The sequence below is a fragment of the Palaemon carinicauda genome, chromosome 16 (assembly GCF_036898095.1).
Source record: "Palaemon carinicauda isolate YSFRI2023 chromosome 16, ASM3689809v2, whole genome shotgun sequence".
Taxonomy (NCBI): Eukaryota; Metazoa; Arthropoda; class Malacostraca; order Decapoda; family Palaemonidae; genus Palaemon; species Palaemon carinicauda.
The window spans coordinates 50,703,503-50,828,502 of NC_090740.1; the positions used below are offsets into that span (position 1 = coordinate 50,703,503).

At 39.6% G+C, this 125,000-nt stretch overlaps 2 protein-coding genes across 2 annotated transcripts; both read left to right on the plus strand.

The window, feature by feature from the left end:
- The first annotated feature begins 1,544 nt into the window (after positions 1-1,544).
- On the plus strand, positions 1,545-33,056 carry LOC137655314 (dynein heavy chain-like). Its single transcript, XM_068389200.1, has 7 exons — positions 1,545-1,586; positions 21,556-21,795; positions 23,751-23,900; positions 25,852-26,001; positions 26,709-26,898; positions 28,552-28,742; positions 32,763-33,056. Exons 1-7 carry the CDS (start codon positions 1,545-1,547, stop codon positions 33,054-33,056), a joined length of 1,257 nt encoding a protein of 418 aa, XP_068245301.1.
- Positions 33,057-34,750: 1,694 nt separating this feature from the next.
- Positions 34,751-60,347, plus strand: LOC137655315 (dynein heavy chain-like). Its single transcript, XM_068389202.1, has 5 exons — positions 34,751-34,810; positions 37,042-37,183; positions 38,499-38,648; positions 55,997-56,187; positions 60,054-60,347. Exons 1-5 carry the CDS (start codon positions 34,751-34,753, stop codon positions 60,345-60,347), a joined length of 837 nt encoding a protein of 278 aa, XP_068245303.1.
- The last annotated feature ends 64,653 nt before the right edge of the window (positions 60,348-125,000 follow it).

Below are 125,000 nucleotides of genomic sequence, written 5' to 3' on the forward strand. Positions count from 1 at the left end.
CTGTTTTTCATTACAATGTGAATTTGAGGATTATTCTCGACTGATTAATTATTTTGTATTTAGAATTCAATATTCTCGCCCAATTATTTAATCAACATAATTAAATGACAAATCACTAATGTTGATTTCATGTGACCTTTATATGAGATGTAATAATGCAACGTGTTTTTCTTTACCCTGCAAATTTGATGATTATTTTCATCTGAGTAAACATTTTGTATCCTAACATCCGTATTGTCGTCCAATTATTCAATTATCATAATAAGATAGCTATCTTTAATTTAATTTGACCTTTTTATAAGATGTATTAGTCAATGCTTGCAAGACAAATATGTGTTGATAAGTACAAAGATAACGAATCTGTCTCACTATCTCTGAGTTGTGAATTATATTTACCATTGCAAGGGGATATCCAGCCAAGTTTCATCCTTTTATCCATGTTAAGATATTGCTTCATACCAATATGTATAATTTGTATGCCAAGGAAGCTATTGGGAGGTTGAAAAATACTCATCAAACTGATATAGAGGAAATGTTGATTTTATACATGATAATAAATATTAATGATGATAATCATTAACAATAATAATGATGGTAATCATTAACAATAATAATGATTATAAGCACTAACAATAATAATGATGCTAATCATTATCAATAAAAAAGATGCGAAACATTAACAATAATAATGATGGTAATCATTAACAATAATAATGATGATAATCAATAACAACAATATGATGATAATCATTAACAATAATAATGATGAAAATCTTTAATAATAATAATAATAATAATAATAATAATAATTACTACTACTAATAATAAATCATAACTAATAATAATAATAATAAATGATAATTAATAATAATAATAAATCATAATTGATGATAATAATAATAAATCATAATTAATAATAATAATAATAATAATAATAATAATAATAATAATAATAATAATAATAATAATAATGATAATAATAATAATAACTTTAATAAATATGCTACATCTTTTATTCAAGGGAATCTGCTAATTGATGTAACAGCTTTTGTTACTGTTCCCTCCATTGTTCCATCATAGCAATTATTGTTAATTTTGATAAAGCCTCATCTTGCTGATTCTAATTTCCCGTTGGCACTTAACAGAGAAAAAATTTGTTCCTCTAGCGAGGGAACAAGTTAGCTGGATTCTTATAGACGTTTACTTTTTTTATGTTTTATTTTTCCTCTTCCCGAAACTCATGGCCTTTTGTATTCATCCTATTGACCAAAAAGTGGAGCTATACCTAAAAATATTTGACTGAAGCAACTTTAACAGGAACTTTGATTATAGACCTTCTTTTACGGTAACAATATGGATAAATTCCACATGATGGCTTTCCTTTGACACACATCAAATGGTCTTCATAGAAAAATTTAAAGTGAGCATGATATTTCTTTCCAATGTCATCCCATTGAACAAAGGGATTATCTACACCGCAAAAGTTCTGACTGACGCATCTTTAACGAAAAGTTTGATTACAACCTTTTTGTTACGATAACAATATGGATATAATGCGCATAGATGGCTTTCCTTTGACTGCACAGGTAAGAATGGTCTATCATTCCAATGTTTATAGAAGGTTTGAATAAGTATGGGGAATATCCCAAATACCTCTGATGATGATGGGACAACAGTCACCTTTGTAGCATCCTACGAGTATATCTCTTCAGGTGATACTGTCATTCTATTTACATATGTTTCTTCTCTGGCTCTTTCCACTTTACTTATAAACCATTTTCCCCTTCTCCTCTTCATTTTCAAAGATTAGATCTTCCTAATATTGGGTGGGGCTTTACTTTTCCCTTTTGTTTTCAACCCCAAATCTGATTGGCAACGTCTCTGCCTGGTGTTTGCAAGACGAGGGTTCGAGTCCCGCTCAGACTCGTTAGTGCTTTACCATCCTTGTAAGCTAGGCATGGGTGGTTTGAGAGAGCCTATAGGTCTATCTGTTGAGTCCTCAGCAGCCATTGCCTTTCCCTCCCTGGTCGTACCTTGGGTGGAGAGGGGACTTGGGCGCTGATCATATAATACATGGTCAGTCTCAAGGGCATTGTCCTACTTGCTAGGACAATGTCACTGTCCCTTGCCTCTGCCATTTATGAGCGACATTTAAACCTTTAGACCTTTAAACTAGTTTGTGTTGACCTAAAATGTGTTCTTTTTCAATAGACCTAAAATCGATAATCATTTTCGGTGCTGTTTTTGTATGCGATCTCATTTAAATTAAAAATGGAGTGATTAATGAAAAGTGTCAATAAAATAGATAAATCACAAATAGTGTCACTTTTGAGTAATTACTCCATTTTTTACTTGTTATATATGTTCAATTTCTAAGAACACGCCATAAATGAGATTGCATACCAGAACAGCACCTGATTTTCTTTTCTTTCACATGGTGGCTGATGTGATAAAGTCTCTGACTGGTGAATGCCAGATTCAGGTGCGGGTCCCACTCAAAATCGTTAGTTTGTTTGGTCGCTACAACCTCACCATCCTTGTGAGCTAGGATGGGGCTTTTAGGAGAGCCTATAGGTCTATCTGGTGAGTCATCAGCACCCATTGCCTTGCCCTCCATGGTCCTGCTTGATAGGGCAATGTCAATGTGCCTTGCCTCTGATTATTACCAGTCTCATATTTTTAAATTTTTATTTTACTTGTCTCCAACTTTTTTTTTTTTTTTTTTTTTTCGTACACTACCATACTTGTAACCCGGAGAAATGACTTTGGTTAATGTTTACGAGAGACCTAACATTATCTAGAGGCTTTGGAAACTGTTAGTGATGTTCGATATGTCAAGGCTCATGTCTCACGACGTTAAGGATTACCGTCTGCTTGGAGGTAGGCATAATTCTGGTTAGGTCTTATATATAACTATTGAATTTTGACAATAAAATTCTAATAGGGCAATTTGGTTTGTATTATATATGAAGTGCAATCTATCTCCTACAATTACTGAAGCAGTCGAATTTTTTATTTTGGAAAATATGCACGCAAGATGGATTGCGAAAATCAAATATATTTCCCTGATTTTCCAGGCTAGCTCCCAAAACCAAGATCAGGTAAAGGCCATTTTGTATGTGCACTTTCACCAACTAAAACTATTCGATTTGCAATATAATTGTATAAAGAGGTAAGCAATGTATTCAGGTACTCAATCAAAAACTATTTATTAGACTAGCTAAAAAGAGAAAAAAAGAAGGAAAAAAATAAACTTCGGCTAAGTCATAAGCTATAAGGCTTGTATCAAAATGAAGTGCAAATAATATCCTACAATATCATAAATAATATATTAGGTTTTCCTTTTGAACTAAGAGCCTGCAAAACATGAAAAAAGAAAAATCCCCTGATTACTGTGGCTCACACCTAAAAACGGAGATTCTAAATATGCACAGTTGTGTGAGTATTTTCACTGGTTAAAATTATTAAAATTGCATGAAATTTTAGCTGGAAGATATGCATTAGACTTAATCATTCATATATATATATATATATATATATATATATATATATATATATATATATATATATATATATATATATAGATATATATAAATATATATATATATATATATATATATATATATATATATATATATATATATATATATATATATATATATATTGTAATGAATTTCCGTTTTTCCTTGATGTTAACCTCTTCTATTTTTAGTTGACACAAGTGATCGAACAATTATTATATGCCTCAATGGTTACCGTAGGATAAATACAACCATTAGTATAATCAAAAGTATATTACTCCCTTCTCACTATAAAAAATAGCACAATATTACAATGCTTTAAATTAAGAAACAAGTATTCACCACCAAAGGTTAAGGAGCTCTCCACTTACCGAAGCATGGAAAGCTGTTAAGTCAGTTTTCCCAAGGATCAACAATAATTTTACAATAATTCACTAGCGGTGCTAGGAAAACAAGGACTAAAATATAAGTCTGGAGACATAACCAAACAACAGATGGCGGTTGTGGAGGCTTAATATAAAGGTAACAATTAGAAATATGTTAGGACATTACATTCCTCCCCTTTTAAGAGTAAAATTACTATCCAAGACTATTTCAAGAATATAACAAAAAATTTATATTTATACAATTCAAAATAATATTTCTCAACTTCTATGGAGCCGAGGTTGACACGATAGGGCATCAGCGATGGTGTTCCGTGATCCCGAGATTTTCCTCACTTCGATGTTAAATGAGGAGAGAATGTAGGACCATCCGAGAAGTTTCTGGTTGGTGAACTTCGCACGGTGGAGGAAACTCAGCGGCATGTGGTCAGAGTAGACAACAACATTGTCTAGGCCTTCCAGATACGGACGGAAATGTAGCACAGTGTTGATTATACTGAATAATTCTTTTTCTACTGTAGCCCATCTGAGTTGTGACCCTTTGAAGAATCCAGAATGATAGGCTATGGGCAAGAGTCTCTCCAACAGCGGCAAGGAAACAGCACCATCACTCGCAATTTCTTGTAGAAGAACACCACCAAAACCGATGTTGCTGGCATCTACCTGAAGGAAAAAAGGTTTGGTGAAGTCAGGAGCTTGTAGAAGTGGCTTGGAAACCATAAATAGTTTTAGCTGATCAAAGGCCCTGTTATGATTACATGTCCACTTAAAAGGTACTTTGGTTGAAGTTAGATAAAAAAGTGGAGCAGTGATTGTTGAAAAAATAGGGCAAAATCGGGAATAGTATGATACCATGCCTAGAAATGTCTTAAGCTCTTTCCTATTCCTTGGTTCTGGATATTCCTGGATGGCACCAATGTTCACATCCTTAGGAACAATAGTGCCACTGCCTATGATGTGACCGAGATAAGTTACCTGACCTTTACCAAAGGAGCTCTTTGCAAGGTTGATGGTCAAGTTTGCCTCTCTTAATCTTTCGAAGAGGGAAGTTAGTATTCTCAGGTGTTCTTCCCAGGTAGTGGTTGCTACGACAATGACGTCCAGATACACATGTACATGGGGGAGACCCCTGATGATGTCTTGCATAGTCCTCTGAAATGTAGCTGGGGCATTGGTTAGGCCAAATGGTAATACATTATATTCAAATAAACCAAAAGGAGTGGTGAATGCTGAATCTTTTTTGGCCCTTTCGGTTAGCTTAATCTGGTAGTAGCCTTTCAGGAGGTCTATTTGAGTTAAAAATTTGGCATTACTGACGGAATCTATTATATCAGTTATTCTGGGCAACGGGTAAGAGTCTTTTACAGTCTTTAAATTAAGTTTTCTATAATCAGTACACAAACCGTAGGTATTGTTGGCTTTCCTTACCAGAATGCATGGAGAAGCCCATGGGGATGTACTGGGCTTAGCGAGGTTATGTTCCAGCAGGTATTCCACTTCCTGTTTCAAGATAGGAAGATGGCGATGAGATACCCTGTAAAAAGATTGTCTGATGGGCTTTGTATTAGGTTCTAGTACTAAATCATGCTTTACTTTGGTGAAACTTCCAGGCCTATCTGAACAAATTGATGCATACTTGCTAATGAGTATACTCAAGTCTTTCTTTTGATTTGGTGAACAGTCTAGGAACCGTGGAAGGGACTTTGGAATTTCCGAATTGTTCATGTCCTTCCAAGACAAAGTCGACTTCACACCGAAATCAGTCTCGTCATCCTCGTGGCTCCCGTCTGTACCAACCTTGGTAGGAGTCTGCACCTCATTCTGCATCTCATTCTGTGACCTGTGATTAAGAGGCGTTAGTGACAAACTCTGCTTGGCAGATTTAAAGTCATGAATTACATGATTAACTATACCTGTGGTAGATTCATGATAGGGTTTTATCAAGTTCACGTGTACAAGCTGAGTTGGCTTACGTCTGTCAGGAGTTGCAATAACATATTTTGTTTTTGTGGTCCGCCTGATAATCTTATAAGGTCCCATGAATTTCTCTCTCAAGGGAGAGCCAGGTACGCAGTGATATACCAGCACCTTATCTCCACACTTAAACTCTCTTACCTTTGCCTTCTTATCATATCTATCCTTCATAAGCTCTTGAGCATGCTGCAAGTTCTTTCGAGAGAAGGCATGGATATGCAACAACTTCTCCTCCAAGGACTTCAAGTATTGGGGAAGGCTTACCTGATTTTCTTTCCTAGAACCTTTTAGTATCTGTTCTTTTATCATGCTGAGGTTTGACCTGGGTCTTCGTCCAAACATCATCTCGAATGGAGAAACTCCTGTAGACTCATTTGGTACGCTCCGAAGTATGTGCAGAAGTAAGTCTGTCTTCATCCCAATCCTTCTGTTTCCATTCCATAGCGTCGTAGCAAATTCTTAAGAGTCTGATGAACTCTCTCTAAGGCCCCATTGGACTGAGGATGATAGGCTGAAGAGAGAACATTAAAGATATTAAATTGATGGAGAGCACTCTGGAACAAAGTACTGGTAAAGTTGGTACCTCTATCGCATTGAAGTTCCCTAGGAAAACCAAACAATGTAAAAACTTTTATCAGTTGTTGGATAATGTTTCTAGCAGAGATATTTTTAAGTGGAAATGCTAGAGGGAACCTAGTAGTGGGGCAAAGAACACTTAGTATATATTCATTACGCTGGCTAGTTTTTGGCAAAGGCCCAACACAATCTAATTATTTTATCAAAAGGTGTACTAGGGACCACAATGGGCACTAGAGGGGCTGGTGGTATCTTTTCATTAGGTCTTCCGGTAACTTGGCACACATGACACCTCTCTACGAAACTCTTTACTTCCATCTTCATTCTGGGCCAGTAGAAATCTTCTAGGAGGTGCCTGTATGTCTTCGTGATGCCTAGATGACTCTCAGCAGAGTGGGCTAATTTCATGATTGAAGATCGGAGGCTGCCAGGTACAACCAGTTTATGACAGTCGCGCCACGAGTCTTTCTCAGTCAGTGTAGGAGACCTGTAATGACGCATGAGGATATTATTCTCTAGATAAAATAAGGGTAACTTATGGCTCTTATCCGAGGGATTTTCAACCTTATTGAAGCATTCCTTAAGGCTATCATCTGATCTCTGAAGATTGACGAATTCATCATGATGGAGACCAACCAAGTCTGGTAAGGAGTTTGATGTGTCGTCATCAGTGGGAACTCCAATTGCAGCTTTAGTAGCAGCAGAACGAGTGGTGGCTTGACAAGGTAGAACTTCCTGTTGGTTCTGCTCATTTTCCATAACACACCCTGGTTGAGAAATAATGAGATTAGGTAAGACAGTTCCTTCAGCTAAATCATTTCCTAACAGAATATCAGCTTTCTCACAAGGCAATTCTCTATCCAGTAAGGCTACTTCGGTTCTTCCAGTAAAGTAAGGGCAATCTATATGCATATTAACCAGAGGTAACACTAATTTACTGGATAAATCAGTGATGGTAACATATTTATTAGTAGGCTGAGTCAGAGGTTTCAATTTACCACTTACTATAGTTTGTGACGATCCTGTGTCCCTTAGCAACTTTACAGGGTAATTATTGACAGTACCAGAGCAAAGGAAATCAGAGAAGTCATTTGTGACTTGAGAACAATGGAGAGCGATCCTTCTTTGGTTTTTGCTCTGAGTAGTCTCTGGTCTGTTCCCTGCTGTTTGCTGAGAAGGCTGCATAACCTTAGAAAATTGACATCGGGGGTTAGGACAGTCTTTAATGGCATGTCCCTTCTGTTTACAGAAGGAACAATAAATATTTATACTTGCCTGATCTGTAGAGTTATGTTTCTTTACCTTATGGATGAGGTGATATTCATCAGCAAGAAGAGACGCCTTCTTCCCCTCCTTCTCCTGCCGTTCTCTGATGTACATAAAAATGTTGGAAGGAATTCTCCTAAAAACCTCCTCTAGTACCATTAAGTTCTGTAATTGTTCAAAGGTAGTTATGTTTTCAGATTCTAGCCATTTTCTAAACTGTTTTAATTTAACCTGAAACAATTCCAAATAAGTTTGGGTGGTTCCTTTGATAGAGTTCCTGAACATTTGCCTGTACCCTTCAGCTGTAATGGTATAGGCATCAAGGACAGCTTTCTTTAGGACATAGTAATCTCGTTCCTCTAACATTTGCGAAGCTATATGAGCAGCCTTGCCTTTCAGAGCACTCCTAATGAGTAGAACATATTGTTCTTCTGGCCAATGCAAGGTTGTGGCTGTGTCCTCAAAAATACCAAAGAACGCGTCTGGTTCTTTTTCATCAAACGGTGGTAGTAGTTTAAGAGCCTTAGTGAGGGAAAAACATTCGCCAAGCTCTCTCTCTTTGCCTTTCTCGTTCAACCTGATACTGGCCAGCTGTCTCTCCATTTGTATCTTTTCTTCTCTTTCCCGTCGTTCCAAGGTTATCATCCTTTCTTTCTGCTCGTATTCAGCTTGATGAGTTGCCTTTTTCTCTCTCTCCAATTCAAGCTGCAACTTGAGCTTCACCAACTCTGGATCCTCTATAGCCTTAGCTTCACCTCTCCCTAACGTAACGGGCCGAAGGGGAGCAGTTTCTTCTGATGAAACGAAAGCTTTGGCTACCAGGAAATCCAAAACTCTACCGAGCAGTTCCGCTTTCACCATGGAGGGCAATACAGGAATCCCTGCTTGTTCAGCAATCTTTCGCAAGTCATTTTTCTTGGCATCTCTCAACGATAAGAGGTGCCCCCGAGGGTCCTCAAAAAACTTTCCTGCATTGAAAGACATGGTGGATCATAAAAAGCACTTTTGGTCCACTACGAGCACTTTGTCACTGTCACCGAATCACTATCGCTAAAACACTGAATCACCAATGGCTAAACCGCAGAATTATTAAATTCCTATCCCTTCATGGTCTATTCACCAAATCACTTAAGTACTAGGGCAATAAATCACCGAATCACTATCACGTCACTAAATCACCGAATCACTAACACGTCACTAAATCACCGAATCACTAACATGTCACTAAATCACCGAATCACTGACACGTCACTAAATCACCAAATCAATAACACGTCACTAAATCACCGAATCAATAACACTATGTCAATAAATCACCGAATCAATAACACTGTCAATAAATCACTAACACTTACTGTCACGGGTATGAATATATTAACAGTTTATAGAAATACACTAATAGTCAATAAAGATTTCACCAAACTGCCACTTAACGTTACCTTAATGAAATCATAAACAACATAAGTCACTAAGTTTTTCGAAACTATGACTAACAACGCACGATGCACTAGTTAACGTCACTTTTCACAAAAATTCACTTAAATATACAAGAACCACTTAACACACACTGGAGGTTGCACAACGTCACTTTCACTAAACTATCACTTTGCTATGTAAAATACACTAAGGAACGCACACTGAGGTTATACAAAATCAATTTCATGAAACTCACTTAAAAGCACTAGGAAAACGCGTTCCTGGGTTCTCGTATTCTGTAAAATAGGGACAGTAATCCCTGAGGGAAATTAATCCCTTAATGATGAGAGGGGATGGTTACCCTAAGTGTTCCAATATGACTGGGGTGACTAAAGAACGCAATAGCGATAGTCGGCAATGTCAAGGCAACAGAACGGCGACTAAGTACCGATTCCTTGCACTGCACTTCCTCCAAACAATCGGCAAGAGGGGATGGGTACCCTATGAAGGAAATTAATCCAGAAGCATTCTAATACGTCTGCGGTGACTAAGGAACGCAAAAAAAGCGATGGTCGGCAACGTCAAGGCAACAGAACGGAGACTAAGTACCGATTCCTTGCGCTGCACTTCCTCCAAACTATCAATAATACTTGCGATGACGTATACAATACGGCACCTTGATCGCAGAAGGGAGAGCTCAACAACGGTGGAGGTATATCTATTGATTGTACACTAACGGAAATTCACTAAATTCGATCACTATACTAACGAGCTTAAATCACTTCACACTTCACTTCACTTCACTTTTCAATTCACACTTCACACTTCACTTCAAACTTCACACTTCACTTCACTTTTCACTTCACTTCACTTTTCACACTTCACACTTCACTTTTCACTTTTCACTTTTCACTTCACACTTTTCACTTCACTTCACTTTTCACTTCACACTTCACTTCAAACTTTTCACTTCACTTCACTTTTCACTTCACTTCACACTTCAAACTTCACACTCCACTTTTCACTTTTCACTTCACACTTCACACTTCACACTTCACTTTTCACTTTTCACACTTCAATTCACTTCACACTTCACTTTTCACTTTTCACTTTTCACTTTTCACTTCACACTTCACACTTCACTTCACACTTCACACTTCACTTTTCACTTTTCACTTTTCACTTTTCACTTCTCACTTCACACTTCACTTCACACTTCACACTTCACTTCACACTTCACTTTTAACTTTTCACTTTTCACTTCACTTCACTTCACTTCACACTTCACACTTCACTTCACTTCACACTTCACTTCACTTTTCACTTCACTTCTCAATTCACTTCACACTTTTCACTTCACTTCACTTCTCACTTCACTTCACACATCACACTTCACTTTTCACTTTTCACTTTTCATTCTTCACTTCACACTTCACTTCACACTTCACACTTCACTTCACACTTTTCACTTCACACTTCACTTCACACTTCGCTTTTCACTTCATTTTTCACTTCACACTTCACACTTCACTTCACACTTCAAACTTCACTTTTCACTTCACTTCACACTTCACTTCACTTCACAATTCACACTTCACACTTCACTTCACTTCACTTTCCACTTCACTTCACTTCACAATTCATACTTCGCTTCACACTTCGCTTCACTTCACAATTCACACTTCGCTTCACCCTTCGCTTCACTTCACAATTCACACTTCACTTCACTTTTCACTTCACTTTTCACTTCATACTTCACACTTCACACTTCACTTTTCACTTCACACTTTTCACTTCACACTTCACTTTTCACTTCACTTTACACTTCACTTTTCACTTCAAACTTCACTTCACTTTTCACTTCACACTTCACTTTTCACTTCACTTTTCACTTTTCACTTCACACTTCACACACTTCACACTTCATACTCCACTTCACACTTCACTTTTCACTTCACACTTCACTTCACATTTCACTTCACTATTCACACTTCACTTCACACTTCACTTTTCACTTCACACTTGACTTCACTTTTCACTTCACACTTCACTTCACACTCCACTTTCCTCTTTACACTTCACACTTCACACTTCACTTCACACTTCACTTTTCACTTATAACTTTTCACTTCACACTTCATACTTCACACTTTACTTCATGCTTCGCTTAACTTCACACTTCACGCTTCACACTTCACACTTCATCTCACACTTCACACTTCACACTTTACTTCACACTTCGTTTCACTTCACACTTCACACTTCACGCTCACTTATCACTTCACACTTCACGCTTCACTTATCACTTCACACTTCACACTTCGCTTCAAACTTCACTTCACAGTTCGCTTCACACTTCGCTTCACTTCACAATTCACACTTCACACTTCACTTCACACTTTTCACTTCACTTCACTTTTCACTTCACTTCATTTCACACTTCACACTTCACACTTCACTTCAAACTTCACTTCACAGTTCGCTTCACACTTCGCTTCACTTCACAGTTCGCTTCACACTTCGCTTCACTTCACAATTCACACTTCACACTTCACTTCACACTTCACTTCACTTCTCACTTCACACTTTTGACTTCACTTCACTTTTCACTTCACTTCACACTTCACACTTCACTTCAAACTTCACTTCACAGTTCGCTTCACACTTCGCTTCACTTCACTTCACACTTCACACTTTTCACTCCACTTTACACTTCACACTTCACACTTCACTTTACACTTCAATTCACACTTCACTTCCCACTTTTCACTTCACACTTCACTTCACATTTCACTTTTCATTTTTCCCTTCACACTTCACTTCACTTCACACTTCAATTCACAATTTGCCTCACTTCACGCTTCATACTTCACACTTCCCTTCACAATTCAGTTCACTTCACATTTCACACTTCACACTTCACTTTAAACTTCACACTTCACTTGAAACTTCACATTTCACACTTCAAACTTCACTTCACAGTTTGCTTCACTTCACACTTCACAATTCACTTTTCACTTTTCACTTCACACTTCACACTTCACTTTTCACTTCACACTTCGCTTCCCTTCACACTTCTCTTCACTTCGAACTTCACACTTCACTTTGCTTCACTTCACACTTTGCTTCACACTTTTCCTCACTTCACACTTCACACTTCACTTCAAACTTCACACTTCACACTTCCCACTTCACTTCACACTTCACACTTTTTACTTTTCACTTCACACTTCACACTTCGCTTCACTTCACACTTCACTCCACACTTCACACTTCACACTTAACTTCACACTTTTCACTTAACACTTCACACTCCACCATTCACACTTTTCACTTCACTTCACACTTCACACTTTGCATCACTTCACACTTCACACTTCTCTTCACACTTCACTTCACATTTCACTTCACTTCACTTCACACTTCAGACTTCACCTCAAACTTCACACTTCACGCTTAACTTCACACTTTTCACTTCACTTCACTTCACTTCACACTTCAGACTTCACCTCACACTTCACACTTCACACTTAACTTCACATTTTTCACTTCAATTCACTTCACACTTCACAGTTCATCTCACACTTCACACTTCACACTTCACTTGACGCTTCACACTTCGCTTCACTTCACACTTCACACTTTTCACTTCACACTTCACAATTCACACTTCACTTCACACTTCGCTTCACTTCACACTTCACACTTCAAACATCGCTTCACTTCACACTTCACACTTCATTTTTCACTTTTCACTTTACACACTTCACTTTGCACTTTACACACTTCACACTTTGCTTCACTTCACAGTTCACACTTCACACTTAACTTCACTTCACAATTCACTTTTCATTTTACACACTTCACACTTTGCTTCAAACTTCCCTTCACTTCACAATTTGCTTCACTTCACACTTCACACTTCACTTCACTTCACTTCACTTCACACTTCACACTTCACTTCACTTCACACTTCACACTTCACACTTCGCTTCACTTCACACTTCACTTCACACTTCACACTTCACCTCACACTTCATACGTTTTCACTTCACTTCACTTCACTTCACACTTCACACTCCACTTTTCACTTTTCACTTTTCACTTTACACTTCACACTTCACTTCACACTTCACACTTTTCACTTCAAACTTCACTTCACACTTCGCTTTTCACTTCATTTTTCACTTCACACTTCACTTCACTTCACAATTCACACTTCACACTTCACTTCACACTTTTCACTTCACTTCACTTTTCACTTCACACTTCACTTCAAATTTCGCTTTTCACTTCATTTTTCACTTCACACTTCACTTCACTTCACAATTCACACTTCACACTTCACTTCACCTCACTTTTCACTTCACTTCACACTTCGCTTCATTCACAATTCACACTTCGCTTCACACTTCGCTACACTTCACAATTCACACTTCACACTTCACTTCACTTCATACTTCACTTCACTTCACACTTCATTTCACACTACATACTCCACTTCACACTTCACTTTTCACTTCACACTTCACTTCACATTTCACTTCACTATTCACACTTCACTTCACACTTCACTTTTCACTTCATACTTCATTTCACACTTCACACACTTCACTTCACACTTCACACTTTACTTTCCTCTTTACACTTCACACATCACACTTCACTTCACACTTCACTTTTCACTTTTACCTTTCCCCTTCACTTCACACTACACACTTCACTTTCCTCTTTTCACTTCACACTTTACACTTCACACTTCGCTTCACTTCACACTTCACACTTCACTTCAAACTTCACTTCACTTCTCACTTCACACTTCACACTTCGCTTCACACTTCACACTTCGCTTCACACTTGACTACACACTTTTCACTTCACTTCACACTTCACACTTTTCACTTTTCACTTCACACTTCGCTTCACTTCACACTTCACTTCACACTGTACACTTCACTTAAACTTTCACACTTCACACTTCACACTTCACACTTCACTTCACTTCAGACTTCACTTCGCTTCACACTTGACTACACACTTTTCACTTCACTTCACACTTCACACTTCACTTCACTTCAGACTTCACTTCGCTTCACACTTGACTACACACTTTTCACTTCACTTCACACTTCACACTTAACACTTGACTTCACACTTCACACTTCGCTTCACACTTGACTACACACTTTTCACTTCACTTCACACTTCATACTTTTCACTTTTCACTTCACACTTCGCTTCACTTCACACTTCACTTCACACTGTACACTTCACTTAAACTTTCACACTTCACACTTCACACTTCACTTCACTTCAGACTTCACTTCGCTTCACACTTGACTACACACTTTTCACTTCACTTCACACTTCACACTTCACTTCACTTCAGACTTCACTTTGCTTCACACTTGACTACACACTTTTCACTTCACTTCACACTTCACACTTAACACTTGACTTCACACTTCACACTTCGCTTCACACTTCACACTTCGCTTCATTCCACACTTCACACTTCACTTCACACTTCACACTTCACACTTTTCACTTTTCACTTCACACTTCGCTTCACTTCACACTTCACTTCACACTGTACACTTCACTTAAACTTTCACACTTCACACTTCACACTTCACTTCACTTCACACTTCACTTCCCTTCACACTTGACTACACACTTTTCACTTCACTTCACACTTCACACTTAACACTTGACTACACACTTTTCACTTCACTTCACACTTTTCACTTCACTTCACACTTCACACTTCACAATTTGCTTCACTTCCCACTTCGCTTCACTTCACACTTCACACTTCACTTTTCACTTTTCACTTTTTCACTTCGCTTCACACTTCACACTTCACTCCACACTTCGCTTCACATCACACTTCACTTTTCACTTTTCACTTCACACCTCACTTCACTTCACACTTCAGACTTCACCTCACACTTCACACTTCACACTTAACTTCACACTTTTCACTTCACTTCACTTCACATTTCACTTCACTTCACTTCACACTTCAGACTTCACCTCACACTTCATACTTCACACTTAACTTCACACTTTTCACTTCACTTCACTTCACACTTCACACTTTTCACTTCCCTTCACACTTGACACTTCAAACTTCGCTTCACTTCACACTTCACTTTTCACTTTTACCTTTCCCCTTCACTTCACACTACACACTTCACTTTCCTCTTTTCACTTCACACTTTACACTTCACACTTTGCTTCACTTCACACTTCGCTTCACTTCACACTTCACACTTCACTTCAAACTTCACTTCACACTTCACTTCACACTTCACACTTCGCTTCACACTTCACACTTCGCTTCACACTTGACTACACACTTTTCACTTCACTTCACACTTCACACTTCGCTTCACTTCACACTTCACTTCACACTGTACACTTCACTCAAACTTTCACACTTCACACTTCACACTTCACTTCACTTCAGACTTCACACACTTCACTTCACACTTCACACTTCACTTTCCTCTTTACACTTCACACTTCACACTTCACTTCACACTTCACTTTTCACTTTTACCTTTCCCCTTCACTTCACACTACACACTTCACTTTCCTCTTTTCACTTCACACTTTACACTTCACACTTTGCTTCACTTCACACTTCGCTTCACACTTCACACTTCGCTTCACACTTGACTACACACTTTTCACTTCACTTCACACTTCACACTTTTCACTTTTCACTTCACACTTCACTTCACTTCACACTTCACTTCACACTGTACACTTCACTTAAACTTTCACACTTCACACTTCACACTTCACCTCACTTCAGACTTCACTTCGCTTCACACTTGACTACACACTTTTCACTTCACTTCACACTTCACACTTCACTTCACTTCAGACTTCACTTCGCTTCACACTTGACTACACACTTTTCACTTCACTTCACACTTCACACTTCACTTCAAACTTCACACTTCACACTTCGCTTCACACTTCACACTTCGCTTCATTCCACACTTCACACTTCACTTCACACTTCACACTTCACACTTTTCACTTCACTTCACACTTTTCACTTCACTTCACACTTCACACTTCACAATTTGCTTCACTTCCCACTTCGCTTCACTTCACACTTCACACTTCACTTTTCACTTTTCACTTTTTCACTTCGCTTCACACTTCACACTTCACTCCACACTTCGCTTCACATCACACTTCACTTTTCACTTTTCACTTCACACCTCACTTCACTTCACACTTCAGACTTCACCTCACACTTCACACTTCACACTTAACTTCACACTTTTCACTTCACTTCACTTCACATTTCACTTCACTTCACTTCACACTTCAGACTTCACCTCACACTTAATACTTCACACTTAACTTCACACTTTTCACTTCACTTCACTTCACACTTCACACTTTTCACTTCCCTTCACACTTGACACTTCAAACTTCGCTTCACTTCACACTTCACTTTTCACTTTTACCTTTCCCCTTCACTTCACACTACACACTTCACTTTCCTCTTTTCACTTCACACTTTACACTTCACACTTTGCTTCACTTCACACTTCGCTTCACTTCACACTTCACACTTCACTTCAAACTTCACTTCACACTTCACTTCACACTTCACACTTCGCTTCACACTTCACACTTCGCTTCACACTTGACTACACACTTTTCACTTCACTTCACACTTCACACTTCGCTTCACTTCACACTTCACTTCACACTGTACACTTCACTCAAACTTTCACACTTCACACTTCACACTTCACTTCACTTCAGACTTCACACACTTCACTTCACACTTCACACTTCACTTTCCTCTTTACACTTCACACTTCACACTTCACTTCACACTTCACTTTTCACTTTTACCTTTCCCCTTCACTTCACACTACACACTTCACTTTCCTCTTTTCACTTCACACTTTACACTTCACACTTTGCTTCACTTCACACTTCGCTTCACACTTCACACTTCGCTTCACACTTGACTACACACTTTTCACTTCACTTCACACTTCACACTTTTCACTTTTCACTTCACACTTCACTTCACTTCACACTTCACTTCACACTGTACACTTCACTTAAACTTTCACACTTCACACTTCACACTTCACCTCACTTCAGACTTCACTTCGCTTCACACTTGACTACACACTTTTCACTTCACTTCACACTTCACACTTCACTTCACTTCAGACTTCACTTCGCTTCACACTTGACTACACACTTTTCACTTCACTTCACACTTCACACTTCACTTCAAACTTCACACTTCACACTTCGCTTCACACTTCACACTTCGCTTCATTCCACACTTCACACTTCACTTCACACTTCACACTTCACACTTTTCACTTCACTTCACACTTTTCACTTCACTTCACACTTCACACTTCACAATTTGCTTCACTTCCCACTTCGCTTCACTTCACACTTCACACTTCACTTTTCACTTTTCACTTTTTCACTTCGCTTCACACTTCACACTTCACTCCACACTTCGCTTCACATCACACTTCACTTTTCACTTTTCACTTCACACCTCACTTCACTTCACACTTCAGACTTCACCTCACACTTCACACTTAACTTCACACTTTTCACTTCACTTCACTTCACATTTCACTTCACTTCACTTCACACTTCAGACTTCACCTCACACTTCATACTTCACACTTAACTTCACACTTTTCACTTCACTTCACTTCACACTTCACACTTTTCACTTCCCTTCACACTTGACACTTCAAACTTCGCTTCACTTCACACTTCACTTTTCACTTTTACCTTTCCCCTTCACTTCACACTACACACTTCACTTTCCTCTTTTCACTTCACACTTTACACTTCACACTTTGCTTCACTTCACACTTCGCTTCACTTCACACTTCACACTTCACTTCAAACTTCACTTCACTTCTCACTTCACACTTCACACTTCGCTTCACACTTCACACTTCGCTTCACACTTGACTACACACTTTTCACTTCACTTCACACTTCACACTTTTCACTTTTCACTTCACACTTCGCTTCACTTCACACTTCACTTCACACTGTACACTTCACTTAAACTTTCACACTTCACACTTCACTTCACTTCAGACTTCACTTCGCTTCACACTTGACTACACACTTTTCACTTCACTTCACACTTCACACTTCACTTCACTTCAGACTTCACTTTGCTTCGCACTTGACTACACACTTTTCACTTCACTTCACACTTCACACTTAACACTTGACTTCACACTTCACACTTCGCTTCACACTTCACACTTCGCTTCATTCCACACTTCACACTTCACTTCACACTTCACACTTCACACTTTTCACTTTTCACTTCACACTTCGCTTCACTTCACACTTCACTTCACACTGTAAACTTCACTTAAACTTTCACACTTCACACTTCACACTTCACTTCACTTCACACTTGACTACACACTTTTCACTTCACTTCACACTTCACACTTAACACTTGACTACACACTTTTCACTTCACTTCACACTTTTCACTTCACTTCACGCTTCACACTTCACAATTTGCTTCACTTCCCACTTCGCTTCACTTCACACTTCACACTTCACTTTTCACTTTTCACTTTTTCACTTCGCTTCACACTTCACACTTCACTCCACACTTCGCTTCACATCACACTTCACTTTTCACTTTTCACTTCACACCTCACTTCACTTCACACTTCAGACTTCACCTCACACTTCACACTTCACACTTAACTTCACACTTTTCACTTCACTTCACTTCACATTTCACTTCACTTCACTTCACACTTCAGACTTCACCTCACACTTCATACTTCACACTTAACTTCACACTTTTCACTTCACTTCACTTCACACTTCACACTTTTCACTTCCCTTCACACTTCACACTTCACATCACTTCACACTTCACTTCACTTCACACTTCACACTTCACTTCAAACTTCGCTTCACTTCACACTTGACACTTCAAACTTCGCTTCACTTCACACTTCACACTTCATTTTTCACTTTTCACTTTTCACTTTACACACTTCACTTTACACTTTACACACTTCACACTTTGCTTCACTTCACAGTTCACACTTCACACTTAACTTCACTTCACACTTCACTTTTCACTTTACACACTTCACACTTTGCTTCAAACTTCCCTTCACTTCACAATTTGCTTCACTTCACACTTCACACTTCACTTCACACTTCACACTTCACACTTTTTTCATTTCACACTTCACACTTCACCTCACACTTCACACGTTTTCACTTCACTTCACTTCACACTTCACACTTCACACTCCACTTTTCACTTTTCACTTTTCACTTTACACTTCACACTTCACTTTCCACTTTTCACTTCACACTTCACACTTCAATTCACACTTCACACTCCACTTTTCACTTCTCACTTTTCACTCTTCACTTCACACTTCACTTCACACTTCACACTTTTCACTTCACACTTCGCTTTTCACTTCATTTTTCACTTCACACTTCACTTCACTTCACAATTCACACTTTACACTTCACTTCACACTTTTCACTTCACTTCACTTTTCACTTCACTTCACACTTCGCTTCACTTCACAATTCACACTTCGCTTCACAATTCACACTTCGCTTCAAACTTTGCTACACTTCACAATTCACACTTTACACTTCACTTCACTTCACTTCACTTCACACTTCACACACTTCACACTTCACTTCACACTGCATACTCCACTTCACACTTCACTTTTCACTTCACACTTCACTTCACATTTCACTTCACTATTCATACTTCACTTCACACTTCACTTCTCACTTCACACTTCACTTCAAACTTCACACACTTCACTTCACACTTCACACTTCACTTTCCTCTTTACACTTCACAATTCACTTTCCTCTTTACACTTCACACTTCACACTTCACTTCACACTTCACTTTTCACTTTTACCTTTGCCCTTCACTTCACACTTCACACTTCACTTTCCTCTTTTCACTTCACACTTTACACTTCACACTTTGCTTCACTTCACACTTAACTTCACTTCTCACTTCACACTTCACACTTCGCTTTCTCACTTCACACTCTGCTTCATTCCACACTTCACACTTCACTTCACACTTCACACTTCACACTTTTCACTTTTCACTTCACAATTCGCTTCACTTCACACTTCACTTCACACTGTACACCTCACTTAAACTTTCACACTTCACACTTCACTCCACTTCACAATTAACTTCACTTCACACTTGACTACACACTTTTCACTTCACTTCACACTTCACACTTAACACTTGACTACACACTTTTCACTTCACTTCACACTTCACACTTCACAATTTGCTTCACTTCCCACTTCGCTTCACTTCAAACTTCACACTTCACTTTTCACTTTTCACTTCGCTTCACACTTCACACTTCACTCCACACTTCGCTTCACATCACACTTCATTTTTCACTTTTCACTTCAAACCTCACTTCACTTCACACTTCACTTCACACTTCACACTTCACTTCAGACTTTGCTTCACTTCACACTTCACATTTTTAACTTTTCACTTTTCACTTCACACTTCGCTTCACTCCACATTTCACACTTCACACTTCGCTTCCCTTCACACTTTCCTTCACTTCAAACTTCACACTTCACACTTCACACTTTTCACTTCACTTCACACTTCACACTTTGATTCACTTCAAACTTCACACTTCGCTTCACAATTCACTTCACTTCACACTTCACTTCACACTTCACACACTTCACACTTCACTTTTCACTTCACACTTCACACTTCACTTTCCTCTTCACACTTCACACTTCACACTTCACTTTTCACTTTTACCTTTCCCATTCACACTTAACACTTCACATCAAACTTCACTTCACACTTCACACTTCACACTTCACACTTCACACTTCACACTTCACACTTCACACTTCACACTTCACTTCACACTTCGCTTCACTTCACACTTTCCTTCACTTCAAACTTCACACTTCACACTTTTCACTTCACTTCACACTTCACACTTTGATTCACTTCACACTTCACACTTCGCTTCACAATTCACTTCACTTCACACTTCACTTCACACTTCACACACTTCACACTTCACTTTTCACTTCACACTTCACTTCACACTTCACACTTCACTTTCCTCTTTACACTTCACACTTCACACTTCACTTTTCACTTTTACCTTTCCCCTTCACACTTAACACTTCACATCAAACTTCACTTCACACTTCACACTTCACACTTCACTTCACATTTCGCTTCACTTCACACTTCACTTCACTTTTCACTTCATACTTCACTTCACACTTCACTTCACTTTTCACTTCATACATCACTTCACACTTCACTTTCCTCTTTACACTTCACACTTCAGAGTTCACTTCACACTTACCTTTTCACTTTTAACTTTTCACTTCACACTTCACACTTCACTTCAAACTTCACTTCACACTTCACACTTCACTTCATGCTTTGCTTCACTTCCACTTCACGTTTCACACTTCACACTTCATCTCACACTTCACACTTCACACTTCACGCTTCACTTATCACTTCACACTTCACACTTCGCTTCAAACTTCACTTCACAGTTCACTTCAAATTTCACTTCACAGTTCCCTTCACACTTCGTTTCACTTCACAATTCACACTTCACTTCACACTTTTCACTTCACTTCTCTTTTCACTTCACTTCATTTCACACTTCACACTTCACACTTCACTTCAAACTTCACTTCACAGTTGTCTTCACACTTCGCTTCACTTTACAATTCACACTTCACACTCCACTTCACACTTCACTTCACTTCTCACTTCACACTTTTCACTTCACTTCACTTTTCACTTCACTTCACACTTCACACTTCACACTTCAATTCAAACTTCACTTCACAGTTCGCTTCACACTTCGCTTCACTTCACTTCACACTTCACACTTTTCACTCCACTTTACACTTCACACTTCACACTTCAATTTCCACTTTCCACTTTCCACTTCACACTTCACACTTCAATTCACACTTCAAACTCCACTTTTCACTTCTCACTTTTCACTCTTCACCTCACACTTCACTTCACACTTCACACTTTTCACTTCACACTTCACCTCACACTTTTCACTTCACTTCACTTTTCACTTCACTTCACACTTCGCTTCACTTCACAATTCACACTTCGCTTCACACTTCGCTTCACTTTACAATTCACACTTCACACTTCACTTCACTCCACACTTCACTTCACTTCACACTGCACACACTTCACACTTCACTTCACACTTCATAATCCACTTCACACTTCACTTTTCACTTCACACTTCACTTCACACTTCACTTTCCTCTTTACACTTCACACTTTACACTTCACACCAAACTTCACTTCACACTTCAAACTTCACACTTCACTTCACGCTTCGCTTCACTTCACACTTCACTTCACACTTCACTTCACACTTCACACTTCACTTTCCTCTTAACACTTCACACTTTACACTTCACTTCACACTTCAATTTTCACTTTTAACTTTTCACTTCACACTTCACACTTCACTTCAAACTTCACTTCACACTTCACACTTCACTTCATGCTTCGCTTCACTTCACACTTCACGCTTCACACTTCACACTTCATCTCCCACTTCACACTTCACACTTCACACTTCACACTTCACACTTCACACTCTACTTCACACTTCGCTTCACTTCACACTTCACACTTCACACTTCACGCTTCACTTATCACTTCACACTTCACACTTCGCTTCAAACTTCACTTCACAGTTCGCTTCACACTTCACTTCACTTCAAAATTCACACTTCACACTTCACTTCAAACTTCACTTCAGAGTTCACTTCACACTTCGCTCCACTTCAAAGTTTGCTTCACACTTCACTTCAATCCACACTTCACTTCACTTCACACTGCACACACTTCACACTTCACTTCACACTTCATAATCCACTTCACACTTCACTTTTCACTTCACACTTCACTTCACACTTCACTTTCCTCTTTACACTTCACACTTCACACTTCACTTCACACTTCACTTCTCACTTTTACCTTTCCCCTTCACACTTCACACTTCACACCAAACTTCACTTCACACTTCAAACTTCACACTTCACTTCACGCTTCGCTTCACTTCACACTTCACTTCACTTTTCACTTCACACTTCACACTTCACTTTCCTCTTAACACTTCACACTTTACACTTCACTTCACACTTCAATTTTCACTTTTAACTTTTCACTTCACACTTCACACTTCACTTCAAACTTCACTTCACACTTCACACTTCACTTCATGCTTCACTTCACTTCACACTTCACGCTTCACACTTCACACTTCATATCCCACTTCACATTTCACACTTCACACTTCATATCCCACTTCACATTTCACACTTCACACTTCACACTTCGCTTCACTTCACACTTCACACTTCACGCTTCACTTATCACTTCACACTTCACACTTTGCTTCAAACTTCACTTCACAGTTCGCTTCACACTTCGCTTCACTTCACAATTCACACTTCACACTTCACTTCAAACTTCACTTCACAGTTCACTTCACACTTCGCTCCACTTCAAAGTTCGCTTCACACTTCGCTTTACTTCACAATTCACACTTCACACTTCACTTCACACTTTTCACTTCACTTCACTTTTCACTTCACTTCACACTTCACACTTCACTTCAAACTTCACTTCACAGTTCTCTTCACACTTTGCTTTACTTCACTTCACACTTCACACTTTTCACTCCACTTCACACTTCACTTCACACTTCGCTTTTCACTTCATTTTTCACTTCACACTTCACTTCACAATTCACACTTCACACTTCACTTCACACTTTTCACTTCACTTCACTTTTCACTTCACACTTCACTTCACACTTCGCTTTTCACTTCATTTTTCCCTTCACACTTCACTTCACTTCACAATTCACACTTCACACTTCACTTCACACTTCAATTTTCACTTTTAACTTTTCACTTCACACTTCACACTTCACTTCAAACTTCACTTCACACTTCACACTTCACTTCATGCTTCGCTTCACTTCACACTTCACGCTTCACACTTCACACTTCATCTCCCACTTCACACTTCACACTTCACACTTCGCTTCACTTCACACTTCACACTTCACGTTTCACTTATCACTTCACACTTCACACTTCGCTTCAAACTTCACTTCACAGTTCGCTTCACACTTCGCTTCACTTCACAATTCACACTTCACACTTCACACTTTACTTCACACTTTGCTTCACTTAACCTTTCACACTTCACGCTTCACTTATCACTTCACACTTCACACTTCGCTTCAAACTTCACTTCACAGTTCGCTTCAAATTTCACTTCACAGTTCCCTTCACACTTCGTTTCACTTCACAATTCACACTTCACACTTCACTTCACACTTTTCACTTCACTTCACTTTTCACTTCACTTCATTTCACACTTCACACTTCACACTTCACTTCAAACTTCACTTCACAGTTCGCTTCACACTTCGCTTCACTTCACAATTCACACTTCACACTCCACTTCACACTTCACTTCACTTCTCACTTCACACTTTTCACTTCACTTCACTTTTCACTTCACTTCACACTTCACACTTCACACTTCAATTCAAACTTCACTTCACAGTTTGCTTCACACTTCGCTTCACTTCACTTCACACTTCACACTTTTCACTCCACTTTACACTTCACACTTCACACTTCAATTTCCACTTTCCACTTTTCACTTCACACTTCACACTTCAATTCACACTTCATACTCCACTTTTCACTTCTTACTTTTCACTCTTCACCTCACACTTCACTTCACACTTCACACTTTTCACTTCACACTTCACTTCACACTTTTCACTTCACTTCACTTTTCACTTCACTTCACACTTTGTTTCACTTCACAATTCACACTTCGCTTCACACTTCGCTTCACTTTACAATTCACACTTCACACTTCACTTCAATCCACACTTTACTTCACTTCACACTGCACACACTTCACACTTCACTTCACACTTCATAATCCACTTCACACTTCACTTTTCACTTCACACTTCACTTCACACTTCACTTTCCTCTTTACACTTCACACTTCACACTTCACTTCACACTTCACTTCTCACTTTTACCTTTCCCCTTCACACTTCACACTTCACACCAAACTTCACTTCACACTTCAAACTTCACACTTCACTTCACGCTTCGCTTCACTTCACACTTCACTTCACTTTTCACTTCACACTTCACACTTCACTTTCCTCTTAACACTTCACACTTTACACTTCACTTCACACTTCAATTTTCACTTTTAACTTTTCACTTCACACTTCACACTTCACTTCAAACTTCACTTCACACTTCACACTTCACTTCATGCTTCACTTCACTCCACACTTCACGCTTCACACTTCACACTTCATATCCCACTTCACATTTCACACTTCACACTTCATATCCCACTTCACATTTCACACTTCACACTTCACACTTCGCTTCACTTCACACTTCACACTTCACGCTTCACTTATCACTTCACACTTCACACTTCGCTTCAAACTTCACTTCACAGTTCGCTTCACACTTCGCTTCACTTCACAATTCACACTTCACACTTCACTTCAAACTTCACTTCACAGTTCACTTCACACTTCGCTCCACTTCAAAGTTCGCTTCACACTTCGCTTTACTTCACAATTCACACTTCACACTTCACTTCACACTTTTCACTTCACTTCACTTTTCACTTCACTTCACACTTCACACTTCACTTCAAACTTCACTTCACAGTTCTCTTCACACTTTGCTTTACTTCACTTCACACTTCACACTTTTCACTCCACTTCACACTTCACTTCACACTTCGCTTTTCACTTCATTTTTCACTTCACACTTCACTTCACAATTCACACTTCACACTTCACTTCACACTTTTCACTTCACTTCACTTTTCACTTCACACTTCACTTCACACTTCGCTTTTCACTTCATTTTTCACTTCACACTTCACTTCACTTCACAATTCACACTTCACACTTCACTTCACGCTTTGCTTCACTTCACACTTCACTTCACTTTTCACTTCACACTTCACTTCACACTTCACACTCCACTTTCCTCTTAACACTTCACACTTTACACTTCACTTCACACTTCAATTTTCACTTTTAACTTTTCACTTCACACTTCACACTTTACTTCAAACTTCACTTCACACTTCACACTTCACTTCATGCTTCGCTTCACTTCACACTTCACGCTTCACACTTCACACTTCATCTCCCACTTCACACTTCACACTTCACACTCTACTTCACACTTCGCTTCACTTCACACTTCACACTTCACGCTTCACTTATCACTTCACACTTCACACTTCGCTTCAAACTTCACTTCACAGTTCGCTTCACACTTCGCTCCACTTCACAATTCACACTTCACACTTCACTTCAAACTTCACTTCACAGTTCACTTCACACTTCGCTTCACTTCGAAGTTCGCTTCACACTTCGCTTCACTTCACAATTCACACTTCACACTTCACTTCACACTTCTCTTCACAATTTTCACTCCACTTCACTTTTCACTTCACTTCACACTTCACACTTCACTTCAAACTTCACTTCACAGTTCTCTTCACACTTTGCTTTACTTCACTTCACACTTCACACTTTTCACTCCACTTCGCACTTCACTTCACACTTCGCTTTTCACTTCATTTTTCACTTCACACTTCACTTCACAATTCACACTTCACACTTCACTTCACACTTTTCACTTCACTTCACTTTTCACTTCACACTTCACTTCACACTTCGCTTTTCACTTCATTTTTCACTTCACACTTCACTTCACTTCACAATTCACACTTCACACTTCACTTCACACTTTCCACTTCACTTCACTTTTCACTTCACTTCACACTTCGCTTCATTCACAATTCACACTTTGCTTCACACTTCGCTACACTTCACAATTCACACTTCACACTTCACTTCACTTCACACTTCACACACTTCACACTTCAGTTCACACTACATACTCCATTTCACACTTCACTTTTCACTTCACACTTCACTTCACATTTCACCCCACTATTCACACTTCGCTTCACACTTCACTTTTCACTTCATACTACACTTTACACTTCACACACTTCACTTCACACTTCACACTTCACACTTCACTTTCCTCTTTACACTTCACACTTCACACTTCACTTCACTTTTCACTTTTACCTTTCCCCTTCACTTCACACTACACACTTCACTTTCCTCTTTTCACTTCACACTTTACACTTCACACTTCGCTTCACTTCACACTTCGCTTCACTTCACACTTTACACACTTCACACTTCGCTTCACTTCACACTTTTAACTTTTCAATTTTCACTTTTCACTTATCACTTTTCACTTCAAACTTCGCTTCACTTCATACTCCACACTTCACACTTCGCTTCACTTCACACTTCACATTTCACACTTCGCTTCACCTCACACTCCACACTTCACACTTAACACTTTGCTTCACTTCACACTTCACACTTTACTTCACTTCACACTTCACACTTTTCACTTATCTTCACTTCACACTTCTCACTTTGCTTCACTTTACACTTCACTTCACGCTTCACACTTCACATTTCATTTTACACACTTCACACTTCACTTCACAATTCACTTTTCAATTTTCACTTTACACTTTACACACTTCACACTTCACTTTTCACTTTTCACTTTTCACTTTTCATTTTGCTTCACTTCATACTCCGCTCTTCACACTTCGCTTCACTTCACACTTCACACTTCGCTCCACTTCACACTCCACACTTCACACTTCACACTTTGCTTCACTTCACACTTCGGACTTTGCTTCACACTTCACACTTTTCACTTTGCTTCACACTTCACACTTTGCTTCACACTTCACTTCACTTCACACTTCGCTTCACTTCATACTTCACTTCACACTTTGCTTCACTTCACTCTTCACTTCACTTCACTTCACACTTCACTTCACTCTTCGCTTCACTTCACACTTAACTTCACACTTTTCACTTCACATCACACTTCACACTTCACTTCACTTCACACTTCACTTCACTTCACTTTACACTTCACTTTTCACTTTTCACACTTCACTTTTCCCACTTTACTTCACTCTTCACACTTCACTTCACACTTCACACTTTACTTTTCACTTCACACTTCACACTTCATTTCACACTTCGCTTCACTTCACACTTCGCTTCACTTCACACTTCACACTTCACGCTTCAATTTTCACTCCACATTTCACACTTCACACTTCACACTTCGCTTCAAACTTCACTTCACAGTTCGCTTCACACTTCGCTTCACTTCACAATTCACATTCACACTTCAGTTCACACTTCGCTTCACTTCACAATTCATATTCACACTTCACTTCACACTTCACTTCACACTTTTCACTTCACTACACTTTTCACTTAACTTCATTTCAAACTTCACACTTCACTTCAAACTTCACTTCACAGTTTGCTTCACAGTTTGCTTCACTTCACAATTCACACTTCACACTTCACTTTACACTTCACTTCACTTCTCACTTCACACTTCACACTTCAAACTTCGCTTCACTTCACACTTAAAACTTTGCTTCACTTCACAGTTCATACTTCACTTCACACTTCACACTACACTACACACTTCGCTTCACTTCACACTTAACACTTCACACTTCACTTCACACTTGACTTTTCACTTCACTATTCACACTTCACTTCACACTTCACTTTTCACGTCGAACTTCACTTCAATTTTCACTTCACACTTCACTTCACACTTCACAAACTTCAATTACCACTTCAAACTTCACTTTCCTCTTTACACTTCACACTTCACACTTCACTTCACACTTCACTTTTCACTTTTAACTTCACACTTCACTTCACACTTCACACTTCACTTCACAATTCACACTTCACACTTCACTTTTCACTTCACACTTCACTTCACACTTTGCTTCACTTCACACTTCAAAATTCATGCTTCACTTCACACTTCACACTTCACTTTTCACTTCACACTTCACTTCACACTTCGCTTCACTTCACACTTCACACTTCACTTTTCACTTCACAATTCACACTTTGCACTTCACTTCACACTTCACTTCACACTTCACTTTACACTTCACTTCACTTCACTTTTCACTTCACTTCACTTCACACTTCACTTCACATTTCACTTTTCATTTTTCACTTCACACTTCACTTCACACTTTGCTTCACTTCACACTTCACACTTCATGCTTCACTTCACACTTCACACTTCACTTTTCACTTCACACTTCACTTCACACTTCGCTTCACTTCACACTTCACACTTCATGCTTCACTTTTCACTTCACAATTCACACTTCGCACTTCACTTCACACTTCACTTTACACTTCACTTCACTTCACTTCTCACTTAACTTCACTTCACACTTCACTTCACATTTCACTTTTCATTTTTCACTTCACACTTCACTTCACACTTCACCTCACTTCACACTTCACTTCATGCTTCGCTTCACTTCACACTTCACGCTTCACACTTCACACTTCACACTTCACTTCACAATTCACACTTCACACTTCACTTCACACTTTTCACTTCACTTCACTTTTCACTTCACACTTCACTTCACACTTCACTTTTCACTTCATTTTTCACTTCACACTTCACTTCACTTCACAATTCACACTTCACACTTCACTTCACGCTTCGCTTCACTTCACACTTCACTTCACACTTCACTTCACACTTCACACACCACTTTCCTCTTAACACTTCAAACTTTACACTTCACTTCACACTTCAATTTTCACTTTTAACTTTTCACTTCACCCTTCACACTTCACTTCAAACTTCACTTCACACTTCACACTTCACTTCATGCTTCGCTTCACTTCACACTTCACGCTTCACACTTCACACTTCATCTCCCACTTCACACTTCACACTTCATCTCCAACTTCACACTTCACACTTCACACTCTACTTCACACTTCGCTTCACTTCACACTTCACACTTCACACTTCACGCTTCACTTATCACTTCACACTTCACACTTCGCTTCACTTCACAATTCACACTTCACACTTCACTTCAAACTTCACTTCACAGTTCACTTCACACTTCGCTTCACTTCAAAGTTTGCTTCACACTTCGCTTCACTTCACAATTCACACTTCACACTTCACTTCACACTTTTCACTTCACTTCACTTTTCACTTCACTTCACACTTCACACTTCACTCCAAACTTCACTTCACAGTTCTCTTCACACTTTGCTTTACTTCACTTCACACTTCACACTTTTCATTCCACTTCACACTTCACTTCACACTTCGCTTTTCATTTCATTTTTCACTTCACACTTCACTTCACAATTCACACTTCACACTTCACTTCACACTTTTCACTTCACTTCACTTTTCACTTCACACTTCACTTCACACTTCGCTTTTCACTTCATTTTTCACTTCACACTTCACTTCACTTCACAATTCACACTTCACACTTCACTTCACACTTTCCACTTCACTTCACTTTTCACTTCACTTCACACTTTCCACTTCACTTCACTTTTCACTTCACTTCACACTTTGCTTCATTCACAATTCACACTTTGCTTCACACTTCGCTACACTTCACAATTCACACTTCACACTTCACTTCACTTCACACTTCACACACTTCACACTTCAGTTCACACTACATACTCCATTTCACACTTCACTTTTCACTTCACACTTCACTTCACATTTCACCCCACTATTCACACTTCGCTTCACACTTCACTTTTCACTTCATACTACACTTTACACTTCACACACTTCACTTCACACTTCACACTTCACTTTCCTCTTTACACTTTACACTTCACACTTCACACTTCACTTCACTTTTCACTTTTACCTTTCCCCTTCACTTCACACTACACACTTCACTTTCCTCTTTTCACTTCACACTTTACACTTCACACTTCGCTTCACTTCACACTTCGCTTCACTTCACACTTCGCTTCACTTCACACTTTACACACTTCACACTTCGCTTCACTTCACACTTTTAACTTTTCAATTTTCACTTTTCACTTATCACTTTTCACTTCAAACTTCGCTTCACTTCATACTCCACACTTCACACTTCGCTTCACTTCACACTTCATATTTCACACTTCGCTTCACCTCACACTCCACACTTCACACTTAACACTTTGCTTCACTTCACACTTCACACTTTACTTCACTTCACACTTCAAACTTTTCACTTATCTTCACTTCACACTTCTCACTTCGCTTCACTTTACACTTCACCTCACGCTTCACACTTCACTTTTCACTTTACACACTTCACACTTCACTTCACAATTCACTTTTCAATTTTCACTTTACACTTTACACACTTCACACTTCACTTTTCACTTTTCACTTTTACCTTTCCCCTTCACTTCACACTACACACTTCACTTTCCTCTTTTCACTTCACACTTTACACTTCACACTTCGCTTCACTTCACACTTCGCTTCACTTCACACTTTACACACTTCACACTTCGCTTCACTTCACACTTTTAACTTTTCAATTTTCACTTTTCACTTATCACTTTTCACTTCAAACTTCGCTTCACTTCATACTCCACACTTCACACTTCGCTTCACTTCACACTTCATATTTCACACTTCGCTTCACCTCACACTCCACACTTCACACTTAACACTTTGCTTCACTTCACACTTCACACTTTACTTCACTTCACACTTCAAACTTTTCACTTATCTTCACTTCACACTTCTCACTTCGCTTCACTTTATACTTCACCTCACGCTTCACACTTCACTTTTCACTTTACACACTTCACACTTCACTTCACAATTCACTTTTCAATTTTCACTTTACACTTTACACACTTCACACTTCACTTTTCACTTTTCACTTTTCACTTTTCATTTTGCTTCACTTCATACTCCGCTCTTCACACTTCGCTTCACTTCACACTTTGCTCCACTTCACACTCCACACTTCACACTTCACACTTTGCTTCACTTCACACTTCACACTTTGCTTCACACTTCACACTTTTCACTTTGCTTCACACTTCACACTTTGCTTCACACTTCACTTCACTTCACACTTCGCTTCACTTCATAATTCACTTCACACTTTGCTTCACTTCACACTTCACTTCACTTCACTTCACACTTCACTTCACTCTTTGCTTCACTTCACACTTAACTTCACACTTTTCACTTCACATCACACTTCACACTTCACTTCACTTCACTTTACACTTCACTTTTCACTTTTCACACTTCACTTTTCCCACTTTACTTCACTCTTCACACTTCATTTCACACTTCACACTTTACTTTTCACTTCACACTTCACACTTCATTTCACACTTCGCTTCACTTCACACTTCGCTTCACTTCACACTTCACACTTCACGCTTCAATTTTCACTCCACATTTCACACTTCACACTTCACACTTCGCTTCAAACTTCACTTCACAGTTCGCTTCACACTTCGCTTCACTTCACAATTCACATTCACACTTCAGTTCACACTTCGCTTCACTTCACAATTCATATTCACACTTCACTTCACACTTCACTTCACACTTTTCACTTCACTACACTTTTCACTTTACTTCAGTTCACACTTCACACTTCACTTCAAACTTCACTTCACAGTTTGCTTCACAGTTTGCTTCACTTCACAATTCACACTTCACACTTCACTTCACACTTCACTTCACTTCTCACTTCACACATCACACTTCAAACTTCGCTTCACTTCACACTTAAAACTTTGCTTCACTTCACAGTTCATACTTCACTTCACACTTCACACTACACTTCACACTTCGCTTCACTTCACACTTCACACTTCACACTTCACTTCACACTTGACTTTTCACTTCACTATTCATACTTCACTTCACACTTCACTTTTCACGTCGAACTTCACTTCAATTTTCACTTCACACTTCACTTCACACTTCACAAACTTCAATTACCACTTCACACTTCACTTTCCTCTTTATACTTCACACTTCACACTTCACTTCACACTTCACTTTTCACTTTTAACTTCACACTTCACTTCACACTTCACACTTCACACTTCACTTCACAATTCACACTTCACACTTCACTTTTCACTTCACACTTCACTTCACACTTTGCTTCACTTCACACTTCACACTTCATGCTTCACTTCACACTTCACACTTCACTTTTCACTTCACACTTCACTTTTCACTTCACACTTCACTTCACACTTCGCTTCATTTCACACTTCACACTTCACTTTTCACTTCGCAATTAACACTTCGCACTTCACTTCACACTTCACTTCACACTTCACTTTACACTTCACTTCACTTTTCACTTCACTTCACTTCACACTTCACTTCACATTTCACTTTTCATTTTTCACTCCACACTTCACTTCACACTTTGCTTCACTTCACACTTCACACTTCATGCTTCACTTCACACTTCACACTTCACTTTTCACTTCACACTTCACTTCACACTTCGCTTCACTTCACACTTCACACTTTATGCTTCACTTTTCACTTCACAATTCACACTTCGCACTTCACTTCACACTTCACTTTACACTTTACTTCACTTCACTTTTCACTTAACTTCACTTCACACTTCACTTCACATTTCACTTTTCATTTTTCACTTCACACTTCACTTCACACTTCACCTCACTTCACATTCCACACTTCACACTTCACTTCAAACTTCACACTTCACACTTCGCTTCACATCACACTTCACTTCCCACTTTTCCCTTTTCACTTCGCTTCACACTTCGCTTCACACTTCAGTTCACTTCACATTTCACACTTCACACCTCACACTTCACTTCAAACTTCACACTTCATCTCATACTTCACACTTCACTCTTTACTTCACTCTTCACACTTCACTTCACACTTCACACTTCACTTTTCACTTCACACTTCGCTTCACTTCACACTTCACGCTTCACTTTTCACTTCACATTTCACACTTCACACTTCACTTCAAACTTCACTTCACTTCTCACTTTACACTTCACACTTCACACTTCGCTTCACTTCACACTTCAAACTTTGCTTCACTTCACAGTTCATACTTCACTTCACACTTCACTGCACACTTGACTTTTCACTTCACATTTCACTTCACACTTCACTTTTCACTACACACTTCACTTTTCACTTCACACTTCACTTCACTTTTCACTTCACATTTCACTTCACACTTCACAAACTTCAATTCACACTTCACACTTCACTTTCCTCTTTACACTTCACACTTCACTTTTCACTTTTAACTTCACACTTCACAATTCACTTCAAACTTCACTTCACACTTCACTTCACGCTTCACACTTCACACTTCATCTCGCACTCCACACTTAACACTTCACTTCACACTTCACACTTCACTTCACACTTTGCACTTCACACTTCACTTCACTTCACACTTCACACTTCATGCTTCACTTTTCACTTCACACTTCACACTTCACACTTTGCTTCAAACTTCACTTCACTGTTCGCTTCAAACTTCGCTTCACTTCACAATTCACACTTCGCACTTCACTTCACACTTCACTTCACTTCACTTTACACTTCACTTCACTTCACACTTCACTTCACATGTCACTTTTCATTTTTCACTTCACACTTCACTTCACACTTAACCTCGCTTCACATTTCACACTTCACACTTCACTTCAAACTTCACACTTCACACTTCACACTTCACTTCACACTTTGCTTCACTTCACACTTCACACTTCGAACTTCACTTCACACTTCACACTTCACACTTCGCTTCACATCACACTTCACTTCTCACTTTTCACTTTTCACTTCGCTTCACACTTCGCTTCACATTTCACACTTCACACTTCATTTCTAACTTCACACTTCATCTCACACTTCACACTTCAAACTTTACTTCACTCTTCACACTGCACTTCACACTTCACACTTCACTTTTCACTTCACACTTCACACTTCAATTCACTTCACACTTCATGCTTCACTTTTCCCTTCACATTTCACACTTCACACTTCGCTTCAAACTTCACTTCACAGTCCGCTTCACACTTAGCTTCACTTCACAATTCACACTTCACACTTTTCCCTTTTCACTTTTCACTTCACACTTCACACTTCGCTTCACTTCACACTTCGCTTCAACCCACACTTCACACTTCACACTTCGCTTCACTTCACACTTTGCTTCACTTCACACTTCACATTTCACACTTTTCACTTCACTTCACACTTCACACTTTGATTCACTTCACACTTCCCACTTCACTTCACACTTCACACTTCGCTTCACTTCACACTTCGCTTCTCTTCACACTTCACTTTTCACTTTTCACTTCACACTTCACTTCACTTCACTTCACTTTTCACTTCACACTTCACACTTTGCTTCACTTCACACTTCGCTTCACTTCACACTTCACACTTCACTTCACACTTTGCTTCACTTCACACTTCGCTTCATTTCACACTTCACACTTCACACTTCACACTACACACTTGACTACACACTTTTCACTTCACTTCACACTTCACACTTCACCTCACTTCACACTTCACACTTTACTTCACCTCACACTTCACATTTTCACTTTTCACTTTTCACTTTACACACTTCACACTTCGCTTCACACTTCGCTTAACTTCACACTTCGCTTCACACTTCAAACCTCACACTTTTCACTTCACACTTCACACTTCAAACTTTGCTTCACACTTTTCACTTCACACTTAACACTTCACATCACACTTCACACTTCACTTCACACTTCACACATTTCACTTCACTTCAAACTTCACACTTTTCACTTCACACTTCCCTTCACTTCACACTTCACTTCACACTTCACACTTTTCACTTCACTTCACACTTCACACTTCACACTTTTCACTTCACTTCACACTTCACACTTCACACTTTTCACTTCACACTTCACACTTCACTTTTCACTTTTTCACTTCGCTTCACACTTCACTCCACACTTCGCTTCACATCACACTTCACTTTTCACTTTTCACTTCACACCTCAGTTCACTTCACACTTCACACTTCACATTTTTCACTTTTCACTTCACACTTCGCTTCACTCTACACATCACACTTCAAACTTCGCTTCACTTCACACTTTGCTTCACTTCACACTTTTCACTTCACTTCACACTTCACACTTCGCTTCACTTCACACTTCACTTCACACTTTGCTTCATTTCACACTTCACAATTTGCTTCACTTCACTCTTCACTTCACTTCACACTTAACTCCACACTTTTCACTTCACTTCACACTTCACACTTCACTTCACTTCACTTCATTTCACTTTTCACTTTTCACACTTCACTTTTCACTTTCCACTTTTACCTTACACTTTACACTTCACTTTACACTTTACACACTTCACACTTCGCCTCACTTCACACTTCACTTCACTTCACACTTCGCTTCACTTCACACTACACACTTTGCTTCACTTCACACTTTACACACTTATCACTTTTCACTTCACACTTCGCTTCACATTTCACACTTCACACTTCATTTCAAACTTCACACTTCATCTCACACTTCACACTTCAAACTTTACTTCACTCTTCACACTTCACTTCACACTTCACACTACATTTTTCACTTCACACTTCACACTTCAATTCACTTTACACTTCACGCTTCACGTTTCACTTATCACTTCACACTTCACACTTCGCTTCAAACTTATCTTCACAGTTCGCTTCACACTTCGCTTCACTTCACAATTCACACTTCACACTTCACACTTTACTTCACACTTCGCTTCACTTAACCTTTCACACTTCACGCTTCACTTATCACTTCACACTTCACACTTCGCTTCAAACTTCACTTCACAGTTCGCTTCAAATTTCACTTCACAGTTCCCTTCACACTTCGTTTCACTTCACAATTCACACTTCACACTTCACTTCACACTTTTCACTTCACTTCACTTTTCACTTCACTTCATTTCACACTTCACACTCCACACTTCACTTCAAACTTCACTTCACAGTTCGCTTCACACTTCGCTTCACTTCACAATTCACACTTCACACTCCACTTCACACTTCACTTCACTTCTCACTTCACACTTTTCACTTCACTTCACTTTTCACTTCACTTCACACTTCACACTTCACACTTCAATTCAAACTTCACTTCACAGTTTGCTTCACACTTCGCTTCACTTCACTTCACACTTCACACTTTTCACTCCACTTTACACTTCACACTTCACACTTCAATTTCCACTTTCCACTTTTCACTTCACACTTCACACTTCAATTCACACTTCACACTCCACTTTTCACTTCTCACTTTTCACTCTTCACCTCACACTTCACTTCACACTTCACACTTTTCACTTCACACTTCACTTCACACTTTTCACTTCACTTCACTTTTCACTTCACTTCACACTTTGTTTCACTTCACAATTCACACTTCGCTTCACACTTCACTTCACTTTACAATTCACACTTCACACTTCACTTCAATCCACACTTCACTTCACTTCACACTGCACACACTTCACACTTCACTTCACACTTCATAATCCACTTCACACTTCACTTTTCACTTCACACTTCACTTCACACTTCACTTTCCTCTTTACACTTCACACTTCACACTTCACTTCACACTTCACTTCTCACTTTTACCTTTCCCCTTCACACTTCACACTTCACACCAAACTTCACTTCACACTTCAAACTTCACACTTCACTTCACGCTTCGCTTCACTTCACACTTCACTTCACTTTTCACTTCACACTTCACACTTCACTTTCCTCTTAACACTTCACACTTTACACTTCACTTCACACTTCAATTTTCACTTTTAACTTTTCACTTCACACTTCACACTTCACTTATAACTTCACTTCACACTTCACACTTCACTTCATGCTTCACTTCACTCCACACTTCACGCTTCACACTTCACACTTCATATCCCACTTCACATTTCACACTTCACACTTCATATCCCACTTCACATTTAACACTTCACACTTCACACTTCGCTTCACTTCACACTTCACACTTCACGCTTCACTTATCACCTCACACTTCACACTTCGCTTCAAACTTCACTTCACAGTTCGCTTCACACTTCGCTTCACTTCACAATTCACACTTCACACTTCACTTCAAACTTCACTTCACAGTTCACTTCACACTTCGCTCCACTTCAAAGTTCGCTTCACACTTCGCTTTACTTCACAATTCACACTTCACACTTCACTTCACACTTTTCACTTCACTTCACTTTTCACTTCACTTCACACTTCACACTTCACTTCAAACTTCACTTCACAGTTCTCTTCACACTTTGCTTTACTTCACTTCACACTTCACACTTTTCACTCCACTTCACACTTCACTTCACACTTCGCTTTTCACTTCATTTTTCACTTCACACTTCACTTCACAATTCACACTTCACACTTCACTTCACACTTTTCACTTCACTTCACTTTTCACTTCACACTTCACTTCACACTTCGCTTTTCACTTCATTTTTCACTTCACACTTCACTTCACTTCACAATTCACACTTCACACTTCACTTCACGCTTTGCTTCACTTCACACTTCACTTCACTTTTCACTTCACACTTCACTTCACACTTCACACTCCACTTTCCTCTTAACACTTCACACTTTACACTTCACTTCACACTTCAATTTTCACTTTTAACTTTTCACTTCACACTTCACACTTTACTTCAAACTTCACTTCACACTTCACACTTCACTTCATGCTTCGCTTCACTTCACACTTCACGCTTCACACTTCACACTTCATCTCCCACTTCACACTTCACACTTCACACTCTACTTCACACTTCGCTTCACTTCACACTTCACACTTCACGCTTCACTTATCACTTCACACTTCACACTTCGCTTCAAACTTCACTTCACAGTTCGCTTCACACTTCGCTTCACTTCACAATTCACACTTCACACTTCACTTCAAACTTCACTTCACAGTTCACTTCACACTTCGCTTCACTTCAAAGTTCGCTTCACACTTCGCTTCACTTCACAATTCACACTTCACACTTCACTTCACACTTCACTTCACAATTTTCACTCCACTTCACTTTTCACTTCACTTCACACTTCACACTTCACTTCAAACTTCACTTCACAGTTCTCTTCACACTTTGCTTTACTTCACTTCACACTTCAAACTTTTCACTCCACTTCGCACTTCACTTCACACTTCGCTTTTCACTTCATTTTTCACTTCACACTTCACTTCACAATTCACACTTCACACTTCACTTCACACTTTTCACTTCACTTCACTTTTCACTTCACTTCACTTTTCACTTCACACTTCGCTTTTCACTTCATTTTTCACTTCACACTTCACTTCACTTCACAATTCACACTTCACACTTCACTTCACACTTTCCACTTCACTTCACTTTTCACTTCACTTCACACTTCGCTTCATTCACAATTCACACTTTGCTTCACACTTCGCTACACTTCACAATTCACACTTCACACTTCACTTCACTTCACACTTCACACACTTCACACTTCAGTTCACACTACATACTCCATTTCACACTTCACTTTTCACTTCACACTTCACTTCACATTTCACCCCACTATTCACACTTCGCTTCACACTTCACTTTTCACTTCATACTACACTTTACACTTCACACACTTCACTTCACACTTCACACTTCACACTTCACTTTCCTCTTTACACTTCACACTTCACACTTCACTTCACTTTTCACTTTTACCTTTCCCCTTCACTTCACACTACACACTTCACTTTCCTCTTTTCACTTCACACTTTACACTTCACACTTCGCTTCACTTCACACTTCGCTTCACTTCACACTTTACACACTTCACACTTCGCTTCACTTCACACTTTTAACTTTTCAATTTTCACTTTTCACTTATCACTTTTCACTTCAAACTTCGCTTCACTTCATACTCCACACTTCACACTTCGCTTCACTTCACACTTCATATTTCACACTTCGCTTCACCTCACACTCCACACTTCACACTTAACACTTTGCTTCACTTCACACTTCACACTTTACTTCACTTCACACTTCACACTTTTCACTTATCTTCACTTCACACTTCTCACTTCGCTTCACTTTACACTTCACCTCACGCTTCACACTTCACTTTTCACTTTACACACTTCACACTTCACTTCACAATTCACTTTTCAATTTTCACTTTACACTTTACACACTTCACACTTCACTTTTCACTTTTCACTTTTCACTTTTCATTTTGCTTCACTTCATACTCCGCTCTTCACACTTCGCTTCACTTCACACTTCACACTTTGCTCCACTTCACACTCCACACTTCACACTTCACACTTTGCTTCACTTCACACTTCACACTTTGCTTCACACTTCACACTTTTCACTTTGCTTCACACTTCACACTTTGCTTCACACTTCACTTCACTTCACACTTCGCTTCACTTCATAATTCACTTCACACTTTGCTTCACTTCACACTTCACTTCACTTCACTTCACACTTCACTTCACTCTTTGCTTCACTTCACACTTAACTTCACACTTTTCACTTCACATCACACTTCACACTTCACTTCACTTCACTTTACACTTCACTTTTCACTTTTCACACTTCACTTTTCCCACTTTACTTCACTCTTCACACTTCATTTCACACTTCACACTTTACTTTTCACTTCACACTTCACACTTCATTTCACACTTCGCTTCACTTCACACTTCGCTTCACTTCACACTTCACACTTCACGCTTCAATTTTCACTCCACATTTCACACTTCACACTTCACACTTCGCTTCAAACTTCACTTCACAGTTCGCTTCACACTTCGCTTCACTTCACAATTCACATTCACACTTCAGTTCACACTTCGCTTCACTTCACAATTCATATTCACACTTCACTTCACACTTCACTTCACACTTCACTTCACACTTTTCACTTCACTACACTTTTCACTTAACTTCATTTCACACTTCACACTTCACTTCAAACTTCACTTCACAGTTTGCTTCACAGTTTGCTTCACTTCACAATTCACACTTCACACTTCACTTCACACTTCACTTCACTTCTCACTTCACACATCACACTTCAAACTTCGCTTCACTTCACACTTAAAACTTTGCTTCACTTCACAGTTCATACTTCACTTCACACTTCACACTACACTTCACACTTCGCTTCACTTCACACTTCACACTTCACACTTCACTTCACACTTGACTTTTCACTTCACTATTCATACTTCACTTCACACTTCACTTTTCACGTCGAACTTCACTTCAATTTTCACTTCACACTTCACTTCACACTTCACAAACTTCAATTACCACTTCACACTTCAATTTCCTCTTTATACTTCACACTTCACACTTCACTTCACACTTCACTTTTCACTTTTAACTTCACACTTCACTTCACACTTCACACTTCACACTTCACTTCACAATTCACACTTCACACTTCACTTTTCACTTCACACTTCACTTCACACTTTGCTTCACTTCACACTTCATGCTTCACTTCACACTTCACACTTCACTTTTCACTTCACACTTCACTTCACACTTCGCTTCACTTCACACTTCACACTTCACTTTTCACTTCACAATTAACACTTCGCACTTCACTTCACACTTCACTTCACTTCACTTCACTTTTCACTTCACTTCACTTCACACTTCACTTCACATTTCACTTTTCATTTTTCACTCCACACTTCACTTCACACTTTGCTTCACTTCACACTTCACACTTCATGCTTCACTTCACACTTCACACTTCACTTTTCACTTCACACTTCACTTCACACTTCGCTTCACTTCACACTTCACACTTTATGCTTCACTTTTCACTTCACAATTCACACTTCGCACTTCACTTCACACTTCACTTTACACTTCACTTCACTTCACTTTTCACTTAACTTCACTTCACACTTCACTTCACATTTCACTTTTCATTTTTCACTTCACACTTCACTTCACACTTCACCTCACTTCACATTCCACACATCACACTTCACTTCAAACTTCACACTTCACACTTCGCTTCACATCACACTTCACTTCCCACTTTTCCCTTTTCACTTCGCTTCACACTTCGCTTCACACTTCAGTTCACTTCACATTTCACACTTCACACCTCACACTTCACTTCAAACTTCACACTTCATCTCATACTTCACACTTCACTCTTTACTTCACTCTTCACACTTCACTTCACACTTCACACTTCACTTTTCACTTCACACTTCGCTTCACTTCACACTTCACGCTTCACTTTTCACTTCACATTTCACACTTCACACTTCACTTCAAACTTCACTTCACTTCTCACTTTACACTTCACACTTCACACTTCGCTTCACTTCACACTTCAAACTTTGCTTCACTTCACAGTTCATACTTCACTTCACACTTCACTGCACACTTGACTTTTCACTTCACATTTCACTTCACACTTCACTTTTCACTACACACTTCACTTTTCACTTCACACTTCACTTCACTTTTCACTTCACACTTCACTTCACACTTCACAAACTTCAATTCACACTTCACACTTCACTTTCCTCTTTACACTTCACACTTCACTTCACACTTCACTTTTCACTTTTAACTTCACACTTCACAATTCACTTCAAACTTCACTTCACACTTCACACTTCACTTCACGCTTCACACTTCACACTTCATCTCACACTCCACACTTAACACTTCACTTCACACTTCACACTTCACTTCACACTTCGCACTTCACACTTCACTTCACTTCACACTTCACACTTCATGCTTCACTTTTCACTTCACACTTCACACTTCACACTTTGCTTCAAACTTCACTTCACTGTTCGCTTCAAACTTCGCTTCACTTCACAATTCACACTTCGCACTTCACTTCACACTTCACTTCACTTCACTTTACACTTCACTTCACTTCACACTTCACTTCACATGTCACTTTTCATTTTTCACTTCACACTTCACTTCACACTTAACCTCGCTTCACATTTCACACTTCACACTTCACTTCAAACTTCACACTTCACACTTCACACTTCACTTCACACTTTGCTTCACTTCACACTTCACACTTCGAACTTCACTTCACACTTCACACTTCACACTTCGCTTCACATCACACTTCACTTCTCACTTTTCACTTTTCACTTCGCTTCACACTTCGCTTCACATTTCACACTTCACACTTCATTTCTAACTTCTTACTTCATCTCACACTTCACACTTCAAACTTTACTTCACTCTTCACACTTCACTTCACACTTCACACTTCACTTTTCACTTCACACTTCACACTTCAATTCACTTCACACTTCATGCTTCACTTTTCCCTTCACATTTCACACTTCACACTTCGCTTCAAACTTCACTTCACAGTCCGCTTCACACTTAGCTTCACTTCACAATTCACACTTCACACTTTTCCCTTTTCACTTTTCACTTCACACTTCACACTTCGCTTCACTTCACACTTCGCTTCAACCCACACTTCACACTTCACACTTCGCTTCACTTCACACTTTGCTTCACTTCACACTTCACATTTCACACTTTTCACTTCACTTCACACTTCACACTTTGATTCACTTCACACTTCACACTTCGCTTCACACTTCACACTTTCCTTCACTTCCCACTTCACTTCACACTTCACACTTCGCTTCACTTCACACTTCGCTTCTCTTCACACTTCACTTTTCACTTTTCACTTCACACTTCACTTCACTTCACTTCACTTTTCACTTCACACTTCACACTTTGCTTCACTTCACACTTCGCTTCACTTCACACTTCACACTTCACTTCACACTTTGCTTCACTTCACACTTCGCTTCATTTCACACTTCACACTTCACACTTCACACTTCACACTTGACTACACACTTTTCACTTCACTTCACACTTCACACTTCACCTCACTTCACACTTCACACTTTACTTCACCTCACACTTCACATTTTCACTTTTCACTTTTCACTTTACACACTTCACACTTCGCTTCACACTTCGCTTAACTTCACACTTCGCTTCACACTTCAAACCTCACACTTTTCACTTCACACTTCACACTTCAAACTTTGCTTCACACTTTTCACTTCACACTTAACACTTCACATCACACTTCACACTTCACTTCACACTTCACACATTTCACTTCACTTCAAACTTCACACTTTTCACTTCACACTTCCCTTCACTTCACACTTCACTTCACACTTCACACTTTTCACTTCACTTCACACTTCACACTTCACACTTTTCACTTCACTTCACACTTCACACTTCACACTTTTCACTTCACACTTCACACTTCACTTTTCACTTTTTCACTTCGCTTCACACTTCACTCCACACTTCGCTTCACATCACACTTCACTTTTCACTTTTCACTTCACACCTCAGTTCACTTCACACTTTACACTTCACATTTTTCACTTTTCACTTCACACTTCGCTTCACTCCACACATCACACTTCAAACTTCGCTTCACTTCACACTTTGCTTCACTCCACACTTTTCACTTCACTTCACACTTCACACTTCGCTTCACTTCACACTTCACTTCACACTTTGCTTCATTTCACACTTCACAATTTGCTTCACTTCACTCTTCACTTCACTTCACACTTAACTCCACACTTTTCACTTCACTTCACACTTCACACTTCACTTCACTTCACTTCATTTCACTTTTCACTTTTCACACTTCACTTTTCACTTTCCACTTTTACCTTACACTTTACACTTCACTTTACACTTTACACACTTCACACTTCGCTTCACTTCACACTTCACTTCACTTCACACTTCGCTTCACTTCACACTACACACTTTGCTTCACTTCACACTTTACACACTTATCACTTTTCACTTCACACTTCATTTCAAACTTCACACTTCATCTCACACTTCACACTTCAAACTTTACTTCACTCTTCACACTTCACTTCACACTTCACACTACATTTTTCACTTCACACTTCAATTCACTTCACACTTCACGCTTCACTTTTCACTTCACATTTCACACTTCACACTTCGCTTCAAACTTCACTTCACAGTCCACTTCACACTTCGCTTCACTTCACAATTCACACTTCACACTTTTCCCTTTTCACTTTTCACTTCACACTTCACACTTCGCTTCACTTCACACTTCGCTTCAACCCACACTTCACACTTCACACTTTGCTTCACTTCACACTTTGCTTCACTTCACACTTCACATTTCACACTTTTCACTTCACTTCACACTTCACACTTTGATTCACTTCACACTTCACACTTCGCTTCACACTTCACACTTTCCTTCACTTCCCACTTCACTTCACACTTCACACTTCGCTTCACTTCACACTTCGCTTCTCTTCACACTTCACTTTTCACTTTTCACTTCACACTTCACTTCACTTCACTTCACTTTTCACTTCACACTTCACACTTCGCTTCACTTCACACTACACACTTTGCTTCACTTCACACTTTACACACTTATCACTTTTCACTTCACACTTTGCTTCACATTTCACACTTCACACTTCATTTCAAACTTCACACTTCATCTCACACTTCACACTTCAAACTTTACTTCACTCTTCACACTTCACTTCACACTTCACACTACATTTTTCACTTCACACTTCACACTTCAATTCACTTCACACTTCACGCTTCACTTTTCACTTCACATTTCACACTTCACACTTCGCTTCAAACTTCACTTCACAGTCCACTTCACACTTCGCTTCACTTCACAATTCACACTTCACACTTTTCCCTTTTCACTTTTCACTTCACACTTCACACTTCGCTTCACTTCACACTTCGCTTCAACCCACACTTCACACTTCACACTTTGCTTCACTTCACACTTCACATTTCACACTTTTCACTTCACTTCACACTTCACACTTTGATTCACTTCACACTTCACACTTCGCTTCACACTTCGCTTCACACTTCACACTTTGCTTCACTTCCCACTTCACTTCACACTTCACACTTCGCTTCACTTCACACTTCACTTCACACTTCGCTTCTCTTCACACTTAACTTTTCACTTTTCACTTCACACTTCACTTCACTTCACTTCACTTTTCACTTCACACTTCACACTTTGCTTCACTTCACACTTCGCTTCACACTTCGCTTCACTTTACAATTCACACTTCACACTTCACTTCACTCCACACTTCACTTCACTTCACACTGCACACACTCCACACTTCACTTCACACTTCATAATCCACTTCACATTTCACTTTTCACTTCACACTTCACTTCACATTTCACTTTTCACTTCACACTTCACTTCACACTTCACTTTCCTCTTTACACTTCACACTTCACACTTCACTTCACACTTCACTTCTCACTTTTACCTTTCCCCTTCACACTTCACACTTCACACCAAACTTCACTTCACACTTCAAACTTCACACTTCACTTCACGCTTTGCTTCACTTCACACTTCACTTCACTTTTCACTTCACACTTCACTTCACAGTTCACTTCACACTTCACACTTCACTTTCCTCTTAACACTTCACACTTTACACTTCACTTCACACTTCAATTTTCACTTTTAACTTTTCACTTCACACTTCACACTTCACTTCAAACTTCACTTCACACTTCACACTTCACTTCATGCTTCGCTTCACTTCACACTTCACGCTTCACACTTCACACTTCATATCCCACTTCACACTTCACACTTCACACTCTACTTCACACTTCGCTTCACTTCACACTTCATGCTTCACTTATCACTTCACACTTCACACTTCGCTTCAAACTTCACTTCACAGTTCGCTTCACACTTCACTTCACTTCACAATTCACACTTCACACTTCACTTCACACTTTTCACTTCACTTCACTTTTCACTTCACTTCACACTTCACACTTCACTTCAAACTTCACTTCACAGTTGTCTTCACACTTTGCTTTACTTCACTTCACACTTCACACTTTTCACTCCACTTCACACTTCACTTCAAACTTCGCTTTTCACTTCATTTTTCACTTCACACTTCACTTCACAATTCACACTTCACACTTCACTTCACACTTTTCACTTCACTTCACTTTTCACTTCACACTTCACTTCACACTTCGCTTTTCACTTCATTTTTCACTTCACACTTCACTTCACTTCACAATTCACACTTCACACTTCACTTCACGCTTCGCTTCACTTCACACTTCACTTCACTTCTCACTTCACACTTCACTTCACACTTCACACACCACTTTCCTCTTAACACTTCACACTTTACACTTCACTTCACACTTCAATTTTCACTTTTAACTTTTCACTTCACCCTTCACACTTCACTTCAAACTTCACTTCACACTTCACACTTCACTTCATGCTTCGCTTCACTTCACACTTCACGCTTCACACTTCACACTTCATCTCCCACTTCACACTTCACACTTCATCTCCAACTTCACACTTCACACTTCACACTCTACTTCACACTTCGCTTCACTTCACACTTCACACTTCACGCTTCACTTATCACTTCACACTTCACACTTCGCTTCACTTCACAATTCACACTTCACACTTCACTTCAAACTTCACTTCACAGTTCACTTCACACTTCGCTTCACTTCAAAGTTTGCTTCACACTTCGCTTCACTTCACAATTCACACTTCACACTTCACTTCACACTTTTCACTTCACTTCACTTTTCACTTCACTTCACACTTCACACTTCACTCCAAACTTCACTTCACAGTTCTCTTCACACTTTGCTTTACTTCACTTCACACTTCACACTTTTCACTCCACTTCACACTTCACTTCACACTTCGCTTTTCACTTCATTTTTCACTTCACACTTCACTTCACAATTCACACTTCACACTTCACTTCACACTTTTCACTTCACTTCACTTTTCACTTCACACTTCACTTCACACTTCGCTTTTCACTTCATTTTTCACTTCACACTTCACTTCACTTCACAATTCACACTTCACACTTCACTTCACACTTTCCACTTCACTTCACTTTTCACTTCACTTCACACTTCGCTTCATTCACAATTCACACTTTGCTTCACACTTCGCTACACTTCACAATTCACACTTCACACTTCACTTCACTTCACACTTCACACACTTCACACTTCAGTTCACACTACATACTCCATTTCACACTTCACTTTTCACTTCACACTTCACTTCACATTTCACCCCACTATTCACACTTCGCTTCACACTTCACTTTTCACTTCATACTACACTTTACACTTCACACACTTCACTTCACACTTCACACTTCACTTTCCTCTTTACACTTTACACTTCACACTTCACACTTCACTTCACTTTTCACTTTTACCTTTCCCCTTCACTTCACACTACACACTTCACTTCACACTTTGCTTCATTTCACACTTCACAATTTGCTTCACTTCACTCTTCACTTCACTTCACACTTAACTCCACACTTTTCACTTCACTTCACACTTCACACTTCACTTCACTTCACTTCATTTCACTTTTCACTTTTCACACTTCACTTTTCACTTTCCACTTTTACCTTACACTTTACACTTCACTTTACACTTTACACACTTCACACTTCGCTTCACTTCACACTTCACTTCACTTCACACTTCGCTTCACTTCACACTACACACTTTGCTTCACTTCACACTTTACACACTTATCACTTTTCACTTCACACTTCGCTTCACATTTCACACTTCACACTTCATTTCAAACTTCACACTTCATCTCACACTTCACACTTCAAACTTTACTTCACTCTTCACACTTCACTTCACACTTCACACTACATTTTTCACTTCACACTTCACACTTCAATTCACTTCACACTTCACGCTTCACTTTTCACTTCACATTTCACACTTCACACTTCGCTTCAAACTCCACTTCACAGTCCACTTCACACTTCGCTTCACTTCACAATTCACACTTCACACTTTTCCCTTTTCACTTTTCACTTCACACTTCACACTTCGCTTCACTTCACACTTCGCTTCAACCCACACTTCACACTTCACACTTTGCTTCACTTCACACTTTGCTTCACTTCACACTTCACATTTCACACTTTTCACTTCACTTCACACTTCACACTTTGATTCACTTCACACTTCACACTTCGCTTCACACTTCACACTTTCCTTCACTTCCCACTTCACTTCACACTTCACACTTCGCTTCACTTCACACTTCGCTTCTCTTCACACTTCACTTTTCACTTTTCACTTCACACTTCACTTCACTTCACTTCACTTTTCACTTCACACTTCACACTTCGCTTCACTTCACACTACACACTTTGCTTCACTTCACACTTTACACACTTATCACTTTTCACTTCACACTTCGCTTCACATTTCACACTTCACACTTCATTTCAAACTTCACACTTCATCTCACACTTCACACTTCAAACTTTACTTCACTCTTCACACTTCACTTCACACTTCACACTACATTTTTCACTTCACACTTCACACTTCAATTCACTTCACACTTCACGCTTCACTTTTCACTTCACATTTCACACTTCACACTTCGCTTCAAACTTCACTTCACAGTCCACTTCACACTTCGCTTCACTTCACAATTCACACTTCACACTTTTCCCTTTTCACTTTTCACTTCACACTTCACACTTCGCTTCACTTCACACTTCGCTTCAACCCACACTTCACACTTCACACTTTGCTTCACTTCACACTTCACATTTCACACTTTTCACTTCACTTCACACTTCACACTTTGATTCACTTCACACTTCACACTTCGCTTCACACTTCGCTTCACACTTCACACTTTGCTTCACTTCCCACTTCACTTCACACTTCACACTTCGCTTCACTTCACACTTCACTTCACACTTCGCTTCTCTTCACACTTAACTTTTCACTTTTCACTTCACACTTCACTTCACTTCACTTCACTTTTCACTTCACACTTCACACTTTGCTTCACTTAACACTTCGCTTCACACTTCGCTTCACTTTACAATTCACACTTCACACTTCACTTCACTCCACACTTCACTTCACTTCACACTGCACACACTCCACACTTCACTTCACACTTCATAATCCACTTCACATTTCACTTTTCACTTCACACTTCACTTCACATTTCACTTTTCACTTCACACTTCACTTCACACTTCACTTTCCTCTTTACACTTCACACTTCACACTTCACTTCACACTTCACTTCTCACTTTTACCTTTCCCCTTCACACTTCACACCAAACTTCACTTCACACTTCAAACTTCACACTTCACTTCACGCTTCGCTTCACTTCACACTTCACTTCACTTTTCACTTCACACTTCACTTCACAGTTCACTTCACACTTCACACTTCACTTTCCTCTTAACACTTCACACTTTACACTTCACTTCACACTTCAATTTTCACTTTTAACTTTTCACTTCACACTTCACACTTCACTTCAAACTTCACTTCACACTTCACACTTCACTTCATGCTTCGCTTCACTTCACACTTCATGCTTCACACTTCACACTTCATATCCCACTTCACACTTCACACTTCACACTTCACACTCTACTTCACACTTCGCTTCACTTCACACTTCATGCTTCACTTATCACTTCACACTTCACACTTCGCTTCAAACTTCACTTCACAGTTCGCTTCACACTTCGCTTCACTTCACAATTCACACTTCACACTTCACTTCACACTTTTCACTTCACTTCACTTTTCACTTCACTTCACACTTCACACTTCACTTCAAACTTCACTTCACAGTTCTCTTCACACTTTGCTTTACTTCACTTCACACTTCACACTTTTCACTCCACTTCACACTTCACTTCACACTTCGCTTTTCACTTCATTTTTCACTTCACACTTCACTTCACAATTCACACTTCACACTTCATCTCCCACTTCACACTTCACACTTCACACTCTACTTCACACTTCGCTTCACTTCACACTTCACACTTCACGCTTCACTTATCACTTTTCACTTCACACTTCACTTCACACTTCGCTTTTCACTTCATTTTTCACTTCACACTTCACTTCACTTCACAATTCACACTTCACACTTCACTTCACGCTTCGCTTCACACTTCACACTTCACTTCAAACTTCACTTCACAGTTCTCTTCACACTTTGCTTTACTTCACTTCACACTTCACACTTTTCACTCCACTTCGCACTTCACTTCACACTTCGCTTTTCACTTCATTTTTCACTTCACACTTCACTTCACAATTCACACTTCACACTTCACTTCACACTTTTCACTTCACTTCACTTTTCACTTCACACTTCACTTCACACTTCGCTTTTCACTTCATTTTTCACTTCACACTTCACTTCACTTCACAATTCACACTTCACACTTCACTTCACACTTTCCACTTCACTTCACTTTTCACTTCACTTCACACTTCGCTTCATTCACAATTCACACTTTGCTTCACACTTCGCTACACTTCACAATTCACACTTCACACTTCACTTCACTTCACACTTCACACACTTCACACTTCAGTTCACACTACATACTCCATTTCACACTTCACTTTTCACTTCACACTTCACTTCACATTTCACCCCACTATTCACACTTCGCTTCACACTTCACTTTTCACTTCATACTACACTTTACACTTCACACACTTCACTTCACACTTCACACTTCACACTTCACTTTCCTTTTTACACTTCACACTTCACACTTCACTTCACTTTTCACTTTTACCTTTCCCCTTCACTTCACACTACACACTTCACTTTCCTCTTTTCACTTCACACTTTACACTTCACACTTCGCTTCACTTCACACTTCGCTTCACTTCACACTTTACACACTTCACACTTCGCTTCACTTCACACTTTTAACTTTTCAATTTTCACTTTTCACTTATCACTTTTCACTTCAAACTTCGCTTCACTTCATACTCCACACTTCACACTTCGCTTCACTTCACACTTCACATTTCACACTTCGCTTCACCTCACACTCCACACTTCACACTTAACACTTTGCTTCACTTCACACTTCACACTTTACTTCACTTCACACTTCACACTTTTCACTTATCTTCACTTCACACTTCTCACTTTGCTTCACTTTACACTTCACTTCACGCTTCACACTTCACTTTTCATTTTACACACTTCACACTTCACTTCACAATTCACTTTTCAATTTTCACTTTACACTTTACACACTTCACACTTCACTTTTCACTTTTCACTTTTCACTTTTCATTTTGCTTCACTTCATACTCCGCTCTTCACACTTCGCTTCACTTCACACTTCACACTTCGCTCCACTTCACACTCCACACTTCACACTTCACACTTTGCTTCACTTCACACTTCGGACTTTGCTTCACACTTCACACTTTTCACTTTGCTTCACACTTCACACTTTGCTTCACACTTCACTTCACTTCACACTTCGCTTCACTTCATACTTCACTTCACACTTTGCTTCACTTCACTCTTCACTTCACTTCACTTCACACTTCACTTCACTCTTCGCTTCACTTCACACTTAACTTCACACTTTTCACTTCACATCACACTTCACACTTCACTTCACTTCACACTTCACTTCACTTCACTTTACACTTCACTTTTCACTTTTCACACTTCACTTTTCCCACTTTACTTCACTCTTCACACTTCACTTCACACTTCACACTTTACTTTTCACTTCACACTTCACACTTCATTTCACACTTCGCTTCACTTCACACTTCGCTTCACTTCACACTTCACACTTCACGCTTCAATTTTCACTCCACATTTCACACTTCACACTTCACACTTCGCTTCAAACTTCACTTCACAGTTCGCTTCACACTTCGCTTCACTTCACAATTCACATTCACACTTCAGTTCACACTTCGCTTCACTTCACAATTCATATTCACACTTCACTTCACACTTCACTTCACACTTTTCACTTCACTACACTTTTCACTTAACTTCATTTCAAACTTCACACTTCACTTCAAACTTCACTTCACAGTTTGCTTCACAGTTTGCTTCACTTCACAATTCACACTTCACACTTCACTTTACACTTCACTTCACTTCTCACTTCACACTTCACACTTCAAACTTCGCTTCACTTCACACTTAAAACTTTGCTTCACTTCACAGTTCATACTTCACTTCACACTTCACACTACACTACACACTTCGCTTCACTTCACACTTAACACTTCACACTTCACTTCACACTTGACTTTTCACTTCACTATTCACACTTCACTTCACACTTCACTTTTCACGTCGAACTTCACTTCAATTTTCACTTCACACTTCACTTCACACTTCACAAACTTCAATTACCACTTCAAACTTCACTTTCCTCTTTACACTTCACACTTCACACTTCACTTCACACTTCACTTTTCACTTTTAACTTCACACTTCACTTCACACTTCACACTTCACTTCACAATTCACACTTCACACTTCACTTTTCACTTCACACTTCACTTCACACTTTGCTTCACTTCACACTTCAAAATTCATGCTTCACTTCACACTTCACACTTCACTTTTCACTTCACACTTCACTTCACACTTCGCTTCACTTCACACTTCACACTTCACTTTTCACTTCACAATTCACACTTTGCACTTCACTTCACACTTCACTTCACACTTCACTTTACACTTCACTTCACTTCACTTTTCACTTCACTTCACACTTCACTTCACATTTCACTTTTCATTTTTCACTTCACACTTCACTTCACACTTTGCTTCACTTCACACTTCACACTTCATGCTTCACTTCACACTTCACACTTCACTTTTCACTTCACACTTCACTTCACACTTCGCTTCACTTCACACTTCATGCTTCACTTTTCACTTCACAATTCACACTTCGCACTTCACTTCACACTTCACTTTACACTTCACTTCACTTCTCACTTAACTTCACTTCACACTTCACTTCACATTTCACTTTTCATTTTTCACTTCACACTTCACTTCACACTTCACCTCACTTCACACTTCACTTCATGCTTCACTTCACTTCACACTTCACGCTTCACACTTCACACTTCACACTTCACTTCACAATTCACACTTCACACTTTTCACTTCACTTCACTTTTCACTTCACACTTCACTTCACACTTCACTTTTCACTTCATTTTTCACTTCACACTTCACTTCACTTCTTAATTCACACTTCACACTTCACTTCACGCTTCGCTTCACTTCACACTTCACTTCACACTTCACTTCACACTTCACACACCACTTTCCTCTTAACACTTCACACTTTACACTTCACTTCACACTTCAATTTTCACTTTTAACTTTTCACTTCACCCTTCACACTTCACTTCAAACTTCACTTCACACTTCACACTTCACTTCATGCTTCGCTTCACTTCACACTTCACGCTTCACACTTCACACTTCATCTCCCACTTCACACTTCACACTTCATCTCCAACTTCACACTTCACACTTCACACTCTACTTCACACTTCGCTTCACTTCACACTTCACACTTCACGCTTCACTTATCACTTCACACTTCACACTTCGCTTCACTTCACAATTCACACTTCACACTTCACTTCAAACTTCACTTCACAGTTCACTTCACACTTCGCTTCACTTCAAAGTTTGCTTCACACTTCGCTTCACTTCACAATTCACACTTCACACTTCACTTCACACTTTTCACTTCACTTCACTTTTCACTTCACTTCACACTTCACACTTCACTCCAAACTTCACTTCACAGTTCTCTTCACACTTTGCTTTACTTCACTTCACACTTCACACTTTTCATTCCACTTCACACTTCACTTCACACTTCGCTTTTCATTTCATTTTTCACTTCACACTTCACTTCACAATTCACACTTCACACTTCACTTCACACTTTTCACTTCACTTCACTTTTCACTTCACACTTCACTTCACACTTCGCTTTTCACTTCATTTTTCACTTCACACTTCACTTCACTTCACAATTCACACTTCACACTTCACTTCACACTTTCCACTTCACTTCACTTTTCACTTCACTTCACACTTTGCTTCATTCACAATTCACACTTTGCTTCACACTTCGCTACACTTCACAATTCACACTTCACACTTCACTTCACTTCACACTTCACACACTTCACACTTCAGTTCACACTACATACTCCATTTCACACTTCACTTTTCACTTCACACTTCACTTCACATTTCACCCCACTATTCACACTTCGCTTCACACTTCACTTTTCACTTCATACTACACTTTACACTTCACACACTTCACTTCACACTTCACACTTCACTTTCCTCTTTACACTTTACACTTCACACTTCACACTTCACTTCACTTTTCACTTTTACCTTTCCCCTTCACTTCACACTACACACTTCACTTTCCTCTTTTCACTTCACACTTTACACTTCACACTTCGCTTCACTTCACACTTCGCTTCACTTCACACTTCGCTTCACTTCACACTTCACACTTCACGCTTCAATTTTCACTCCACATTTCACACTTCACACTTCACACTTCGCTTCAAACTTCACTTCACAGTTCGCTTCACACTTCGCTTCACTTCACAATTCACATTCACACTTCAGTTCACACTTCGCTTCACTTCACAATTCATATTCACACTTCACTTCACACTTCACTTCACACTTTTCACTTCACTACACTTTTCACTTAACTTCATTTCAAACTTCACACTTCACTTCAAACTTCACTTCACAGTTTGCTTCACAGTTTGCTTCACTTCACAATTCACACTTCACACTTCACTTTACACTTCACTTCACTTCTCACTTCACACTTCACACTTCAAACTTCGCTTCACTTCACACTTAAAACTTTGCTTCACTTCACAGTTCATACTTCACTTCACACTTCACACTACACTACACACTTCGCTTCACTTCACACTTAACACTTCACACTTCACTTCACACTTGACTTTTCACTTCACTATTCACACTTCACTTCACACTTCACTTTTCACGTCGAACTTCACTTCAATTTTCACTTCACACTTCACTTCACACTTCACAAACTTCAATTACCACTTCAAACTTCACTTTCCTCTTTACACTTCACACTTCACACTTCACTTCACACTTCACTTTTCACTTTTAACTTCACACTTCACTTCACACTTCACACTTCACTTCACAATTCACACTTCACACTTCACTTTTCACTTCACACTTCACTTCACACTTTGCTTCACTTCACACTTCAAAATTCATGCTTCACTTCACACTTCACACTTCACTTTTCACTTCACACTTCACTTCACACTTCGCTTCACTTCACACTTCACACTTCACTTTTCACTTCACAATTCACACTTTGCACTTCACTTCACACTTCACTTCACACTTCACTTTACACTTCACTTCACTTCACTTTTCACTTCACTTCACACTTCACTTCACATTTCACTTTTCATTTTTCACTTCACACTTCACTTCACACTTTGCTTCACTTCACACTTCACACTTCATGCTTCACTTCACACTTCACACTTCACTTTTCACTTCACACTTCACTTCACACTTCGCTTCACTTCACACTTCATGCTTCACTTTTCACTTCACAATTCACACTTCGCACTTCACTTCACACTTCACTTTACACTTCACTTCACTTCTCACTTAACTTCACTTCACACTTCACTTCACATTTCACTTTTCATTTTTCACTTCACACTTCACTTCACACTTCACCTCACTTCACACTTCACTTCATGCTTCACTTCACTTCACACTTCACGCTTCACACTTCACACTTCACACTTCACTTCACAATTCACACTTCACACTTTTCACTTCACTTCACTTTTCACTTCACACTTCACTTCACACTTCACTTTTCACTTCATTTTTCACTTCACACTTCACTTCACTTCTTAATTCACACTTCACACTTCACTTCACGCTTCGCTTCACTTCACACTTCACTTCACACTTCACTTCACACTTCACACACCACTTTCCTCTTAACACTTCACACTTTACACTTCACTTCACACTTCAATTTTCACTTTTAACTTTTCACTTCACCCTTCACACTTCACTTCAAACTTCACTTCACACTTCACACTTCACTTCATGCTTCGCTTCACTTCACACTTCACGCTTCACACTTCACACTTCATCTCCCACTTCACACTTCACACTTCATCTCCAACTTCACACTTCACACTTCACACTCTACTTCACACTTCGCTTCACTTCACACTTCACACTTCACGCTTCACTTATCACTTCACACTTCACACTTCGCTTCACTTCACAATTCACACTTCACACTTCACTTCAAACTTCACTTCACAGTTCACTTCACACTTCGCTTCACTTCAAAGTTTGCTTCACACTTCGCTTCACTTCACAATTCACACTTCACACTTCACTTCACACTTTTCACTTCACTTCACTTTTCACTTCACTTCACACTTCACACTTCACTCCAAACTTCACTTCACAGTTCTCTTCACACTTTGCTTTACTTCACTTCACACTTCACACTTTTCATTCCACTTCACACTTCACTTCACACTTCGCTTTTCATTTCATTTTTCACTTCACACTTCACTTCACAATTCACACTTCACACTTCACTTCACACTTTTCACTTCACTTTACTTTTCACTTCACACTTCACTTCACACTTCGCTTTTCACTTCATTTTTCACTTCACACTTCACTTCACTTCACAATTCACACTTCACACTTCACTTCACACTTTCCACTTCACTTCACTTTTCACTTCACTTCACACTTTGCTTCATTCACAATTCACACTTTGCTTCACACTTCGCTACACTTCACAATTCACACTTCACACTTCACTTCACTTCACACTTCACACACTTCACACTTCAGTTCACACTACATACTCCATTTCACACTTCACTTTTCACTTCACACTTCACTTCACATTTCACCCCACTATTCACACTTCGCTTCACACTTCACTTTTCACTTCATACTACACTTTACACTTCACACACTTCACTTCACACTTCACACTTCACTTTCCTCTTTACACTTTACACTTCACACTTCACACTTCACTTCACTTTTCACTTTTACCTTTCCCCTTCACTTCACACTACACACTTCACTTTCCTCTTTTCACTTCACACTTTACACTTCACACTTCGCTTCACTTCACACTTCGCTTCACTTCACACTTCGCTTCACTTCACACTTTACACACTTCACACTTCGCTTCACTTCACACTTTTAACTTTTCAATTTTCACTTTTCACTTATCACTTTTCACTTCAAACTTCGCTTCACTTCATACTCCACACTTCACACTTCGCTTCACTTCACACTTCATATTTCACACTTCGCTTCACCTCACACTCCACACTTCACACTTAACACTTTGCTTCACTTCACACTTCACACTTTACTTCACTTCACACTTCAAACTTTTCACTTATCTTCACTTCACACTTCTCACTTCGCTTCACTTTACACTTCACCTCACGCTTCACACTTCACTTTTCACTTTACACACTTCACACTTCACTTCACAATTCACTTTTCAATTTTCACTTTACACTTTACACACTTCACACTTCACTTTTCACTTTTCACTTTTACCTTTCCCCTTCACTTCACACTACACACTTCACTTTCCTCTTTTCACTTCACACTTTACACTTCACACTTCGCTTCACTTCACACTTCGCTTCACTTCACACTTCGCTTCACTTCACACTTTACACACTTCACACTTCGCTTCACTTCACACTTTTAACTTTTCAATTTTCACTTTTCACTTATCACTTTTCACTTCAAACTTCGCTTCACTTCATACTCCACACTTCACACTTCGCTTCACTTCACACTTCATATTTCACACTTCGCTTCACCTCACACTCCACACTTCACACTTAACACTTTGCTTCACTTCACACTTCACACTTTACTTCACTTCACACTTCAAACTTTTCACTTATCTTCACTTCACACTTCTCACTTCGCTTCACTTTACACTTCACCTCACGCTTCACACTTCACTTTTCACTTTACACACTTCACACTTCACTTCACAATTCACTTTTCAATTTTCACTTTACACTTTACACACTTCACACTTCACTTTTCACTTTTCACTTTTCATTTTGCTTCACTTCATACTCCGCTCTTCACACTTCGCTTCACTTCACACTTTGCTCCACTTCACACTCCACACTTCACACTTCACACTTTGCTTCACTTCACACTTCACACTTTGCTTCACACTTCACACTTTTCACTTTGCTTCACACTTCACACTTTGCTTCACACTTCACTTCACTTCACACTTCGCTTCACTTCATAATTCACTTCACACTTTGCTTCACTTCACACTTCACTTCACTTCACTTCACACTTCACTTCACTCTTTGCTTCACTTCACACTTAACTTCACACTTTTCACTTCACATCACACTTCACACTTCACTTCACTTCACTTTACACTTCACACTTCATTTCACACTTCGCTTCACTTCACACTTCGCTTCACTTCACACTTCACACTTCACGCTTCAATTTTCACTCCACATTTCACACTTCACACTTCACACTTCGCTTCAAACTTCACTTCACAGTTCGCTTCACACTTCGCTTCACTTCACAATTCACATTCACACTTCAGTTCACACTTCGCTTCACTTCACAATTCATATTCACACTTCACTTCACACTTCACTTCACACTTTTCACTTCACTACACTTTTCACTTTACTTCAGTTCACACTTCACACTTCACTTCAAACTTCACTTCACAGTTTGCTTCACAGTTTGCTTCACTTCACAATTCACACTTCACACTTCACTTCACACTTCACTTCACTTCTCACTTCACACATCACACTTCAAACTTCGCTTCACTTCACACTTAAAACTTTGCTTCACTTCACAGTTCATACTTCACTTCACACTTCACACTACACTTCACACTTCGCTTCACTTCACACTTCACACTTCACACTTCACTTCACACTTGACTTTTCACTTCACTATTCATACTTCACTTCACACTTCACTTTTCACGTCGAACTTCACTTCAATTTTCACTTCACACTTCACTTCACACTTCACAAACTTCAATTACCACTTCACACTTCACTTTCCTCTTTATACTTCACACTTCACACTTCACTTCACACTTCACTTTTCACTTTTAACTTCACACTTCACTTCACACTTCACACTTCACACTTCACTTCACAATTCACACTTCACACTTCACTTTTCACTTCACACTTCACTTCACACTTTGCTTCACTTCACACTTCACACTTCATGCTTCACTTCACACTTCACACTTCACTTTTCACTTCACACTTCACTTCACACTTCGCTTCACTTCACACTTCACACTTCACTTTTCACTTCACAATTAACACTTCGCACTTCACTTCACACTTCACTTCACACTTCACTTTACACTTCACTTCACTTCACTTTTCACTTCACTTCACTTCAAACTTCACTTCACATTTCACTTTTCATTTTTCACTCCACACTTCACTTCACACTTTGCTTCACTTCACACTTCACACTTCATGCTTCCCTTCACACTTCACACTTCACTTTTCACTTCACACTTCACTTCACACTTCGCTTCACTTCACACTTCACACTTTATGCTTCACTTTTCACTTCACTTCAAACTTCACTTCACTTCTCACTTTACACTTCACACTTCACACTTCGCTTCACTTCACACTTCAAACTTTGCTTCACTTCACAGTTCATACTTCACTTCACACTTCACTGCACACTTGACTTTTCACTTCACATTTCACTTCACACTTCACTTTTCACTACACACTTCACTTTTCACTTCACACTTCACTTCACTTTTCACTTCACATTTCACTTCACACTTCACAAACTTCAATTCACACTTCACACTTCACTTTCCTCTTTACACTTCACACTTCACTTCACACTTCACTTTTCACTTTTAACTTCACACTTCACAATTCACTTCAAACTTCACTTCACACTTCACTTCACGCTTCACACTTCACACTTCATCTCGCACTCCACACTTAACACTTCACTTCACACTTCACACTTCACTTCACACTTCGCACTTCACACTTCACTTCACTTCACACTTCACACTTCATGCTTCACTTTTCACTTCACACTTCACACTTCACACTTTGCTTCAAACTTCACTTCACTGTTCGCTTCAAACTTCGCTTCACTTCACAATTCACACTTCGCACTTCACTTCACACTTCACTTCACTTCACTTTACACTTCACTTCACTTCACACTTCACTTCACATGTCACTTTTCATTTTTCACTTCACACTTCACTTCACACTTAACCTCGCTTCACATTTCACACTTCACACTTCACTTCAAACTTCACACTTCACACTTCACACTTCACTTCACACTTTGCTTCACTTCACACTTCACACTTCGAACTTCACTTCACACTTCACACTTCACACTTCGCTTCACATCACACTTCACTTCTCACTTTTCACTTTTCACTTCGCTTCACACTTCGCTTCACATTTCACACTTCACACTTCATTTCTAACTTCTTACTTCATCTCACACTTCACACTTAAAACTTTACTTCACTCTTCACACTGCACTTCACACTTCACACTTCACTTTTCACTTCACACTTCACACTTCAATTCACTTCACACTTCATGCTTCACTTTTCCCTTCACATTTCACACTTCACACTTCGCTTCAAACTTCACTTCACAGTCCGCTTCACACTTAGCTTCACTTCACAATTCACACTTCACACTTTTCCCTTTTCACTTTTCACTTCACACTTCACACTTCGCTTCACTTCACACTTCACTTCAACCCACACTTCACACTTCACACTTCGCTTCACTTCACACTTTGCTTCACTTCACACTTCACATTTCACACTTTTCACTTCACTTCACACTTCACACTTTGATTCACTTCACACTTCACACTTCGCTTCACACTTCAAACTTTCCTTCACTTCCCACTTCACTTCACACTTCACACTTCGCTTCACTTCACACTTCGCTTCTCTTCACACTTCACTTTTCACTTTTCACTTCACACTTCACTTCACTTCACTTCACTTTTCACTTCACACTTCACACTTTGCTTCACTTCACACTTCGCTTCACTTCACACTTCACACTTCACTTCACACTTTGCTTCACTTCACACTTCGCTTCATTTCACACTTCACACTTCACACTACACACTTGACTACACACTTTTCACTTCACTTCACACTTCACACTTCACCTCACTTCACACTTCACACTTTACTTCACCTCACACTTCACATTTTCACTTTTCACTTTTCACTTTACACACTTCACACTTCGCTTCACACTTCGCTTAACTTCACACTTCGCTTCACACTTCAAACCTCACACTTTTCACTTCACACTTCACACTTCAAACTTTGCTTCACACTTTTCACTTCACACTTAACACTTCACATCACACTTCACTTCACACTTCACACATTTCACTTCACTTCAAACTTCACACTTTTCACTTCACACTTCCCTTCACTTCACACTTCACTTCACACTTCACACTTTTCACTTCACTTCACACTTCACTCTTCACACTTTTCACTTCACTTTACACTTCACACTTCACACTTTTCACTTCACACTTCACACTTCACTTTTCACTTTTTCACTTCGCTTCACACTTCACTCCACACTTCGCTTCACATCACACTTCACTTTTCACTTTTCACTTCACACCTCAGTTCACTTCACACTTCACACTTCACATTTTTCACTTTTCACTTCACACTTCGCTTCACTCTACACATCACACTTCAAACTTCGCTTCACTTCACACTTTGCTTCACTTCACACTTTTCACTTCACTTCACACTTCACACTTCGCTTCACTTCACACTTCACTTCACACTTTGCTTCATTTCACACTTCACAATTTGCTTCACTTCACTCTTCACTTCACTTCACACTTAACTCCACACTTTTCACTTCACTTCACACTTCACACTTCACACTTCACTTCACTTCACTTCATTTCACTTTTCACTTTTCACACTTCACTTTTCACTTTCCACTTTTACCTTACACTTTACACTTCACTTTACACTTTACACACTTCACACTTCGCCTCACTTCACACTTCACTTCACTTCACACTTCGCTTCACTTCACACTACACACTTTGCTTCACTTCACACTTTACACACTTATCACTTTTCACTTCACACTTCGCTTCACATTTCACACTTCACACTTCATTTCAAACTTCACACTTCATCTCACACTTCACACTTCAAACTTTACTTCACTCTTCACACTTCACTTCACACTTCACACTACATTTTTCACTTCACACTTCACACTTCAATTCACTTCACACTTCACGCTTCACTTTTCACTTCACATTTCACACTTCACACTTCGCTTCAAACTTCACTTCACAGTCCACTTCACACTTTGCTTCACTTCACAATTCACACTTCACACTTTTCCCTTTTCACTTTTCACTTCACACTTCACACTTCGCTTCACTTCACACTTCGCTTCAACCCACACTTCACACTTCACACTTTGCTTCACTTCACACTTTGCTTCACTTCACACTTCACATTTCACACTTTTCACTTCACTTCACACTTCACACTTTGATTCACTTCACACTTCACACTTCGCTTCACACTTCGCTTCACACTTCACACTTTGCTTCACTTCCCACTTCACTTCACACTTCACACTTCGCTTCACTTCACACTTTGCTTCTCTTCACACTTAACTTTTCACTTTTCACTTCACACTACACTTCACTTCACTTCACTTTTCACTTCACACTTCACACTTTGCTTCACTTCACACTTCGCTTCACACTTCGCTTCACTTTACAATTCACACTTCACACTTCACTTCACTCCACACTTCACTTCACTTCACACTGCACACACTCCACACTTCACTTCACACTTCATAATCCACTTCACATTTCACTTTTCACTTCACACTTCACTTCACATTTCACTTTTCACTTCACACTTCACTTCACACTTCACTTTCCTCTTTACACTTCACTTCTCACTTTTACCTTTCCCCTTCACACTTCACACTTCACACCAAACTTCACTTCACACTTCAAACTTCACACTTCACTTCACGCTTCGCTTCACTTCACACTTCACTTCACTTTTCACTTCACACTTCACTTCACAGTTCACTTCACACTTCACACTTCACTTTCCTCTTAACACTTCACACTTTACACTTCACTTCACACTTCACACTTCACTTTACACTTTACACACTTCACACTTCGCTTCACTTCACACTTCACTTCACTTCACACTTCGCTTCACTTCACACTACACACTTTGCTTCACTTCACACTTTACACACTTATCACTTTTCACTTCACACTTCGCTTCACATTTCACACTTCACACTTCATTTCAAACTTCACACTTCATCTCACACTTCACACTTCAAACTTTACTTCACTCTTCACACTTCACTTCACACTTCACACTACATTTTTCACTTCACACTTCACACTTATATTCACTTCACACTTCACGCTTCACTTTTCACTTCACACTTCACACTTCACTTCACACTTTGCTTCACTTCACACTTCGCTTCATTTCACACTTCACACTTCACACTTGACTACACACTTTTCACTTCACTTCACACTTCACACTTCACCTCACTTCACACTTCACACTTTACTTCACCTCACACTTCACATTTTCACTTTTCACTTTTCACTTTACACACTTCACACTTCGCTTCACACTTCGCTTCACACTTCAAACCTCACACTTTTCACTTCACACTTCACACTTCAAACTTTGCTTCACACTTTTCACTTCACACTTAACACTTCACATCACACTTCACACTTCACTTCACACTTCACACATTTCACTTCACTTCAAACTTCACACTTTTCACTTCACACTTCCCTTCACTTCACACTTCACTTCACACTTCACACTTTTCACTTCACTTCACACTTCACACTTCACACTTTTCACTTCACTTCACACTTCACACTTCACACTTTTCACTTCACACTTCACACTTCACTTTTCACTTTTTCACTTCGCTTCACACTTCACTCCACACTTCGCTTCACATCACACTTCACTTTTCACTTTTCACTTCACACCTCAGTTCACTTCACACTTCACACTTCACATTTTTCACTTTTCACTTCACACTTTGCTTCACTCCACACTTCACACTTCAAACTTCGCTTCACTTCACACTTTGCTTCACTTCACACTTTTCACTTCACTTCACACTTCACACTTCGCTTCACTTCACACTTCACTTCACACTTTGCTTCATTTCACACTTCACAATTTGCTTCACTTCACTCTTCACTTCACTTCACACTTAACTCCACACTTTTCACTTCACTTCACACTTCACACTTCACTTCACTTCACTTCATTTCACTTTTCACTTTTCACTTTTCACACTTCACTTTTCACTTTCCACTTTTACCTTACACTTTACACTTCACTTTACACTTTACACACTTCACACTTCGCTTCACTTCACACTTCACTTCACTTCACACTTCGCTTCACTTCACACTACACACTTTGCTTCACTTCACACTTTACACACTTATCACTTTTCACTTCACACTTCACTTCACATTTCACACTTCACACTTCATTTCAAACTTCACACTTCATCTCACACTTCACACTTCAAACTTTACTTCACTCTTCACACTTCACTTCACACTTCACACTTCATTTTTCACTTCACACTTCACACTTCAATTCACTTCACACTTCACGCTTCACTTTTCACTTCACATTTCACACTTCACACTTCGCTTGAAACTTCACTTCACAGTCCACTTCACACTTCGCTTCACTTCACACTTTTCCCTTTTCACTTTTCACTTCACACTTCACACTTCGCTTCACTTCACACTTCGCTTCAACCCACACTTCACACTTCACACTTTGCTTCACTTCACACTTTGCTTCACTTCACACTTCACATTTCACACTTTTCACTTCACTTCACACTTCACACTTTGATTCACTTCACACTTCACACTTCGCTTCACACTTCGCTTCACACTTCACACTTTGCTTCACTTCCCACTTCACTTCACACTTCACACTTCGCTTCACTTCACACTTCACTTCACACTTCGCTTCTCTTCACACTTCACTTTTCACTTTTCACTTCACACTTCACTTCACTTCACTTCACTTTTCACTTCACACTTCACACTTTGCTTCACTTCACACTTCGCTTCACTCCACACTTCACACTTCACTTCACACTTTGCTTCACTTCACACTTCGCTTCATTTCACACTTCACTTCACACTTCACACTTCACCTCACTTCACACTTCACACTTCACACTTTACTTCACCTCACACTTCACATTTTCACTTTTCACTTTTCACTTTACACACTTCACACTTCGCTTCACACTTCGCTTAACTTCACACTTCGCTTCACACTTCAAACCTCACACTTTTCACTTCACACTTCACACTTCAAACTTTGCTTCACACTTTTCACTTCACACTTAACACTTCACATCACACTTCACACTTCACTTCACACTTCACACATTTCACTTCACTTCAAACTTCACACTTTTCACTTCAAACTTCCCTTCACTTCACACTTCGCTCCACTTCACACTTCACTTCACACTTCACACTTTTCACTTCACTTCACACTTCACACTTCACACTTTTCACTTCACACTTCACACTTCACACTTTTCACTTCACACTTCACACTTCACTTTTCACTTTTTCACTTCGCTTCACACTTCACTCCACACTTTGCTTCACATCACACTTCACTTTTCACTTTTCACTTCACACCTCAGTTCACTTCACACTTCACACTTCACATTTTTCACTTTTCACTTCACACTTCGCTTCACTCCACACTTCACACTTCAAACTTCGCTTCACTTCACACTTTGCTTCACTTCACACTTTTCACTTCACACTTTTCACTTCACTTCACACTTCACTTCACACTTTGCTTCATTTCACACTTCACAATTTGCTTCACTTCACTCTTCACTTCACTTCACACTTAACTCCACACTTTTCACTTCACTTCACACTTCACACTTCACTTCACTTCACTTCATTTAACTTTTCACTTTTCACACTTCACTTTTCACTTTCCACTTTTACCTTACACTTTACACTTCACTTTACACTTTACACACTTCACACTTCCTTCACTTCACACTTCACTTCACTTCACACTTCGCTTCACTTCACACTACACACTTTGCTTCACTTCACACTTTACACACTTATCACTTTTCACTTCACACTTCGCTTCACTTCATACTCCACACTTCACACTTCGCTTCACTTCACACTTCACATTTCACACTTCGCTTCACTTCACACTCCACACTTCACACTTAACACTTTGCTTCACTTCACACTTCACACTTCACACTTCGCTTCACACTTCACACTTTTCACTTATCTTCACTTCACACTTCTCACTTCGCTTCACTTCACACTTCACACTTCACTTCACACTTCACTTTTCACTTTACACACTTCACACTTCACTTCACACTTCACTTTAAAATTTTCACTTTACACTTTACACACTTCACACTTCGCTTCACTTTTCACTTTTCACACTTCACTTTTCACTTTTCACTTTTACCTTACACTTCACACTTCACTTTACACACTTAGCACTTCGCTCCACTTCACACTTCACATCACACTTCACTTTTCACTTTTCCCTTTTCACTTCACACTTTGCTTCACACTTCGCTTCACTCCACACTTCGCTTCACTTCACACTTCACAATTTGCTTCACTCCACTCTTTGCTTCACTTCACACTTCACACTTCACACTTTGCTTCACTTCACACTTTACACACTTCACACTTCGCTTCACTTCACACTTTTCACTTTTCAATTTTCACTTTTCACTTTTCACTTCACACTTCGCTTCACTTCATACTCCACACTTCACACTTCACATTTCACACTTCGCTTCACTTCACACTCCACACATCAGACTTAACCCTTTGCTTCACTTCACACTTCACACTTCACACTTCGCTTCAAACTTCACTTCACAGTTCGCTTCACACTTCGCTTCACTTCACAATTCACACTTCACACTTCACTTCAAACTTCACTTCACAGTTCACTTCACACTTCGCTCCACTTCAAAGTTCGCTTCACACTTCGCTTTACTTCACAATTCACACTTCACACTTCACTTCACACTTTTCACTTCACTTCACTTTTCACTTCACTTCACACTTCACACTTCACTTCAAACTTCACTTCACAGTTCTCTTCACACTTTGCTTTACTTCACTTCACACTTCACACTTTTCACTCCACTTCACACTTCACTTCACACTTCGCTTTTCACTTCATTTTTCACTTCACACTTCACTTCACAATTCACACTTCACACTTCACACTTCACTTCACACTTTTCACTTCACTTCACTTTTCACTTCACACTTCACTTCACACTTCGCTTTTCACTTCATTTTTCCCTTCACACTTCACTTCACTTCACAATTCACACTTCACACTTCACTTCACACTTCAATTTTCACTTTTAACTTTTCACTTCACACTTCACACTTCACTTCAAACTTCACTTCACACTTCACACTTCACTTCATGCTTCGCTTCACTTCACACTTCACGCTTCACACTTCACACTTCATCTCCCACTTCACACTTCACACTTCGCTTCACTTCACACTTCACACTTCACGTTTCACTTATCACTTCACACTTCACACTTCGCTTCACTTCACACTTCGCTTCAACCCACACTTCACACTTCACACTTCGCTTCACTTCACACTTTGCTTCACTTCACACTTCACATTTCACACTTTTCATTTCACTTCACACTTCACACTTTGATTCACTTCACACTTCACACTTCACTTCACACTTCACACTTTGCTTCACTTCCCACTTCACTTCACACTTCACACTTCGCTTCACTTCACACTTCACTTCACACTTCGCTTCTCTTCACACTTCACTTTTTACTTTTCACTTCACACTTCACTTCACTTCACTTCACTTTTCACTTCACACTTCAAACTTTGCTTCACTTCACACTTCGCTTCACTTCACACTTCACACTTCACTTCACACTTTGCTTCACTTCACACTTCGCTTCATTTCACACTTCACACTTCACACTTCACACTTCACACTTGACTACACACTTTTCACTTCACTTCACACTTCACACTTCACCTCACTTCACACTTCACACTTTACTTCACCTCACACTTCACATTTTCACTTTTCACTTTTCACTTTACACACTTCACACTTCGCTTCACACTTCGCTTAACTTCACACTTCGCTTCACACTTCAAACCTCACACTTTTCACTTCACACTTCACACTTCAAACTTTGCTTCACACTTTTCACTTCACACTTAACACTTCACTTCACACTTCACTTCACACTTCACACATTTCACTTCACTTCAAACTTCACACTTTTCACTTCACACTTCCCTTCACTTCACACTTCACTCCACTTCACACTTCACTTCCCACTTCACACTTTTCACTTCACTTCACACTTCACACTTCACACTTTTCACTTCACTTCACACTTCACACTTCACACTTTTCACTTCACACTTCACACTTCACTTTTCACTTTTTCACTTCGCTTCACACTTCACTCCACACTTCGCTTCACATCACACTTCACTTTTCACTTTTCACTTCACACCTCAGTTCACTTCACACTTCACACTTCACATTTTTCACTTTTCACTTCACACTTCGCTTCACTCCACACTTCACACTTCAAACTTCGCTTCACTTCACACTTTGCTTCACTTCACACTTTTCACTTCACTTCACACTTCACACTTCGCTTCACTTCACACTTCACTTCACACTTTGCTTCATTTCACACTTCACAATTTGCTTCACTTCACTCTTCACTTCACTTCACACTTAACTCCACACTTTTCACTTCACTTCACACTTCACACTTCACTTCACTTCACTTCATTTCACTTTTCACTTTTCACACTTCACTTTTCACTTTCCACTTTTACCTTACACTTTACACTTCACTTTACACTTTACACACTTCACACTTCGCTTCACTTCACACTTCACTTCACTTCACACTTCGCTTCACTTCACACTACACACTTTGCTTCACTTCACACTTTACACACTTATCACTTTTCACTTCACACTTCGCTTCACATTTCACACTTCACACTTCATTTCAAACTTCACACTTCATCTCACACTTCACACTTCAAACTTTACTTCACTCTTCACACTTCACTTCACACTTCACACTTCATTTTTCACTTCACACTTCACACTTATATTCACTTCACACTTCACGCTTCACTTTTCACTTCACACTTCACACTTCACTTCACACTTTGCTTCACTTCACACTTCACTTCATTTCACACTTCACACTTGACTACACACTTTTCACTTCACTTCACACTTCACACTTCACCTCACTTCACACTTCACACTTTACTTCACCTCACACTTCACATTTTCACTTTTCACTTTACACACTTCACACTTCGCTTCACACTTCGCTTAACTTCACACTTCGCTTCACACTTCAAACCTCACACTTTTCACTTCACACTTCACACTTCAAACTTTGCTTCACACTTTTCACTTCACACTTAACACTTCACATCACACTTCACACTTCACTTCACACTTCACACATTTCACTTCACTTCAAACTTCACACTTTTCACTTCACACTTCCCTTCACTTCACACTTCACTTCACACTTCACACTTTTCACTTCACTTCACACTTCACACTTCACACTTTTCACTTCACACTTCACACTTCACTTTTCACTTTTTCACTTCGCTTCACACTTCACTCCACACTTCGCTTCACATCACACTTCACTTTTCACTTCACACCTCAGTTCACTTCACACTTCACACTTCACATTTTTCACTTTTCACTTCACACTTCGCTTCACTCCACACTTCACACTTCAAACTTCGCTTCACTTCACACTTTGCTTCACTTCACACTTTTCACTTCACTTCACACTTCACACTTCGCTTCACTTCACACTTCACTTCACACTTTGCTTCATTTCACACTTCACAATTTGCTTCACTTCACTCTTCACTTCACTTCACACTTAACTCCACACTTTTCACTTCACTTCACACTTCACACTTCACTTCACTTCACTTCATTTCACTTTTCACTTTTCACTTTTCACACTTCACTTTTCACTTTCCACTTTTACCTTACACTTTACACTTCACTTTACACTTTACACACTTCACACTTCGCTTCACTTCACACTTCACTTCACTTCACACTTCGCTTCACTTCACACTACACACTTTGCTTCACTTCACACTTTACACACTTATCACTTTTCACTTCACACTTCGCTTCACATTTCACACTTCACACTTCATTTCAAACTTCACACTTCATCTCACACTTCACACTTCAAACTTTACTTCACTCTTCACACTTCACTTCACACTTCACACTTCATTTTTCACTTCACACTTCACACTTCAATTCACTTCACACTTCACGCTTCACTTTTCACTTCACATTTCACACTTCACACTTCGCTTCAAACTTCACTTCACAGTCCACTTCACACTTCGCTTCACTTCACACTTTTCCCTTTTCACTTTTCACTTCACACTTCACACTTCGCTTCACTTCACACTTCGCTTCAACCCACACTTCACACTTCACACTTTGCTTCACTTCACACTTTGCTTCACTTCACACTTCACATTTCACACTTTTCACTTCACTTCACACTTCACACTTTGATTCACTTCACACTTCACACTTCGCTTCACACTTCACTTACCACTTCACACTTTGCTTCACTTCCCACTTCACTTCACACTTCACACTTCGCTTCACTTCACACTTCACTTCACACTTCGCTTCTCTTCACACTTCACTTTTCATTTTTCACTTCACACTTCACTTCACTTCACTTCACTTTTCACTTCACACTTCACACTTTGCTTCACTTCACACTTCGCTTCACTCCACACTTCACACTTCACTTCACACTTTGCTTCACTTCACACTTCGCTTCATTTCACACTTCACTTCACACTTCACACTTCACACTTCACACTTGACTACACACTTTTCACTTCACTTCACACTTCACACTTCACCTCACTTCATACTTCACACTTCACACTTTACTTCACCTCACACTTCACATTTTCACTTTTCACTTTTCACTTTACACACTTCACACTTCGCTTCACACTTCGCTTAACTTCACACTTCGCTTCACACTTCAAACCTCACACTTTTCACTTCACACTTCACACTTCAAACTTTGCTTCACACTTTTCACTTCACACTTAACACTTCACATCACACTTCACACTTCACTTCACACTTCACACATTTCACTTCACTTCAAACTTCACACTTTTCACTTCAAACTTCCCTTCACTTCACACTTCGCTCCACTTCACACTTCACTTCACACTTCACACTTTTCACTTCACTTCACACTTCACACTTCACACTTTTCACTTCACACTTCACACTTCACACTTTTCACTTCACACTTCACACTTCACTTTTCACTTTTTCACTTCGCTTCACACTTCACTCCACACTTTGCTTCACATCACACTTCACTTTTCACTTTTCACTTCACACCTCAGTTCACTTCACACTTCACACTTCACATTTTTCACTTTTCACTTCACACTTCGCTTCACTCCACACTTCACACTTCAAACTTCGCTTCACTTCACACTTTGCTTCACTTCACACTTTTCACTTCACACTTTTCACTTCACTTCACACTTCACTTCACACTTTGCTTCATTTCACACTTCACAATTTGCTTCACTTCACTCTTCACTTCACTTCACACTTAACTCCACACTTTTCACTTCACTTCACACTTCACACTTCACTTCACTTCACTTCATTTAACTTTTCACTTTTCACACTTCACTTTTCACTTTCCACTTTTACCTTACACTTTACACTTCACTTTACACTTTACACACTTCACACTTCCTTCACTTCACACTTCACTTCACTTCACACTTCGCTTCACTTCACACTACACACTTTGCTTCACTTCACACTTTACACACTTATCACTTTTCACTTCACACTTCGCTTCACTTCATACTCCACACTTCACACTTCGCTTCACTTCACACTTCACATTTCACACTTCGCTTCACTTCACACTCCACACTTCACACTTAACACTTTGCTTCACTTCACACTTCACACTTCACACTTCGCTTCACACTTCACACTTTTCACTTATCTTCACTTCACACTTCTCACTTCGCTTCACTTCACACTTCACACTTCACTTCACACTTCACTTTTCACTTTACACACTTCACACTTCACTTCACACTTCACTTTAAAATTTTCACTTTACACTTTACACACTTCACACTTCGCTTCACTTTTCACTTTTCACACTTCACTTTTCACTTTTCACTTTTACCTTACACTTCACACTTCACTTTACACACTTAGCACTTCGCTCCACTTCACACTTCACATCACACTTCACTTTTCACTTTTCCCTTTTCACTTCACACTTTGCTTCACACTTCGCTTCACTCCACACTTCGCTTCACTTCACACTTCACAAATTGCTTCACTCCACTCTTTGCTTCACTTCACACTTCACACTTCACACTTTGCTTCAATTCACACTTTACACACTTCGAACTTCGCTTCACTTCACACTTTTCACTTTTCAATTTTCACTTTTCACTTTTCACTTCACACTTCGCTTCACTTCATACTCCACACTTCACACTTCACATTTCACACTTCGCTTCACTTCACACTCCACACATCAGACTTAACCCTTTGCTTCACTTCACACTTCACACTTCACACTTCGCTTCAAACTTCACTTCACAGTTCGCTTCACACTTCGCTTCACTTCACAATTCACACTTCACACTTCACTTCAAACTTCACTTCACAGTTCACTTCACACTTCGCTCCACTTCAAAGTTCGCTTCACACTTCGCTTTACTTCACAATTCACACTTCACACTTCACTTCACACTTTTCACTTCACTTCACTTTTCACTTCACTTCACACTTCACACTTCACTTCAAACTTCACTTCACAGTTCTCTTCACACTTTGCTTTACTTCACTTCACACTTCACACTTTTCACTCCACTTCACACTTCACTTCACACTTCGCTTTTCACTTCATTTTTCACTTCACACTTCACTTCATAATTCACACTTCACACTTCACACTTCACTTCACACTTTTCACTTCACTTCACTTTACACTTCACACTTCACTTCACACTTCGCTTTTCACTTCATTTTTCCCTTCACACTTCACTTCACTTCACAATTCACACTTCACACTTCACTTCACACTTCAATTTTCACTTTTAACTTTTCACTTCACACTTCACACTTCACTTCAAACTTCACTTCACACTTCACACTTCACTTCATGCTTCGCTTCACTTCACACTTCACGCTTCACACTTCACACTTCATCTCCCACTTCACACTTCACACTTCACACTTCGCTTCACTTCACACTTCACACTTCACGTTTCACTTATCACTTCACACTTCACACTTCGCTTCAAACTTCACTTCACAGTTCGCTTCACACTTCGCTTCACTTCACAATTCACACTTCACACTTCACACTTTACTTCACACTTCGCTTCACTTAACCTTTCACACTTCACGCTTCACTTATCACTTCACACTTCACACTTCGCTTCAAACTTCACTTCACAGTTCGCTTCAAATTTCACTTCACAGTTCCCTTCACACTTCGTTTCACTTCACAATTCACACTTCACACTTCACTTCACACTTTTCACTTCACTTCACTTTTCACTTCACTTCATTTCACACTTCACACTTCACACTTCACTTCAAACTTCACTTCACAGTTCGCTTCACACTTCGCTTCACTTCACAATTCACACTTCACACTCCACTTCACACTTCACTTCACTTCTCACTTCACACTTTTCACTTCACTTCACTTTTCACTTCACTTCACACTTCACACTTCACACTTCAATTCAAACTTCACTTCACAGTTTGCTTCACACTTCGCTTCACTTCACTTCACACTTCACACTTTTCACTCCACTTTACACTTCACACTTCATACTTCAATTTCCACTTTCCACTTTTCACTTCACACTTCACACTTCAATTCACACTTCACACTCCACTTTTCACTTCTCACTTTTCACTCTTCACCTCACACTTCACTTCACACTTCACACTTTTCACTTCACACTTCACTTCACACTTTTCACTTCACTTCACTTTTCACTTCACTTCACACTTTGTTTCACTTCACAATTCACACTTCGCTTCACACTTCGCTTCACACTTCGCTTCACTTTACAATTCACACTTCACACTTCACTTCAATCCACACTTCACTTCACACTGCACACACTTCACACTTCACTTCACACTTCATAATCCACTTCACACTTCACTTTTCACTTCACACTTCACTTCACACTTCACTTTCCTCTTTACACTTCACACTTCACACTTCACTTCACACTTCACTTCTCACTTTTACCTTTCCCCTTCACACTTCACACTTCACACCAAACTTCACTTCACACTTCAAACTTCACACTTCACTTCACGCTTCGCTTCACTTCACACTTCACTTCACTTTTCACTTCACACTTCACACTTCACTTTCCTCTTAACACTTCACACTTTACACTTCACTTCACACTTCAATTTTCACTTTTAACTTTTCACTTCACACTTCACACTTCACTTATAACTTCACTTCACACTTCACACTTCACTTCATGCTTCACTTCACTCCACACTTCACGCTTCACACTTCACACTTCATATCCCACTTCACATTTCACACTTCACACTTCATATCCCACTTCACATTTCACACTTCACACTTCACACTTCGCTTCACTTCACACTTCACACTTCACGCTTCACTTATCACCTCACACTTCACACTTCGCTTCAAACTTCACTTCACAGTTCGCTTCACACTTCGCTTCACTTCACAATTCACACTTCACACTTCACTTCAAACTTCACTTCACAGTTCACTTCACACTTCGCTCCACTTCAAAGTTCGCTTCACACTTCGCTTTACTTCACAATTCACACTTCACACTTCACTTCACACTTTTCACTTCACTTCACTTTTCACTTCACTTCACACTTCACACTTCACTTCAAACTTCACTTCACAGTTCTCTTCACACTTTGCTTTACTTCACTTCACACTTCACACTTTTCACTCCACTTCACACTTCACTTCACACTTCGCTTTTCACTTCATTTTTCACTTCACACTTCACTTCACAATTCACACTTCACACTTCACTTCACACTTTTCACTTCACTTCACTTTTCACTTCACACTTCACTTCACACTTCGCTTTTCACTTCATTTTTCACTTCACACTTCACTTCACTTCACAATTCACACTTCACACTTCACTTCACGCTTTGCTTCACTTCACACTTCACTTCACTTTTCACTTCACACTTCACTTCACACTTCACACTCCACTTTCCTCTTAACACTTCACACTTTACACTTCACTTCACACTTCAATTTTCACTTTTAACTTTTCACTTCACACTTCACACTTTACTTCAAACTTCACTTCACACTTCACACTTCACTTCATGCTTTGCTTCACTTCACACTTCACGCTTCACACTTCACACTTCATCTCCCACTTCACACTTCACACTTCACACTCTACTTCACACTTCGCTTCACTTCACACTTCACACTTCACGCTTCACTTATCACTTCACACTTCACACTTCGCTTCAAACTTCACTTCACAGTTCGCTTCACACTTTGCTTCACTTCACAATTCACACTTCACACTTCACTTCAAACTTCACTTCACAGTTCACTTCACACTTCGCTTCACTTCAAAGTTCGCTTCACACTTCGCTTCACTTCACAATTCACACTTCACACTTCACTTCACACTTCACTTCACAATTTTCACTCCACTTCACTTTTCACTTCACTTCACACTTCACACTTCACTTCAAACTTCACTTCACAGTTCTCTTCACACTTTGCTTTACTTCACTTCACACTTCAAACTTTTCACTCCACTTCGCACTTCACTTCACACTTCGCTTTTCACTTCATTTTTCACTTCACACTTCACTTCACAATTCACACTTCACACTTCACTTCACACTTTTCACTTCACTTCACTTTTCACTTCACACTTCACTTCACACTTCGCTTTTCACTTCATTTTTCACTTCACACTTCACTTCACTTCACAATTCACACTTCACACTTCACTTCACACTTTCCACTTCACTTCACTTTTCACTTCACTTCACACTTCGCTTCATTCACAATTCACACTTTGCTTCACATTTCGCTACACTTCACAATTCACACTTCACACTTCACTTCACTTCACACTTCACACACTTCACACTTCAGTTCACACTACATACTCCATTTCACACTTCACTTTTCACTTCACACTTCACTTCACATTTCACCCCACTATTCACACTTCGCTTCACACTTCACTTTTCACTTCATACTACACTTTACACTTCACACACTTCACTTCACACTTCACACTTCACACTTCACTTTCCTCTTTACACTTTACACTTCACACTTCACACTTCACTTCACTTTTCACTTTTACCTTTCCCCTTCACTTCACACTACACACTTCACTTTCCTCTTTTCACTTCACACTTTACACTTCACACTTCGCTTCACTTCACACTTCGCTTCACTTCACACTTTACACACTTCACACTTCGCTTCACTTCACACTTTTAACTTTTCAATTTTCACTTTTCACTTATCACTTTTCACTTCAAACTTCGCTTCACTTCATACTCCACACTTCACACTTCGCTTCACTTCACACTTCATATTTCACACTTCGCTTCACCTCACACTCCACACTTCACACTTAACACTTTGCTTCACTTCACACTTCACACTTTACTTCACTTCACACTTCACACTTTTCACTTATCTTCACTTCACACTTCTCACTTCGCTTCACTTTACACTTCACCTCACGCTTCACACTTCACTTTTCACTTTACACACTTCACACTTCACTTCACAATTCACTTTTCAATTTTCACTTTACACTTTACACACTTCACACTTCACTTTTCACTTTTCACTTTTCACTTTTCATTTTGCTTCACTTCATACTCCGCTCTTCACACTTCGCTTCACTTCACACTTCACACTTTGCTCCACTTCACACTCCACACTTCACACTTCACACTTTGCTTCACTTCACACTTCACACTTTGCTTCACACTTCACACTTTTCACTTTGCTTCACACTTCACACTTTGCTTCACACTTCACTTCACTTCACACTTCGCTTCACTTCATAATTCACTTCACACTTTGCTTCACTTCACACTTCACTTCACTTCACTTCACACTTCACTTCACTCTTTGCTTCACTTCACACTTAACTTCACACTTTTCACTTCACATCACACTTCACACTTCACTTCACTTCACTTTACACTTCACTTTTCACTTTTCACACTTCACTTTTCCCACTTTACTTCACTCTTCACACTTCATTTCACACTTCACACTTTACTTTTCACTTCACACTTCACACTTCATTTCACACTTCGCTTCACTTCACACTTCGCTTCACTTCACACTTCACACTTCACGCTTCAATTTTCACTCCACATTTCACACTTCACACTTCACACTTCGCTTCAAACTTCACTTCACAGTTCGCTTCACACTTCGCTTCACTTCACAATTCACATTCACACTTCAGTTCACACTTCGCTTCACTTCACAATTCATATTCACACTTCACTTCACACTTCACTTCACACTTTTCACTTCACTACACTTTTCACTTAACTTCATTTCACACTTCACACTTCACTTCAAACTTCACTTCACAGTTTGCTTCACAGTTTGCTTCACTTCACAATTCACACTTCACACTTCACTTCACACTTCACTTCACTTCTCACTTCACACATCACACTTCAAACTTCGCTTCACTTCACACTTAAAACTTTGCTTCACTTCAACGTTCATACTTCACTTCACACTTCACACTACACTTCACACTTCGCTTCACTTCACACTTCACACTTCACACTTCACTTCACACTTGACTTTTCACTTCACTATTCATACTTCACTTCACACTTCACTTTTCACGTCGAACTTCACTTCAATTTTCACTTCACACTTCACTTCACACTTCACAAACTTCAATTACCACTTCACACTTCAATTTCCTCTTTATACTTCACACTTCACACTTCACTTCACACTTCACTTTTCACTTTTAACTTCACACTTCACTTCACACTTCACACTTCACACTTCACTTCACAATTCACACTTCACACTTCACTTTTCACTTCACACTTCACTTCACACTTTGCTTCACTTCACACTTCATGCTTCACTTCACACTTCACACTTCACTTTTCACTTCACACTTCACTTCACACTTCGCTTCACTTCACACTTCACACTTCACTTTTCACTTCACAATTAACACTTCGCACTTCACTTCACACTTCACTTCACACTTCACTTTACACTTCACTTCACTTCACTTCACTTTTCACTTCACACTTCACTTCACATTTCACTTTTCATTTTTCACTCCACACTTCACTTCACACTTTGCTTCACTTCACACTTCACACTTCATGCTTCACTTCACACTTCACACTTCACTTTTCACTTCACACTTCACTTCACACTTCGCTTCACTTCACACTTCACACTTTATGCTTCACTTTTCACTTCACAATTCACACTTCGCACTTCACTTCACACTTCACTTTACACTTCACTTCACTTCACTTTTCACTTAACTTCACTTCACACTTCACTTCACATTTCACTTTTCATTTTTCACTTCACACTTCACTTCACACTTCACCTCACTTCACATTCCACACTTCACACTTCACTTCAAACTTCACACTTCACACTTCGCTTCACATCACACTTCACTTCCCACTTTTCACTTTTCACTTCGCTTCACACTTCGCTTCACACTTCAGTTCACTTCACATTTCACACTTCACACCTCACACTTCACTTCAAACTTCACACTTCATCTCATACTTCACACTTCACTCTTTACTTCACTCTTCACACTTCACTTCACACTTCACACTTCACTTTTCACTTCACACTTCGCTTCACTTCACACTTCACGCTTCACTTTTCACTTCACATTTCACACTTCACACTTCACTTCAAACTTCACTTCACTTCTCACTTTACACTTCACACTTCACACTTCGCTTCACTTCACACTTCAAACTTTGCTTCACTTCACAGTTCATACTTCACTTCACACTTCACTGCACACTTGACTTTTCACTTCACATTTCACTTCACACTTCACTTTTCACTACACACTTCACTTTTCACTTCACACTTCACTTCACTTTTCACTTCACACTTCACTTCACACTTCACAAACTTCAATTCACACTTCACACTTCACTTTCCTCTTTACACTTCACACTTCACTTCACACTTCACTTTTCACTTTTAACTTCACACTTCACAATTCACTTCAAACTTCACTTCACACTTCACACTTCACTTCACGCTTCACACTTCACACTTCATCTCACACTCCACACTTAACACTTCACTTCACACTTCACACTTCACTTCACACTTCGCACTTCACACTTCACTTCACTTCACACTTCACACTTCATGCTTCACTTTTCACTTCACACTTCACACTTCACACTTTGCTTCAAACTTCACTTCACTGTTCGCTTCAAACTTCGCTTCACTTCACAATTCACACTTCGCACTTCACTTCACACTTCACTTCACTTCACTTTACACTTCACTTCACTTCACACTTCACTTCACATGTCACTTTTCATTTTTCACTTCACACTTCACTTCACACTTAACCTCGCTTCACATTTCACACTTCACACTTCACTTCAAACTTCACACTTCACACTTCACTTCACACTTTGCTTCACTTCACACTTCACACTTCGAACTTCACTTCACACTTCACACTTCACACTTCGCTTCACATCACACTTCACTTCTCACTTTTCACTTTTCACTTCGCTTCACACTTCGCTTCACATTTCACACTTCACACTTCATTTCTAACTTCTTACTTCATCTCACACTTCACACTTCAAACTTTACTTCACTCTTCACACTTCACTTCACACTTCACACTTCACTTTTCACTTCACACTTCACACTACAATTCACTTCACACTTCATGCTTCACTTTTCCCTTCACATTTCACACTTCACACTTCGCTTCAAACTTCACTTCACAGTCCGCTTCACACTTAGCTTCACTTCACAATTCACACTTCACACTTTTCCCTTTTCACTTTTCACTTCACACTTCATACTTCGCTTCACTTCACACTTCGCTTCAACCCACACTTCACACTTCACACTTCGCTTCACTTCACACTTTGCTTCACTTCACACTTCACATTTCACACTTTTCACTTCACTTCACACTTCACACTTTGATTCACTTCACACTTCACACTTCGCTTCACACTTCACACTTTCCTTCACTTCCCACTTCACTTCACACTTCACACTTCGCTTCACTTCACACTTCGCTTCTCTTCACACTTCACTTTTCACTTTTCACTTCACACTTCACTTCACTTCACTTTTCACTTCACACTTCACACTTTGCTTCACTTCACACTTTGCTTCACTTCACACTTCACACTTCACTTCACACTTTGCTTCACTTCACACTTCGCTTCATTTCACACTTCACACTTCACACTTCACACTTCACACTTGACTACACACTTTTCACTTCACTTCACACTTCACACTTCACCTCACTTCACACTTCACACTTTACTTCACCTCACACTTCACATTTTCACTTTTCACTTTTCACTTTACACACTTCACACTTCGCTTCACACTTCGCTTAACTTCACACTTCGCTTCACACTTCAAACCTCACACTTTTCACTTCACACTTCACACTTCAAACTTTGCTTCACACTTTTCACTTCACACTTAACACTTCACATCACACTTCACACTTCACTTCACACTTCACACATTTCACTTCACTTCAAACTTCATACTTTTCACTTCACACTTCCCTTCACTTCACACTTCCCTTCACTTCACACTTCACTTCACACTTCACACTTTTCACTTCACTTCACACTTCACACTTCACACTTTTCACTTCACTTCACACTTCACACTTCACACTTTTCACTTCACACTTCACACTTCACTTTTCACTTTTTCACTTCGCTTCACACTTCACTCCACACTTCGCTTCACATCACACTTCACTTTTCACTTTTCACTTCACACCTCAGTTCACTTCACACTTTACACTTCACATTTTTCACTTTTCACTTCACACTTCGCTTCACTCCACACATCACACTTCAAACTTCGCTTCACTTCACACTTTGCTTCACTTCACACTTTTCACTTCACTTCACACTTCACACTTCGCTTCACTTCACACTTCACTTCACACTTTGCTTCATTTCACACTTCACAATTTGCTTCACTTCACTCTTCACTTCACTTCACACTTAACTCCACACTTTTCACTTCACTTCACACTTCACACTTCACTTCACTTCACTTCATTTCACTTTTCACTTTTCACACTTCACTTTTCACTTTCCACTTTTACCTTACACTTTACACTTCACTTTACACTTTACACACTTCACACTTCGCTTCACTTCACACTTCACTTCACTTCACACTTCGCTTCACTTCACACTACACACTTTGCTTCACTTCACACTTTACACACTTATCACTTTTCACTTCACACTTCGCTTCACATTTCACACTTCACACTTCATTTCAAACTTCACACTTCATCTCACACTTCACACTTCAAACTTTACTTCACTCTTCACACTTCACTTCACACTTCACACTACATTTTTCACTTCACACTTCACACTTCAATTCACTTCACACTTCACGCTTCACTTTTCACTTCACATTTCACACTTCACACTTCGCTTCAAACTTCACTTCACAGTCCACTTCACACTTCGCTTCACTTCACAATTCACACTTCACACTTTTCCCTTTTCACTTTTCACTTCACACTTCACACTTCGCTTCACTTCACACTTCGCTTCAACCCACACTTCACACTTCACACTTTGCTTCACTTCACACTTTGCTTCACTTCACACTTCACATTTCACACTTTTCACTTCACTTCACACTTCACACTTTGATTCACTTCACACTTCACACTTCGCTTCACACTTCACACTTTCCTTCACTTCCCACTTCACTTCACACTTCACACTTCGCTTCACTTCACACTTCGCTTCTCTTCACACTTCACTTTTCACTTTTCACTTCACACTTCACTTCACTTCACTTCACTTTTCACTTCACACTTCACACTTCGCTTCACTTCACACTACACACTTTGCTTCACTTCACACTTTACACACTTATCACTTTTCACTTCACACTTCGCTTCACATTTCACACTTCACACTTCATTTCAAACTTCACACTTCATCTCACACTTCACACTTCAAACTTTACTTCACTCTTCACACTTCACTTCACACTTCACACTACATTTTTCACTTCACACTTCACACTTCAATTCACTTCACACTTCACGCTTCACTTTTCACTTCACATTTCACACTTCACACTTCGCTTCAAACTTCACTTCACAGTCCACTTCACACTTCGCTTCACTTCACAATTCACACTTCACACTTTTCCCTTTTCACTTTTCACTTCACACTTCACACTTCGCTTCACTTCACACTTCGCTTCAACCCACACTTCACACTTCACACTTTGCTTCACTTCACACTTCACATTTCACACTTTTCACTTCACTTCACACTTCACACTTTGATTCACTTCACACTTCACACTTCGCTTCACACTTCGCTTCACACTTCACACTTTGCTTCACTTCCCACTTCACTTCACACTTCACACTTCGCTTCACTTCACACTTCACTTCACACTTCGCTTCTCTTCACACTTAACTTTTCACTTTTCACTTCACACTTCACTTCACTTCACTTCACTTTTCACTTCACACTTCACACTTTGCTTCACTTCACACTTCGCTTCACACTTCGCTTCACTTTACAATTCACACTTCACACTTCACTTCACTCCACACTTCACTTCACTTCACACTGCACACACTCCACACTTCACTTCACACTTCATAATCCACTTCACATTTCACTTTTCACTTCACACTTCACTTCACATTTCACTTTTCACTTCACACTTCACTTCACACTTCACTTTCCTCTTTACACTTCACACTTCACACTTCACTTCACACTTCACTTCTCACTTTTACCTTTCCCCTTCACACTTCACACTTCACACCAAACTTCACTTCACACTTCAAACTTCACACTTCACTTCACGCTTCGCTTCACTTCACACTTCACTTCACTTTTCACTTCACACTTCACTTCACAGTTCACTTCACACTTCACACTTCACTTTCCTCTTAACACTTCACACTTCACACTTCACTTCAAACTTCACTTCACACTTCACACTTCACTTCATGCTTCGCTTCACTTCACACTTCACGCTTCACACTTCACACTTCATATCCCACTTCACACTTCACACTTCACACTCTACTTCACACTTCGCTTCACTTCACACTTCATGCTTCACTTATCACTTCACACTTCACACTTCTCTTCAAACTTCACTTCACAGTTCGCTTCACACTTCACTTCACTTCACAATTCACACTTCACACTTCACTTCACACTTTTCACTTCACTTCACTTTTCACTTCACTTCACACTTCACACTTCACTTCAAACTTCACTTCACAGTTGTCTTCACACTTTGCTTTACTTCACTTCACACTTCACACTTTTCACTCCACTTCACACTTCACTTCACACTTCGCTTTTCACTTCATTTTTCACTTCACACTTCACTTCACAATTCACACTTCACACTTCACTTCACACTTTTCACTTCACTTCACTTTTCACTTCACACTTCACTTCACACTTCGCTTTTCACTTCATTTTTCACTTCACACTTCACTTCACTTCACAATTCACACTTCACACTTCACTTCACGCTTCGCTTCACTTCACACTTCACTTCACTTTTCACTTCACACTTCACTTCACACTTCACACACCACTTTCCTCTTAACACTTCACACTTTACACTTCACTTCACACTTCAATTTTCACTTTTAACTTTTCACTTCACCCTTCACACTTCACTTCAAACTTCACTTCACACTTCACACTTCACTTCATGCTTCGCTTCACTTCACACTTCACGCTTCACACTTCACACTTCATCTCCCACTTCACACTTCACACTTCATCTCCAACTTCACACTTCACACTTCACACTCTACTTCACACTTCGCTCCACTTCACACTTCACACTTCGCGCTTCACTTATCACTTCACACTTCACACTTCGCTTCACTTCACAATTCACACTTCACACTTCACTTCAAACTTCACTTCACAGTTCACTTCACACTTCGCTTCACTTCAAAGTTTGCTTCACACTTCGCTTCACTTCACAATTCACACTTCACACTTCACTTCACACTTTTCACTTCACTTCACTTTTCACTTCACTTCACACTTCACACTTCACTCCAAACTTCACTTCACAGTTCTCTTCACACTTTGCTTTACTTCACTTCACACTTCACACTTTTCACTCCACTTCACACTTCACTTCACACTTCGCTTTTCACTTCATTTTTCACTTCACACTTCACTTCACAATTCACACTTCACTTCACACTTTTCACTTCACTTCACTTTTCACTTCACACTTCACTTCACACTTCGCTTTTCACTTCATTTTTCACTTCACACTTCACTTCACTTCACAATTCACACTTCACACTTCACTTCACACTTTCCACTTCACTTCACTTTTCACTTCACTTCACACTTCGCTTCATTCACAATTCACACTTTGCTTCACACTTCGCTACACTTCACAATTCACACTTCACACTTCACTTCACTTCACACTTCACACACTTCACACTTCAGTTCACACTACATACTCCATTTCACACTTCACTTTTCACTTCACACTTCACTTCACATTTCACCCCACTATTCACACTTCGCTTCACACTTCACTTTTCACTTCATACTACACTTTACACTTCACACACTTCACTTCACACTTCACACTTCACTTTCCTCTTTACACTTTACACTTCACACTTCACACTTCACTTCACTTTTCACTTTTACCTTTCCCCTTCACTTCACACTACACACTTCACTTTCCTCTTTTCACTTCACACTTTACACTTCACACTTCGCTTCACTTCACACTTCGCTTCACTTCACACTTTACACACTTCACACTTCGCTTCACTTCACACTTTTAACTTTTCAATTTTCACTTTTCACTTATCACTTTTCACTTCAAACTTCGCTTCACTTCATACTCCACACTTCACACTTCGCTTCACTTCACACTTCATATTTCACACTTCGCTTCACCTCACACTCCACACTTCACACTTAACACTTTGCTTCACTTCACACTTCACACTTTACTTCACTTCACACTTCACACTTTTCACTTATCTTCACTTCACACTTCTCACTTCGCTTCACTTTACACTTCACTTCACGCTCCACACTTCACTTTTCACTTTACACACTTCACACTTCACTTCACAATTCACTTTTCAATTTTCACTTTACACTTTACACACTTCACACTTCACTTTTCACTTTTCACTTTTCACTTTTCATTTTGCTTCACTTCATACTCCGCTCTTCACACTTCGCTTCACTTCACACTTCACACTTTGCTCCACTTCACACTCCACACTTCACACTTCACACTTTGCTTCACTTCACACTTCACACTTTGCTTCACACTTCACACTTTTCGCTTTGCTTCACACTTCACACTTTGCTTCACACTTCACTTCACTTCACACTTCGCTTCACTTCATAATTCACTTCACACTTTGCTTCACTTCACACTTCACTTCACTTCACTTCACACTTCACTACACTCTTCGCTTCACTTCACACTTAACTTCACACTTTTCACTTCACATCACACTTCACACTTCACTTCACTTTACACTTCACTTTTCACTTTTCACACATCACTTTTCCCACTTTACTTCACTCTTCACACTTCACTTCACACTTCACACTTTACTTTTCACTTCACACTTCACACTTCATTTCACACTTCGCTTCACTTCACACTTCGCTTCACTTCACACTTCACACTTCACGTTTCAATTTTCACTCCACATTTCACACTTCACACTTCACACTTCGCTTCAAACTTCATTTCACAGTTCGCTTCACACTTCGCTTCACTTCACAATTCACATTCACACTTCAGTTCACACTTCGCTTCACTTCACAATTCATATTCACACTTCACTTCACACTTCACTTCACACTTTTCACTTCACTACACTTTTCACTTAACTTCATTTCACACTTCACACTTCACTTCAAACTTCACTTCACAGTTTGCTTCACCGTTTGCTTAACTTCACAATTCACACTTCACACTTCACTTCACACTTCACTTCACTTCTCACTTCACACTTCACACTTCAAACTTCGCTTCACTTCACACTTAAAACTTTGCTTCACTTCACAGTTCATACTTCACTTCACACTTCACACTTCACACTACACTTCACACTTCGCTTCACTTCACACTTCACACTTCACACTTCACTTCACACTTGACTTTTCACTTCACTATTCATACTTCACTTCACACTTCACTTTTCACGTCGAACTTCACTTCAATTTTCACTTCACACTTCACTTCACACTTCACAAACTTCAATTACCACTTCACACTTCACTTTCCTCTTTATACTTCACACTTCACACTTCACTTCACACTTCACTTTTCACTTTTAACTTCACACTTCACTTCACACTTCACACTACACACTTCACTTCACAATTCACACTTCACACTTCACTTTTTACTTCACACTTCACTTCACACTTTGCTTCACTTCACACTTCACACTTCATGCTTCACTTCACACTTCAAACTTCACTTTTCACTTCACACTTCACTTCACACTTCGCTTCACTTCACACTTCACACTTCACTTCACACTTCACTTCACACTTCACTTCACTTCACTTTTCACTTCACTTCACTTCACACTTCACTTCACATTTCACTTTTCATTTTTCACTCCACACTTCACTTCACACTTTGCTTCACTTCACACTTCACACTTCATGCTTCACTTCACACTTCACACTTCACTTTTCACTTCACACTTCACATCACACTTCGCTTCACTTCACACTTCACACTTTATGCTTCACTTTTCACTTCACAATTCACACATCGCACTTCACTTCACACTTCACTTTACACTTCACTTCTCTTTACTTTTCACTTAACTTCACTTCACACTTCACTTCACATTTCACTTTTCATTTTTCACTTCACACTTCACTTCACACTTCACCTCACTTCACATTTCACACTTCACACTTCACTTCAAACTTCACACTTCACACTTCGCTTCACATCACACTTCACTTCTCACTTTTCACTTTTCACTTCGCTTCACACTTCGCTTCACGCTTCAGTTCACTTCACATTTCACACTTCACACCTCACACTTCACTTCAAACTTCACACTTCATCTCATACTTCACACTTCACTCTTTACTTCACTCTTCACACTTCACTTCACACTTCACACTTCACTTTTCACTTCACACTTCACACTTCGCTTCACTTCACACTTCACGCTTCACTTTTCACTTCACATTTCACACTTCACACTTCACTTCAAACTTCACTTCACTTCTCACTTTACACTTCACACTTTACACTTCGCTTCACTTCACACTTCAAACTTTGCTTCACTTCACAGTTCATACTTCACTTCACACTTCACTGCACACTTGACTTTTCACTTCACATTTCACTTCACACTTCACTTTTCACTACACACTTCACTTTTCACTTCACACTTCACTTCACTTTTCACTTCACTTTTCACTTCACACTTCACACTTCGCTTCACTTCACACTTCACACTTCACTTTTCACTTCACAATTAACACTTCGCACTTCACTTCACACTTCACTTCACACTTCACTTTACACTTCACTTCACTTCACTTTTCACTTCACTTCACTTCACACTTCACTTCACATTTCACTTTTCATTTTTCACTCCACACTTCACTTCACACTTTGCTTCACTTCACACTTCACACTTCATGCTTCACTTCACACTTCACACTTCACTTTTCACTTCACACTTCACTTCACACTTCGCTTCACTTCACACTTCACACTTTATGCTTCACTTTTCACTTCACAATTCACACTTCGCACTTCACTTCACACTTCACTTTACACTTCACTTCACTTCACTTTTCACTTAACTTCACTTCACACTTCACTTCACATTTCACTTTTCATTTTTCACTTCACACTTCACTTCACACTTCACCTCACTTCACATTCCACACTTCACACTTCACTTCAAACTTCACACTTCACACTTCGCTTCACATCACACTTCACTTCCCACTTTTCACTTTTCACTTCGCTTCACACTTCGCTTCACACTTCAGTTCACTTCACATTTCACACTTCACACCTCACACTTCACTTCAAACTTCACACTTCATCTCATACTTCACACTTCACTCTTTACTTCACTCTTCACACTTCACTTCACACTTCACACTTCACTTTTCACTTCACACTTCGCTTCACTTCACACTTCACGCTTCACTTTTCACTTCACATTTCACACTTCACACTTCACTTCAAACTTCACTTCACTTCTCACTTTACACTTCACACTTCACACTTCGCTTCAATTCACACTTCAAACTTTGCTTCACTTCACAGTTCATACTTCACTTCACACTTCACTGCACACTTGACTTTTCACTTCACATTTCACTTCACACTTCACTTTTCACTACACACTTCACTTTTCACTTCACACTTCACTTCACTTTTCACTTCACACTTCACTTCACACTTCACAAACTTCAATTCACACTTCACACTTCACTTTCCTCTTTACACTTCACACTTCACTTCACACTTCACTTTTCACTTTTAACTTCACACTTCACAATTCACTTCAAACTTCACTTCACACTTCACACTTCACTTCACGCTTCACACTTCACACTTCATCTCACACTCCACACTTAACACTTCACTTCACACTTCACACTTCACTTCACACTTCGCACTTCACACTTCACTTCACTTCACACTTCACACTTCATGCTTCACTTTTCACTTCACACTTCACACTTCACACTTTGCTTCAAACTTCACTTCACTGTTCGCTTCAAACTTCGCTTCACTTCACAATTCACACTTCGCACTTCACTTCACACTTCACTTCACTTCACTTTACACTTCACTTCACTTCACACTTCACTTCACATGTCACTTTTCATTTTTCACTTCACACTTCACTTCACACTTAACCTCGCTTCACATTTCACACTTCACACTTCACTTCAAACTTCACACTTCACACTTCACACTTCACTTCACACTTTGCTTCACTTCACACTTCACACTTCGAACTTCACTTCACACTTCACACTTCACACTTCGCTTCACATCACACTTCACTTCTCACTTTTCACTTTTCACTTCGCTTCACACTTCGCTTCACATTTCACACTTCACACTTCATTTCTAACTTCTTACTTCATCTCACACTTCACACTTCAAACTTTACTTCACTCTTCACACTTCACTTCACACTTCACACTTCACTTTTCACTTCACACTTCACACTTCAATTCACTTCACACTTCATGCTTCACTTTTCCCTTCACATTTCACACTTCACACTTCGCTTCAAACTTCACTTCACAGTCCGCTTCACACTTAGCTTCACTTCACAATTCACACTTCACACTTTTCCCTTTTCACTTTTCACTTCACACTTCACACTTCGCTTCACTTCACACTTCGCTTCAACCCACACTTCACACTTCACACTTCGCTTCACTTCACACTTTGCTTCACTTCACACTTCACATTTCACACTTTTCACTTCACTTCACACTTCACACTTTGATTCACTTCACACTTCACACTTCGCTTCACACTTCACACTTTCCTTCACTTCCCACTTCACTTCACACTTCACACTTCGCTTCACTTCACACTTCGCTTCTCTTCACACTTCACTTTTCACTTTTCACTTCACACTTCACTTCACTTCACTTCACTTTTCACTTCACACTTCACACTTTGCTTCACTTCACACTTCGCTTCACTTCACACTTCACACTTCACTTCACACTTTGCTTCACTTCACACTTCGCTTCATTTCACACTTCACACTTCACACTTCACACTTCACACTTGACTACACACTTTTCACTTCACTTCACACTTCACACTTCACCTCACTTCACACTTCACACTTTACTTCACCTCACACTTCACATTTTCACTTTTCACTTTTCACTTTACACACTTCACACTTCGCTTCACACTTCGCTTAACTTCACACTTCGCTTCACACTTCAAACCTCACACTTTTCACTTCACACTTCACACTTCAAACTTTGCTTCACACTTTTCACTTCACACTTAACACTTCACATCACACTTCACACTTCACTTCACACTTCACACATTTCACTTCACTTCAAACTTCACACTTCCCTTCACTTCACACTTCACTTCACACTTCACACTTTTCACTTCACTTCACACTTCACACTTCACACTTTTCACTTCACTTCACACTTCACACTTTTCACTTCACACTTCACACTTCACTTTTCACTTTTTCACTTCGCTTCACACTTCACTCCACACTTCGCTTCACATCACACTTCACTTTTCACTTTTCACTTCACACCTCAGTTCACTTCACACTTCACATTTCACACTTTTCACTTCACTTCACACTTCACACTTTGATTCACTCCACACTTCACACTTCGCTTCACACTTCGCTTCACACTTCACACTTTGCTTCACTTCCCACTTCACTTCACACTTCACACTTCGCTTCACTTCACACTTCACTTCACACTTCGCTTCTCTTCACACTTAACTTTTCACTTTTCACTTCACACTTCACTTCACTTCACTTCACTTTTCACTTCACACTTCACACTTTGCTTCACTTCACACTTCGCTTCACACTTCGCTTCACTTTACAATTCACACTTCACACTTCACTTCACTCCACACTTCACTTCACTTCACACTGCACACACTCCACACTTCACTTCACACTTCATAATCCACTTCACATTTCACTTTTCACTTCACACTTCACTTCACATTTCACTTTTCACTTCACACTTCACTTCACACTTCACTTTCCTCTTTACACTTCACACTTCACACTTCACTTCACACTTCACTTCTCACTTTTACCTTTCCCCTTCACACTTCACACTTCACACCAAACTTCACTTCACACTTCAAACTTCACACTTCACTTCACGCTTCGCTTCACTTCACACTTCACTTCACTTTTCACTTCACACTTCACTTCACAGTTCACTTCACACTTCACACTTCACTTTCCTCTTAACACTTCACACTTTACACTTCACTTCACACTTCAATTTTCACTTTTAACTTTTCACTTCACACTTCACACTTCACTTCAAACTTCACTTCACACTTCACACTTCACTTCATGCTTCGCTTCACTTCACACTTCACGCTTCACACTTCACACTTCCTATCCCACTTCACACTTCACACTTCACACTTCACACTCTACTTCACACTTCGCTTCACTTCACACTTCATGCTTCACTTATCACTTCACACTTCACACTTCGCTTCAAACTTCACTTCACAGTTCGCTTCACACTTCGCTTCACTTCACAATTCACACTTCACACTTCACTTCACACTTTTCACTTCACTTCACTTTTCTCTTCACTTCACACTTCACACTTCACTTCAAACTTCACTTCACAGTTGTCTTCACACTTTGCTTTACTTCACTTCACACTTCACACTTTTCACTCCACTTCACACTTCACTTCACACTTCGCTTTTCACTTCATTTTTCACTTCACACTTCACTTCACAATTCACACTTCACACTTCACTTCACACTTTTCACTTCACTTCACTTTTCACTTCACACTTCACTTCACACTTCGCTTTTCACTTCATTTTTCACTTCACACTTCACTTCACTTCACAATTCACACTTCACACTTCACTTCACGCTTCGCTTCACTTCACACTTCACTTCACACTTCACACTCCACTTTCCTCTTAACACTTCACACTTTACACTTCACTTCACACTTCAATTTTCACTTTTAACTTTTCACTTCACACTTCACACTTTACTTCAAACTTCACTTCACACTTCACACTTCACTTCATGCTTCGCTTCACTTCACACTTCACGCTTCACACTTCACACTTCATCTCCCACTTCACACTTCACACTTCACACTCTACTTCACACTTCGCTTCACTTCACACTTCACACTTCACGCTTCACTTATCACTTCACACTTCACACTTCGCTTCAAACTTCACTTCACAGTTCGCTTCACACTTCGCTTCACTTCACAATTCACACTTCACACTTCACTTCAAACTTCACTTCACAGTTCACTTCACACTTCGCTTCACTTCAAAGTTCGCTTCACACTTCGCTTCACTTCACAATTCACACTTCACACTTCACTTCACACTTCTCTTCACAATTTTCACTCCACTTCACTTTTCACTTCACTTCACACTTCACACTTCACTTCAAACTTCACTTCACAGTTCTCTTCACACTTTGCTTTACTTCACTTCACACTTCACACTTTTCACTCCACTTCGCACTTCACTTCACACTTCGCTTTTCACTTCATTTTTCACTTCACACTTCACTTCACAATTCACACTTCACACTTCACTTCACACTTTTCACTTCACTTCACTTTTCACTTCACACTTCACTTCACACTTCGCTTTTCACTTCATTTTTCACTTCACACTTCACTTCACTTCACAATTCACACTTCACACTTCACTTCACACTTTCCACTTCACTTCACTTTTCACTTCACTTCACACTTCGCTTCATTCACAATTCACACTTTGCTTCACACTTCGCTACACTTCACAATTCACACTTCACACTTCACTTCACTTCACACTTCACACACTTCACACTTCAGTTCACACTACATACTCCATTTCACACTTCACTTTTCACTTCACACTTCACTTCACATTTCACCCCACTATTCACACTTCGCTTCACACTTCACTTTTTACTTCATACTACACTTTACACTTCACACACTTCACTTCACACTTCACACTTCACACTTCACTTTCCTCTTTACACTTCACACTTCACACTTCACTTCACTTTTCACTTTTACCTTTCCCCTTCACTTCACACTACACACTTCACTTTCCTCTTTTCACTTCACACTTTACACTTCACACTTCGCTTCACTTCACACTTTGCTTCACTTCACACTTCATGCTTCACTTCACACTTCACACTTCACTTTTCACTTCACACTTCACTTCACACTTCGCTTCACTTCACACTTCACACTTCACTTTTCACTTCACAATTAACACTTCGCACTTCACTTCACACTTCATTTCACACTTCACTTTACACTTCACTTCACTTCACTTCACTTTTCACTTCACTTCACTTCACACTTCACTTCACATTTCACTTTTCATTTTTCACTCCACACTTCACTTCACACTTCGCTTCACTTCACACTTTACACACTTCACACTTCGCTTCACTTCACACTTTTAACTTTTCAATTTTCACTTTTCACTTATCACTTTTCACTTCAAACTTCGCTTCACTTCATACTCCACACTTCACACTTCGCTTCACTTCACACTTCATATTTCACACTTCGCTTCACCTCACACTCCACACTTCACACTTAACACTTTGCTTCACTTCACACTTCACACTTTACTTCACTTCACACTTCACACTTTTCACTTATCTTCACTTCACACTTCTCACTTCGCTTCACTTTACACTTCACTTCACGCTTCACACTTCACTTTTCACTTTACACACTTCACACTTCACTTCACAATTCACTTTTCAATTTTCACTTTACACTTTACACACTTCACACTTCACTTTTCACTTTTCACTTTTCACTTTTCATTTTGCTTCACTTCATACTCCGCTCTTCACACTTCGCTTCACTTCACACTTCACACTTTGCTCCACTTCACACTCCACACTTCACACTTCACACTTTGCTTCACTTCACACTTCACACTTTGCTTCACACTTCACACTTTTCGCTTTGCTTCACACTTCACACTTTGCTTCACACTTCACTTCACTTCACACTTCGCTTCACTTCATAATTCACTTCACACTTTGCTTCACTTCACACTTCACTTCACTTCACTTCACACTTCACTACACTCTTCGCTTCACTTCACACTTAACTTCACACTTTTCACTTCACATCACACTTCACACTTCACTTCACTTCACTTTACACTTCACTTTTCACTTTTCACACATCACTTTTCCCACTTTACTTCACTCTTCACACTTCACTTCACACTTCACACTTTACTTTTCACTTCACACTTCACACTTCATGCTTCACTTCACACTTCACACTTCACTTTTCACTTCACACTTCACTTCACACTTCGCTTCACTTCACACTTCACACTTTATGCTTCACTTTTCACTTCACAATTCACACTTCGCACTTCACTTCACACTTCACTTTACACTTCACTTCACTTCACTTTTCACTTAACTTCACTTCACACTTCACTTCACATTTCACTTTTCATTTTTCACTTCACACTTCACTTCACACTTCACCTTACTTCACATTCCACACTTCACACTTCACTTCAAACTTCACACTTCACACTTCGCTTCACATCACACTTCACTTCCCACTTTTCACTTTTCACTTCGCTTCACACTTCGCTTCACACTTCAGTTCACTTCACATTTCACACTTCACACCTCACACTTCACTTCAAACTTCACACTTCATCTCATACTTCACACTTCACTCTTTACTTCACTCTTCACACTTCACTTCACACTTCACACTTCACTTTTCACTTCACACTTCGCTTCACTTCACACTTCACGCTTCACTTTTCACTTCACATTTCACACTTCACACTTCACTTCAAACTTCACTTCACTTCTCACTTTACACTTCACACTTCACACTTCGCTTCACTTCACACTTCAAACTTTGCTTCACTTCACAGTTCATACTTCACTTCACACTTCACTGCACACTTGACTTTTCACTTCACATTTCACTTCACACTTCACTTTTCACTACACACTTCACTTTTCACTTCACACTTCACTTCACTTTTCACTTCACACTTCACTTCACACTTCACAAACTTCAATTCACACTTCACACTTCACTTTCCTCTTTACACTTCACACTTCACTTCACACTTCACTTTTCACTTTTAACTTCACACTTCACAATTCACTTCAAACTTCACTTCACACTTCACACTTCACTTCACGCTTCACACTTCACACTTCATCTCACACTCCACACTTAACACTTCACTTCACACTTCACACTTCACTTCACACTTCGCACTTCACACTTCACTTCACTTCACACTTCACACTTCATGCTTCACTTTTCACTTCACACTTCACACTTCACACTTTGCTTCAAACTTCACTTCACTGTTCGCTTCAAACTTCGCTTCACTTCACAATTCACACTTCGCACTTCACTTCACACTTCACTTCACTTCACTTTACACTTCACTTCACTTCACACTTCACTTCACATGTCACTTTTCATTTTTCACTTCACACTTCACTTCACACTTAACCTCGCTTCACATTTCACACTTCACACTTCACTTCAAACTTCACACTTCACACTTCACACTTCACTTCACACTTTGCTTCACTTCACACTTCACACTTCGAACTTCACTTCACACTTCACACTTCACACTTCGCTTCACATCACACTTCACTTCTCACTTTTCACTTTTCACTTCGCTTCACACTTCGCTTCACATTTCACACTTCACACTTCATTTCTAACTTCTTACTTCATCTCACACTTCACACTTCAAACTTTACTTCACTCTTCACACTTCACTTCACACTTCACACTTCACTTTTCACTTCACACTTCACACTTCAATTCACTTCACACTTCATGCTTCACTTTTCCCTTCACATTTCACACTTCACACTTCGCTTCAAACTTCACTTCACAGTCCGCTTCACACTTAGCTTCACTTCACAATTCACACTTCACACTTTTCCCTTTTCACTTTTCACTTCACACTTCACACTTCGCTTTACTTCACACTTCGCTTCAACCCACACTTCACACTTCACACTTCGCTTCACTTCACACTTTGCTTCACTTCACACTTCACATTTCACACTTTTCACTTCACTTCACACTTCACACTTTGATTCACTTCACACTTCACACTTCGCTTCACTTCACACTTCGCTTCTCTTCACACTTCACTTTTCACTTTTCACTTCACACTTCACTTCACTTCACTTCACTTTTCACTTCACACTTCACACTTTGCTTCACTTCACACTTCGCTTCACTTCACACTTCACACTTCACTTCACACTTTGCTTCACTTCACACTTCGCTTCATTTCACACTTCACACTTCACACTTCACACTTCACACTTGACTACACACTTTTCACTTCACTTCACACTTCACACTTCACCTCACTTCACACTTCACACTTTACTTCACCTCACACTTCACATTTTCACTTTTCACTTTTCACTTTACACACTTCACACTTCGCTTCACACTTCGCTTAACTTCACACTTCGCTTCACACTTCAAACCTCACACTTTTCACTTCACACTTCACACTTCAAACTTTGCTTCACACTTTTCACTTCACACTTAACACTTCATATCACACTTCACACTTCACTTCACACTTCACACATTTCACTTCACTTCAAACTTCACACTTTTCACTTCACACTTCCCTTCACTTCACACTTCACTTCACACTTCACACTTTTCACTTCACTTCACACTTCACACTTCACACTTTTCACTTCACTTCACACTTCACACTTCACACTTTTCACTTCACACTTCACACTTCACTTTTCACTTTTTCACTTCGCTTCACACTTCACTCCACACTTCGCTTCACATCAAACTTCACTTTTCACTTTTCACTTCACACCTCAGTTCACTTCACACTTCACACTTCACATTTTTCACTTTTCACTTCACACTTCGCTTCACTCCACACATCACACTTCAAACTTCGCTTCACTTCACACTTTGCTTCACTTCACACTTTTCACTTCACTTCACACTTCGCTTCACTTCACACTTCACTTCACACTTTGCTTCATTTCACACTTCACAATTTGCTTCACTTCACTCTTCACTTCACTTCACACTTAACTCCACACTTTTCACTTCACTTCACACTTCACACTTCACTTCACTTCACTTCATTTCACTTTTCACTTTTCACACTTCACTTTTCACTTTCCACTTTTACCTTACACTTTACACTTAACTTTACACTTTACACACTTCACACTTCGCTTCACTTCACACTTCACTTCACTTCACACTTCGCTTCACTTCACACTACACACTTTGCTTCACTTCACACTTTACACACTTATCACTTTTCACTTCACACTTCGCTTCACATTTCACACTTCACACTTCATTTCAAACTTCACACTTCATCTCACACTTCACACTTCAAACTTTACTTCACTCTTCACACTTCACTTCACACTTCACACTACATTTTTCACTTCACACTTCACACTTCAATTCACTTCACACTTCACGCTTCACTTTTCACTTCACATTTCACACTTCACACTTCGCTTCAAACTTCACTTCACAGTCCACTTCACACTTCGCTTCACTTCACAATTCACACTTCACACTTTTCCCTTTTCACTTTTCACTTCACACTTCACACTTCGCTTCACTTCACACTTCGCTTCAACCCACACTTCACACTTCACACTTTGCTTCACTTCACACTTTGCTTCACTTCACACTTCACATTTCACACTTTTCACTTCACTTCACACTTCACACTTTGATTCACTTCACACTTCACACTTCGCTTCACACTTCACACTTTCCTTCACTTCCCACTTCACTTCACACTTCACACTTCGCTTCACTTCACACTTCGCTTCTCTTCACACTTCACTTTTCACTTTTCACTTCACACTTCACTTCACTTCACTTCACTTTTCACTTCACACTTCACACTTCGCTTCACTTCACACTATACACTTTGCTTCACTTCACACTTTACACACTTATCACTTTTCACTTCACACTTCGCTTCACATTTCACACTTCACACTTCATTTCAAACTTCACACTTCATCTCACACTTCACACTTCAAACTTTACTTCACTCTTCACACTTCACTTCACACTACATTTTTCACTTCACACTTCACACTTCAATTCACTTCACACTTCACGCTTCACTTTTCACTTCACATTTCACACTTCACACTTCGCTTCAAACTTCACTTCACAGTCCACTTCACACTTCGCTTCACTTCACAATTCACACTTCACACTTTTCCCTTTTCACTTTTCACTTCACACTTCACACTTCGCTTCACTTCACACTTCGCTTCAACCCACACTTCACACTTCACACTTTGCTTCACTTCACACTTCACATTTCACACTTTTCACTTCACTTCACACTTCACACTTTGATTCACTTCACACTTCACACTTCGCTTCACACTTCGCTTCACACTTCACACTTTGCTTCACTTCCCACTTCACTTCACACTTCACACTTCGCTTCACTTCACACTTCACTTCACACTTCGCTTCTCTTCACACTTAACTTTTCACTTTTCACTTCACACTTCACTTCACTTCACTTCACTTTTCACTTCACACTTCACACTTTGCTTCACTTCACACTTCGCTTCACACTTCGCTTCACTTTACAATTCACACTTCACACTTCACTTCACTCCACACTTCACTTCACTTCACACTGCACACACTCCACACTTCACTTCACACTTCATAATCCACTTCACATTTCACTTTTCACTTCACACTTCACTTCACATTTCACTTTTCACTTCACACTTCACTTCACACTTCACTTTCCTCTTTACACTTCACACTTCACACTTCACTTCACACTTCACTTCTCACTTTTACCTTTCCCCTTCACACTTCACACTTCACACCAAACTTCACTTCACACTTCAAACTTCACACTTCACTTCACGCATCGCTTCACTTCACACTTCACTTCACTTTTCACTTCACACTTCACTTCACAGTTCACTTCACACTTCACACTTCACTTTCCTCTTAACACTTCACACTTCACACTTCACTTCAAACTTCACTTCACACTTCACACTTCACTTCATGCTTCGCTTCACTTCACACTTCACGCTTCACACTTCACACTTCATATCCCACTTCACACTTCACACTTCACACTCTACTTCACACTTCGCTTCACTTCACACTTCATGCTTCACTTATCACTTCACACTTCACACTTCTCTTCAAACTTCACTTCACAGTTCGCTTCACACTTCACTTCACTTCACAATTCACACTTCACACTTCACTTCACACTTTTCACTTCACTTCACTTTTCACTTCACTTCACACTTCACACTTCACTTCAAACTTCACTTCACAGTTGTCTTCACACTTTGCTTTACTTCACTTCACACTTCACACTTTTCACTCCACTTCACACTTCACTTCACACTTCGCTTTTCACTTCATTTTTCACTTCACACTTCACTTCACAATTCACACTTCACACTTCACTTCACACTTTTCACTTCACTTCACTTTTCACTTCACACTTCACTTCACACTTCGCTTTTCACTTCATTTTTCACTTCACACTTCACTTCACTTCACAATTCACACTTCACACTTCACTTCACGCTTCGCTTCACTTCACACTTCACTTCACTTTTCACTTCACACTTCACTTCACACTTCACACACCACTTTCCTCTTAACACTTCACACTTTACACTTCACTTCACACTTCAATTTTCACTTTTAACTTTTCACTTCACCCTTCACACTTCACTTCAAACTTCACTTCACACTTCACACTTCACTTCATGCTTCGCTTCACTTCACACTTCACGCTTCACACTTCACACTTCATCTCCCACTTCACACTTCACACTTCACACTTCATCTCCAACTTCACACTTCACACTTCACACTCTACTTCACACTTCGCTTCACTTCACACTTCACACTTCGCGCTTCACTTATCACTTCACACTTCACAATTCACACTTCACACTTCACTTCAAACTTCACTTCACAGTTCACTTCACACTTCGCTTCACTTCAAAGTTTGCTTCACACTTCGCTTCACTTCACAATTCACACTTCACACTTCACTTCACACTTTTCACTTCACTTCACTTTTCACTTCACTTCACACTTCACACTTCACTCCAAACTTCACTTCACAGTTCTCTTCACACTTTGCTTTACTTCACTTCACACTTCACACTTTTCACTCCACTTCACACTTCACTTCACACTTCGCTTTTCACTTCATTTTTCACTTCACACTTCACTTCACAATTCACACTTCACACTTCACTTCACACTTTTCACTTCACTTCACTTTTCACTTCACACTTCACTTCACACTTCGCTTTTCACTTCATTTTTCACTTCACACTTCACTTCACTTCACAATTCACACTTCACACTTCACTTCACACTTTCCACTTCACTTCACTTTTCACTTCACTTCACACTTCGCTTCATTCACAATTCACACTTTGCTTCACACTTCGCTACACTTCACAATTCACACTTCACACTTCACTTCACTTCACACTTCACACACTTCACACTTCAGTTCACACTACATACTCCATTTCACACTTCACTTTTCACTTCACACTTCACTTCACATTTCACCCCACTATTCACACTTCGCTTCACACTTCACTTTTCACTTCATACTACACTTTACACTTCACACACTTCACTTCACACTTCACACTTCACTTTCCTCTTTACACTTTACACTTCACACTTCACACTTCACTTCACTTTTCACTTTTACCTTTCCCCTTCACTTCACACTACACACTTCACTTTCCTCTTTTCACTTCACACTTTACACTTCACACTTCGCTTCACTTCACACTTCGCTTCACTTCACACTTTACACACTTCACACTTCGCTTCACTTCACACTTTTAACTTTTCAATTTTCACTTTTCACTTATCACTTTTCACTTCAAACTTCGCTTCACTTCATACTCCACACTTCACACTTCGCTTCACTTCACACTTCACATTTCACACTTCGCTTCACCTCACACTCCACACTTCACACTTAACACTTTGCTTCACTTCACACTTCACACTTTACTTCACTTCACACTTCACACTTTTCACTTATCTTCACTTCACACTTCTCACTTCGCTTCACTTTACACTTCACTTCACGCTTCACACTTCACTTTTCACTTTACACACTTCACACTTCACTTCACAATTCACTTTTCAATTTTCACTTTACACTTTACACACTTCACACTTCACTTTTCACTTTTCACTTTTCACTTTTCATTTTGCTTCACTTCATACTCCGCTCTTCACACTTCGCTTCACTTCACACTTCACACTTTGCTCCACTTCACACTCCACACTTCACACTTCACACTTTGCTTCACTTCACACTTCACACTTTGCTTCACACTTCACACTTTTCGCTTTGCTTCACACTTCACACTTTGCTTCACACTTCACTTCACTTCACACTTCGCTTCACTTCATAATTCACTTCACACTTTGCTTCACTTCACACTTCACTTCACTTCACTTCACACTTCACTACACTCTTCGCTTCACTTTACACTTAACTTCACACTTTTCACTTCACATCACACTTCACACTTCACTTCACTTCACTTTACACTTCACTTTTCACTCTTCACACTTCACTTCACACTTCACACTTTACTTTTCACTTCACACTTCACACTTCATTTCACACTTCGCTTCACTTCACACTTCGCTTCACTTCACACTTCACACTTCACGCTTCAATTTTCACTCCACATTTCACACTTCACACTTCACACTTCGCTTCAAACTTCATTTCACAGTTCGCTTCACACTTCGCTTCACTTCACAATTCACATTCACACTTCAGTTCACACTTCGCTTCACTTCACAATTCATATTCACACTTCACTTCACACTTCACTTCACACTTTTCACTTCACTACACTTTTCACTTAACTTCATTTCACACTTCACACTTCACTTCAAACTTCACTTCACAGTTTGCTTCACAGTTTGCTTCACTTCACAATTCACACTTCACACTTCACTTCACACTTCACTTCACTTCTCACTTCACACTTCACACTTCAAACTTCGCTTCACTTCACACTTAAAACTTTGCTTCACTTCACAGTTCATACTTCACTTCACACTTCACACTACACTTCACACTTCGCTTCACTTCACACTTCACACTTCACACTTCACTTCACACTTGACTTTTCACTTCACTATTCATACTTCACTTCACACTTCACTTTTCACGTCGAACTTCACTTCAATTTTCACTTCACACTTCACTTCACACTTCACAAACTTCAATTACCACTTCACACTTCACTTTCCTCTTTATACTTCACACTTCACACTTCACTTCACACTTCACTTTTCACTTTTAACTTCACACTTCACTTCACACTTCACACTACACACTTCACTTCACAATTCACACTTCACACTTCACTTTTTACTTCACACTTCACTTCACACTTTGCTTCACTTCACACTTCACACTTCATGCTTCACTTCACACTTCACACTTCACTTTTCACTTCACACTTCACTTCACACTTCGCTTCACTTCACACTTCACACTTCACTTCACACTTCACTTCACACTTCACTTCACTTCACTTCTCACTTCACTTCACTTCACACTTCACTTCACATTTCACTTTTCATTTTTCACTCCACACTTCACTTCACACTTTGCTTCACTTCACACTTCACACTTCATGCTTCACTTCACACTTCACACTTCACTTTTCACTTCACACTTCACATCACACTTCGCTTCACTTCACACTTCACACTTTATGCTTCACTTTTCACTTCACAATTCACACATCGCACTTCACTTCACACTTCACTTTACACTTCACTTCACTTTACTTTTCACTTAACTTCACTTCACACTTCACTTCACATTTCACTTTTCATTTTTCACTTCACACTTCACTTCACACTTCACCTCACTTCACATTTCACACTTCACACTTCACTTCAAACTTCACACTTCACACTTCGCTTCACATCACACTTCACTTCTCACTTTTCACTTTTCACTTCGCTTCACACTTCGCTTCACACTTCAGTTCACTTCACATTTCACACTTCACACCTCACACTTCACTTCAAACTTCACACTTCATCTCATACTTCACACTTCACTCTTTACTTCACTCTTCACACTTCACTTCACACTTCACACTTCACTTTTCACTTCACACTTCACACTTCGCTTCACTTCACACTTCACGCTTCACTTTTCACTTCACATTTCACACTTCACACTTCACTTCAAACTTCACTTCACTTCTCACTTTACACTTCACACTTCACACTTCGCTTCACTTCACACTTCAAACTTTGCTTCACTTCACAGTTCATACTTCACTTCACACTTCACTGCACACTTGACTTTTCACTTCACATTTCACTTCACACTTCACTTTTCACTACACACTTCACTTTTCACTTCACACTTCACTTCACTTTTCACTTCACTTTTCACTTCACACTTCACACTTCGCTTCACTTCACACTTCACACTTCACTTTTCACTTCACAATTAACACTTCGCACTTCACTTCACACTTCACTTCACACTTCACTTTACACTTCACTTCACTTCACTTTTCACTTCACTTCACTTCACACTTCACTTCACATTTCACTTTTCATTTTTCACTCCACACTTCACTTCACACTTTGCTTCACTTCACACTTCACACTTCATGCTTCACTTCACACTTCACACTTCACTTTTCACTTCACACTTCACTTCACACTTCGCTTCACTTCACACTTCACACTTTATGCTTCACTTTTCACTTCACAATTCACACTTCGCACTTCACTTCACACTTCACTTTACACTTCACTTCACTTCACTTTTCACTTAACTTCACTTCACACTTCACTTCACATTTCACTTTTCATTTTTCACTTCACACTTCACTTCACACTTCACCTCACTTCACATTCCACACTTCACACTTCACTTCAAACTTCACACTTCACACTTCGCTTCACATCACACTTCACTTCCCACTTTTCACTTTTCACTTCGCTTCACACTTCGCTTCACACTTCAGTTCACTTCACATTTCACACTTCACACCTCACACTTCACTTCAAACTTCACACTTCATCTCATACTTCACACTTCACTCTTTACTTCACTCTTCACACTTCACTTCACACTTCACACTTCACTTTTCACTTCACACTTCGCTTCACTTCACACTTCACGCTTCACTTTTCACTTCACATTTCACACTTCACACTTCACTTCAAACTTCACTTCACTTCTCACTTTACACTTCACACTTCACACTTCGCTTCACTTCACACTTCAAACTTTGCTTCACTTCACAGTTCATACTTCACTTCACACTTCACTGCACACTTGACTTTTCACTTCACATTTCACTTCACACTTCACTTTTCACTACACACTTCACTTTTCACTTCACACTTCACTTCACTTTTCACTTCACACTTCACTTCACACTTCACAAACTTCAATTCACACTTCACACTTCACTTTCCTCTTTACACTTCACACTTCACTTCACACTTCACTTTTCACTTTTAACTTCACACTTCACAATTCACTTCAAACTTCACTTCACACTTCACACTTCACTTCACGCTTCACACTTCACACTTCATCTCACACTCCACACTTAACACTTCACTTCACACTTCACACTTCACTTCACACTTCGCACTTCACACTTCACTTCACTTCACACTTCACACTTCATGCTTCACTTTTCACTTCACACTTCACACTTCACACTTTGCTTCAAACTTCACTTCACTGTTCGCTTCAAACTTCGCTTCACTTCACAATTCACACTTCGCACTTCACTTCACACTTCACTTCACTTCACTTTACACTTCACTTCACTTCACACTTCACTTCACATGTCACTTTTCATTTTTCACTTCACACTTCACTTCACACTTAACCTCGCTTCACATTTCACACTTCACTTCAAACTTCACACTTCACACTTCACACTTCACTTCACACTTTGCTTCACTTCACACTTCACACTTCGAACTTCACTTCACACTTCACACTTCACACTTCGCTTCACATCACACTTCACTTCTCACTTTTCACTTTTCACTTCGCTTCACACTTCGCTTCACATTTCACACTTCACACTTCATTTCTAACTTCTTACTTCATCTCACACTTCACACTTCAAACTTTACTTCACTCTTCACACTTCACTTCACACTTCACACTTCACTTTTCACTTCACACTTCACACTTCAATTCACTTCACACTTCATGCTTCACTTTTCCCTTCACATTTCACACTTCACACTTCGCTTCAAACTTCACTTCACAGTCCGCTTCACACTTAGCTTCACTTCACAATTCACACTTCACACTTTTCCCTTTTCACTTTTCACTTCACACTTCACACTTCGCTTCACTTCACACTTCGCTTCAACCCACACTTCACACTTCACACTTCGCTTCACTTCACACTTTGCTTCACTTCACACTTCACATTTCACACTTTTCACTTCACTTCACACTTCACACTTTGATTCACTTCACACTTCACACTTCGCTTCACACTTCACACTTTCCTTCACTTCCCACTTCACTTCACACTTCACACTTCGCTTCACTTCACACTTCGCTTCTCTTCACACTTCACTTTTCACTTTTCACTTCACACTTCACTTCACTTCACTTCACTTCACTTTTCACTTCACACTTCACACTTTGCTTCACTTCACACTTCGCTTCACTTCACACTTCACACTTCACTTCACACTTTGCTTCACTTCACACTTCGCTTCATTTCACACTTCACACTTCACACTTCACACTTCACACTTGACTACACACTTTTCACTTCACTTCACACTTCACACTTCACCTCACTTCACACTTCACACTTTACTTCACCTCACACTTCACATTTTCACTTTTCACTTTTCACTTTACACACTTCACACTTCGCTTCACACTTCGCTTAACTTCACACTTCGCTTCACACTTCAAACCTCACACTTTTCACTTCACACTTCACACTTCAAACTTTGCTTCACACTTTTCACTTCACACTTAACACTTCACATCACACTTCACACTTCACTTCACACTTCACACATTTCACTTCACTTCAAACTTCACACTTTTCACTTCACACTTCCCTTCACTTCACACTTCACTTCACACTTCACACTTTTCACTTCACTTCACACTTCACACTTCACACTTTTCACTTCACTTCACACTTCACACTTCACACTTTTCACTTCACACTTCACACTTCACTTTTCACTTTTTCACTTCGCTTCACACTTCACTCCACACTTCGCTTCACATCACACTTCACTTTTCACTTTTCACTTCACACCTCAGTTCACTTCACACTTCACACTTCACATTTTTCACTTTTCACTTCACACTTCGCTTCACTCCACACATCACACTTCAAACTTCGCTTCACTTCACACTTTGCTTCACTTCACACTTTTCACTTCACTTCACACTTCACACTTCGCTTCACTTCACACTTCACTTCACACTTTGCTTCATTTCACACTTCACAATTTGCTTCACTTCACTCTTCACTTCACTTCACACTTAACTCCACACTTTTCACTTCACTTCACACTTCACACTTCACTTCACTTCACTTCATTTCACTTTTCACTTTTCACACTTCACTTTTCACTTTCCACTTTTACCTTACACTTTACACTTCACTTTACACTTTACACACTTCACACTTCGCTTCACTTCACACTTCACTTCACTTCACACTTCGCTTCACTTCACACTACACACTTTGCTTCACTTCACACTTTACACACTTATCACTTTTCACTTCACACTTCGCTTCACATTTCACACTTCACACTTCATTTCAAACTTCACACTTCATCTCACACTTCACACTTCAAACTTTACTTCACTCTTCACACTTCACTTCACACTTCACACTACATTTTTCACTTCACACTTCACACTTCAATTCACTTCACACTTCACGCTTCACTTTTCACTTCACATTTCACACTTCACACTTCGCTTCAAACTTCACTTCACAGTCCACTTCACACTTCGCTTCACTTCACAATTCACACTTCACACTTTTCCCTTTTCACTTTTCACTTCACACTTCACACTTCGCTTCACTTCACACTTCGCTTCAACCCACACTTCACACTTCACACTTTGCTTCACTTCACACTTTGCTTCACTTCACACTTCACATTTCACACTTTTCACTTCACTTCACACTTCACACTTTGATTCACTTCACACTTCACACTTCGCTTCACACTTCACACTTTCCTTCACTTCCCACTTCACTTCACACTTCACACTTCGCTTCACTTCACACTTCGCTTCTCTTCACACTTCACTTTTCACTTTTCACTTCACACTTCACTTCACTTCACTTCACTTTTCACTTCACACTTCACACTTCGCTTCACTTCACACTACACACTTTGCTTCACTTCACACTTTACACACTTATCACTTTTCACTTCACACTTCGCTTCACATTTCACACTTCACACTTCATTTCAAACTTCACACTTCATCTCACACTTCACACTTCAAACTTTACTTCACTCTTCACACTTCACTTCACACTTCACACTACATTTTTCACTTCACACTTCACACTTCAATTCACTTCACACTTCACGCTTCACTTTTCACTTCACATTTCACACTTCACACTTCGCTTCAAACTTCACTTCACAGTCCACTTCACACTTCGCTTCACTTCACAATTCACACTTCACACTTTTCCCTTTTCACTTTTCACTTCACACTTCACACTTCGCTTCACTTCACACTTCGCTTCAACCCACACTTCACACTTCACACTTTGCTTCACTTCACACTTCACATTTCACACTTTTCACTTCACTTCACACTTCACACTTTGATTCACTTCACACTTCACGCTTCGCTTCACACTTCGCTTCACACTTCACACTTTGCTTCACTTCCCACTTCACTTCACACTTCGCTTCACTTCACACTTCACTTCACACTTCGCTTCTCTTCACACTTAACTTTTCACTTTTCACTTCACACTTCACTTCACTTCACTTCACTTTTCACTTCACACTTCACACTTTGCTTCACTTCACACTTCGCTTCACACTTCGCTTCACTTTACAATTCACACTTCACACTTCACTTCACTCCACACTTCACTTCACTTCACACTGCACACACTCCACACTTCACTTCACACTTCATAATCCACTTCACATTTCACTTTTCACTTCACACTTCACTTCACACTTCACTTTCCTCTTTACACTTTACACTTCACACTTCACTTCACACTTCACTTCTCACTTTTACCTTTCCCCTTCACACTTCACACTTCACACCAAACTTCACTTCACACTTCAAACTTCACACTTCACTTCACGCTTCGCTTCACTTCACACTTCACTTCACTTTTCACTTCACACTTCACTTCACAGTTCACTTCACACTTCACACTTCACTTTCCTCTTAACACTTCACACTTTACACTTCACTTCACACTTCAATTTTCACTTTTAACTTTTCACTTCACACTTCACACTTCACTTCAAACTTCACTTCACACTTCACACTTCACTTCATGCTTCGCTTCACTTCACACTTCACGCTTCACACTTCACACTTCATATCCCACTTCACACTTCACACTTCACACTTCACACTCTACTTCACACTTCGCTTCACTTCACACTTCATGCTTCACTTATCACTTCACACTTCACACTTCGCTTCAAACTTCACTTCACAGTTCGCTTCACACTTCGCTTCACTTCACAATTCACACTTCACACTTCACTTCACACTTTTCACTTCACTTCACTTTTCACTTCACTTCACACTTCACACTTCACTTCAAACTTCACTTCACAGTTGTCTTCACACTTTGCTTTACTTCACTTCACACTTCACACTTTTCACTCCACTTCACACTTCACTTCACACTTCGCTTTTCACTTCATTTTTCACTTCACACTTCACTTCACAATTCACACTTCACACTTCACTTCACACTTTTCACTTCACTTCACTTTTCACTTCACACTTCACTTCACACTTCGCTTTTCACTTCATTTTTCACTTCACACTTCACTTCACTTCACAATTCACACTTCACACTTCACTTCACGCTTCGCTTCACTTCACACTTCACTTCACTTTTCACTTCACACTTCACTTCACACTTCACACACCACTTTCCTCTTAACACTTCACACTTTACACTTCACTTCACACTTCAATTTTCACTTTTAACTTTTCACTTCACCCTTCACACTTCACTTCAAACTTCACTTCACACTTCACACTTCACTTCATGCTTAGCTTCACTTCAAACTTCACGCTTCACACTTCACACTTCATCTCCCACTTCACACTTCACACTTCATCTCCAACTTCACACTTCACACTTCACACTCTACTTCACACTTCGCTTCACTTCACACTTCACACTTCACGCTCCACTTATCACTTCACACTTCACACTCCGCTTCACTTCACAATTCACACTTCACACTTCACTTCAAACTTCACTTCACAGTTCACTTCACACTTCGCTTCACTTCAAAGTTTGCTTCACACTTCGCTTCACTTCACAATTCACACTTCACACTTCACTTCACATTTTTCACTTCAATTCACTTTTCACTTCACTTCACACTTCACACTTCACTCCAAACTTCACTTCACAGTTCTCTTCACACTTTGCTTTACTTCACTTCACACTTCACACTTTTCACTCCACTTCACACTTCACTTCACACTTCGCTTTTCACTTCATTTTTCACTTCACACTTCACTTCACAATTCACACTTCACACTTCACTTCACACTTTTCACTTCACTTCACTTTTCACTTCACACTTCACTTCACACTTCGCTTTTCACTTCATTTTTCACTTCACACTTCACTTCACTTCACAATTCACACTTCACACTTCACTTCACACTTTCCACTTCACTTCACTTTTCACTTCACTTCACACTTCGCTTCATTCACAATTCACACTTTGCTTCACACTTCGCTACACTTCACAATTCACACTTCACACTTCACTTCACTTCACACTTCACACACTTCACACTTCAGTTCACACTACATACTCCATTTCACACTTCACTTTTCACTTCACACTTCACTTCACATTTCACCCCACTATTCACACTTCGCTTCACACTTCACTTTTCACTTCATACTACACTTTACACTTCACACACTTCACTTCACACTTCACACTTCACTTTCCTCTTTACACTTTACACTTCACACTTCACACTTCACTTCACTTTTCACTTTTACCTTTCCCCTTCACTTCACACTACACACTTCACTTTCCTCTTTTCACTTCACACTTTACACTTCACACTTCGCTTCACTTCACACTTCGCTTCACTTCACACTTTACACACTTCACACTTCGCTTCACTTCACACTTTTAACTTTTCAATTTTCACTTTTCACTTATCACTTTTCACTTCAAACTTCGCTTCACTTCATACTCCACACTTCACACTTCGCTTCACTTCACACTTCATATTTCACACTTCGCTTCACCTCACACTCCACACTTCACACTTAACACTTTGCTTCACTTCACACTTCACACTTTACTTCACTTCACACTTCACACTTTTCACTTATCTTCACTTCACACTTCTCACTTCGCTTCACTTTACACTTCACTTCACGCTTCACACTTCACTTTTCACTTTACACACTTCACACTTCACTTCACAATTCACTTTTCAATTTTCACTTTACACTTTACACACTTCACACTTCACTTTTCACTTTTCACTTTTCACTTTTCATTTTGCTTCACTTCATACTCCGCTCTTCACACTTCGCTTCACTTCACACTTCACACTTTGCTCCACTTCACACTCCACACTTCACACTTCACACTTTGCTTCACTTCACACTTCACACTTTGCTTCACACTTCACACTTTTCGCTTTGCTTCACACTTCACACTTTGCTTCACACTTCACTTCACTTCACACTTCGCTTCACTTCATAATTCACTTCACACTTTGCTTCACTTCACACTTCACTTCACTTCACTTCACACTTCACTACACTCTTCGCTTCACTTCACACTTAACTTCACACTTTTCACTTCACATCACACTTCACTTCACTTCACTTTACACTTCACTTTTCACTTTTCACACATCACTTTTCCCACTTTACTTCACTCTTCACACTTCACTTCACACTTCACACTTTACTTTTCACTTCACACTTCACACTTCATTTCACACTTCGCTTCACTTCACACTTCACACTTCACGCTTCAATTTTCACTCCACATTTCACACTTCACACTTCACACTTCGCTTCAAACTTCATTTCACAGTTCGCTTCACACTTCGCTTCACTTCACAATTCACATTCACACTTCAGTTCACACTTCGCTTCACTTCACAATTCATATTCACACTTCACTTCACACTTCACTTCACACTTTTCACTTCACTACACTTTTCACTTAACTTCATTTCACACTTCACACTTCACTTCAAACTTCACTTCACAGTTTGCTTCACAGTTTGCTTCACTTCACAATTCACACTTCACACTTCACTTCACACTTCACTTCACACTTCACTTCACTTCTCACTTCACACTTCACACTTCAAACTTCGCTTCACTTCACACTTAAAACTTTGCTTCACTTCACAGTTCATACTTCACTTCACACTTCACACTACACTTCACACTTCGCTTCACTTCACACTTCACACTTCACACTTCACTTCACACTTGACTTTTCACTTCACTATTCATACTTCACTTCACACTTCACTTTTCACGTCGAACTTCACTTCAATTTTCACTTCACACTTCACTTCACACTTCACAAACTTCAATTACCACTTCACACTTCACTTTCCTCTTTATACTTCACACTTCACACTTCACTTCACACTTCACTTTTCACTTTTAACTTCACACTTCACTTCACACTTCACACTTCACACTTCACTTCACAATTCACACTTCACACTTCACTTTTTACTTCACACTTCACTTCACACTTTGCTTCACTTCACACTTCACACTTCATGCTTCACTTCACACTTCACACTTCACTTTTCACTTCACACTTCACTTCACACTTCGCTTCACTTCACACTTCACACTTCACTTCACTTCACTTTTCACTTCACTTCACTTCACACTTCACTTCATATTTCACTTTTCATTTTTCACTCCACACTTCACTTCACACTTTGCTTCACTTCACACTTCACACTTCATGCTTCACTTCACACTTCACACTTCACTTTTCACTTCACACTTCACATCACACTTCGCTTCACTTCACACTTCACACTTTATGCTTCACTTTTCACTTCACAATTCACACATCGCACTTCACTTCACACTTCACTTTACACTTCACTTCACTTTACTTTTCACTTAACTTCACTTCACACTTCACTTCACATTTCACTTTTCATTTTTCACTTCACACTTCACTTCACACTTCACCTCACTTCACATTTCACACTTCACACTTCACTTCAAACTTCACACTTCACACTTCACTTCACATCACACTTCACTTCTCACTTTTCACTTTTCATTTCGCTTCACACTTCGCTTCACACTTCAGTTCACTTCACATTTCACACTTCACACCTCACACTTCACTTCAAACTTCACACTTCATCTCATACTTCACACTTCACTCTTTACTTCACTCTTCACACTTCACTTCACACTTCACACTTCACTTTTCACTTCACACTTCACACTTCACTTCACTTCACACTTCACGCTTCACTTTTCACTTCACATTTCACACTTCACACTTCACTTCAAACTTCACTTCACTTCTCACTTTACACTTCACACTTCACACTTTGCTTCACTTCACACTTCAAACTTTGCTTCACTTCACAGTTCATACTTCACTTCACACTTCACTGCACACTTGACTTTTCACTTCACATTTCACTTCACACTTCACTTTTCACTACACACTTCACTTTTCACTTCACACTTCACTTCACTTTTCACTTCACTTTTCACTTCACACTTCACACTTCACACTTCACTTCACACTACACTTCACTTCTCACTTCACACTTCACACTTCAAACTTCGCTTCACTTCACACTTAAAACTTTGCTTCACTTCACAGTTCATACTTCACTTCACACTTCACACTACACTTCACACTTCGCTTCACTTCACACTTCACACTTCACACTTCACTTCACACTTGACTTTTCACTTCACTATTCACACTTCACTTCACACTTCACTTTTCACGTCGAACTTCACTTCAATTTTCACTTCACACTTCACAAACTTCAATTACCACTTCACACTTCACTTTCCTCTTTACACTTCACACTTCACACTCCACTTCACACTTCACTTTTCACTTTTAACTTCACACTTCAATTCACACTTCACACTTCACTTCACAATTCACACTTCACACTTCACTTTTCACTTCACACTTCACTTCACACTTTGCTTCACTTCACACTTCATGCTTCACTTCACACTTCACACTTCACTTTTCACTTCACACTTCACTTCACACTTCGCTTCACTTCACACTTCACACTTCACTTTTCACTTCACAATTCACACTTCACACTTCACTTCACACTTCACTTTACACTTCACTTCACTTCACTTTTCACTTCACTTCACACTTCACTTTACACTTCACTTCACTTCACTTTTCACTTCACTTCACTTCACACTTCACTTTACATTTCACTTTTCATTTTTCACTTCACACTTCACTTCACACTTCACTTCACACTTCACACTTCATGCTTCACTTCACACTTCACACTTCACTTTTCACTTCACACTTCACTTCACACTTCGCTTCACTTCACACTTCACACTTTATGCTTCACTTTTCACTTCACAATTCACACTTCGCACTTCACTTCACACTTCACTTTACACTTCACTTCACTTCACTTTTCACTTAACTTCACTTCACACTTCACTTCACATTTCACTTTTCATTTTTCACTTCACACTTCACTTCACACTTCACCTCACTTCACATTTCACACTTCACACTTCACTTCAAACTTCACACTTCACTTTTCACTTCACACTTCACTTCACACTTCGCTTCACTTCACACTTCACACTTTATGCTTCACTTTTCACTTCACAATTCACACTTCGCACTTCACTTCACACTTCACTTTACACTTCACTTCACTTCACTTCACTTTTCACTTAACTTCACTTCACACTTCACTTCACATTTCACTTTTCATTTTTCACTTCACACTTCACTTCACACTTCACCTCACTTCACATTTCACACTTCACACTTCACTTCAAACTTCACACTTCACACTTTGCTTCACATCACACTTCACTTCTCACTTTTCACTTCGCTTCACACTTCGCTTCACACTTCAGTTCACTTCACATTTCACACTTCACACCTCACACTTCACTTCAAACTTCACACTTCATCTCATACTTCACACTTCACTCTTTACTTCACTCTTCACACTTCACTTCACACTTCACACTTCACTTTTCACTTTTCACTTCACACTTCACACTTCGCTTCACTTCACACTTCACGCTTCACTTTTCACTTCACATTTCACACTTCACACTTCACTTCAAACTTCACTTCACTTCTCACTTTACACTTCACACTTCACACTTCGCTTCACTTCACACTTCAAACTTTGCTTCACTTCACAGTTCATACTTCACTTCACACTTCACTGCACACTTGACTTTTCACTTCACATTTCACTTCACACTTCACTTTTCACTTCACACTTCACTTTTCACTTCACACTTCACTTCACTTTTCACTTCACACTTCACTTCACACTTCACAAACTTCAATTCACACTTCACACTTCACTTTCCTCTTTACACTTCACACTTCACTTCACACTTCACTTTTCACTTTTAACTTCACACTTCACAATTCACTTCAAACTTCACTTCACACTTCACTTCACACTTCACGCTTCACACTTCACACTTCATCTCACACTCCACACTTAACACTTCACTTCACACTTCACACTTCACACTTCACTTCACACTTCGCACTTCACACTTCACTTCACTTCACACTTCACACTTCATGCTTCACTTTTCACTTCACACTTCACACTTCACACTTTGCTTCAAACTTCACTTCACTGTTCGCTTCAAACTTCGCTTCACTTCACAATTCACACTTCGCACTTCACTTCACATGTCACTTTTCATTTTTCACTTCACATTTCACTTCACACTTAACCTCGCTTCACATTTCACACTTCACACTTCACTTCAAACTTCACACTTCACTTCAAACTTCACACTTCACACTTCACACTTCACTTCACACTTTGCTTCACTTCACACTTTGCTTCACTTCACACTTCACACTTCGAACTTCACTTCACACTTCACACTTCACACTTCGCTTCACATCACACTTCACTTCTCACTTTTCACTTTTCACTTCGCTTCACACTTCGCTTCACATTTCACACTTCACACTTCATTTCAAACTTCACACTTCATCTCACACTTCACACTTCAAACTTTACTTCACTCTTCACACTTCACTTCACACTTCACACTTCACTTTTCACTTCACACTTCACACTTCAATTCACTTCACACTTCACGCTTCACTTTTCCCTTCACATTTCACACTTCACACTTCGCTTCAAACTTCACTTCACAGTCCGCTTCACACTTAGCTTCACTTCACAATTCACACTTCACACTTTTCCCTTTTCACTTTTCACTTCACACTTCACACTTCGCTTCACTTCACACTTCGCTTCAACCCACACTTCACACTTCACACTTTGCTTCACTTCACACTTTGCTTCACTTCACACTTCACATTTCACACTTTTCACTTCACTTCACACTTCACACTTTGATTCACTTCACACTTCACACTTCACTTCACACTTCACACTTTGCTTCACTTCCCACTTCACTTCACACTTCACAGTTCGCTTCACTTCACACTTCACTTCACACTTCGCTTCTCTTCACACTTCACTTTTCACTTTTCACTTCACACTTCACTTCACTTCACTTCACTTTTCACTTCACACTTCAAACTTTGCTTCACTTCACACTTCGCTTCACTTCACACTTCACACTTCACTTCACACTTTGCTTCACTTCACACTTCGCTTCATTTCACACTTCACACTTCACACTTCACACTTCACACCTGACTACACACTTTTCACTTCACTTCACACTTCACACTTCACCTCACTTCACACTTCACACTTTACTTCACCTCACACTTCACATTTTCACTTTTCACTTTTCACTTTACACACTTCACACTTCGCTTCACACTTCGCTTAACTTCACACTTCGCTTCACACTTCAAACCTCACACTTTTCACTTCACACTTCACACTTCAAACTTTGCTTCACACTTTTCACTTCACACTTAACACTTCACTTCACACTTCACTTCACACTTCACACATTTCACTTCACTTCAAACTTCACACTTTTCACTTCACACTTCCCTTCACTTCACACTTCACTCCACTTCACACTTCACTTCACACTTCACACTTTTCACTTCACTTCACACTTCACACTTCACACTTTTCACTTCACTTCACACTTCACACTTCACACTTTTCACTTCACACTTCACACTTCACACTTCACTTTTCACTTTTTCACTTCGCTTCACACTTCACTCCACACTTCGCTTCACATCACACTTCACTTTTCACTTTTCACTTCACACCTCAGTTCACTTCACACTTCACACTTCACATTTTTCACTTTTCACTTCACACTTCGCTTCACTCCACACTTCACACTTCAAACTTCGCTTCACTTCACACTTCACACTTCAAACTTCGCTTCACTTCACACTTCACACTTCGCTTCACTTCACACTTCACTTCACACTTTGCTTCATTTCACACTTCACAATTTGCTTCACTTCACTCTTCACTTCACTTCACACTTAACTCCACACTTTTCACTTCACTTCACACTTCACACTTCACTTCACTTCACTTCATTTCACTTTTCACTTTTCACACTTCACTTTTCACTTTCCACTTTTACCTTACACTTTACACTTCACTTTACACTTTACACACTTCACACTTCGCTTCACTTCACACTTCACTTCACTTCACACTTCGCTTCACTTCACACTACACACTTTGCTTCACTTCACACTTTACACACTTATCACTTTTCACTTCACACTTCGCTTCACATATCACACTTCACACTTCATTTCAAACTTCACACTTCATCTCACACTTCACACTTCAAACTTTACTTCACTCTTCACACTTCACTTCACACTTCACACTTCATTTTTCACTTCACACTTCACACTTATATTCCCTTCACACTTCACGCTTCACTTTTCACTTCACACTTCACACTTCACTTCACACTTTGCTTCACTTCACACTTCGCTTCATTTCACACTTCACACTTCACACTTCACACTTGACTACACACTTTTCACTTCACTTCACACTTCACACTTCACCTCACTTCACACTTCACACTTTACTTCACCTCACACTTCACATTTTCACTTTTCACTTTTCACTTTACACACTTCACACTTCGCTTCACACTTCGCTTAACTTCACACTTCGCTTCACACTTCAAACCTCACACTTTTCACTTCACACTTCACACTTCAAACTTTGCTTCACACTTTTCACTTCACACTTAACACTTCACATCACACTTCACACTTCACTTCACACTTCACACATTTCACTTCACTTCAAACTTCACACTTTTCACTTCACACTTCCCTTCACTTCACACTTCACTTCACACTTCACACTTTTCACTTCACTTCACACTTCACACTTTTCACTTCACTTCACACTTCACACTTCACACTTTTCACTTCACACTTCACACTTCACTTTTCACTTTTTCACTTCGCTTCACACTTCACTCCACACTTCGCTTCACATCACACTTCACTTTTCACTTTTCACTTCACACCTCAGTTCACTTCACACTTCACACTTCACATTTTTCACTTTTCACTTCACACTTCGCTTCACTCCACACTTCACACTTCAAACTTCGCTTCACTTCACACTTTGCTTCACTTCACACTTTTCACTTCACTTCACACTTCACACTTCGCTTCACTTCACACTTCACTTCACACTTTGCTTCATTTCACACTTCACAATTTGCTTCACTTCACTCTTCACTTCACTTCACACTTAACTCCACACTTTTCACTTCACTTCACACTTCACACTTCACTTCACTTCACTTCATTTCACTTTTCACTTTTCACACTTCACTTTTCACTTTCCACTTTTACCTTACACTTTACACTTCACTTTACACTTTACACATTTCACACTTCGCTTCACTTCACACTTCACTTCACTTCACACTTCGCTTCACTTCACACTACACACTTTGCTTCACTTCACACTTTACACACTTATCACTTTTCACTTCACACTTCGCTTCACATTTCACACTTCACACTTCATTTCAAACTTCACACTTCATCTCACACTTCACACTTCAAACTTTACTTCACTCTTCACACTTCACTTCACACTTCACACTTCATTTTTCACTTCACACTTCACACTTCAATTCACTTCACACTTCACGCTTCACTTTTCACTTCACATTTCACACTTCACACTTCGCTTCAAACTTCACTTCACAGTCCACTTCACACTTCGCTTCACTTCACACTTTTCCCTTTTCACTTTTCACTTCACACTTCACACTTCGCTTCACTTCACACTTCGCTTCAACCCACACTTCACACTTCACACTTTGCTTCACTTCACACTTTGCTTCACTTCACACTTCACATTTCACACTTTTCACTTCACTTCACACTTCACACTTTGATTCACTTCACACTTCACACTTCGCTTCACACTTCGCTTCACACTTCACACTTTGCTTCACTTCCCACTTCACTTCACACTTCACACTTCGCTTCACTTCACACTTCACTTCACACTTCGCTTCTCTTCACACTTCACTTTTCACTTTTCACTTCACACTTCACTTCACTTCACTTCACTTTTCACTTCACACTTCACACTTTGCTTCACTTCACACTTCGCTTCACTCCACACTTCACACTTCACTTCACACTTTGCTTCACTTCACACTTCGCTTCATTTCACACTTCACTTCACACTTCACACTTCACACTTCACACTTCACACTTGACTACACACTTTTCACTTCACTTCACACTTCACACTTCACCTCACTTCACACTTCACACTTCACACTTTACTTCACCTCACACTTCACATTTTCACTTTTCACTTTTCACTTTACACACTTCACACTTCGCTTCACACTTCGCTTAACTTCACACTTCGCTTCACACTTCAAACCTCACACTTTTCACTTCACACTTCACACTTCAAACTTTGCTTCACACTTTTCACTTCACACTTAACACTTCACATCACACTTCACACTTCACTTCACACTTCACACATTTCACTTCACTTCAAACTTCACACTTTTCACTTCAAACTTCCCTTCACTTCACACTTCGCTCCACTTCACACTTCACTTCACACTTCACACTTTTCACTTCACTTCACACTTCACACTTCACACTTTTCACTTCACACTTCACACTTCACACTTCACACTTTTCACTTCACACTTCACACTTCACTTTTCACTTTTTCACTTCGCTTCACACTTCACTCCACACTTCGCTTCACATCACACTTCACTTTTCACTTTTCACTTTTCACTTCACACCTCAGTTCACTTCACACTTCACACTTCACATTTTTCACTTTTCACTTCACACTTCGCTTCACTCCACACTTCATACTTCAAACTTCGCTTCACTTCACACTTTGCTTCACTTCACACTTTTCACTTCACACTTTTCACTTCACTTCACACTTCACTTCACACTTTGCTTCATTTCACACTTCACAATTTGCTTCACTTCACTCTTCACTTCACTTCACACTTAACTCCACACTTTTCACTTCACTTCACACTTCACACTTCACTTCACTTCACTTCATTTCACTTTTCACTTTTCACACTTCACTTTTCACTTTCCACTTTTACCTTACACTTTACACTTCACTTTACACTTTACACACTTCACACTTCCTTCACTTCACACTTCACTTCACTTCACACTTCGCTTCACTTCACACTACACACTTTGCTTCACTTCACACTTTACACACTTATCACTTTTCACTTCACACTTCGCTTCACTTCATACTCCACACTTCACACTTCGCTTCACTTCACACTTCACATTTCACACTTCGCTTCACTTCACACTCCACACTTCACACTTAACACTTTGCTTCACTTCACACTTCACACTTCACACTTCGCTTCACACTTCACACTTTTCACTTATCTTCACTTCACACTTCTCACTTCGCTTCACTTCACACTTCACACTTCACTTCACACTTCACTTTTCACTTTACACACTTCACACTTCACTTCACACTTCACTTTAAAATTTTCACTTTACACTTTACACACTTCACACTTCGCTTCACTTTTCACTTTTCACACTTCACTTTTCACTTTTCACTTTTACCTTACACTTTACACTTCACTTTACACACTTAGCACTTCGCTCCACTTCACACTTCACATCACACTTCACTTTTCACTTTTCCCTTTTCACTTCACACTTTGCTTCACACTTCGCTTCACTCCACACTTCGCTTCACTTCACACTTCACAATTTGCTTCACTCCACTCTTTGCTTCACTTCACACTTCACACTTCACACTTTGCTTCACTTCACACTTTACACACTTCACACTTCGCTTCACTTCACACTTTTCACTTTTCAATTTTCACTTTTCACTTTTCACTTCACACTTCGCTTCACTTCATACTCCACACTTCACACTTCACATTTCACACTTCGCTTCACTTCACACTCCACACATCAGACTTAACCCTTTGCTTCACTTCACACTTCACACTTTACTTCACTTGACACTTCACACTTCGCTTCACACTTCACACTTTTAACTTCTCTTCACTTCACACTTCTCACTTCGCTTCACACTTCACTTTTCACTTTACACACTTCACACTTCACTTCACACTTCACTTTCCAATTTTCACTTTACACTTTACACACTTCACACTTCGCTTCACTTCACACTTTTCACTTTTCACTTTTCACTTTTAACTTCGCTTCACTTCATACTCCACACTTCACACTTTGCTTCACTTCACACTTCACACTTTGCTTCACTTCACACTTCACACTTTGCTTCACTTCACACTTTGCTTCACTTCACACTTCACACTTCACACTTTGCTTCACACTTCACACTTTTCACTTCGCTTCACACTTCACACTTTTCACTTCACTTCACACTTCACACTTCGCTTCACACTTCACACTTCGCTTCACACTTCGCTTCACTTCACACTTCGCTTCACACTTTGCTTCACTTCACACTCTACACTTCACTTCACACTTCACACTTCACACTTCACTTCACACTTTGCTTCACTTCATTCTTCGCTTCACTTCACACTTCACTTCACTTCACACTTCACACTTCACTTTTCACTTTTCACACTTCACTTTTCACTTTTCACTTCACACTTCGCTTCACTTCATACTCCACACTTCACACTTTGCTTCACTTCACACTTCACATTTCACACTTCGCTTCACTTCACACTCCACACTTCACACTTAACACTTTGCTTCACTTCACACTTCACACTTTACTTCACTTCACACTTCACACTTTTCACTTCGCTTCACACTTCACACTTCACACTTCGGATCACTTCACACTTCACACTTCACTAACACTTCACACTTCGCTTCACACTTCACTTCACTTCACACTTCGCTTCACTTCACACTTCAACACTTTGCTTCACTTCACACTTCACACTTCACTTCACTTCACACTTCACACTTTTCACTTCACTTCACTTCACACTTCACACTTCGGATCACTTCACACTTTGCTTCCCACTTCACTTCACACTTCGCTTCACTTCACACTTCACTTCACACTTTGCTTCACTTCACACTCCACACTTCACTTCACACTTCACACTTCACTTCACACTTCGCTTCACTTTACACTTCACACTTCACACTTCACACTTAACTTCACACTTTTCACTTCACACTTCACTTCACACTTTGCTTCACTTCACACTCCACACTTCACTTCACACTTCACACTTCACTTCACACTTCGCTTCACTTTACACTTCACACTTCACACTTAACTTCACACTTTTCACTTCACTTCACTTCACACTTCACTTTTCACTTTTCACACTTCACTTTTCACTTTTCACTTTTACCTTACACTTTACACTTCACTTTACACTTTACACACTTCAGACTTCGCTCCACTTCACACTTCACATCACACTTCACTTTTCACTTTTCACTTTTCACTTCACACTTATCTTCACACTTCACTTCACACCTCGCTTCACTTCACACTTCACACTTCGCTTCACTTCACACTTCATACTTTGCTTCACTTCACACTTTACACACTTCACACTTCGCTTCACTTCACATTTTTCACTTTTCAATTTTCACACTTCACACTTTTCACTTCTCTCCACTTCACACTACTCACTTCGCTTCATTTTACATTTCACACTTCACTTCACACTTCACTTTTCACTTTACACACTTCACACTTCACTTCACACTTCACTTTTCAATTTTCACTTTACACTTTACACACTTCGCTTCACTTCACACTTTTCACTTTTCACTTTCCACTTTTCACTTTTCACTTCGCTTCACTTTATACTCCACACTTCACACTTTGCTTCACTTCACACTTCACACTTCGCTTCACTTCACACTCCACACTTCACACTTCACACTTTGCTTCTCTTCACACTTCACACTTTGCTTCACTTCACACTTCACACTT

Coding starts and splice junctions, on each gene's coding strand:
- LOC137655314 (XM_068389200.1), top strand. CDS start 1,545: ATGGATATAATGCGCATAGATGGCTTTCCTTTGACTGCACAG. Junction 21,796..23,750: donor ACTTCAAATTTCACTTCACA/GTTCCCTTCACA, acceptor TTCACTTCACAG/TTCACTTCACACTTCGCTCC. Junction 28,743..32,762: donor ACTTCACAGTTTGCTTCACA/GTTTGCTTCACT, acceptor TTCACTTCACAG/TTCGCTTCACACTTCGCTTC.
- LOC137655315 (XM_068389202.1), top strand. CDS start 34,751: ATGCTTCACTTTTCACTTCACACTTCACACTTCACACTTTGCTTCAAA. Junction 37,184..38,498: donor GCTTCAAACTTCACTTCACA/GTTCGCTTCAAA, acceptor TTCACTTCACAG/TTCACTTCACACTTCGCTCC. Junction 38,649..55,996: donor ACTTCAAACTTCACTTCACA/GTTCTCTTCACA, acceptor TTCACTTCACAG/TTCGCTTCACACTTCGCTTC.